This window comes from Rattus norvegicus, chromosome 1 (assembly GCF_036323735.1).
Source record: "Rattus norvegicus strain BN/NHsdMcwi chromosome 1, GRCr8, whole genome shotgun sequence".
Lineage (NCBI taxonomy): Eukaryota > Metazoa > Chordata > Mammalia > Rodentia > Muridae > Rattus > Rattus norvegicus.
The window spans coordinates 261,204,307-261,348,485 of record NC_086019.1 but is presented as its reverse complement, the minus strand read 5'-3'; the positions used below and the strand labels follow the sequence as shown (position 1 = coordinate 261,348,485).

The 144,179-nt window shown below is 39.5% G+C and overlaps 1 protein-coding gene and 1 long non-coding RNA gene across 2 annotated transcripts; one reads left to right on the top strand and one right to left on the bottom strand.

The window, feature by feature from the left end:
- Nucleotides 1-62,611: 62,611 nt before the first annotated feature.
- Nucleotides 62,612-121,387, top strand: LOC134485248 (uncharacterized). Its single transcript, XR_010063292.1, has 7 exons — nucleotides 62,612-62,694; nucleotides 65,320-65,527; nucleotides 101,670-101,743; nucleotides 102,636-102,831; nucleotides 103,286-103,339; nucleotides 117,928-118,098; nucleotides 120,149-121,387. It is a non-coding gene; the product is annotated as an uncharacterized LOC134485248 (long non-coding RNA).
- Nucleotides 99,378-101,006, bottom strand: Olr385 (olfactory receptor 385). Its single transcript, XM_063281055.1, has 2 exons — nucleotides 100,972-101,006; nucleotides 99,378-100,385 (listed from the first exon to the last, which is right to left on the bottom strand). The coding sequence occupies exons 1-2, from the start codon at nucleotides 101,004-101,006 to the stop codon at nucleotides 99,398-99,400; spliced, it is 1,023 nt and encodes a 340-aa protein (XP_063137125.1). The 3' UTR covers nucleotides 99,378-99,397.
- Nucleotides 121,388-144,179: the final 22,792 nt, after the last annotated feature.

The window sequence follows — 144,179 nt, the reverse complement described above, 5'->3', positions numbered from 1 at the left end:
CCTATGAGGTGAGTCTGTGGGATATATTATGTTCCAGAATATATTTATTCTTCAATATTTTCTTCACTTTTGCTTCAATATTTTCTTTCATTTTCATATTTATCAGAAGATTTACAACCAGTCAATTTCCAATGAATCTTGTATGAATTTAGTCTTGACTGTAAGATATAAAGATAAGAAACATTCCTTTATATGCTTTAATTTTCTGTATCTAGAAAAATGAATGTCCCGTGAAATCCATTAAATATTAGCAGTTTATATGAAATATCAGTATGTGAGTTTCATGAGCTGCTGGATACTTCCTTTCAGGAGCACTGATTCTCTAAAAGACAATAGCTGTTTTCTTGTGCCTAATTTTCATGATATTCTTCAAATACTGTGTTGTTTGTCAAGTTCATCCTTAACATATAATAATATTTATTATATATCTTTATTAAATATCTCCACCCTAACAAGCATTTAATATTTACTTCTAATTTCATCTGTATCTTTTGCTGACAATTTTTACTTTCCTTGTATTAATACATTTAAATTGATTCAGTTTAATGCACATTTAATACACTATAAAATCTTCCTTTTGATCAGTTCCTTAGCCTGGAAGTTCATTGAGTCATTTTCTTTCCATCTTCTACTTCTTTCTAGAAAAGACATCCGAGTTTCAAAAGGGTTACATTTTTGTGTGAGGACATCCAAGTTAGGAAACCCCTATTTGCACCTTTGATTTTGCACTTGTTGTGGTAAACAAAGATGGGGTCCTCTCTTACTTCTTTGTCTGGAGAAATATTTTATACGTGTGAAAAATTATTTCAGAAAAATTGCTAAGGTTTCCTTTTCTGCAGATAAAGAAGGGGATAGTTTATTTTACAATTCCACATCATAGTCCGTCACTGAGGGAAGTTAGTGTAGAAACTCGAGGCAGGCGCCTGGAGGCAGGGCCTGAAGAGGACGACTGGAGGAACACTGCTCACTGGCTTTTTCCCCCTGGGAAGAAGCCTGTTTTCTTACAGAACTCGGGACCATCTTCCCCGGTCTGCCATTGTGGAGAGCGGTCTGGTATCTCCTACATCAATCATCAATCAAGAAACTGTGTCATAAACTCCACAGACAAATCTAATGAAGGCAGCCTTTCACCAGCGGTTTCTCCTTCTAGATGACTCTAGTTTGTGTCAAGTTGACCAAAGCTAACTCATACAAAGAGCCAACATAAACTCAGTTACTTTGCAACCTTTCCACATTTTCCCCCATGACAGATATGTCTTCTATTATCTTATATAAAAATGTGCCTTTTATGATAACCCCTCATCATTTTATCTGTATCTGCACTGTAATTCTCCAACAATGATTCATAATATTTGCTGACTCTGCCTTTTGAGACACATATCAGTGAACACAAATGAGAAGATTTACATGGATATGGAAATGACTTTGAGGATATGTCTTGGCACTATGAGTGTTTTAATACTCCATCTGAAGTAAGCAGATTTACTAAAGGCCTTTGGAGATTCTGCTGTGGTTCCTATTATGATGGTAATCACAATCTGAATATAATGATACATTATACAATGATCTTGAGAGGCCATGAAGGTGAACAGCTTTTAAAAGAACAAAGTTATTTTAAATTATTATTAAGGTTTTGGATTAGGGGCATGAGGATCATAGCACTCCACCAGTAAAGATAATTTTAATTGCGCTAAGAAGTATGAAATTTAGGTCACAAGTATAATGAACAGTTATTGGAAGGAAAAATATAGATAATGGATTATACTCATATCAGTTTTGCTGTCAAGAATCTGCTTTAAGGGCTAATAAAGTTTCCCTATTTGACATTACTTTTTTGTATGTCCTTAGTGTAAGTCACTGTTACACTGAAGCTTGATCGTCATAGGAGTATCTCAAGAAGTATTGACATCTCAGCTGATATGAACTATTATGGATGTTCCCATCGTTCTACTGGAATCTGCCTAAATGCTTCCAGTGTGAAATGCTTGGGGTGGTGACCACTGATGCAGTAGTGAGATGTGATATTACCATCACTGTGCAGTTCCTATTCTGGTTGGCTAAGTATACAAATAGGTGAGTCTATTCAATATGTTCATGAGTGACTTAAAACTGACAATGTATCATGGATTTAGGAGTTTTCAAGAAGGTCTAGACTTGAAAGACAGGAGAAAGGAATTTTAAAAATACTGTCAGAGTTGTTAACTGAATATTTGGAGAAAACAATCTCTTTTTTTTTTCAAAGAAAACCGACTTCTGTAGAGGAACCTTAATCCAGCAACATGGCTACTCTGGCAAGCGATCACATCCACAAACCTTCTAGGTCTGTGTGATTTGGCTGGGGTGCAGGCACATTCTGTATTATATAGTATTCTCTGGCTGAAATTCAGACATAGATATGCCTTTTGTACACAACTTTAATCTCAAACAATGAAGGTAAAGTTAGTTCATAGAGAGAAGTCACCATGTTTGAAAGTGACATCTAATTGAGGGGCAGGCAAAGTGATGACTCAGAGAAAGATTTGGCAGAATGAGTCAGAGATAAGATTTGCTCAACTCTCATGAGAACAGGAAAGGGGTGGCTTAGCAGAACAGCACAGATGTAGTTGCGAGCAAGTGCAGTAAGTGCAGTGCACTGGAGTTGATTTCATTCATGAGTTCATGCAGTTCAGAGCGGGTCAGTAGGGGCAGCTGAAGCAAGAGCTTGAGAAGGACCCAGAAGATTAGAACACATTTTCAGAGTTAGTTTGAGGCCTAGCAGGACAATTCAATGAGAAGCCTAGAGAAGCCAGATTGAATTATTCAACTAGGGGAGTAGTTGTATCCAGAAGAGCTGAGTTGAATCAGTCAGCCAGAGCTCAGAAAAAACTAGAAAGGGTGAGTTTATTCAAAGGTAAGCCTCAGAGATGACGATTACGTCATATGAGTAAAAGCTATTGCAGACTACAAAACACTTTGTATTATGTGTTGGATCATTAATATTTATGCTGTTTCTGTGTACGCACCTATATCAATCAGTCTTCAATGCTTGATGTAAAACTATATATGAATTTGCTGTTTATCTATTGAATGATGATTTGAAACTCTTTCATTATCTTAACAAATGTATGACAGAACTCAATGCTTCAAAGTCATTTCTTCATTTCCTTATTTAAACTGGGTCATTTACTTATCCATTGGAGGTAAATCTCACCTCTCTAGTGAACAGAGTTGTGAACAATCTAAAGTTCATGTTCTAATGGTTCATGTTCTGGTGCCATGTGACTTGGGTTAAAATCCCATTTTCTTGCCTCATCATTGTTGACCTAGAGTGAGTTATTTACTCTTTGAGCTTTTACTTCTTTAGATATGAGTATAAATACTATCATTTACCTAACAATGCTGTTTTGAATTTATTTATTTATTTTTACACTCCAGATTTTATTCCCCTCCCAGTCCATGCCCCAGAGGGTTCCACCTCCTGCCTGTCCCACCCCACTCTCCCTTCCATTCCTCACAAGGATGTCTCCATACCAACCATCCTACCAGACCTCTAAACTTCCTGGGTTTCATCTTCTCTGACTGAACCCAGATCCGGGAGTCCCCTGCTGTATTTGTGTTGGGGGCCTGGTGTGCTTGGTGCATGCTGCCTGGTTGGTGATCCAGTGTCTAAGAGATCTCAACGGTTCTAGGTTAATTGAGACTGCTGGTCCTCCTACAGGGTTGTTCTCCTTAGCTTCCTCTAGCTTTTCCCTAATACTTTTTTTTATTGAATAGCTCTTTATTTACATTTCAAATGTTGTTCCCTTTCCAGTTTCCTGTCCATAATCCCCCTAATCCTCTCTCCCTCCCCTTCTTCTATAAGGATGCTCCCCTCCTCATTCACCCTCCCTTATCTCCCCCAACAATCCCCTAAACTGGGGGTCCAACCTTGGCAGGACCAAGGGCTTCTCCTTCCATTTGTGCCCAGCAAAGCCATCCTTTGCTACATATGCAGTTGGAGCCCTGGGTCAGTCCATGTATAGTCTTTGGGTAGTGGTTTAGTCCCTGGAAGCTCTGACTGGTTGGCATTGTTGTTCTTATGGGGTTGCAAACCCTTCATCTCTTTCAATCCTTTCTTTAATTCAACCAGAGGGGTCAGCAGTTTCTGTTCATTGGTTGGGTGCACATATCTGTATCTGACTCTTTCAGCTACTTGTTGGGTCTTTTGGGGAGCAGTCATGATAGGTCCCTTTTTGTGAACACCCATAGTTTTAGTAATGGTATAAGGTCTTGGAGCCTTCCCTTGAGCTGCATCCTACTTTGGGCCTGTCCCTGGACTTTCTTTTTCTCAAGCTCTTCTCCATTTCCATCTCTGTATTTCTTTCAGACAGGAAGGATTATGGGTCAGAGCTTTGGCCATGGGATAGCAACCCCATCCCTCACTTGATGCCCTGTCTTTCTGCTGGAGGTGGATTCAATAACTTCCCTCTACTCACTTTAGGGCCTTTCATGTTGGGTTCCACCCTTTGAGTCCTGAGAGCCCTGAGGGCCAACAGAAAGAATGGAAACAGGTGACCTCAGGAGGAAGGAGGTCGGGAAGACCGTCTAGAATGTATCCGAGTCCTGGGAAGTGAGAGACTCTCTAGAGATGATTCTTTTACTTATTATTTAGATATGAGTATAGATAATATCATGTGCCTCATAATACTGTTTGAAGACTAGTGATGACCCATAACAATTCAGAACAATGGCTGGCACAGAACAAGATGATCTGATGCTGTCAAAGTTCATTTTATAAATGTTTGTAAGTGAATGGTAAGGTATCAAAACGCAGCTCAATGGGAATATTTAAATATGTATAAATGTTCAAACACAGAATGTTATGGCCCTTGCATTAGTAATCAGAGTAGAAAATATGTCTGGATTATATTTGAATGACAATTCCTAACAGTACATAATCAGGAACTTTTAAATGGCCTAATATTAAATCAATCAATTAGTCACATCTTTTTAAACCTAGAGCCTAATATATGCCAAGCATCCTCTTCATCACTGAGTGATGCTTCCAGTCTGACAAGATCCTACTGCAAACTAGTTAGGGCGCCAAAGTAACACTTAGTGGCAAGTGCTGACAAGGACCCATAGATACTGAAACTCTTCATACATCATTAGGATCAATAAAAATTTTGTAGTCACTCTTAAGACAAGATTTGCAGATTTTATAAAGTTAAATGTATGCTTGATGTATGACACAATAATTCTGCTTGTAGATAGAACTTAGGTTCAAACAAATACGTATTATCAATGTTTATTGCTAATAATTTGCAGCTCCCCCAAAATTTCCAGTTGAGAATAAATAGACAAAATCTGGAACATTTATGTCATCAAATACTATTCAGCAATGGAAGACAACAGGCCGCTTAGCCACATATGATATGTATGGATTTCAAATGTGTTATTCTGAATTTTGGCAGTTAGACTGCAGTGGTATATACCATTGCCTCTTACAGCGCTCTGAGAAACATAAGATTACGTAGGAAAAAATACACCATGTGTTCCAGCAACTGTATTTGAGGAGAGTGCTTGTGAAGGGCCATGAAGGAACCTGATTGACTGATGGAAAAATTGGCAACATTATGGTCCTGTTGATCATAGAAAGATGGGCATTCTACAGGGTTCATAGAATTGCACACTAGAAAAGATGTGATTTCCTTTGTAAAAATGGTACATCAGCGAAGTGAGTTAAAACACAAGTTCACAAGCATGACAGAATACTTACGTTTCAGAACACTGGGGCATAGGGGTTTGGGAATGGTATAAATTATTCCGTTTATTTATGTGTTTCAAACAAAATACACAAAAATAAAGAAGACCCCACTCATTTTTTTTTTGGTTTGGCAGGAGTTGCGTAAGAGAATGCTTATTACATTGCTGATGAGCATGCAAATTGCTACAAAACTGCTTGAGTGTAATTGTGAACAGCTGTTAAAGCATGCAATTGCACAGAGCTTTTGTTCCTGGAGTCCCATCCACTGAATCTCTCTTGTAAAAATAAAACCCTCGGGTTTCTAAAGCTATGTGCATAAAGTTGTTTATTATAGCACTGTACTTCCTGGCATACAACTGAACATAAAGCGTGTGCCCATAAGTGAAGCTCTAAAAATGAGAGCTTCATCCTTGTAACAACCCATGTACTACTGTTCCAGGATGCTCACAGTATGTACGACTATACAAATACCACAGTAAAAGTTAGAATGTTAATGCACAAACCTAGTGACTCACAGGACAATGTCTCAAACCTACCTGTGAGTCTTAATCTGCATGGGCTACTATCTCAAAATTGTCACTGCTTTAAAACAAACAAACAAACAAACAAACAAACAAACAAACAAACAAACATACATACATTGCCTCTCACAATTTCGGGGAATGTCCTTGAAGGCATAATGATTCAGTGCTAGATTAGGCCTGTTTTATATGCGACAATTTCTCTGTACTTCAAGAGATGTACAAGCTCCCCTAGGCCTCTTTCATTAAGAGGACCGTCTCACAAATGAGGCCTCCACTCTGTATTAATCACTTCCCCAAAGCCCTAGCACAGCAGGTAAATTTCAACCTAAGAATTTTGATAGGGACACAAATTTCTTTTTCCAGACTTTTACATGAGATTTAAAAAGTCAAAACAAAACAAGAACTATAAATTCAAACATTCAATTTGTTTTCATCATTGCTTCTGGTCACCAAGGGCTAGAGGTAGAGGTGTCCACTGTCAGAATTCTACACACCTTTCTGTAATATTTTCGTGGGAGGTCAGGTGTAGAGCCAAATTTTGTGACATGCAAAGTGAATTCTATCCTGTCCTTTTGTAGACCATCCAGGAACCTATAGAGTAGTTATGGCTTTCTGTTCCCATTACATTATCCATTTCATGCTCTGTCACATTTAAAAGTTGTTGTCATGTAGGCCCACGTGGCCTGTGAGATTGATTTCAGTTTCTTCTGTTATCTGTCTTTCAAGATTTAAGATAAGCTGGGAATAGTGTTGCAAACTTTGAGTCCAGCATTGTGGAGGCAGAGACCAATTCTATCTACATAGGGAATTCAAAGCCAAACAAGGCTACTTAGTGAGATCCTGTCTCAAAAAGAAGAGGAGGAGGAGCAACAGGAGGAACAAAAGGAGGAGGAAGAGGAGGAGGAAGAGGAAGAGGAGGAGGAACAAGAGGAGGACTAGGAGGAGGAGGAACAGAAGGAGGAGGAGGAGATGACAAGATAAATTCATTTTAGAGGAGACAGTAAAATAAAAAGAAAAAAGACAAGAAGACAGCATTACGATATCATGTTGAAAAAGAAATAAACCTTTAATTGGCATGCCTCCAAATCATAACTCTCAAAGAGGAATTTTCTAAAATGTGCTAAATTTCAAGGCAAATGATAAGTAAGCAATTGAATGGGAGAAAAACAGACCAAATAATGTTATTTCTCATAGAAGAAATGATTTGTCTAATGAGAGAATAATGTAATCACCATTGCCTTCACCTCTACATGCATGTGTGGAGTCATCTTGAGGAAGGCAACAAGAGAGGGCATTGTCTGCTCTCCAGGTTCTCCACATTGCTAAAGTGGAGAACTTTGTCTTACAAAGGCAAATCCGATGCATGTAGTACACTAGACTTATCCATAATTAAAGATATATCTATAGTTAAAGACGGGACTCTCCCATAATCAGCAGCCTGGACAAAAAAAGTCAAGAAGTACTTTTTTCTTTCTTTTTTTTTTAAGTTTCCAGAGATATCTTAACTCTCTCAATGATAAAATGAAGACTGCACCCATGCATCACAGGAGGAGCTTAGACAAGCAGGCCCAGCCACAATGCTAGCACAAGTGCTGATACTTCCTCCCTGAGCCAATCTAGAGTCTGCAGTCATGACGAGAGATCACTGATGCTGGATCGGGTGATGGAACAAGCCAATGAGAAAGAGGCAGCACCGCATCTGGCTACTTGAGAGTCAATGAGATGCAATAAAGGAGTCTGCTTTGCCACTTGCCTAACTCCTGTGGTCCCTTTGACTCTGTACCTTCTCACCCTGCCCCCAAAGGTCTTGGTCATGGTTTCAAGCAGAGCATTGAGCTCATTTGGGTTTGGGTTTATTTTTTGATTGCAGTCACCATCTTTAAATTCTGATCGAGACCCTTTTTCCTTACTGCCCCTTTCAGCATTTTCTCAGAAAGTTGGTCCCTTCATGTTCCATGTCGTTTTTGCCTCCCCTGGCCCTGCTAGAGGGTCTCCCTCTTATTCTTCTGTGTCTTTTGACTGAATAGGGAGGTATATTTGTTATGCCCAGATCTCAAAAACCCCAAAGAGACTACCAGGAACTACAACTCTGGTGCAAGCACACAGGATTCTTTATTCAAACTCAAGCTCAGACCACAAACCTTTCTGATGCAACGGGATAGAGGGGCAGTCCCAAGGTATGGGTGAAGGGGGTTTATAAAGGAAAAACTGCAGGTAGGGGTTTCCAAGCCTTGGCATTACATGAGAGGGTAAAGGAATGTTGGCCTTTCAGCTAATTGGTTTACAGAACCTGGTTAAACCATAAGGAGGGAGCCTACATCAAAAAGGAGCATCTTGACCTGGGAAAGGCTTATGTTTCCTTAGCCCACTCTGTTGTTATCAGCTAACTGCAGCTGCTCTGTCTATTTTGCACCTACCAGGAACATTTCATGGTTTTACTCAGACCTCAAGGGTGGGGGCCATGCCTCTCTAAGGGCAAGTTAACTTAGAAAGGAGTCTTCAAAAACGAAAATGCACTTTATCCTGCTACTTTAATCCTTACACGTTCTGTTTTACTTTCGGTTCATCCAGCATCTCCACAGAAGGAGTGACCATCCAGGAGACAGAACCAGAGATTGCCGTTTCCCTAACCCCCAAGGGCTTTCCTTGACCTGAGACACCGCGTGAGCATAGGTCCTAATGAACCACGGAAGTCCCCCACTAAGCATAGATACTTGAGTCTGACACACATTTTCCTCCTTCCTCACTTTTCCCCCTTTCCTGTTTGTTTACCTGTGTGTCTAGTCCTTGCCATGGGAAGACTTCGTTCCCACTGCATGGAGCCCCAAATAAGAGCCCTTAAGTTCCTCATTGTCTACAGGGGCATGAAAAACAAGCCCTTGGATCCGGGAACCTTCCGGACTGAGGTGACAGGCAGTTCTAGCACCACAATCTCGCCCGAGAACATGTGGGAACCTAATTTATGGATAAGAGTTCTGTTTCTGGCCTGGAAACTCGAGGTGAATTAAGGATAGGTTTCCCCAATTCCTTCGTTCCGATTCTCTTACCATTATTGCTAGTCTAAAATCTTCCTCAGAGGAACTTATCGCCCCTCACAGCAAACAGGTTGTGAACTTGTCCATAACTGCCCCTCCTCCCAGCCTCTCAGCTGCAGCAGATTCCCTGGATAGTGAGCTTGCACAACCTGCCATGAAATTGCTTACCTTGGCCCATAGGTCCCGACCCCAGGCTTATCCTGTTAATCTTGGTCCTGGTGCTGCCAACTGCCCTTGGATCCCTACACCCCTAACTGACCTTGCTTTAATTATAAAAGCAGTCAATGATTTGGGGCCTGACTCTCCCTACTTTGAACAGGTCTTAAGACAGTAGGCTATTAATTTACAAACCTATTATGACCGGTATGATCTTCTTAAAGCATTCCTGGAGTCCGCCTTTTTCTTAAACTGGTAGTCATATCAGAACCTGGCTGAGAGAGGCACACTTAAATCTTGAATATAACCTTTTTTTTTTTTGTTTTTGTTTTTGTTTTTTTTCTCGTTTTTTCTTTATTAACTTGAGTATTTCTTATTTACATTTCGAATGTATTCCCTTTCCCGGTTTCCGGGCCAACATCCCCCAAACCCCTACCCCTCCCCTTCTATATGGCTGTTCCCCTCCCCATCCTCCCCCCATTACCACCCTCCCCCAACAATCATGTTCACTGGGGGTTCAGTCTTGGCAGGACCAAGGTCTTCCCTTTCCACTGGTGCTCTTACTAGTCTATTCATTGGTACCTGTGAGGTTAGAGTCCAGGGTCAGTCCATGTACAGTCTTTGGGTAGTGGCTTAGTCCCTGGAAGCTCTGGTTGCTTGGCAATGTTGTTCATATGGGGTCTTGAGCCCCTTCAAGCTCTTTCAGTCCTTGCTCTGATTCCTTCAACAGGGGTCCTGTTCTCAGTTCAGTGGTTTGCTGCTGGCATTCGCCTCTGTATTTGCTGTATTCTGGCTGTGTCTCTCAGGAGAGATCTACATCTGGTTCCTGTCGGCCTGCACTTTTTGCTTCATCCATCTTGTCTAATTGGGTGGCTGTATATGTATGGGCCACATATGGGGCAGGCTCTGAATGGGTGTTCCTTCTGCCGCTGTTTTACACTTTGCCTCCCTATTCCCTGCCAAGGGTATTCTTGTTCCCCTTTTAAAGCAGGAGTGAAGCATTGAATATAAGCTTAACAGCACCCTAGACATGCTGACTGGCCATGGGGCATATATTTCCATAGTTACCCAAGCTACTATCTGCCAACAGAAGCTGCTTCAACCAGGTCGACAATTTATCGTCCAAGGTACTTAAGGCTTGCACTCCCAGAGATCCCTCTGCCTACTTCAGTAACCTTGTACAACAATGAGGAGAGTCCTTTACAGACTTCCTCACAAGGCTTACTGATGCAGTGGAGAGAAGAGTCTATTCAGGACCCGTTTGAGACATGGTTGTTAAACATTTGTTCTGGGAGAATCTTAATGCTTCCAACAGTAATGCAGTGGTGGCAGTCCATAATGATATTTATAGATGGATAGTGGCTATCAGAGACCTTGACTCCAGGGTAGGCCCTATAGTGGCCCTGACTGCCTTTCTCTATCGCTGCCTGTCAGGCAAAGAACCAACAACTGACTTTCGAAGGGAGTCTTGTTTGATTGTTCTTGCTGGGGCTGCAGAAAGACAGGACATCTCCATAGTGACTCTAATGCTAGACTCATAGAGCTCTAAACTAGGCCAAGAACAAAGTTCCCTTGCTGTAATAAATGTTTTCACTGGGCATGAGACTGTAGGTCTCAGAATTCTGATAAACTTGGGGATGACTTAAACTCCAAAAGGGCACCCCAGCCCTGTCAATAAGAGGAGACTACTCTAAGCCTACTGTATATTGGACTCTCCCCATGTTTCCACATTTACTTGTGATGATTGTACACCTAAATGGGATCCCTATAAAAGGGCTGGTAGATACAGGTGTGAATGTCAGCATTATCACTGAAAATGAGGCCTTCAGGTTCTCTCAGTAGAAGTTCAATCCAGGACTGCCATTACGGGTGTTAGAAGCCAGCAAACCATCAGGGCCATATTGTACCCTGTGTGTTGGAAGGGTTTCAATGCCAACCAGGTCTCTTTCACACTCATTGTCACTCATTGACTCTGTGCTCTCTTACCCTCATCCCCAAGGATCTTGGTTGGGGTCACAAGCAGCAGCACATCTTTTTGGGGCCTTGAGGATACAAGCTTAGGTTGTCTAAGTCCTTGAAGCATTAAAGGGAAGTTTCCTCTTGGAAACACATTGCTGTCCTGTCTTTGTGAAGTTATGCTCAGTGCCCACTGCTGTGTCCATGGCCATTCTAGGTTCTACAGTTTAGGACCTCAGCAGTTCTGTTTTGCTATCTCATTGCTGCTGCCTTTTCACAAAATCTCATCATCATCCAATCTTGCTGCTGCAAGAAACATGTATTGATTTTTGTCTCTGGTAGAGCTTTTAAAGTCGGTGATTCCTGGAGACAAACAAACAAGCAAAGCACAAACAAAACAACACCCAGACAAAGCAAAAGAAAACAAAAAAAACCAAAACAAACGAACAAACAAAAAACAAAAATCCAAAACAAAAGAACAACAACAAAAATCCTGACTGTATTTATTAGCTTGGGATCTCATCCCTTTCTGGCTGCAAAAATGAATTCACTGTCTCCTAATCCAGGTCAGGAGGATTTAAACATAATGATTAGAAAAGACATAGAAAGAGGAGGGAGCGCTGGGGGAAGGTAAATGCAGTACTTCCTGAAATTTTAATAGGGAATAGGAGGGATAAATATTCTGAATCAGAAAAGAACAATGAAACTTAGAGGCCACTCTGCCTCCCAGTTTCTGGGATCCTTTAGTTATTCAATAAATATTAAGCTATTCAAATGCCAATTGAGGATGCTGACAGTTAGCATTTATGGAATCATCCTGCAGGAGGCAGATTATTACATTTGTACTTATTTTCTGTCTTCATCCTAATAAACACAGGTGGTTGATGTTGCTGGCACTGCACTTTACCAAGCCAAAGGTCAGGGGGTTGCCATCTCTTGTGTCTTGTGGTTTGAGGGAGGAATAAATTTGGTTCTGCTCGTGATTCAGTAGATGCTGGCTTTGGCTCTCCACTTGTGTTAAATATTATAGAAAGTGCTGTTGGTGTTTCCCAGATCACCCCAAGTTTTGGGCTAAAGCATATGTGAGATTCTTAGGAATCACACTTGCAAACTGCTTAGAGGCCCCCCTGCTTCCCAATTTCCGGAATTACTGTGTCTAAACGCACCAGGGTCCAGAAATACCTGGTGATTTAGGATTCCATGAGAGTGTCTCATAATACTTACAAAGGAGTAGGAAATGTCTTTGCTTGGAGTTGCAGAACTCTATGACGTAGTTGTAGGTTTGGGCTACACAGGTTTGTCACCTCAGTAGTATGAAGACAGACGCGGTATCTAAAATTTCCTGCTTGGGCCTTTCCTGTCATCTATTTTACATTTTGTTCTCCCTTCCTGATTTCTCCTATAACATCACTTTAATAATCTCACCCAACTCCCTGTTTTCTACTTGCTTCCTGGAAAACCCAAAGAGGCAACTATGTTGTCTCATTCTAATCTTGGAGCCGTAAACGAGGCAATTACGATGAAACGCATTATGAAATAATAATTGAACGCATCTTGTGGAGAAACATTAGAGATTGTTTCCATATGTTGATTTGGCTCCTTAATTGCTCTCATTTTCTTCATTTAATCATTCACTCCCTGAAAGAAATCTCGATGTTTTCTGCAAAATGCCTAGAAGCCATAGTGATGGGCACACACCCCTTCACGGGAGGGGGCAGAAAAACAAAAAATAATGAACTTTTCATTGCATCCACACAAGTTACCTAGAAGTGATAAAGTAAGTCTCAAGATCAGCTCCTTTGTGAATGTGCGCATCATTTCAATGCCAGCATACAATTTCTTCAAGGCGTGAACTTACTCTGAATGATTTCCATATCCAAATGGTATATTGGGCAGAGAAATTTTAGAAATGGATTCGCATGAGATGATAAGCCTTCAATCATAAATATTATATACAATAATGATAAGCCCAGCAATGCCTCTCATGAGTTTGAAAAGCATATTTGGAAGGAATCTGGGACAGTTGTACAATCCAAAGATTCATCAATGAAAAGGAAACAATTACTAAAATGAGTTATGGGAAGGGGATGACTTCTAGGCTGAAGATCACTCACTTGTTCCGAGTTTATTTCATGGGTTATTTGATGTGAGATGTAAGCTTTCGAATAAAACATTGGGAAAGGGGCGTAAAAGCTCAGCAATTTGGAAACAGGCTTCTCTGTGTCCCACATTGTTGTAGGTTATCTATGCTACTTCTAAGTATCTGCTGTTTATTCCCTCTCTCTTGCTTATGTCCTCCATGTTTGAGGACTCCATCGGCTTATAGGACGGTCCACTGCATAACACTCTTACCTATATCAAATGCTTATGGTTGTATATGCACACCAGTCAACTTGCTAGTAGTTTCTTCTTTTCTTTATTGGATATTTTTTATTTACATTTAAAATATTATCCTTTTCTTAGATTCCTGTCCATACATCCCCTATACTCTCCCCCCAACTTCAATAAAGGTGTGCCTCCTCCCCAACCATCCCCTTTTCCCGCCTCCCCACCCTGACATTCCCTTACACTGGGGTCCAGCCTTGGCAGGACCAAAGGCTTCTCCTCCCATCGGTGCCCAACAAGGCCATCCTCTGCTACATATGCAGCTGGAGCCATGGCTTTCCCCATCTGTAGTCTTTGGGTAGGGGATCAGTCCCTGGGAGTTCTGGTTGGTTGGTATTCTTGATCTTATGGGGTTGCAAGCCCCTTCAGCTCCTTCAATCCTTTCTCTAATTCCTCCAACAGAGACCCTGTTTGCAGTTCAGTGGTTTGATGCTAGCATTTCCCTATGAATTTGTGATGCTCTGGCCGAGCCTCTCAAGAGATGGCTATATCAATGCTATATGAAGCACTTTTTTACTTCATCGGTATTGTCTAGTTTTGGTGGCTGTATATGTATGGGCTGGATCCCCAGGTGGGGCAAGCTCTTCATTCTCTGCTCCAAACTTTGTCTTCATGCCCCCTCCTATTAATATTTTTATTCATCCTTTTGAGAAGGACAGAGGCATCTGAACTTTGGTCATCCTTCTTGTTGAGCTTCATGTGGTCTGTGGATTGTACCTTGGGTTATTTGAGCTTTTGGGCTAATATCCACTTATCAGTAAGTGCATACCATGTGTGGTTTTTTTTTTTTTTTGTGATTGGGTTACCTCACTCAGGAGGATATTTTCTAGTTCCATCCATTTGCCTATGAATTTCATGATGTCATTATTTTGATAGCTGAATATTACTCCATTGTGTAGATATACCATATTTTCTGTATCCATTCCTCTATTGAAGGGCATCTGAGTTCTTTCCAGCTTCTGGCTATTATAAATAAGGCTGCTATGAACATAGTGGAGCATGTGTCTTTGTTGTATGTTGGAGCATCTTTTGGGTATATGCCCAGGAATGGTATAGCTGGGTTCTCAGGTGGTCCAATTTTCTGAGGAACCTCAAGACTGATTTTCAGAGTGGTTGTACCAGTCTGCAATCCCACCAACAATGGAGGAGTATTCCTCTTTCTCTACATCCTCACCAGCATCTGTTGTCACCTAAGATTTTGATCTTAGTAATTCTGACTGGTGTGAGGTGGAATCTCAAGATTGTTTTGATTTGCATTTCCTTGATGACTAAAGATGTTGAATATTGCTTTAGGTACTTCTCAGCCATTCGGCATTCCTCAGCTGAGAATTCTTTGTTTAACTCTGTACCCCATTTTTGATAGGGTTATTTGGCTATAGGGAGTCTTACTTCTTGAGTTCTTTGTATATATTGGAAATTAGCCCTCTATCAGATGTAAGATTGGTAAAGATCTTTTCCCAATCTGTTGGTTGCCATTTTGTCCTAATAACAGTGTCCTTTGCTTTACAGAAGCTTTGCAGTTTTATGAGGTCTCATTTCTTGATTCTTGAGCACAAGCCATTGATGTTTTCTAAGTTTTCTCCAGTGCCCATGTGTTTGAGACTCTTCCCCGTTTTTTCTTCTATTAGTTTGAGTGTATCTGGTTTGATGTGGAGGTCCTTTATCCACTTGGACTTACACTTTGTACAGGAGATAAGAATGGGTCAATTTGCATTCTTCTACATGTTGACCTCCATTTGAACCAGCACCATTTTTCTACTGGATGGTTTGAGATCCTTTGTTAAGTGTATGGGGGTTCATTTCTGGGTCTTCAATTCGATTCCAATGATTTATCTGCCTTTCCCTGTATAAATACCATACAGTATTTTTTATCACTATTGTTCTGTAATACTGCTTGAGTCAGGGATGGTGAATCCCCCAGAAGTTCTTTTATTGTTGAGGATAGTTTTTGCTATCCTGAGTGTTTTGTTATTCCAAATGAATTTGCAGATTGCTCTTGCTAACTCTATGAAGAATTGAGTTGGAATTTGGATGGGGATTGCATTGAATTTGTAGATTGCTTTTGGCAAAATGACCATTTTTACTATAATAATCCTGCCAATCCATGGGCATGGGAATTCTTTCCATCTTCTGAGATCTTCTCCAATTTCTTTCTTCAGAGGCTTGAAGTTCTTATCATACAGATCTTTTACTTGCTTTGTTAAAGTCACACCGAGGTATTTTATATTATTTCGGACTATTATGAATGGTATCGTTTCCCTAATTTCTTTCTTGGCTTGTTTCTCTTTTGTGTAGAGGTAGGTTACTGATTTATTTGAGTTAATTTTATACCCAGCCACTTTGCTGAAGGTGTTTATCAGGTTTAGTAGTTCTCTGGTGGAACTTTTGAGGTCACTTAAATATACTATCATATCATCTACAAATAGTGATGTTTTGACTTCTTCCTTTCCAAGTTGTATCCCTTTGACATCCTTTCATTATCTGATTGCTCTGGCTAGGACTTCGAGTACTATATTGAATAGGTAGGGAGAGAGTAGGCAGCCTTGTCTAGTCTCTGATTTTAGTGGGGTTGCTTCCAGTTTTTCTCTGTTTAGTTTGATGTTGACTGTTGGTTTGCTATATATTGCTTTTACTATGTTTAGGTATGGGCCTTGAATTCCTGAACTTTCCAAGACTTTTAAAATGGAGGTGTTGAATTCTGTCAAATGCTTTCTCAGCATCTAATGAGATGCTTTTTTTCTTTGAGTTTCTTTACATAGTTAATCATGTTGATGGATTTCTGTATATTGAAACATCCCTGCATCCCTGGGATGAAACTTACTTGATCATGATGGAAGATCGTTTTGATGTGCTCTTGGATTTGGTTTGCAAGAATTTTATTGAGTATTTTTGGGTTGATATTCATAAGGGAAATTGGTCTGAAGTTCTCTTTCTTGGCTGGGTCTTTGTGTGGTTTAGGTATAGGTGTAATTGTGGCTTCATAAAAGGAATTGGGTAGTTCTCTGTCTGTCTGTATGTTGTGGAATAGTTTGGACAGTATTGGTATGAGGTCTTCTTGAAGGTCTGATAGAATTCTGCACTAAACCCATCTGGTCCTGGGCTTTTTTTTTTTTTTTTTTTTTTTTTTGGTTGGGAGACTTTTAATAACTGCTTCCATTCCTTTAGGAGTTATGGGGCTGTTTAAATGGTTTATCTGATCCTGATTTAAATTTGATACTTGGTATCTGTCTACAAAATTGTACATTTATCCAGATTTTTCCAGTTTTGTTGAATATAGGCTTTTGTAGTAGGATATGATGACATTTTGAATTTTCTCAGATTCTGTTGTTATGTCCCCCTTTTTATTTCTGATTTTGTAAATTTGGATACTCTCTCTGTGCCCTCTGGTTAGTCTGACTAAGTGCTTATATATCTTGTTGATTTTATCAAAGGACCAGCTCCTGGTTTTGTTGATTCCTTGTATAGTTCTTTTGGTTTCTATTTGGTTGATTTCAGCCCTGAGTTAGATTATTTCTTGCATTGTACTCCTTTTGGGTGTATTTGCTTCTTTTTGTTCTAGCAGCTTGTGAAGCTGCTAATGTAGGCTCTGTCCAATTACTCTTTGGAGGCACTCAGAGGTTTGAGTTTTCCTCTTAGCATAGCTTTCACTGTGTCCCATAAGTTTGTATGTTGTGCCTTCATTTTCATTAAATTCTAAAAAGCCGGGGCTGGAGAGATGGCTCAGTGGTTAAGAGCATGGACTGTTCTTCCAGAGGTCCTGAGTTCAAATCCCAGCAACCACACGGTGGCTCACAACCATCTGTAATAGAATCTGATGTCCTCTTCTGGGGCGTCTGAAGACAGCTACAGTATACTCATCTATAATAAATAAATAAATCTTTTAACACATTCTAAAAAGTCTTTAGTTTCTTTCTAAATGTCTTTCTTGACCAAGTTATCATTGAGTAGAGTGTTGTTCAACTTCCATATGTGTGGGCTTTATTTGACTTTTCCCCCTTACTTCTTTTAATATTCTTTCTTTGTTTTGTGATGGGAGGAATTTCTTTTCTGGTCCAATCTATTTGGAGTTCTATAGGCTTCCTGCATGTTTATGGGCATCTCTTTTTTAAGGTTAAGGAAGTTTTCTTCTATAATTTTGTTGAAGATATTTACTGGCCCTTTTATTTGGCAGTCTTTGTTCTCTTCTATACCTTTTATCCTTAGATTTGATCTTCTCATTGTGTCCTAGATTTCCTGGATGTTTGTGTTTGGAGCTTTTTGCATTCTACATTATCTTTGAAGGTTTATCTTCTGCCCCTGAGATCCTCTCTTCTATCTCTTGTATTCTGTTGGTGATGCTTGCTTCTATGACTCCTGATCTCTTTCTTAGGTTTTCTATCTCCAAGTTGTCTCTCTTTGTGCTTTCTTTATTGTTTATATTTCCATATTTAAATACTAGATGGTTTTGTTCAATTCCTTAACCTGTTTGGTTGTATTTTCCTGTAATTCTTTAAGAGATTTTTGTGTTTCCTCTTTAAGGGCTTCTACTTGTTTACTTGTGTTGTCCTGCATTTCTTTAAGGGAGTTATTTATGTCCTTCTTAAAATCCTCTATCATCCTCATGAGATGTGATTTTAAATCAAAGTCTTGCCTTTCTGGTGTGTTGGGATACCCAGTATTTGCTTTGGTGGGAGACCTGGGCTCTGATGATGTCAAGTAGTCTTGGTTTCTGTTGCTTAGGTTCCTGTACTTGCCTCTCACCATCAGGTCGTCTGTGTGTTCTACAGTCTCCATGTGGGTTGCTTGGAGCAGAAGAGTTGGTCTTACCTCTGCTCTCAGGTGTGTAGACACTTCTGGTGGTTGGTTTTCAGCTCCTGGTGCAGGCAGAAACTGGAAGTGTCCTGCCCCCTACTGCTCCTAGTTTCAGGTATCCAGTGGGCACTAGGCAGGTTATTTTTGTTTTATTTTTTTGGGGGTGTCTGGAATGTGAGCAGAAGTGGAGTTCTCCCCTGAGCTCTCAGGATTGTTCACACTTCTGAGAGTCCAGCTCTCTCCCCAGGGGATTTGGGTACAGAGAGCTATGGGAATACTTCAGCTCTGAGCCTGGCAGAAACCAAAAGTGTCCTGTCCCATACTGATCCTGCCTTTGTGTGTTCCGAGGCCACCAGGCAAGTCCGTTGGAGCAGAAAAGTTGGTCTTATCTCTGCTCTCAGGTGTGTCAGCACTCCTGATGGCTGGGTTTTCTAGCTACTTCTTTATTTAATGCATTTACTATTTTCCTTTGTGAAATATTTGTCTACTCATTTTCTGAAATGAGAATAGACATCTCTTGCATTTTTCTTCATCAAGAACCATCATAAATGTATGTGGCAACAGCACAGGGAGTTATATGTTGTGAAGTAAGATACATTTCTGAGTCTCAAAATGGGTTTCTCCACCAAAAGAAACATTTGAACACGCACAGAGGCTGATAGACTTACACACACTGACAGCTCGTTCTTTCAGAAACTGGGATGCGATAGACACCAGCTTGCCTGGATTCAAGAGCACTGACAGGATACAGCTCACAAGGACACACACCAATATTTACTGGGCTAGAGTGCTCAGAATGAATGGGGGCACAAGACCGTTAGAACAGTGGTTCTTAACCTTTAGGTCATGGCCTTTTGAGGGGTTCAATGCCTTAGAGCAGTGTTTCTCAAAGTCTAGGTCATGACTTGTTGGAAGTGTTGATCTGCCCTTCCACAGGAGTCACCTAAGACCACTGGAAAAACACAAGCATTTATTTACACTATGATTCATAACAGTACAAAATTGTAGTTAATAAGTAGCAACAAAATTTTATGGTTGGGAATCATGACAACACAAGGAACTGTACTAAACGATTTCAGTGTTAGGAAGGTTGAGAACCATGACTTTAGAGGAACAGTTTAGTTAGTCAAGAATTTGAATCAGAAGTTGAGTAAGAAGAATAGAGTCACTTTATTGTTCTGTAACAGTTATTGTGTTAATACCTTCTAGATATTACCTGGTTGGTTTTTAAAATATTTATTTATTTTTTCATGTGTGTATGTGTGTGAACATGTGTGTGTCAGGGTGCATATATGGAGGTCAGAAGACACCTTTTGGGAGTCAGTTCATTTCTTTTACCAAGTGGATGCTAGGTATTAAACTCAGGTCATGAGACTTGACAGTAAGCCTCCTGCTCACTAAGCCATTCCATGGCCCTACCTAAGTATTTTCTAACCATATCCATGTTCTGTTCCACTCTTGAATGGGAAACTCCTTGGCATCAGGCTCAGTAATAACTGGTGCTTTCTAAGAGCTTCAGAGTTGTCTTCAAGATCAGTTTTCTCTTTTACTTTATTACTTTCTGTTAAAGATTTGGCTCTTGTATTTGTGAGCGGGTGGCAATTATAAAATCTGGTAGGAAAATCTCACAAACTAAAGAGAAAGGAAAAAGTAAAAGGTTGATGACCTAAAATTACCTAGTGTTTCAAAGTCTGAGTGATGTTTGCTGAAAAGTTTTTCTTGCTGCTAGGAGATCAGCATTTAGTTCTAACTGGGCTATAAGTTGACTAGATGGAATTTGCTATAAAGAGAAATCTGCTTCCCCCCAAAAAGATTCTGATTTAAATGTAATTATTATCTCAACTCATCCACCTATAACTATCCAGGAGAATTCCTGACTATATAGCTGGATCTGTAAAGCAGCCAAGTTTGCACATGACATTAACCATCACAGGCTGTAAATAAATCCGACTGGTATCCTTAAAAATGAATGAATGCAGGGAATCATCCCCTAGATGAAGATCTACAGGCTATTAGTAATTTTTTTCTTTTTTCTTTTTTTCGGAGCTGGGGACCGAACCCAGGGCCTTGCGCTTTCTAGGCAAGCGTTCTACCACTGAGCTAAATCCCCAACCCCAGTAATTTTTGATAAAGGGAAATCTTCCCCAGGGGATAGCCCTCTAATTGGTTATCTAGTACCAAATGCTGAGCCAAGAAACATATGCATGTAGGTAACATTGAGTGGACTCAGAAGGTTTTATTTCTATGTTTGGATAAAGAAAAGGAGGCAACGGACTTGAGAGTGAGGGGTAGAAAGAAGGAGGGGAAAGGGAGGAATGATGTAATTATTTTTAAATTAAATAAAATGGAAAAAGAAGTCAATTTAGGTAGTAATACCAGAAGTTACACATATTGGGAAAAGATGAAGGGTTTGTGGAGAACAGATTAAAAAAAATCCTACAAACTGGGAAGAAAAGTCTCAGGAAAAAAGTAAAGCTGTCATTGTCTTCTTTTAAACCTTTAACCCACAGAGCCATGTGATTTCTCTGCTTTCAATCTGTGGTATTTTCCTGTTTCAATCCTAGCAAACTAACAAATAACCACCAACCGGCTGATCTAATAGGGAATGGGCATTTCCACTGGTCAGGCACAGACAAGAACATAACACCAAGCCTAGACAAGTTGAGACGCTTGATTGACAATCTCAGAAGAATCATGAATAATCTGTATAAAGCGTCAAAGAGCCAATAGAAAGGACTTCTAGACCAGCCTCTCTTACTATAATAGAATCTTCATTGGGATTGAATCTTAACATTCATCTGAATGGAAGATTAGCATAGGAAAAAGAAGGGAGAAAGAAAACTCAAGGCAATTCACTCAAGTACACATGCTAAGAAATGCCAAATGGCTGTGCTCAGAAAGGAAGGAAGATATATATGAATTCTTTTATGATATCACTTGGAAGTTTGATAAAACTGCCTTTCATTGGTGGAACATATTAAAATATTCAAAATATATCATTCTTTAAGAACATTAGCTATTGGTGAAAAGATGAATTTTCAAGTTAACCACAAAAAAAAATTCATAGCTTTATGAAACTTTTGGATTATGGTGAAGCCAATGACCACCTGATCAACTTCAACTTGGCTCTGCTCACAACGTAATAAGGTGATTTTGTCTGAGGCTGTTTTCTCCCACCTGGGTGAGAGTACTCCTGCCAGGAAGGTTTTCACACACAGTAGTAGGTTTCCATCTTCATATTTGACCAAGTCATGATTGCTCCCAGCCCTTGAGTACAGCCTCTTTCAATCATATAACCATGGTGATAGAGTTTCATTTACTTGCAACCTGAATTATACAGCACTGTGAGACGTCTAGGACAGAGTCAGTAATGTTTTCCCTGTGCAACTGGAGCTCTTACCTCACGAAGACAGCTCTAAATTGTACCACATCTACACGTAATGGTTAATGATATCATTGAAGCAATAATGGTGCTGGTTAAGTTCCTGGTGATTTAATTTTGATAGCTGTTACTCAAATATTTCTCTCAAGCAAGCTCTGTTCTAAGTGGTTAAGTACCTAATCTTCAAAACTAATAGATATTAATCTGCTGATTATTTATCAACTTAATAGATATAGAAAACTGAGTGAAAAGGTTGCCCAAATCTTCAAAGTTAGCGTTAAGGAAGGCAGTGCTAAGTGCCAAAGTCATAAGTCATTGCGTTTCATAATTGGTTTATTGAACTGACTGCTCCCAACTAACTGAAAATTTCTCCCCTTTGACCAGTAGCTTCTAACTCTACTTTACAATGATCTATGCTAACCTTTTCTCTACTCTTAAAAATGTACTCTTACCACAAAAAAGATGCATGCAAGGTAGTTTTTATATTTTCTTGCTTGATTTACTTATGTAATAGACATAAACTTGAGGATATATTGTAATCTATAAGCATATATATTTATGTTAATTAGAAGCTGTAGTAAATAGCATCAACCGTACTTCTTGTATGCTTTCTCTTAAAGTGTTTCTGAACTTGATTAACGATTATTTTCTAGGATCCATGTACCCCCGCTGGGATCCAAGACGAGGTTAGATTTTACAGATGAAATGATCAGGAGTTCAGTCTTACATGTGAGCTTTAGTTAGACGCTTTTGCCTTTCTCTCAAAAATTCAAATACGCATGGCAGTAATCACTATGTCAACAAGGGCAATGGGTTCGGATTTCCCTGTCCCTTAGCAAAATGTAACACTTCTCACTTATTGCACTTTTTCTTCCAGTCCTTTATGTTGTTTACTTGATGGTGCTGTAAATGTGGCTTTGACAAAATAATTGTAAAAGTTTAATATATCAGCGTTTTGAAGCCATGTAATAAACATTTGATAAACTGTGCACCTCGGTCGGGTTGTAGACCACTCCAACATGTATTTCCAAACTCTTAAAAATGCTCTTGTATCTTTCCTTACTTAGTAATCAGTGATAATTTTCCAATTGTGAGTTATCGTCCTCACTATTATAGATTACATGCCAATGAGAGGTGTGCCAGGCTGATGTCCTCCAATACCTCTGATGAAAAGCTTCTTTCCCCGTACTTTGTTGAAAAATTTAGTTTGTCCCCAAGTATCATGATAAGACATGCAAATTTTCATATCCATACCTAAAAACAAGGAATTTGTATTACTTAATAATCGTGAAACCAAATAGATGGAGAACTGTGTTTGCTGTATATGAATAAAATCCTAAAGGAGCATCTCCTTGAATCTTTTTAGAGCAAACATATAGAAAGGATTGTGATGTGACAGGTGTGTGTGTTAGGTTCCCAGGAGACAGTGTTTTCAGTCTTGGAACTTTCCTTATGTGTGAGAATTTGGCAACAGCTCCTTCTAGGTGGTTATCGCCTGTTGGTTGGCAGCCATTTCTGCCTTCCTCTGGTGTTTCCTGGATGTTGTCACAGCATCGCTTCCTTTGCTCATCCCAGGAAAGCTCCACCACAGTGGTGACATTCTGAATCTTTGCTCAGGTGGTTAATACTTGAATTGGGTGGAACTGGCAAAACCACCTGTTTAGCATGCACAGAACAGGCTGTGGTATTAGCCATGGGAAGATGTGGAGGTTTAGAAGCTGCTTAGCGGTGATTGTGAGACCTGCAACAAACGATTTGTTTCCTTTACACCCCTTTCAATGCTTTGCCATAAAAAGCTGATAGGACTTTTTTCTGCACCTCTCCACAGTCCAGTCCTCTAACTGGAAAAATGGGTTTAGATATTAGTGTAGGGGAGAATTAAACATCGGACTAGACTCAGCAAGCATATGACATGCAAAGATGAATCCAAGTGAATATTGATTATCAGTTCCAATTCAGTTACATGCTTTCACTCTTAGGCTAGGGCCAGGGGCAAGTTTAATACTGAAACAAAACAACAAACAAATAAACAAAACTCCAGCTTTTTCCCTAAGCCAAAACAAGGAGCTTGGAGCAGAGCAGTGCATGGATGATGAAGGGGTGGCGTTAGCCAGCCTGCAGCCATATTATGGCACATTCTTCTTAGACCTGTTGACCAATGTTGGCTTCATGGATTCACTTTCTTTTTTTATTGGATATTTTATTCATTTCCATCAAACGATATCCCCTTTCCTGGTCTACCTACCACAACTCCCCAACTCATCCCCCCTCCTCTACCTCACCACCCTGGCATTCTCCTACACTGGGGCATAGAGCCTTCATAGGACCAAAGGCCTTCCCCTCCACTGATGCCCAACAATGCCATCCTCTGCTACATATGTGGCTGGAGCTATGGGTCCCTCTATGTGTACTCTATAGTTGGTGGTTTAGACCCTGGGAGCTCTGGAGGTTCTGGTTTGTTGATATTGTTGATCTTCCTCTGGGGTTGCAAATCCCTTCTACTCCTTCAGTCCTTTCTCTAACTCCTCTGTTGGGGACACTGTTCTCAGTCCAGTGGTTGGCTGCCAGCATCCACATCTGTATTGGTCAGGCTCTGGCAGAGCCTCTCAGAGGACAGTCCATACCTGGCTCCTGTCAGCAAGCACTTCTTGGCACCCACAATATTGTCTAGGTTTGGTGTCTGTATGTGGTATGGATCCCCAGGTGGGCAGTCTCTGGATGGCCTTTTCTTCAGTCTCTGCACCACAATTTGTCCCTGTATTTCCTTTAGAAAGGAGCAATTCTGGGTTAAAAAATTGGAGATGAGTGGGTGGTCCCATCCCACGGACTCACTCTCAACTCTTCTCTTCAAACTTTTATAAGGTTGCTTTGGTCAAAGTGTTGGGGCAGGATCCCCCAGGTGAAAAGTCAGATAAACCAGTGAAACAGACTAACCTATGCCAAAAGACCTCACTGCTGGGTCTGAATTTCATTGTTTTGTATGTGGTTGTTTGCTTATGTGTAGGGAGAGGAGGACTACTCAAGAGTGGAAGCAGGGAGGCAACTTGGGAACTGTCATTGAGAATGATCTTGCTAGGAGGAGAAAGGCTGGGAGGTGATTTAGAACTTCAGCATTCATAGGACTTTACCTGCCATGCATCAGACAGAGCCAGGCTCACTTCTCTTGGTTGCATGAACAGGGTATCATTCCCCTGACTAGGCTTTGGGCAGTCATTTATCTCTGCAAATGATTTCTTAGAGAAATTTCCATCTCTATCTTTTATGCAAAGGGAGAATAAAGAAGGCCACGTTGGTATGCTTATGGGCAAAAGTAATAGAAAGACAGTAAAACTCTCTCAGCCTACAGATAATTATCAAAAATCAGAAGCATGAAAGTGCTGCCTTGGTCTCATAAATGTGTTTTGTGTGATGTAAATCATGTTCAAAGTTGAAATCTGAAAAGTGATATTTCACTGTGAAGGCCACATATGATTTTCCACCACATAAATTTATTTGCTCTCCAGCTGCAGGTGGGTGTCGCCTCAACCTTGGCTCTAATGTGAGAAGCATTAGCTGGGTCATGGTAGTCGCAAAATGAATTGTATGAGCAGCTGCCTCTTGTGCCTGGGATGTGTCTTCTTAGAAATATTCGACTGACATTTTTAACAGCAGATATTATAGAGTTGTTTTTGCATTTCTTTCTGATGGTTAGAAAATTGGTACCTTCTGTCCAGGGAAATGAATTTCTGACTTTTTCTCAGCCATTCTGTAAAACGTTAAAGACTACTGTAAAAATAATATCTTCAATGTAGTGCTCAATACAGGGTATAAAGAGATTAAGTTTCAGAATTCCATTCCTCCCCAGATCCTTCATCACTCTATATTATAAATCTCTTCAGTTCCTTTTTTCAATATGTGAAAAGCATTGAGCAAATACAATTAAATTGGAAGGAACTGCATGAAGTTTTGATGAAAAGAGAAGATTATTTCACATTTTACTGTAGAGTTCTGTCCATCTGTCTGTTGAGTATATGTATACTTATACTCATTCATTTGTTCATTAATGCATTTACTCAGTGAGTTGTGTTTCCAAAGGTTGTCATTTATGATAATCTTGGTTTTTCAACCTTACAAAATTTAAAATCACCATGGAGATGAGCTTTTAGGTATGTCTGTAAGGAACTTTTTAGGTTATGTTAATTTAGGTGGGAAAACACACTCTTTATATGGGTGGTACCATTCCATGTGTTGGGAACCCAGACTAAATAAAAAGCAGAAAGACGGTTGAGGATCAGTCTCCATTCTTTTCTGCTTTTAATGAAATATGCATTAGCATGTAACGTCAGCTAGCTACCTCAAGCTATCACGTGCTCTGTCTTCAAATGGTGAGACAAGACAAACCTTTCTCACTTAAGTCGCTCTTGTCTGGTTTCTTGTCACACAATTGTAAAGTAAATATCATTCTCACCAAGGACAGCTTATATCCAATGACAAATTGATACTGGTAACCAAATTGAATTCTACTGTCTCAACTGCAAGACTCTGATAGACTTATTCAAATGTTAGAGACCCAAGGTGTCAGTTCAAAGTTGTGTTGACTTGGTGTCAGAGTTCAACTTCCTCTCCAAATCCTGTTTGTTCTGTGTGCTGACTCTGAGCGTGTGCTCCAAGAAACTGCATGGAAGAAAATGTATGTGAGTCTAATTGCGGACATTTTTACTTGGGAGGATTTAAATCCTTTGAAAATCATAGTTAACAATTTTAAGATTTTAGTATGCAGAGAGTTTATATATCATTCGTTATTCCTTTTTGTCTTCTTTATCCTTTGCAAACTCCCTTCGATCTTGGGAACAATGGATCTCATCTACAAATGAGAAAAAGAATTCAATTCGGAGTTGAGACTTTAGCTCAGCCATGTATAGTCAGAGATGGACCTTCATAATCGTTACTTGCTTTCTTGGTCTCCTTTCTCTCTCTCATTTTCTTTTATGTCTTCTAAAAGTATTTATTTAATAATATTTTATATTTGCATTGCAGAGTGTGCATGACACATATGGAGCTCCAAGGAAAACATAGTAAAGTTTCATTTTTCCTTTCATCTTTCCATGGGTTCTGGGTTTTGAACTCAGGTAGCCAGGCTGACAGAGCTAGCTACTGAGCCACCCAGCTGCCCTGCCTCTCTGCTTTTAGTTTCTTCTGATTGTCATTGTTTGGTGCAATAATTTCTGTGACTTTTTCATCAACAAAATAAAAGTTAAATTTTTTGTACCTTGACTTACTTCTTTGTTTTTTTCTTTGTAAAATTACCTTCACATTAATGAATTTATATTAATGCAGAATACTTTATGTAAACACTCTGATGGATTGATTCTGGCTACGCCTTCAGGGAAGATCACTCCATCCTGGTAGGAAAGGCATGGCATGGTAGCAAGTTTCCACTTACGATGTGAGGGATGTGAAATGTTTTGGTCACTTCCTGGATTCAGATGAAGCGTGCCAAGAGTAGAAATAGAGTTGGCAAGTATTTCTAAAGATCTGTCACTATAGCCCTGTGTCTACTAAATAAACTTTGTGTCCTGAAGTTCCTACAACCTTCTAAAAGGATGTTCAGAAACTGAGTGTTCACATACAGGAGACTGTGGATAACATTGCAGGTTCAGACCATATCATTTCTCTAAGGATAGGCATTCTTTTTACAGTGCATTATAAAGACTTGCTTTACATTTTAGTCATTGGCATGAGAGCCTGATCTGAACACCATATGTGAGCTTGTTCATTAAAAGAGAAAACTCAATCAGAAGAAAGGAAGGAATGTTATCAAGATGTAGAAATGACTGAACAGCAACAGTAGTTACTGTAATATAGAGTCTTGCATAGATAGGCTAGCATTCTCCTCATGGCAAAACAAACAAAATACACTCTATCATTGGAAAAAATTGGTAGAGTATAAAATGACAAATACTTTCAACTATCATCCTAGAATACTTACTGGCCGTTTGAATAATCTCTACCATGAAACTCTTTTGAAATAGTAGGATTTTGAAATTTGTCCTTTCCCTCTTTCCTTATCCAGAATTGTTAAGGACTTCTCACAGCATATCTATTCTAAGCCTACCTTCTCCTTCATGCCAAAATGGAAACATGGGATTATCCTCTCCTTCGTCTTCTCCCCTCCCCCATAACTCTTTCTCTCTCTCATTTTTTTTTTTTTTGGCTTTTTGGCACCCTCATTCATAAAAGAAGCTTTACTAAAGCTCAAAGACACATTTAACAATAATAGTGGTAGACTTCAATACCCCACTCTCAGCAATTAACAAGTCTTTGAAACAGAAACTAAACAGAGAAACAGTGAAACTATTAACAGTTACGAACCAAATGGATTTAACAGATATGTACAGAAAATTTCACCCTAAAACAAAAGAATGCAACTTCTTTTCAGCACTTCATGGTGCCTTCTCCAAAATTGACCATGTAATTGGTCACAAAACAACCCTCAACAAATACAAGAAGATTGAAATAATCCCATGCATCCTACCAGACCACCATGGCCTAAGGATGGTCTTCAATAACAGCACAAACAGCAGAAAGCCCACATATATGTGGAAACTGAACAACTTTCTGCTCAATGATAATTTGGTCAGGGATGAAATGAAATTCAAGACTTCCTGGAATTTAGTGAGAATATTGACACATCATATCCAAACTTCTGGGACACAAGGAAAGCAGTGCTAAGAGGAAAATTCATAGCATTAAGTGCACTGGTAAAGAAACTGGAGAGACCTTACACTAGCAACTCAATAGCTCTAGAACAAAAAGAAGTAAGCTCACCCAAGAGGAGTAGATGACAGGAAATAGTCAAACTCAGGGCTGAAATCCACCAAATAGAAACAAAGAGAACAATTCAAAGGATCACCAAAACCAAAAGCTGGTTCTTTGAGAGAATCAACAAGATGGATAAACTAACCCCTAGCCAAACTAAGTAAAGGGCCCAGAGACATTATCCAAATTAACAAAATCAGAAATGGAAAGGGAGACATAACAGCACAAAATGGAGGAAATTAAAAAAAATCATCAGATCCTACTACAAAAGCCTATACTCAACAAAACTGGACAATCTAGTTGAATTGGATGGTTTTCTAGACAGATACCACATACCATAGTTAAATTAAGAGCCGGTAAACTTACTAAACAGGCCCATATCTCGTAAGGAAATAGAAGAAGTCATTTAAAAAATCTCCCAAGCAAAAAGGGCCCAGGGCCAGATGGATTTAGTTCAGAATTCTACCAGATCCATAGAGAAGACCTGATACCAATGTTCCTCAGACTTTTTGTTTTTAACAATCTGGATCTGAATCTCTGATTTCAGGTATGTGAAGTCCTAGAACACTTCTTGGTAAGATATTTTGATTGATCCACTTTCCACTGAGCACCAAGGAAAACAGTTAAGAACCAAAACATGTGTGTTGAGAGGAGTGGTGGCATCACTGTTATCTTGTGACCTCCAGAAATCTGTATTGGTCCCTGTTGACTCAGTTATAAATGAGCTGATGTCTGGTGTTCTAATCTTAAATGGGTCTATTTACAGCATCTTTATTAAAGTACATCTGAGGGTTGTCCAATTTCCAGAAATGAAGTTACACTCAATTTTATAAGCATTATGTATAATAAAACTTTATTAAAAAATCATAGTTCTCTCACATATTGAGAAAACTGCTTCAGCTTTTAAAACAAATTTCTTCTCTCATACAATTCATTCCTACTTAAAGTTTTTCTTTTTTCTGCTCTTCCCAGTTTCCCTATCACCTCCCCTCTCCCCCAGATCCACTCCTCCATCATTTCAGTTCAGAAAAGAGCAGGTTTCCCAGGGGTATTAACCAAATGCAGCATAACAATATACAGTAAGTCTAGGAACAATTGTTTATATCAGGAAAATGCAAAGGTAAGCCAGTAGGAGGAAAAGGGTCCAAAGAATAGGAAAAGAGTCTGAGACAGCCTCACTGTCATAGTTAGGAGTCCCACAAAAACACTAAATTAATAACCTATATGCAGAGAACCTAGCACAGATACATGCAGGCTCCGTTATTGCTGTCCCAGTCTCTGTGAGTCCCATAAACTCTGTTTAATTGATTCTGAGGGCTACATTCTTTTGGTATCCTTGACTGCTATGGTGCCTACAATTATTCCCCTTCTTTCTTCTGTAGAGTTCCTGAGCTCCAAAGGGAGAGATCCTAAGTTGGTCTCAAATTTGGGCTTTCTCTACACAATCTTTGGCTGTAGGTCTCTATGTCTGGTTCCATCAGCTGCTGGAGGAAGCCTCTATGACGTCATTTGGGCTAGGCACTGAACTATGAGTATAGTAGAGTATCAATAAGAAATCATTTTAATATTTTTTTCTATCCTAGGTCTCTGGGCTATCCAACCTTTGGATTCTGGTCATCCAGGCAGCGTTGGGCTCCCTCTCATTGTGTGGGCCTTAAATTAGATCATTCATTGGTTGGCCACTCCCCTGCATTGCCCCAACCCATCTTGTAGGCAAGATAGAGTATAGGTTGAAGCATTTATGGCTGAGTTGGTCTTCCAGTCCCACTGCTGGAAGTTGCCTGGTTATAGAACTTCAGGTTCCTTATCCTCTATTACTAGGGGTCCTCTCTAGGTTCACCTTCGTAGGAGTTTCTACTTCAGTTGGTTTCCCTATTGCCCCTCCACCCTAGCCCAAATGATCTCCAATTCCAGTCATGTCTTCCTATACTCTCTTGACTGGAGAGATAGCTCAGTTCTTAAAGGATAGACTCACAACTAAAAGTACTTCAGGTTTTAAAAATATCTCAATTTCTTCCTCTAATGAAGTACCATCTACATTACTCCAAATCATCTTCAAATTTTTAGAAGATGTTATATTAATGTTTTTTCCTATTTCAATGATTAAAAAATTCTGGCAGAAATTTAAGGTAAAAAGGTTTATTTTAATATTTTAAAGTACAAGTCCATCATGGTAAAAGAGTCAAGGCAGCAGGAGGTTGAAACAATTGGTCACATTACACCCATAATTAAGGACAGATGAACAGATATAAACACTCTGCTGTTGTTTAGTTTCTTATCTTTATTCCATACAGTCTGGTCTAGAATCATCTACTCTGGAGTGGTCTCACTCATGATTTGTATGGGTCTTTCCATATCAATAAATCTAATCAAGACAATGCCCTATAGACATACACAGAAAATCATCTCTCAGGAACCCTAGATTCTGCCAAGTTTACAGCTGTTCTTATAGGTATTATCAAACTGTGTTTGCTACACGGTTATTTTCTAAGTAAATGGCTTCAGCATGGTTCATACTGGGGTTTCAGGTCACAGGACACATTTATAAGAACATACTGATAAGAAGAATGTACTTCTTTTGATGAAATACAAATTCAACAATCAAATAGGCCAATGGGCACTATCTCAGGCAGCAGCATTTGGTTCCTAAGTGAGGTTCCCCACTGTCTCTCATTTATTGCCCCTGTCAGTTGTTTGCCTACGGATCAGAGTATGATTAAAGAATATATTCTGACTTTTGCCTTACATGTTAAAAGATTTGTGACATTTTCTCTACAAAGATCCATTTTTCACTGTTAGCATATTCCATACCATAGCACACTGCAGTTGGTGTCAAAATCCTTGAAATAAATGAAATACAGGAAAGGAGATTAATTTATTAAATAATAATTATCCATTAGTGACCATTTTATAAATAAAGGGTGAAAATAATGAAGAATAAACTTTGTGCTAAATCAGAATACAGATTTTTGTTTTATTTACTGTAAAAAGTCATGTTTTTATATGACTAAATAGAAAACCTGTAAGATTCAACAATCCTATATTACATTTTCTTTTGATTCACCAATAAATAAAAGACATTTGAAAAGTACCTTAGTTCTTATCATGAATCACAGGATTCAATTTTTATGAGGTGAATCCAGGCTATAGGTTATGCTAAAGAAATGATTGCAGTTGTCGATCATTATAAGAATATCTTGTGGATTTTTTATTAAAGTATAGTTTCTGATGTTATAGGTTTTGAATGGAACTCAAAATTCCCCATTTTAAACAAACTCCCAGATGATTCAGGTCTAGGCTTATCTTCCATGGGCAATACCTGAGTGGCAAAGAAGAAGATATGTTAAAAATTTATGACTCTATTTGATATATTATTATCTCCAAGCAAACCATCTGTGTTTATTGCTTCATAAAGACTCATCATGTAGACTCATAAGGTTTGGGCACTCATAGGATAGACTAGAAGAGGACAGAGTCCATAGAGGAGAAGTAGAAGGGTAGGGAGGAGCACATAGACACCTAAACAAAGAGTAATCTTGGTGCATGATCGTCAAAATCCATAAATGTGCCCAGGAAGATAGAGAAAGCAAGAAAGAAATTCTGCCTGGCAGAATCAAGAAAAATACTATAAAATTTGGATATATTCAAATAGTATGTTTTATTGGATATTTTTATTATTATTTCAAATATTATCCCCTTTCCCAGTTTCCTGTCCAAAAACCCCCTATCCCATCTCCCTCCCCCCTCTTCTATGAGAGTGTTCCCCCACCCAACCACCCACCCCTTCCCACCTCCCAGCCCTGACATTCCTCTAGACTGGGGGGATCCAGCCTTGGCAGGATCAAAGGCTTCTACTCCCATTGGTGCCCAACAAGGCCATTGTCTGCTACATATATGCAACTGGAGCTATGGGTCTGCCCTTGTATACTCTCTGGATACAAGTCCTCTCTGATTTAGTCCCTGGGAGCTCTGGTTGGTTGGTATTGTTGTGCTTATGCGGTTTAAAACCCCCTCAGCTACTTCAATCCTTTCTCCAACTCCTCCAATGGGGACCCCATTCTCATTTCAATGGCTGGCTTCTAGGATTCGCCTCTGTATTTGTTATGCTGTGAAAGAGCCTCTCAGGAGAAAACTATATCAGGTTCCTGACATCATGCACTTCTTGGCATCAGCAATATTGTCTGGGTTTTGTAGCTGAATATATATGGGCTGTATCCCCAGCTGGAGCAGACTCTGAATGGCCATTCCTTAAATCTGTCCTCTAACCTTTGCCTCTGAGCTTTGGGCTAATACCCAGTTATCAGTGAGTGCATACCATGTGTGTTTTTTGTGATTGGGTTACCTCACTCAGGATGATATTTTCTATTTCCATCAGTTTGCCTATGAATTTCATAAAGTCATTGTTTTTAATAGCTGAGTAATATTCCATTGAATAGTATTTTTTAAAGTGGGGTATTGGTCAATATTCTAGCTTCTGTGGAGAAAATGTCTGACAGAAACAACCTAATGAGAAAAATAATTGAACTCATGATCTCAAAGTTTCTGGTTAATTGTGGTTGAGGAAGTGTACTAAGTAGACTAAATCAGAAAGCAAAAAAGAGGAATAGAGAAGAAACAAGATGTCATGTACCCCAAAGACTTGCTCTCAGTGACTCATTTCTTCCAACTAGGCCTCACCATTTGCTTTTTACCACCTCCTAATAATTCTACCGTATTATTAACATAATCAAGAAATTAATCCACTGGGTTAAATCTCTCACAATATACCTGCCTTTGGAAACATGATCTCTGGGCTTTAGTGATGTCCTAGATGATTCTCAATTCAACAAGCTTGATAACTGAAGTTATTTATGTCAAAAAGGATATTTCATGTAGAGCTGATTCTCATTCTAAATCAGGGGTGGTGTCATATGTCTCTAATTCTAGGACTTAGGAGGCAAAGATAGGAGAATCAGAAATTCAGACAGTTTTAAAGCACCAAATAAAACATAGACGAGCTAAGAATACACCCTCAGAACACTGAAAGGTAGATGTGTGAAGAGGCAAAGGGTAATAGCAGAAGTTGAACTTTTAGCGTCTTTTGATTTTGTCAAAGTTGCCAGAAGCACACTGTAATGCAATCCACACACATCACTGCAAATGTAATTCTAAGGCAAATGTTTTCCTATATACTCTTTCCAGGGTATTATTATATAAAAAGTCGATGATGAAACAATTCATGGGTCATCTTACATTAATGCACTTTTCCTTTTCAGTCATGCTCAAATATTCAGATGTTGCCATATGTTCTTCTGACACTATAGGCAAGCCATGGATGCTTTCTTGGCGAAGTAACTCTATTTGTTGCAGATCACAGGATGAATGGACTTCTGCCTGCAAAGGTCATGCAGTTTAACACCTGTTTGGGTTGGAATATTACATTGATAGGCTCTGATAATAATTCAAGATGGCTGCAGGTAGGACTTTGTGTTACATCATGCTACAAGGGGCAGGAGCAAAAATGCTCTCTGCCAAGGGCCAGATGAAAAGGTGGAGAGAGAAAAGGAAGAGAGGTTGAGGGAGAAGGAGAGAGAACGTGCATGCCTGCTTGGCAGATTTCCTTTTCTGTTTTATTTAGGGTAAATCTTCTCCCCTCAGTAGCAGCTCCCAGTCACCTCTTGAGATACCATTACCCACACACCTGGAAATGTGCTTTACAAGCCTTGGGGTGTCTCTCGCCAACCAAGCTGCCAATCAAGCTTCACAATTATAACCCCCTAATCATAGGACTTTAGAAGTAGAACGGCTTCTAGAAATCATTTTGATTCACTTTCATTTTAGAAACAAAAATAAAAGTGTATGTAGAGTTCTGGGAGTAGAATTATTAGGAGAATAAAGTATTATGTGGTGGCAGCAAGTATCTATATCTGTCAATCAATTGTAGTAATCGGTTATACATTCTTATAATGCTCCAGAATGAGTGAATACATTCAAAATGTCAATCAAAGAGTGCCATGAACAATAAGTTTTTCTCAAATTTGACTATACAATAAAAATCACCCATGCTTAAGTAAAAAATTAATATCACTCTCTAGAACCCAAGCCTATAGCTTATAGCTACTTTAGTTGTACATGGTGAAAGGAAACGGTCATATCTACATACCAACCCTAGATTTAATAATTAATTCATGAAGTGATTTTAAATTTACTGTATAGAAGCTTATATAATAGTAGTGATATTTTTTTCTTCGGAAATCATGCATAATTTGTATGACTTCTAATTTATATCATTTGTGTGTCTTCCTTTTTAACAATTAGTGGTTATCATTGACCAAGCTGCTCTCTTTGAATGTATGTATCTTTTTCAGATACTTAACATTTATCAGGAACTATTTATTGCTTCTTGTCTTTTGAAACGTTTTCTCTTTGAGAAAAAACCAAACTATAATTTCTGCCATTTCATCCATGTATGAAAAATCTAAATGCCTAACAAAAGTAGTCATTGATTGTTGCAAATCCATTTCCTAGGAAATTAATAAATGACCCAAGCAAAAATTGTTTATGGAAAACAAATACACTTGAATAAATTAGCTTTATATGAAGAGAATGCTAGATTTATTAGCTAGCTATTGCTAAATAATTTGTCACACCCATATGTGTTTAAATATAAAAGAAAAACAACCCATATTAATGTTAAATAAAGGAGTCTGTAGCTTACAGATTAATGTATGGTGGAAATACCATAGCAGCTCATTCATACATCAAAACCATTAATATATTTCAATGGCCCATCATCATATTTGAGTATTTAAGTGGTCTAATGCATTTATTAAAATGAGCACATAACATATTATTTAGTAACATTTTAGTTTACAGATAGAAAATTTAAGAATAAATGAACCAGGAAAGGAATTTGGTAAAGAGATTAAGAGATCTCTTTGCATTCCAAGTTTCAATTGTTTGTGAATCCACTAATCCAGGAGAAAAAGTTTAGCATGCCTTGGACATTTCTCATTACATCACACATAAGTTCCTCATGTGGTCCTAATAATCCCATAGGTATATTAATTTGACATACCTCTTTATTTTCCTGAGATCTAGACTGATTCCCATTATCATGCTGCCTCCCTAATGATAGTGTACCATTATCCACTGTATCTCCCTGTATCTCCACAGGTTTGGAGCATACATCATCAAACCCAGGAGGCAACAGCAAGTGATGATTTGATAGACTGAGTAGGTACCATAGTGTTGCCATGGGGGCTAAGAATTTGGTATTTTCTCAAGGGGTCGCAAAATAGGAGACAAGATGGAGCCTAATGGTTCATGGTCTAGAGTCAGACTGACTTGGGATCTTGGCCTCATTTTTTTCATCTAAGAAATTTATTTGAAAGACTGTGGTTATGATCTCTGTTCCCTGTGTTCATCGAGATGTACTTGGCATGTTCACAACTATGTACCTTGTGTTTTGACGTGTCTGGGCATGGATGGGGAGATACACTGACAGCTTTTCAAATGGAGATAGGAAATGCTAAGTTCTCTGGCTTCCTGTTTAAATATTCGGTTTCTGGAACTCACAGGATGTATGAGCATGAATTCACTTAATATATATAAATAATATATGTAAATATATATTAATATATATTAAACTAAATAAATAAAACATCAGTGTTGCAAAGAGTTATAAATAAATGACTAAACTATATTTTTTTTTTTTTTGGCAGACATTTTCTTTTTTTTTTTTTATTAACTTGAGTATTTCTTATATACATTTCGAGTGTTATTCCCTTTCCCGGTTTCCGGGCAAACATCCCCCTCCCCCCTCCCCTTCCTTATGGGTGTTCCCCTCCCAACCCTCCCCCCATTGCCGCCCTCCCCCCATAGACTAGTTCACTGGGGGTTCAGTCTTAGCAGGACCCAGGGCTTCCCCTTCCACTGGTGCTCTTACTAGGATATTCATTGCTACCTATGGGGTCAGAGTCCAGGGTCAGTCCATGTATAGTCTTTAGGTAGTGGCTTAGTCCCTGGAAGCTCTGGTTGCTTGGCATTGTTGTACTTTTGGGGTCTCGAGCCCCTTCAAGCTCTTCCAGTTCTTTCTCTGATTCCTTCAATAGGGGACCTATTCTCAGTTCAGTGGTTTGCTGCTGGCATTCGCCTCTATATTTGCTGTATTCTGGCTGTGTCTCTCAGGAGCGATCTACATCCGGCTCCTGTCGGTCTGCACTTCTTTGCTTCATCCATCTTGTCTAATTGGGTGGCTGTATATGTATGGGCCACATGTGGGGCAGGCTCTGAATGGGTGTTCCTTCAGTCTCTGTTTTAATCTTTGCCTCTCCCTTCCCTGCCAAGGGTATTCTTTTTCCTCATTTAAAGAAGGAGTGAAGCATTCACATTTTGATCATCCGTCTTGAGTTTCGTTTGTTCTAGGGATCTAGGGTAATTCAAGCATTTGGGCTAATAGCCACTTATCAATGAGTGCATACCATGTATGTCTTTCTGTGATTGGGTTAGCTCACTCAGGATGATATTTTCCAGTTCCAACCATTTGCCTACGAATTTCATAAACTCGTTGTTTTTGATAGCTGAGTAATATTCCATTGTGTAGATGTACCACATTTTCTGTATCCATTCCTCTGTTGAAGGGCATCTGGGTTCTTTCCAGCTTCTGGCTATTATAAATAAGGCTGCGATGAACATAGTGGAGCACGTGTCTCTTTTATATGTTGAGGCATCTTTTGGGTATATGCCCAAGAGAGGTATAGCTGGATCATCAGGCAGTTCAATGTCCAATTTTCTGAGGAACCTCCAGACTGATTTCCAGAATGGTTTTACCAGTCTGCAATCCCACCAACAATGGAGGAGTGTTCCTCTTTCTCCACATCCTCGCCAGCATCTGCTGTCATCTGAGTTTTTGATCTTAGCCAATCGCACTGGTGTGAGGTGAAATCTCAGGGTTGTTTTGATTTGCATTTCCCTTATGACTAAAGATGTTGAACATTTCTTTAGGTGTTTCTCAGCCATTCGGCATTCCTCAGCTGTGAATTCTTTGTTTAGCTCTGAACCCCATTTTTTAATAGGGTTATTTGTTTCCCTGCGGTCTAACTTCTTGAGTTCTTTGTATATTTTGGAAATAAGGCCTCTATCTGTTGTAGGATTGGTAAAGATCTTTTCCCAATCTGTTGGTTGCCGTTTTGTCCTAACCACAGTGTCCTTTGCCTTACAGAAGCTTTGCAGTTTTATGAGATCCCATTTGTCGATTCTTGATCTTAGAGCATAAGCCATTGGTGTTTTGTTCAGGAAATTTTTTCCAGTGCCCATGTGTTCCAGATGCTTCCCTAGTTTTGCTTCTATTAGTTTGAGTGTGTCTGGTTTGATGTGGAGGTCCTTGATCCACTTGGACTTAAGCTTTGTACAGGGTGATAAGGATGGATCGATCTGCATTCTTCTACATGTTGCCCTCCAGTTGAACCAGCACCATTTGCTGAAAATACTATCTTTTTTCCATTGGATGGTTTTGGCTCCTTTGTCAAAAATCAAGTGACCATAGGTGTGTGGGTTCATTTCTGGGTCTTCAATTCTATTCCATTGGTCTATCTGTCTGTCTCTGTACCAATACCATGCAGTTTTTATCACTATTGCTCTGTAATACTGCTTGAGTTCAGGGATAGTGATTCCCCCTGAAGTCCTTTTATTGTTGAGGATAGCTTTAGCTATCCTGGGTTTTTTGTTATTCCAGATGAATTTGCAAATTGTTCTGTCTAACTCTTTGAAGAATTGGGTTGGTATTTTGATGGGGATTGCATTGAATCTGTAGATTGCTTTTGGTAAAATGGCCATTTTTACCATATTAATCCTGCCAATCCATGAGCATGGGAGATCTTTCCATCTTCTGAGGTCTTCTTCAATTTCTTTCCTCAGTGTCTTGAAGTTCTTATTGTACAGATCTTTTACTTGCTTGGTTAAAGTCACACCGAGGTACTTTATATTATTTGGGTCTATTATGAAGGGTGTCGTTTCCCTAATTTCTTTCTCGGCTTGTTTCTCTTTTGTATAGAGGAAGGCAACTGATTTATTTGAGTTAATTTTATACCCAGCCACTTTGCTGAAGTTGTTTATCAGCTTTAGTAGTTCTCTGGTGGAACTTTTGGGATCACTTAAATATACTATCATGTCATCTGCAAATAGTGATATTTTGACCTCTTCTTTTCCGATCTGTATCCCTTTGATCTCCTTTTGTTGTCTGATTGCTCTGGCTAGAACTTCAAGAACTATATTGAATAAGTAGGGAGAGAGTGGGCAGCCTTGTCTAGTCCCTGATTTTAGTGGGATTGCTTCAAGTTTCTCTCCATTTAGTTTAATGTTAGCAACTGGTTTGCTGTATATGGCTTTTACTATGTTTAGGTATGGGCCTTGAATTCCTATTCTTTCCAGGACTTTTATCATGAAGGGGTGTTGAATTTTGTCAAATGCTTTCTCAGCATCTAATGAAATGATCATGTGGTTCTGTTCTTTCAGTTTGTTTATATAATGGATCACGTTGATGGTTTTCCGTATATTAAACCATCCCTGCATGCCTGGGATGAAGCCTACTTGATCATGGTGGATGATTGTTTTGATGTGCTCTTGAATTCGGTTTGCCAGAATTTTATTGAGTATTTTTGCGTCGATATTCATAAGGGAAATTGGTCTGAAGTTCTCTCTCTTTGTTGTGTCTTTGTGTGGTTTAGGTATAAGAGTAATTGTGGCTTCGTAGAAGGAATTCGGTAGGGCTCCATCTGTTTCAATTTTGTGGAATAGTTTGGATAATATTGGTATGAGGTCTTCTATGAAGGTTTGATAGAATTCTGCACTAAACCCGTCTGGACCTGGGCTCTTTTTGGTTGGGAGACCTTTAATGACTGCTTCTATTTCCTTAGGAGTTATGGGGTTGTTTAACTGGTTTATCTGTTCCTGATTTAACTTCGATACCTGGTATCTGTCTAGGAAATTGTCCATTTCCTGAAGATTTTCAAATTTTGTTGAATATAGGTTTTTATAGTAAGATCTGATGATTTTTTGAATTTCCTCCGAATCTGTAGTTATGTCTCCCTTTTCATTTCTGATTTTGTTAATTTGGACACACTCTCTGTGTCCTCTCGTTAGTCTGGCTAAGGGTTTATCTATCTTGTTGATTTTCTCAAAGAACCAACTTTTGGTTCTGTTGATTCTTTCTATGGTCCTTTTTGTTTCTACTTGGTTGATTTCAGCTCTGAGTTTGATTATTTCCTGCCTTCTACTCCTCCTGGGTGTATTTGCTTCTTTTTGTTCTAGAGCTTTTAGGTGTGCTGTCAAGCTGCTGACATATGCTCTTTCCTGTTTCTTTCTGCAGGCACTCAGCGCTATGAGTTTTCCTCTTAGCACAGCTTTCATTGTGTCCCATAAGTTTGAGTATGTTGTATCTTCATTTTCATTAAATTCTAAAAAGTTTTTAATTTCTTTCTTTATTTCTTCCTTGACCAGGTTATCATTGAGTAGAGCATTGTTCAATTTCCACGTATATGTGGGCATTCTTCCCTTATTGTTATTGAAGACCAGTTTTAGGCCGTGGTGGTCCGATAGCACGCATGGGATTATTTCTATCTTTCTGTACCTGTTGAGGCCCGTTTTTTGACCAATTATATGGTCAATTTTGGAGAAAGTACCATGAGGAGCTGAGAAGAAGGTATATCCTTTTGCTTTAGGATAGAATGTTCTATAAATATCCGTTAAGTCCATTTGGCTCATGACTTCTCTTAGTCTGTCTACATCACTGTTTAATTTCTGTTTCCATGATCTGTCCATTGATGAGAGTGGGGTGTTGAAATCTCCCACTATTATTGTGTGAGGTGCAATGTGTGTTTTGAGCTTTAGTAAGGTTTCTTTTACATATGTAGGTGCCCTTGTATTTGGGGCATAGATATTTAGGATTGAGAGTTCATCTTGGTTGATTTTTCCTTTGATGAATATGAAGTGTCCTTCCTTATCTTTTTTGATGACTTTTAGTTGGAAATTGATTTTATTTGATATTAGAATGGCTACTCCAGCTTGCTTCTTCTGACCATTTGCTTGGAAAGTTGTTTTCCAGCCTTTCACTCTGAGGTAGTGTCTGTCTTTGTCTCTGAGGTGTGTTTCCTGTAGGCAGCAGAATGCAGGGTCCTCGTTGCGTATCCAGTTTGTTAATCTATGTCTTTTTATTGGGGAGTTGAGGCCATTGATATTGAGAGATATTAAGGAATAGTGATTATTGCTTCCCGTTATATTCATATTTGATGTGAGGTTATGTTTGTGTGCTTTCATTCTCTTTGTTTTGTTGCCAAGACGATTAGTTTCTTGCTTCTTCTAGGGTATAGCTTGCCTCCTTATGTTGGGCTTTACCATTTATTATCCTTTGTAGTGCTGGATTTGTAGAAAGATATTGTGTAAATTTGGTTTTGTCATGGAATATCTTGCTTTCTCCATCAATGTTAATTGAGAGTTTTGCTGGATACAGTAATCTGGGCTGGCATTTGTGTTCTCTTAGGGTCTGTATAACATCAGTCCAGGATCTTCTGGCCTTCATAGTTTCTGGCGAGAAGTCTGGTGTGATTCTGATAGGTCTCCCTTTATATGTTACTTGACCTTTTTCCCTTACTGCTTTTAATATTCTTTCTTTATTTTGTGCGTTTGGTGTTTTGACAATTATGTGACGGGAGGTGTTTCTTTTCTGGTCCAATCTATTTGGAGTTCTGTAGGCTTCCTGTATGTCTATGGGTATCTCTTTTTTTAGGTTAGGGAAGTTTTCTTCTATGATTTTGTTGAAGATATTTACTGGTCCTTTGAGCTGGGAGTCTTCACTCTCTTCTATACCTATTATCCTTAGGTTTGATCTTCTCATTGAGTCCTGGATTTCCTGTATGTTTTGGACCAGTAGCTTTTTCCGCTTTACATTATCTTTGACAGTTGAGTCAATGATTTCTATGGAATCTTCTGCTCCTGAGATTCTCTCTTCCATCTCTTGTATTCTGTTGGTGAAGCTTGTATCTACAGCTCCTTGTCTCTTCTTTTGGTTTTCTATATCCAGGGTTGTTTCCATGTGTTCTTTCTTGATTGCTTCTATTTCCATTTTTAATTCCTTCAACTGTTTGATTGTGTTTTCCTGGAATTCTTTCAGGGATTTTTGCGATTCCTCTCTGTAGGCTTTTACTTGTTTATTAATGTTTTCCTGTGCTTCCCTAAGTGTGTTCAGGTCTTTCCTGAAGTCCTCCAGCATCATGATCAAATATGATTTTGAAACTAGATCTTGCTTTTCTGGTGTGTTTGGATATTCCATGTTTGTTTTGGTGGGAGAATTGGGCTCCGATGATGGCATGTAGTCTTGGTTTCTGTTGCTTGGGTTCCTGCGCTTGCCTCTCGCCATCAGATTATCTCTAGTGTTACTTTGTTCTGCTATTTCTGACAGTGGCTAGACTGTCCTATAAGCCTGTGTCAGGAGTGCTGTATACCTGTTTTCCTCTCTTTCAGTCAGTTATGGGGACAGAGTGTTCTGCTTTCGGGCGTGTAGTTTTTCCTCTCTACAGGTCTTCAGCTGTTCCTGTGGGCCTGTGTCTTGAGTTCACCAGGCAGCTTTCTTGCAGCAGAAAATTTGGTCTTACCTGTGGTCCCGAGGCTCAGGTTTGCTCTGGGGTGCTGTCCAGGGGCTCTCTTCAGCGGCAGCAACCAGGAAGACCTGTGCCGCCCCTTCCGGGAGCTTCAGTGCACCAGGGTTCCAGATGGTCTTTGGCTTTTTCCTCTGGCGTCCGAGATGTGTGTGCAGGGAGCAGTCTCTTCTGGTTTCCCAGGCCTGTCTGCCTCTCTGAAGGTTTAGCTCTCCCTCCCACGGGATTTGGGTGCAGAGAACTGTTTATCCGGTCTGTTTCCTTCAGGGTCCGGCGGTGTCTGTGGCAGGGGTCCTGCCGCTCCTGGGCCCTCCCCCACGGGAGCCCAGAGGCCTTATACAGTTTCCTCTTGGGCCAGGGATGTGGGCAGGGGTGAGCAGTGTTGGTGGTCTCTTCCGCTCTGCAGCCTCAGGAGTGCCCACCTGACCAGGCGGTTGGGTCTCTCTCTCACCGGGTCTGGGAGCAGAGAGCTGCTGCGGGCCGGGATCCGCGGGTGTGGGACTTCCGGTAAACACAGAACGTGCCCCGTTCTAGAGAAATTCTGCTTCCGTGTGTCCCAAGCTCACCAGGCAGCTTTCTTGCAGCAGAAAATTTGGTCTTACCTGTGGTCCCGAGGCTCAAGTTCGCTCGTGGGGTGCTTCCCAGGGGCTCTCTGCAGCGGCAGCAACCAGGAAGACCTGTGCCGCCCCTTCCGGGAGCTTCAGTGCACCAGGGTTCCAGATGGTCTTTGGCTTTTTCCTCTGGCGTCCGAGATGTGTGTGCAGGGAGCAGTCTCTTCTGGTTTCCCAGGCCTGTCTGCCTCTCTGAAGGTTTAGCTCTCCCTCCCACGGGATTTGGGTGCAGAGAACTGTTTATCCGGTCTGTTTCCTTCAGGGTCCGGCGGTGTCTCCGGCAGGGGTCCTGCCGCTCCTGGGCCCTCCCCCACGGGAGCCCAGAGGCCTTATACAGTTTCCTCTTGGGCCAGGGATGTGGGCAGGGGTGAGCAGTGTTGGTGGTCTCTTCCGCTCTGCAGCCTCAGGAGTGCCCACCTGACCAGGCGGTTGGGTCTCTCTCTCACCGGGTCTGGGAGCAGAGAGCTGCTGCCCTAAACTATATTTTAACATTCCTTCCAGCTCATGCAATTAATTGACACAAAGATAGAATATTGAGTTTGAATGCTTTACATTGTGTCTGGTAAAAAACACACCTTCTCTTCACTCTACAGGTTGTAATTTGCAAATGTGTTTCCTTAAGTACAATGGCTGGGGATGCCATTAATTATGGATGCCATTCGGTTCTACAAAGGTCAGAGTTGACATTTTAATATAGGACCTAGGTATCTCTATTTTTTTTTTACAGTATTTCACCAAGTAGCTTTGATGGGAAAATGGGGGTCATATATTTAATAAACCCCCTTAGTAACACATGGCATTAGTGTTTCCTATGTAATAATGTAACTGGGGTTTCCACTATCACCCAGCCATGGAGAAATGTGAAAGAGTACACAAATCCATCGTACAAATCAAGCCAAAGGTTATCACCTGTAACTACCCAGCCAAGCAAATCTGACAAAGGAAACCGTCAATTTGTAACTAATTTGAGTTTGAACCTTCTGTTCTCATGGGTTTCTCACTGTATGCTTGCTGAGGGGATTTGTTAAAAGTGACAAGTAGCTCAGGTGAGATGTCTGAGGAGCTGGATGCATCCATCTGCAAAAGAAGTTGACCTTCTGTAATGGCTGTCTTTTTATGAGCAGAGAAGAAAGGTTTAGTTCAATACCCACTCACAGAATAGGAGTTACTGAACCTCTTGAAGCAGTTGATTGAAGCTCAAGATAGAGCCTTTTTGAGGATTGGTAACGTGCTGATTACACTTTCCAGCATGTTACCAATATTCAAAACAGGAGGATGGTTTGGAGTCACTTTGAAGCTGCTGAATGTGGTCTTAGAAAACTGGATCAATGAACCTTTCTTGTGTTTTTCCATATGATTTTGAAATTATTCAAATTTTTATATACTATATTTGTTACTTGTCATTTATAGTGTGCTTAAGAAGAAAATCCCATCATTCTGCACATGGAAACATAAAACTATTATAATATGACGATCTAAATTGGAGCGCCCAATATGTGTTCATGGGTGGCAACACATTTGGACGAACACAAACTGTTAATGTAGTTAAAACAATATGCAATTTTTGTGCGGAAGGTTTTATTTTGTAATTTGATACATGGCTCTTGAGTGTAACTTCATAGATGAGAGAGTCTTATCAAAATGTCATGTATAGAATAAACATGTACGCTTCTATTATTTGTACACATGTGTGGATTTAGTTTTATAGCACTGTGTATTTTCCAGTGTATTATCCCTTGAGGGCAGACGTTTAGATTGGTGCCATCAAACATGACATGCTTTCACAGTAATGTGGCAAGAGAATGTAGATTATTTTTTAAAAAGTTTAAATATTTTATTTTTAATTCCATGTGTGTGTGTGTGTGTGTGTGTGTGTGTGTGTGTGTGTGTGTGTGCAGCATGTGGACATAGGGTGCAGATGAGCTAGAGGGTGTCAGATCCTATGAAATTAAAATTATAGACAACCTACATATAACCATCCACTTAAGTGCTAGAAACTAAACTTGGATCCTGTTTAAGAATGTCAAGTATCTTGATCACTCATCTTTTTTTTTTCATCTTTATTAACTTGGGTATTTCTTATTTACATTTTGATTGTTATTCCCTTTCCGGGTTTCCCGGCCAACATCCCCCTAACCCCTACCCTTCTATATGGGAATTCCCCTCCCCATCCTCCCTCCGTTACCACCCTCCCCCCAACAATCACGTTCACTGGGGGTTCAGTCTTGGCAGGACCAAGGGCTTCCCCTTCCACTGGTGCTCTTACTAGGCTATTCATTGCTACCTATGAGGTTGGAGCCCAGGGTCAATCCATGTATAGTCTTTAGGTAGTGGCTTAGTCCCTGGAAGCTCTGGTTGGTTGGCAGTGTTGTTCATATGGGGTCTCGAGCCCCTTCAAGTTCTTCCAATCCTTTCTCTGATTTCTTCAACGGGGGTCCCGTTCTCAGTTCAGTGGATTGCTGCTGGCCTTCGCCTATGTATTTGCTGTATTCTGGCTGTGTCTCTCAGGAGAGATCTACATCCGGTTCCTGTCAGCCTGCATTTCTTTGCTTCATCCACCTTTCTAACCCTATTATTATTATTTTTAATTCAAGCATGGCTTCCATAACACACACAGACAGACACACACACACAAACAAACACACTCACACACACACACACTCACACACACAAAAGTGAGAAAGAGAGAGAGAGAGAGAGAGAGAGAGAGAAACTCTAAAAATATGGATAAAGGAAGACTGTTCAACAAAAATTAGACAGATGACTATTTCTTTCTCCAATGGAAAGTCACTCTGTGTAAGTAACAGGGAGTTTGCACACATATTCAGACTAAAATCCAAGGAGGCATACTGTGTAGCATGCCACTGAATTTGACACAAGTCAAAGATTGATTCATAAGAGCAAAATATTGGAACAGAAAAGTGTCTGTCATCTTGACAAATTTCTTTTTAAAAGTTATAAAACAGATGGATTATCCTGTAGAAGCTAGTTGCATGGTAGCATGTTTAATCACACACACACACACACACACACACACACACACACACACACACACACACACACACAAAATCAAAACCAGTTCGTGATGGTGAATTTGTAAGAAATGCATTGAGAGTCTGGTGGATATAATAGGCCCTGAGGGTGAAAATAGAATATTTAAAAAAATCAGTTTGTCTCCCCGGTCGATAGCCAGATGGATTGAAGAGATTGGAAAATCTATTGAAAGACTTGGAGAGTAGACACACTGATTGAATTTCACTTTTTGGACATAGATGACAATGCTGACATTGCAAATAGGGATAAGTCTGGCATTTCCATTAGAGGTGCTGGCAATGGTTATGACGTCACCAGCGAATGGCTTATCATGCCTTGGGGCTGGAGAGATGGCTCAGTGGTTAAGAGTGCTGACTACTTTCCCCAGTGTTCTGAGGTCAATCACCAGCAACCACGTGGTGGCTCACAACCATCTGTAATGGGATCTGAAGTCCTCTTCTGGTATATCTGAAAACAGCTACAGTGTGTTCATATACATAAGGTATCAGTAATACTGTAAGGCCTTGGAGTCTCGACTTGAGATGGATCCCAATTTGGGCTGATTATCACTTCACCATCTTTCCCTCAGTGTCATCGTTGTTGTCTTCCTTCTCCTCCTCCCCCTCCCCCTCCTCCTCCTCCTTCTCCTCTTCCTCCTCCTCCTCTTCCTCCTCTTCTTTGTCTCTGTAGTTCTTTTAGAAAGGAAAAATTCTGGGTTAGGTTTTATGACTATAAGATTGCAACCCCATCCCTCCACTTGCTAACCTATCTTTCTACTGGAGGTGGAATCTACTGGAGTTCTCCCTCCCTAATGTTGGGCATTTCGTCTAAGGTCCCTCCCTTTGAGTCCTGAGAGTCTCTCACCTCCCAGGTCTCTGGTACATTCTAGAGGGTCCCTCAGACTCCCACCTCTCAGAGTTGCATATTTCCATTCATTCTGCTGACCCTCAGGACTTCTGTCCTGTCACCCTGCCCCAGCTCCATACCTGATCATGTTCCCCTTTTCCCTTCCCCCTCCCGTCTCCCACCCAGGTCCCTTCCTCCCTCTGTCTCCTATGATTGTTTTCGTCTCCCTCACAAGTGGGTTGAGGCATCCTCCCATGGATCCTTCTGGTTGTTAATCTTCTTTAGTTCTGTGGATTGTATCTTGGATATTCTGTACTTTTTGGCTAATATCTACTTATTAGTGAATACATACCGTGCATGTTCTTTTGAATATAAGTTAACCTCACTCAAGATGATATATTCTATTTCCATCCATTTGCCTGCAAAACTTATTATGTCCTCGTTTTAATAGCTGAGTAGTATTCCAGTGTGTAAATGAACCACATTTTCTGTATGTATTCTTCCATTGTGGGACATATGACATCCGGGTTTCTTTCAGCTTCTGGCTATCACAGATAAGGCCACTATGGACATAGTGAAGTATGTGTCCCTGTGGTGTGGTAGGGTATCTTTTGGATATATGTTCAAGACAGGAGCCTAGCATGCTTGTGAATTTCATAAAAGTCAGTTCTATGGATTTTTTTTGAAAGTGTCCATATCACTTGCTTTTCAGAAATAAGTTAGCTAAGTCAAGAGTAAGCACAGGAAGGCTTCAGGGTTTGCAATCTGTAGCCATGGTGGTTTATGGCATCAAAACTTAAACTTAATCTGGAATTTGAACATAAAATCTGCCTTATATTTTAGCGGGTGTCACTACTTATTTAAATGAGTTATATGGGTAGCTTCGAGATGAGGAATGTCTTGTCAATACAATGCTCAAATCATGACAGCCTTCCAAATGAAGCAGCAATTATGAGGAGCTCAGGTAATGACAAATGATTTTATGGATTTTGACTCATTTGTTAGAGACAGCTCTATGAACAGTGAAAATATGTAGTACTGGTTTTTTTTATTTGACTTGAGAATTTCAAAACAATATCATTCCCAGTAAAATAATCAACGTTTTGGTTTATTTGTAAATCCATTCAGTCAAATGGGATACATTGAGGTGCAAGCCAGCATGCAACTGGAAAGGAAACTTGATTAGACCTCTTAAGTAGGCTTTTGGAGCTTCTCCACTCCTTTAAAAAATATTCACTCCACACTCTTTCCTTATTAATGCCATTGCTTTTAGTCAGCACCCACAGATGTGAGCAATTGTTTTAAAGAATGAGGCATACTAAAAGTAAAATCAGAACCAGAAGACCTGAGGGGCATCCTGAGAATTCACTGACAATCACACTAGTTCCAGCAAACCAGATATCGAAGCTTTAGCTTCTTGAATACAATGTTTTATCTTCCCTTCCCCTTTACTTTTGTAATAAAAAATATCAAAAAAATCAACGATGCTTTTATTATCGGATACACATATTTTATTTATTAGTAATTTCAAACTTGGTCCCTGTTCAACACATTTTAAGACATTTTCTCTGTATGTGATATTGATATTTTTCTCTCAAGATTATTATGTTAAGAAATGTTGCTTATTTGTGACAGTAGAACTTGTAAGAATTATATATATGTATACATATATACATATATATATATTTCTTTTTTGAGGATTTCATGCAGGAATTATTATCATATCTATCATCAATTTTCCCCTCTAACTCATCCCATACCCCTCCCGACATGCTCCTTTCTTAAATTTAGGTCTTTAAAATATTAACCAGTAAACCCAGTCACTTCAGCCAATGTGCATATTGGCAGGGGGACAAGGACAAGAACATGGGAAACGTATCTGCTGGTGGAGCATAGGGAAATCAAGGACTGAGGACAGGTATGGAAGCCTGCAATCTCACAGCCCAATTTAAAACAGATATTAGTGAGATAGCAAAGCACATGTAAAGTAAAAGAGGGTAGGGAAATTCAGGAGACTAAAGGATTAATGAGGTACAGGTGTAGAGGGATAAGGAAGAGGATGGGGAAAGTGAGAGGACTAAATCACTTAAGGATAAAAAAGCTTTGTGAAAAGCAGCAGTTAAAGTCATTTCAAAATAGAGCCGAAAGGTAAGATGCCATTGCGGGAGACACACTCTTTGAACACAGTACATGGAGGAATTTGGGCTGGAATTAACCTGGACGCCTCCTGAGAATTAGCTCTACTAATACTGGAAGGAGCTACAGAGACCTCCAGGAGAGAAAAGGATTAAGTCGTTCTAACCAGCTGTGACACCTACAAACAGCAACAATGACTACCCCAGGAAGAAAGATGCCCCCAAGGGTTCAATAGTGTCTTCAGTCTTTCTTGGGGACAACCAGTATCCATCTAATTGGACTTAAGGCTTGCTCAGTAAGAGGGAATCAATGTCTGGTACTGCAATTATCCTGATCACTTTCCTTGGCTGGTGTGGTCCTGGGTACTGGAAGAGAAGTTATTTGTGCCACATTCCTAAACCAGCATAATTCTCAATTGCATTCTAAAGGCCAACTTGTATCATCAATATTGATACCATAGATGAGTTTTACCCTCATCAAAATTCTTCTTTTTGTAGCAGATGAGGGCCATCACAGAAATTTACAGCTGTTTAAAATTCAGAGAATAGCTGACTATGAGACGTCCTTTCCAAAGTTGATACATCTACGACACAGCCCTTGAATCTTAGGCTTAGGGAGCACCTTGGAAGAGAGGATAAAATAATCTTAAGAGTCAAAAGACCAGGAAATCTGCTATGAAATATTCTGGACAACAAGAAACTTGTACTTATATTTTTCCTCCAATAATTTTCTCCAATTATTTATTTTGAATTCGTAAAGAATTTTTATTCACTTAACATTCTGATCACAGCCCCCTCCTTCCTCTCTTCCCTGTCCCATCATTATAAATCCCTTTTCCCCATGCCCTCTCTTCTTCTCCTCAAAGAATGGGAAGCACTCAACCCTGGGACATCTAGTCCCAGCAGGACTAGGCACATCGGCTCCTATTGAGGTGCAACCATACAGTCCAGGTAGGGGAAAGGAATCCAATGGCAGGCTATAGAGACCGAAGCAGTTCCAGCCTTGCTTGTTAGGGGTCCCACATGAAGAACAAACTGCAAAGTCTAGCCCCTGCATGCTCCCTGGTTGGTGGCCCAGTCTCTGTGAGCTCTCAGGGGCCAAAGTTGACTCTATATGTCTTCTTGTGGATTTCTTGAACCCCTAGATTGCTCAGTTCTCTCTCCACTCCTCCACAGGACTCTTCTAGCTCTGTGGATATTTGGCTGTGTGTCTCCACATCTGCCTCCATCCACTACTAGATGAGGCCTCTCAGGAGACCGTTATGCTAGGTTCCTGTCTTCAAACATAGCAGAGTATCATTAATAGTGTCAGGGGTTGACTGTTTCCCATGGAATGAGTCTCAACTTGGGCCAGTCATGGTTTGGCTGGTCCTTCAGTCTCTGTTTCATCCTCATTCCTACACATTTTGTAGGCAAGACAAATTTTGGAATGTTTTGAGGGCAGACTGATGTCTCCCTCCCTCTTCTGGAAGTTCTGACTGGCTACAGGAATTGGCCATTTCAGTCTCTGTATCCAGTAGGAACCTCAGCTAGGCTTACCCCTATAGACTTCTGGTATCTTCCCCCATCCCAGGCCTCCAGTTAGTCCCAGAAATGTTTCCCATTGGTTTCCATTCTCACTCCCATCCCATTCCCATACTTAATCCCCATCCTTGTTCCTTTCCTTACACTTTCTTCCATGAAATGTTAACAACCTGCTCACCTACACAATAACAAAACCAACTGATATTCCACTGTAGATGAGGGCAATCTTACAGGGCCTCACCCATAGTGGAACACTATAGACAATTAATGGATATTGAGAGAAAATGAATCCATCTTTTCCAGGGAATGAGCACCTTAATAGACTATCTAATTCCAAGTGATCATCTCTAAACACTTACGTATATAAGCAATGCTGAATGGGCTCAATAGATTATATGTAGACACACACACACACACACACACAAATGCACACATACATGCATACATGCATGCACACACATATGTGTGCACACACAGGCACATACATTTAACAATTATAATTAAAGAACATTTTTGTGAGTTTGAGTCAGAGTGGGAGCACATGGAGGGACTTGTAGAGGCAAGAGGGTGAGACCAACTGATACGAATACCTTGATCCTGTACGAAATTCTAAAATAAGAAAATAAATTTAAAAAGTAAACAACAAAGAAGTTTGCTCACATAGAATTACACACAAAGGGTAGGTACTGTCATTCCCAGAAGACATTGGTTACTAAGTGTAAATAGCACTTCAGACCTTCTTCAGGAGCTCAACTTTTGCCGGTGTTTGCATATTTAATGTGTGGTACAAGAAAAGTTGTATTTGTTCAAGGTGGCTATGAGAAGACTGGGATAGTTTTCAACTAAATGATGGTTCAATTCTACTTTGAAGTTCAGAAAATGAGGGAATCCTAGGCATAGATAGCATAAAATGGTGATGTTGTCTCATTTCTAATCATTTTTTCTTTTTATACCACAAAGTAAAATTGCCTTACCTCTTCATGTAAATAATATGCATTTTATCTCATTTTATTTAGTGAATAGCTTTTATTGAATCTTTCCTCTGTTCGCCTCTGCTTCATGTTACTTTATATCTAAGGAGAACTATTTCCTATGTATAAAATCTATGTTCTCTTTGGCATATTAGAGTTTGCTCTGTGCTCTGATTCTGAAAATGATGTAGACACTGTTTCAGAAGCAGGATCTGAGTTCCTAACCTCTGCTGAAGAACACACAAGTGTTTATGATGCAGAGATTTCCATGCTTCATCTTTTAGTCCAATGTTTATAGCTTCTGTGAGACGTGAGATTAAAAAAATAAACATGCAACCTGTTTCAAGAAAATATCTAATGTGCACCATGGACAGGGCATGCATTTTTGCTTTTTATTAGAACATGAGCAAAAAGAAAGGAAGGCAGGGACCAGAAGATGTATTGCGTTACTGGGTGTACTGGGTTATAAAGCAGCGCTGTGCTTTGTCAGCTAAAGATGTGAGGAAGGAAAAAAAAAGATATGAGAAAGGATCTGGAAAACAAATAGGCTGCTTATGCATGAAATAAATGCAGGGAGCACAGAACCAGGCCAGCATCATCTCTGATGATATAGAGTCTCTGAAATGATGCTTTCTGTCTGTGATATGCAGTCACTTCTAGAAGCAAAGATATCCTATTAGGAACAATGGGGGAGTAAAGTAACCCAAAGGCATATGGCGTACTTGATAAGAATGCTGTGTGAATTCAGTTCTTACATGTGCGAGCTGAACTTCTGTGAAGTCTTCGCGAGATCCTCATTGTATAACAAGTCAAGATGCATCTTGGAGAACTTCACCATGATTATTTCAGGCAGGGTCTTTCATCATTCTGTGGTAATGATGAGGACACTAAGCCTTACTCAGTGTTGGTAACTTATACAAAGTCAGACAACGGCAGAGGTAGTGTCTGGGATGGGATCCATTTTCCCTATACCTCAATGCTCCCAATTAGTCTTTTGAATATCTGAGAATATTAATGTGAGGAAATCCTTTTAGAAAATCGGAATAAGTACAGTTTAAATGTTAGATGAATTTGTTAAGAAAAATAGAAAGTAAAATGTTTCATATTGTACAATTAATCTGTGCCCTCTCTTTGCCAAGTTCCCATACGCCTAACCAAGCATGAAAGAAGTGAGCCCTGCAATTTAGAGATGTTTATTGACAACCAATTGTATGAAGCCTGTGGGAAAAGTCAGCAGTTTTTAAATGAAATGGAAAAGATTTAGAAAGAAAACTCTATTACAAAATTGTCAACTTTTTGCTTACGGTAAAAATCTTACAGCATGCTGGGAAACATGTTACAAATGAGTGCAGACCACCTCTAGATCTTTGCTCTTGTGTTTATGCCCAAGGCCTTTTTATTTGATCGTTATTTTATTAATGTAGTTGAACCAGTGTGCAAGCTGGTGAAAGCTGCAGTACCTGTGGTATCAAGTACATGGACTGAGGAATGAGTTGTTTCCAACGCTGTCCAGGTATCATACATCATAGAAGTCAGTTTAGCATGGTGACAATAATATATGGATGAGAGCTGGGAAATTTTTCAAGAAAGCAAGCACAGCCAAATTAATCCGTTCAGGAAGAAGAGATTTACAAGACAGGACAATTCTTTTGCAATGTGAATATGGTTGCATTATCATGTCCACACTTCTAGCTTTAAAATTATGCAATAGATAGCCTATTATTTGGAGAATATATTATAGTTGGCACATTCAAGATAAGGGGATAAGTTGTCTTATTAACTTCAAAATCCTACATTGAAGCATCCACTTCTCTTTTGCTTTAGTTATCATCGTTGCACATATATAGGTTAATAAATTAATAATATATAAATACAACCTGTTGAATCGATTTTTAGTGTTGTTTTATGACTGACTAATTGGTAGCAAATAAAAGATTTGGTACTAAGTAGCAGTCCTTTATTAAAGGGACCTATAAAAATATGGACTTGTTTATATGGACTGGAAGGCTGACACAGAAATAAAAATATGTCTTGCAATTTTAGAATGAATAAAATGGCAAACAGGTGTAAATGAAGGGGGACTGTGAGTTCATAGTGCCAGTGTGGGAGCTCATGCACATGATCTACTGGGACCCTGAAGCAGAGTTAGTTTTTTTAATTAATTTTTTGTTTTATTCTTCTCTCATAATATTACATCTCAATCACAGTCTCTCCTCTCTCCCAATACCTCTCCCCTCACCTTTTCTCTCCCACAGATCCACTTCCCCTCCTTCTCCATTCAGAAAAGGGCAAGATTCCCAGGAAATACCAACCAACAAGGCACGTCAAGCCATAAGACTCGGCACCTCCACTTATATTAGTGATGGATGAAGCAACCCAGTAGGAGGAAAAGAGTCCTAAAATCAGGCAAAGGAGTCAGAGACAGCCTTTGCTCTCATTGTTAGTTTTCCCAGAGGAATACCAAGCTGGACAACCATAACATACGCAGAAGTCCTAGATTAGACTCATACAGGCTCTCTGATTGCTAATTCAATCTCTGTGAGCCACTGTGAGATGTGGTTAGTTGATTCTGTGCATAATTTTGTGGTGTCCTTGACACCTGTGCTGCCTACAATCCTTTCTCCCCTCTTCCACAGGGTTCTTCAAGCTCTGCCTAATATTTTATTGTGGGTTTCTGCATCTATCACTGTAGGTTGTTAGATGAAGGCTCTCTGATAACAATTATTCTAGGATCTGGTTTATAAGAATAGCAGAATATCATTAGGATCATTTCACTGACATTTATTTTTATTTATTAATAAACTCCCAACCACCCACCTGTAGAAGCAACCTGTGTGGCCACTCCATTTCGAGATCTCACATGGCTGGTCAATGTTTCTCCATAAGAAGCCTGGCAAACTCTGTTTCTCCTTCCTTGCATCTGTCCCCTTTCCTCTGGAGACTTGGAAATCCTACCTGTACCTTCTGCCCAGCAATTGGCTTATAGCTTTCTTTACTGACAGATCAAGAGCCAGTTGGGGAACAGTACCATAGCAGCAGAACCACCCTTGCATATGTATGTAAGGACACATGCAAAATGCATGCCTTCTCATAAATACAAAGCCTGTAGAATACAGAAAAGTTTTGGTCGGTCCTGGGCCTGATAAAGCAGGTGTCAACAATATATGTGAAGAATCATTAAGTTCAATGAAGAAATGACATATGCCTCCATTTGAAAATGGACAAGTAGAGTTAACATGACACACTTCCAACTTCTAGGTAATTTGTACAAATATCTACCAGTAATATTGTTAATCATTAGGAGAATGTAAATAAGAAATTACAATATGGTACCATGTTATATATACCCAGGAATGACAAAAAAAAATCAAGGAAGACAATAAGAAGTAAGATCTAAAGATATTGTAAGCTCACCCATAGCTGGTGAGATTGTACAACCATTTCTTGGAACAATTTGTCAGTTAAACATTGAGCATTTATAAGACCCTGCAATTGTACTGCTAAGACACACCCAAGAGAAATGCAAAACTGATGCCTAACCAAACTCTCAGGGCTGACGTAGTGAACCAGGGAATAGCACTTTCTGCACAAGCCTGAAGATCTGACTCCAATTTCAGGAATCCATAGTAGAAGGAGAGAACTGATTTGTCTTTTGACCTCCTAGATCTCACACAGAGGGAGGGGGATGGAGGAGGGGGAGAGACAGAGATAGAGACAGAGACAGAGTAATAATGATGATGATACACTTTAACAAATGCTCACTTAAGTACTATTTGAATTATAAAGAAAGGAAGTGATATAAATGTTCATGAAGTTCTAGTTATGAAGGAAAAGTGCAGCTCCCGAAGGAGACTCAGTTCAGCTGTTGTAAAGAATGGAGCCCCAATTTCATGGAAACACTTTGAACACATAATAAGAAAAAGAATGCAGCAAAGCAGGCAGCCTAATACTTGATTCTGTGGAAAGCTAGCATGATTCACTAAAATTAGCACAATGAATATTTTTCTTTTTTAATGGATATTTTTATTTACATTTCAAATGTTATCCCCTTTCCCCCACTCAAGCACCCACCCCTACTGGCCTCCCCACTCTAAAATTCCCCTACAGCTTTGGCAGGACCAAGGGCTTCTCCTCCCTTTGATGCCCAACAAGGCCATCCTCTGCTACATATGCAGCTGGAGTCATGTGTCTGTCCATGTATACTCTTTGGATGGTAGATTCCACCTCACACTAGTCAGAATGGCTAAGATTAAAAAACTCAGGTCACAACAGATGCTGGCAAGAATGTAGAGAAAGAGGAATACTTCTACATTGTTGGTGGAATTGCAAGCTGGTACAACCACTTTGGAAATCAGTCTGAGGTTCCTCAGAAAATTGGATACAGTACTACCTAAGGACCCAGCTATACCACTCCTGGGCATATACCCAAAAGATGCTCCAACATATAACAAGGACATATGCTCCATTATGTTCATAGCAGGCTTATTTATAATAGCCAGAAGCTGGAAAGAACCCAGATGCCCTTCAACAGAGGAATGGATACAGAAAATGTGGTACATCTACACAATGGAGTACTACTCAGCTATCAAAAACAATGACTTCATGAAATTCATAGGCAAGTGGAATGAACTAGAAAATATCATCCTGAGTGAGGTAACCCAGTCACAGAAAAACACATATGATATGTACTCACTGATAAGTGGATATTAGCTCAAAAGCTCAAATTACCCAAGATGCAATCCACAGACCACATGAAGCTTAAGAAGGACAACCAAAGTGCAGATGCTTCAGTCGTTCTTAGAAGGGGGAACATATTCATAGGAGGAGATAAGGAGACAAAGTTTTTGGAGCAGATACTGAAGGAATGACCATTCAGCGCCTGCCCCACCTGGGGAATCCAGCCCATATACATACAGACACCAAACTCAGACAATATTGATGAAGCCAAAAAGTGCATGCTGACAGAAGCCTGATATAGATAGCTGTCTCCTGAGAGGCTCTGACAGAGCCTGACAAATACAGAGGTGAATGCTAGCAGCCAACCATTGAACTGAGAACAGGGTCTCCATTGGAGGAGTTAGAGAAAGGATTGAAGGAACTGAAGGGATTTGAAACCCCATAAAAATAGCAATACCAACCAACCAGAGGTGCCAGGGACAATAAATATTTTTCAGCACTAAAGAGACTGCATTATAACTGAAAGTTGCCAAATACAGAACAGGGCGTCAGAACACGGGCCATCTCTCTGTAGTGCAGAAAAGGACAGAACTCCTATGTGTCTTTATTGGAAAGTGTTGTCATGTGTGCTTGTAGATAAATGAACTAGACACAGACCATTCTAGGTTATTAATAGTGGCAGTCCTCCTCCTAGTCTTGAAAACAGTGGTGAGTATTAAGAAAGATATTAGAAAGTCAAACCTTGACATTTGTGCCCAGAATCATAAGGTTTATTGTTTGAAGAGGAGACACACACCATGTGACTAACTGTTTACTGTGTATTAACGTTGACAACTTTTGTGATGTTTGCTTCAGATTGTGGGTCAGGATTATATATCTTTCCACCATGTCTCTTATGGCTTCATGTATTCAGTCTCTTACTTTATTAGATAAATTTCCCCTGATGGGTAGACCCATGAGGGCAGGAAGTGGATTAGGGCTAGAAGTCAAGATGAGTAATCTTTATTAATTGTATGTACAGCCTTTCTTATTAGATGGATACGATTAGATGATTATGATTGCTATAAAAATCTTTAACATCACAAAACCTTTTCAATATATGTGTGAAATTTGTGCTCTCTAAATAACATATTCATGGTCACTTTGAATTTACTTGACAACAACCTCTTTTGGTTATTTCTAGTTAAATGTGGATAATCATATAGTCATACCTACTATAGTTAGTATCTACTACTACGACAACGATGATGACGACGACAACGACGATGGCGACGATGGTGACGACGTGAATGGGCAAACACCTTTTGCATTATGGTTGCTAAAAGTGATTTCATGCACATCTATGTGATTTGGACAGGCACAATGTGTCAGAAGATCAAGGCAGAGCTCCTGGGAATTCAGAGAGCAGTTATAGCATAATGACAAGAACTCGTGTGGAGAGAGCATGAGGTGCTTGTGCTCACAGATATGCACAAGGCATGTTAAACAAACAGGTTGCCTCTTCAAGGGAAGAGATGTATAACCCGTTTTCTACCCAGAGGCTTGGGAATATATGTACAGTCTGGTGATCTGTATGATATGTGGGGCCAGGCCACATTTGACTCCCTAAGACTCTTCTGCTTCTCTCAGTCAATATCTCCTTAGACCTTATTCTTATATACTGTTTCTCAGTCAATAGAGCCCATCCTTTTAGGAGATGTGGCATGTACTTTATAGACTAGTAACCCTTTTGCTCTCTGTATGACTGGGACACACCAAGTTCTCCCCAGATATAGAACTCATTGTTATGGAAGAGATCACATGTACTTTACAAAAAAGCATTTGAGGAGTCATGCCTTAAGCTTTACTGAGCACACAGGATTGAGTCAGTTGTTACCAGGAAGCATTTTTTCAAAATTGTAGTGTATTTCCATATGCCTAAAATAAATAGCCCAGTGTCACATTGTAGAATTTGAAACCAACAGAACTGATTTTCTTCTTGCTTCACACAAATAGGCACTCTGCTGGCCCTGGGCTTGAAGGGCCGCACCCCTCCACCCCACCTCCAGCTCACTGCCTCCTGGAAAGAAGTACAATACAGTTCTGGATTCTTAGGAACCTAATTGCTTTCAGAAGTTGCTACAGTAGAACAGACGCCCCGGATGCCTCAGTGAAAAAACTAATAAGGAAGCCACCGCTGTTCTGCAGGATTAAGGGTCGACATTCGCAACCGTACTCACGCGGCACAGGTTGCTGGGTTACCACAGCGATTTATTGAGCACTACCACTGTCTAAGACTTTTGCTGGCTGGGATTAGGTGCTCTGAGAAGTGAGGGATGATTGGTGATACTGGGAACATTGTTTCTAGTTGATAAAGGGCTGAACAGCCTGGATTAGCCTGCCTGCTCAGTGATAGTAAGAGGAGACACACCGTGCCAGCTCCTTGTGGAGCCTTTCATTTATGTTTTTGATATTGGATACGGCAAGGGTCCTATAAACAGTTGTTCCCTCACTTCGTCTATCTTTGGATATTATTTCAATTCATGTGTGTGCGTTAAACATTCATCTTAGAAGTTATAATGGCTTACTTTGCAAGTTTCCCAACTGTGTCTGAAAGCTGAGTACATGACTTGCTGGATTTGATTTCTGGGTGGTGAAAAAAGCCCAGATTCTGCTTTGCTGCACACATCTCATAAACTAGACGACAGAGTTGCAACTATCGCCATCATTTTGAAGATGAGGTGTGGCCGGCTTCCCCAATTGCACAACTGCTAATGGCAAAAAATATATATTTAGGAATAGTTCCAGTTAACCATATTGCAGAGGCCTTTTCTAGCTACTGAACTCTTTCAGGTGTTCTGAGGTTCTTAAGCATTAGAATCATCGATTCTGCCCTGAGTATTCATTCTCTGGCACTCTTACTTCTTTAGAACTGAACTAACCCTTGAGGTTCCCTGAGTGTGAAACTCCATTTATTGAAACTCTAGGAAAGCCTAACTACCACCTTTCCTCTCACCGACGATAATCACACTGTAAATCCACAAAAGGCTGTGAATGTATTCTTAAACCATAATATCCTGTGAGACACTTGTGTGCAATTCAGTGGGTAATGAACTATTAGTTGCAATGTGGATTTTTAGCATTTATTTATTTATTTATTTATTTATTTATTTATTTATTATTTTTATTGAATATTTTATATATTTACATTTCAAATGTTATCCCCTTTCCTGGTCCCCCCTCTCCCATACCTCCTCCACTGCTTCTATGAGGATGCTCCCACTCCTACCCACCCACTCCCACCTCACCACCCTGGCCTTCCCCTACACTGAGGAAATGAGCCTTTACAGCACCAAGGGCTTCTTCTTCTATTGATGCCCAACAATGCCATCCTCTGCTACATATGTGGCAGAAGCCATGGGTCCCTCCATGTGTACTCTTTGGTTGGTGGTTTAGTTCCTGGGAGCTCTGGGGGGTTTATTTGGTTGATATTGTTGTTTTTCCTATGAGGTTGCAAACCCGTTCAACATTTTCATTCCTTTATTTCTAGCTTTTAATAGTGAACAATTTTAACTAATTTCCTTGTATTAAAGACAACTGCTTTTTTTTTTAACAAGATAAGGCCTCCACTGTTTATTATTTGTGTCTGTGTATTATAATAAAAAATACAGGTACATATAGATAAGCCCAGGAAATTCAGTCTCTGACCTTAAAATTAAAGCTGTATTAAAATATATGAATTGAAAATTATTGTGAGAAGACATTATTGAATTTAATATTATCTGAAAGTTTTGGGTTTAAAGGTATCCATTCCTTTTCTGAAATCTGAGACATACACTCTTTGAGACATAGACATCTGACTTTTTCATACTGTGACAATTCTGTTTTGAAAATATTTTTATGAACTCAGTTTTATTATTTAAAATTCAAGAAAATTACATATATTCTTCATTTTATAGCCAAGGACACGGAGGCTAAGTCAAACTAGATGACCTAAGTAATGGTCTGAAGCATTCAGAGACTTCATAGGTAGAGAGCTATGCAGCAGCCATCCCCACGCTCCCGTATCAGAGAACAGCAATGAGTACTTTGCACAGTTAGTGGACGACGTCATCTAATTCCACTCTCAGACCAGTCTGACCGTGAGAATACATCCAATGAGATGCTTTTAAAACTAGTGCATCTTGTTTTACATGTCTTGGTTTTTTAAAAACATATTCCTTGTTATGCCCAAACGAGTAATTGTAAGACAGCCCTCAAAAATCCTGTTCCAAGCCACTTCTTTAGTCACAAACATAGAGTTCAATAGGCAAGGAAGAATCTGTCCGTATCTGCTACACATTAATGTCAGAGGCAGTGCCAGGATATCCATCTCCCAAGGTTCCATGATAGGGTAAAATGTGCCCCTGGTTTGCAGTCAAGCAGTTTAGATTTCAAAACTGACCTCTGCCAACCTTGGCGTTATGGCTTTGATCCAATTATTTAACATTTTTGAATTTCAACTTTTCCATAATAATATGTATAGTATTGTAAGTCCCACTGGCCACCTCTTAAAATACCAACAGCATTTTCAGAGCTCAGGTCTGACTCTGCATCGGTCCTTATGAGTGATGGCTTCCTCTCTGCTCTGGTCTGGTCCCTTAAATTCAGAGCTGGTCTGAGGTGAAGTTTAGCATCAAATGACTTGCCGTGCTGTTTGTGTTGTCTTTTAGATGCTGTCACATTCATTTGTAAAGTGATATTCTACATACCCATGAATGCTAATACGGCTTCAAGGTTACAGAATTTAACTTCCCAGATTTAGATCTGGGTACCAGCAAGAATTCCTGCAAATATTTGGATTATATAGCCAGAGGAGAAAGTCACCAAACATCTAGAAAGAACTTTCCTCTTGTCCTTGATCTGGGGATCAGTGAAGCTGTGTGCTGTGCAGTTACACATCCACAGATTATAGCTATCATGGGCGTTCAATGTTTCATTCATCACTGTTTCCTTATTGTAGGCGGACTCTTGTTACTGCCTAGCAGCTCGGCCTTACCCCTCTATTCCGTGCATACGTGAAATAAAATTTTATTTTCTTTACATTCTCTGAAGAGCTAATTCTTTCACACACACCTCGTCCTCCTCTGTAATAGCCAGGGCCTGTCTACCACAGTTCATTTACTCCTGGGGAGTAGAGCACTGGCAACGTTGCTTAGCACATTTTCATATTATTTTTCCTGTGCTTGGAATGTGAAAGTTGTTGTACTATTATCTTTCTGAACTTACTTTTTATGTACACCTATAGCACTTGCTTGTTAAACATTTAAACATGTTTTAATCCCAGAAATGATTGCCTAAGGATAAAGGAATTAAAGTACCATGCTAGTTTGCTGTTGTTGTTGTGGCAAATTACCTGGGATTTAGTGGCTTAAAACCATCGTAATTCATTTTCTTGAATTTCCCGAAGCCAGAAGCCTGAAATGAGTGTAACTCATTTCAGATGAAAATTGTCAGTCTCAATGTCCCCGGATGATTTGTGGCCTAAGTCCTGCGGCACTCATGATTTCTGGTGTTCCTGGATTTATGGGCACATCATTCTCATCACCTCGTGTTTCCACTGTGTAAATAGCTATGCTCCCCGTCTTCCTCTCACACGAACATGTTATGTTTAAGGCTCTTTCAGATAATATCATGTCATACATATAGAGTCACATGAGGTAAAAGGCCAAAGCTTACAATCTGATATTTTTGAGTATTATATAAGCATCATGAATAGTTTCAAAGAGAAGTTTAATAAATAAAGACCTTTGCTTGTACTTTAACTGTATTCCTATAGTGCAAATATGATTCGGTGTCAGCTATCTATATTTTTATCCTGAGCTCAGTTCCATTGTATGTTGAATTTTAATTGGCTGATTAATTATTAATTGCATGTTCACGCAAATGCACACACACATGCCACAAAGTCAGAGGACACTTGTGGAATTCTGTTCTTTCCTTCTATCATGTTGGGCTATTCAATCACACTCAGCTTTCTAGGCTTATAGCACATACCTTTAACAGTGTGGCACCATCCTGGCCTGCCTAATATATCTGCTTCCAGTCATTTTAGCATCTGAGAAAATTATTCTTTATAGACTATTGGATATGTCCTCACAGTCAGACCTTAAGTTTATAAGAATCCTGCTCTTTGGGCCAGAGCTTCACTGGAGACGACATGTGGACACTTCATTCCACCAGAGCCTGGGGCACGCTGGGGACAGATAGCTGCTCCCATGAGATGACAATGAGAAGTGGTCTCAGCAGTCTGGGGTGAAGCCCAAGCTCCTTCCTTCCTGAGTCTAAGGGTATGAGGAGGCAAGTGACTAAGGGCAAGCATTTGATGGGACATTGGCTCTGTTTCAACCTGTCTTTCTGATGGAGCCTGAAATTTCATAATAAAAGAAAAGTCATTCTGACTTTGTGGGTCACGTGACCCTGAGAACACTCAGCGCCATCTTCTCTAACCACCACCGCCATTAGTAGATGCGCTTGATTTGTCAACAATCTCCAGGTTTGTTTATGCCAGAGATAACTGATGATGCTTCCCTGCTCAGATCCTCCTCCTTACGAACGATCCACGCAACTGAGAGAAGAAAGGATCGTGGTGGGATGCTCAAGGAAGGCTCCTTCTGGTTTACTGCGGATCATTTGTATAAAATAGTCGACTTCAGAAAACTACTTTTTGTACTTCCTCTCTACTTCCCCTACTTTATCTCTTCTCTTGTTCTATTTCATCTTTACTTTTTATTAATCATCTTATTCATTTACTTTTCAAATGATATCCCCCTTCCCGGTTACCCTTCCACCAACTCCCACCCCATCCTCTTCACCCCTTCTCCCCTTTGCCTCTATGAAGGTGCTCCTCCACCCACTCACCCACTCCTGCCTCACTGCTCTAGCATCCCCCTACACTGGAGCATCAAGACTCTCTCCCCTCCCATTGAAGTCAGGTAAGGCCGTCCTCTGCTACATATGTATCTGGAGTCCTGGCTCCCTCCATCTGTACTCTTTGGTTGGTGGTTTACTCCCTGGGAGCCCTGGGAGCCCTGGGTGGTCTGGTTAGTTGATATGATTCTTATGAGGTTGCCATCCCCTTCAGCTCCCTCAGTCTTTCCCCTAGCTCTTCCATTGGGGTCCCCGAGCTCAGTCCGAAGGTGGCTGTGAGTATCTACATCTGTATTGGTCAAGTTGCTGGCAGAGCCTCTCAGAGGACATCTATCCCAGGCTTCTGTAAACCAGTGCTTCTTGGTATCAGCAATAGTGTGGGGGTTTGGTGTCTGTAGAAGGGATGGATCCCAAGGTGGGCCGGTCTCTGCATGGCCTTTCCTTCAGTCTCTGCTCCACTTTTTGCCCCTGTCTTTCCTTTGGACAGGAATTAATCTTTCACTACAAACATAATAATAGTTACTATCATTATTTCTTGTTGGTGTGAAGGAGAATCTAAGGTCAAAGACGTCAAATCATCTTTCCATAGTTTACTGAAGTACCAACTCAGCTGGGTTCACTCTGCTGGGCATCATATTGAAGTCCACCATCATCCATGTTACTCTTCTTATTCTCCAATAAAGAAAAAATACAAATAAAAACCCTTATCAGTTTGGTATGAGAGATCACCAGGCACTTCCTCTCCTCTCTGTTACTTTGGAATGTAGAAGTTTAGTCTAGCTGACTTACTGAAATATAAGTGCTTTACCAGAGATTGGGCTGATTCATAGTTAGTCCCTAATCTTGATTATTTGCTAACCATATGACTGGAAGTCTTTGATAAATTGTTATAATGTCTCTTCTAGAGTAGATTTTTCCATATTCAAGTTCAGGACCAGGAGACTGGGAGAAATAATTTAGCAAAGCAGTGTTACAAGTGTTAAGTTATCCAGCTCCCATTAGCTTTTAGTTCTGATATACTTCCTATTTTCTTTAATTCGGAGCTAAGGCTTCATCAAAAACATCTAAGTGAGATTAACAGCATGATAACGACTGATAATATAAATAACAGCAGGCAGAGCCTTGTTCTGAAGACACATGATTGTCGATAGGAAATAGGAAACATTCGGCCTTTTGTTATGCTTTATTGGGCAAGTGTATTGTGAATGATCCTGTGAACGCACCATGAGTTAAACGGCTGGACTCTACCTCTTATATTTCTCATACTTACACTTGCATCATTTAAATATTCTTAACATTAAACAGATTAATGCTGAAGATGCTTTGTGGATGATTCTACTGAGTGGTCTGTTGGATGTTTGATTTAAGGAATATTTGCTTTGAGATTACCGGTGCCTCTTTTGATTCTGTGACTTTGCACTGCATTTGAAATAGACTTTTTTAAATAAAGTAAGACAGTTCTTTCATTCTTTACTTTTAAAGTTTCATACACTGTATGGATTTTTGAATATTTTGAATATATATACACATATATATGTATATGTGCTGCCGAAGCGAGCACATACACATATATATGTATATGATTTGTTTAACCTATGTTTAAATTTAGAGTTTATAAAGCAAGGTGTAGGTGGGTATAGATGTTTATAATAGAATGAATATAACACTAATCATGGATAAGATTGTAGATTTGAGTATTTGTCTGAAGCTGTAAGATGCCACCTTGGCACCTTCCTTGGTGATGGCACAAAAGTACCCTCAGTGGAGCTCTCAGAAGCATTAAAGAATCAATGATGCTCAAAGAGAAGCTGACATTCCAGGGTTGTCATGGGAGGCAGTGGGGAGGGGAACAAAATGACTTAGAAAAAAATTAGACATGTTAAATTATATGTAGCATGTAAGGCAGAACACTTAACAGATGGTTATGTTCTACAAACAAAACTGGAGGATACAGTGATTATTGTGCAGACATTAGAAGAGGGGATACATGCATCTCTCTAATCGTGCCAGAGTAGACAGTACCCTAGAAGCTGTTACTGATACAGAAGAAGCAGAGCCCTCCTGAATTTTGAGATGAAAGGGTGGTAAAATGGCACAGTTCAAATGTAGTCTGTAAATCCTGACTGGAAGAAGGAGTTACTTTTATTGGAAAGTCCAAGGAGAGTAGTTGGTGACTGAAAGCAGAGTATGAAAGTTGACAGAGAAGAAGGCGTTCTTGGTGGTTTACACAGACCCTCTTCTCTGGCTGCAGGAAGGAGCGGAATGCAGAGAGCAAAGCTGTGTCACCATGGGTATATTCCAAAGATGATTAAAACCCAGATACTGTCATGAAGTTGTACTGATATGACTGCTTGTGCGTGAGCTGAAACTGTGTGGACAGGAGAAAGCCCAGGGGGTCTCAACCCTACAGAAAGAACTGCATACAATTAAGGGATGCCAAGACTGGGAGAAATAGACAGGTAAGACCAGAAGAATCAGTTATCTATTATTAATTGGTCAGCCCTGAGACTACACATATGATTAACATTACACAGACTATCCAGGCTGTATTTAGGAATATGAATTACTGAAAATATGATCATGAAATTAAAAAGAGTATATAAGAGGATATATGGAGGAATATATGGGAGGGTATTGAGGAAGAAAAAGGATGTAATTGTAATCTCAAAAAATAAAAATAAAAAAGTCAATCAATATTAGCTTGTTTTAGTGAAGCCTAACAGGGAAAGAAAAGAGTCTTATCAAAGTAAGTCTTTTCCTAGCTGCTATCCAGTTGCAGAAACCTCAGGATTTGTTTCAATTTGGAATGCCACCTCCCTTGCCAGTAATATGGGATGGCCCATATTCAGGGATCAATCAGAGGAACTCTACAATCGCCTTGATAGATAGGTTCAACAACATGGGATACCTGAGACCATATTAACTCCAGCACCTATTCCAGGAGAGGCGAAGACATTGTAGGACCTGCTTCCAGTGAGACATCTCACTCTGACCAATCCTGCTTTATCCAATGCTTCCCCAGGTCATGCTAACCTAACAGATATGTGAAATCAAACTGCATCTTACTGCCAAGGTTAGAGTAAAGCAGTCTCCAATAGATTCTGGTAGTACGGAGGCTAATCTTTCATTGGCAAGAATTAATATTCTTCCAGCCTTTAAGACGAGGAGACATTTCCAAGATAGAAGATTGGAGTCCTGGATGATCAGGATATAAAGAAAATTTGACTGAATGCCTGTGTCCTGCAGAGCAGTGCTAGATGCAACCGTCCCACTCCTAAATGCATTTTCTTGTTTGGTTTCTGGTAGCTACACAGTGCTATACAGTGCTCTACAGTGCTTCCTGCATGCAGACAGAAGGAATGCCAATTGCTTAAATAAATACCTGGATTATTAAGGTTTATGGTACAAGAGAGTATCATGGCTCAAAACAGTCCTACATATAATATCTTTATACAACATCAATATACTCCTGAGAGTTAGAATTTGGGGGACAGAGCACCGTGTTTTCCTAGTTTGTTGTGTGGTATTCTTTAACCAGTTCTTACTGTGTCCTTGTGGTGCTGATTTGTCGTGACCAACCTTGACCAGCAAAGAAGACATGACCAGAGGAGATCTTTTTCAAGCAGTTTACTCAGGAACCTTGATACAATCTTCTTCCCCGGGGAACGCCCTACATCAACTTAAGTACCCAACGCCAACCAACCCCAACGTCCCACGGTGGGTCATGCAGACAGGCTGTCACTATGTGGAACCTAGCAGGCCAGGCAGGCATAGCCAAATAAGGACTTGTTTACTACAAGGAGCTTTCACCATCGGGAGGGTGGAAGGCAGAAACTGGCGCCACCTTTGAGGCGCTTCGCAGCTCCCTACACTGATTGGCCTCTTGCTTTGGAACTATGGGAATTGTGTGGTTCTGAATTATTTTACCCACACTCCGCACACCACTGAAAGGAAGCAGTTTAGTTAGGCACTTGTTGCAACTGCCTGGCACTTGTGTCCAAAAGGGAAATGAATCGCAAGTGTCTCTTCCCATTTCTACCTCAGAAATTGGTAATCTGAATAGCTTTGCTGTCCTCTGTAGTAAAATGTCACAAGAGGACATGTCTGTGTGTCCTCCTTAGTGCTACCACAACTCAGAGCCTCGTGCTGCTACCATTTATAGCATCGAATCAGGTTTTATAGGTCCCTCTTTGACAGATTTAAAGTCCATCAACTCCTGAGGAAAATTTATCCGAAGGGCCTAAAGATGAAAGAATTCACTTGTCTGCAAGCAGTGGAACATTTCTGCACAGTCTTCAGCAGGTTACAACCCATAAATCTGTCTCCATTTTTACCTTCCATGTGTGTGAAATTATGCATGCTTCTTTTTTTTTCCTTTCCTGTCATGTTGAATTATGCACTCTGTGTTATAGATAGATCAACCTTTCTTAGGCAGCTAACTGAGTCAGTGGAAGACAGGGGTATGTTTTATTTTCCTGTCAACCTGGTCTGGTTCACTATTTAAGATGACATATACTCAGGCATCAGATTAAAAAAAAAACTATATTAAGTAAATGCAAACTGTGTTCCATCATGACCAATGAGATGTAATTGGTGCTATTGACAGCCCTTGGCACTGCATCGACTGGAAGTTTGATTTTCCTATCAGGCTGAAATCTTGATGACATTTTTCTTTCACTTCGAGGATTTGACTGAGGAGAAATCATAAATTCAAGCTTTTATATAGAGCTATGGAACTTTTCTGGAAGAAGGATACACGTTATCGACAGCAACTCAGTAATTGACACCTGATGACTATTAAGACGTATTGACATTCCTCTTTGGTGGGCCTCTTTCTACTCCTTACTTGTCATTTGCTTTGTCAGATGAAAAAGCACATTTTTTTTAATGTTCCCATAAGGCCAGAATGTCAGTATAGCCTGACCCCACTTGCTCACACGCCAAAGGCTAAATGCATCATCACATTTGATTTGTGCAGAATGCACATGCTGGAGAGCATTATCCCCAACTTGCAAGTGCAGAAGGCAAGCCTTAAGACAAACCTCATTCAGGGAAGACATATTTATAAAATGGAAACACAGTACTGTTATCTGCCTAATTGTTATATTTAATCTTGATGGAAATATATTATTCCCATTTTGCAAGTAATGGGAAGCTTCTGCAAGGTCATGGGGCACCCACAGTGTCATAGACTGTAATGAGATACGTCTGACTCTGGATACACTGTATTCCATGTGCAAGTGACCCAATGACGGAGTGCTCAGCTCAAGAAGAACCACTTTCCTGTTTCGCTATGTCTCTCTCTCTCTCTCTCTCTCTCTCTCTCTCTCTCTCTCTCTCTATCTCTCTCTCTCTCTATCTCTCTCACGCACATGCACACACACACACACACTCATCCACCCACACACCCACACCCCCACACACACACGCATACACACACACACACACACACACACACACACACAGAGAGAGAGAGAGAGAGAGAGAGAGAGAGAGAGAGAGAGAGAGAGAGAGAGAGATCTATACACACACACAGATCTATATCTGGTCTCTTCAACCAAACTTTGAATATTCTGTAAGCTGCAATTATACATTGTATATTCTGGAGTTTTCTATTACATGTTCCAGATGGAAACATATTTTCTGTTTGCTTAAAGATTTTTTTCTACTTTCAGTCCCATCAACAATGAATTATTCCATTAAATTCTATGCATTTTTCTTCTGTTCCACTGAAAATTTGACTTTCTACTGTAAAGGAAATTTACTGTCATCCACCTAACATATTTATTATGAACTTGCAATGACAGAAACAAGAAATATAGTTACATGCTCCAGGATGTTTTCATAAGCAACTTGCTTAAAGGAATTGTAAAGATTTAAAACCAGCCAAACTGAGGTACAGAAGACATACCATTTAGCCTCACTGTACAGAATTGTGAGAAAAATAGCACCTGATTCTCGATATATGCAAACTCTGGCCTGTTAACCTCTTAAGCTAAAGGAAGGTTATAAATAGCATTTTGTTATCATTAGAAACAAAGATAAAGTCTTCTACCCTCCTCTGTGCCCAATGCTACTTTCTCCCAACACAGCAAGCTTGGCATGCCTTTATCTCTCTGGTCTGCCCCTAACAAGACAACACAAAAATAGCTTTGAGTACAAGCTGGGTGTTCATGGCCTAATTAGTCATGAGCTCTATCTGAGAAACAGTGTTTAGGGAAAGAACATATGTGAACTGCTCTTGTTCTCAAGCACAAGATTAGAGGAAATCTTTGCACACTGTTCTGTACCAACATGTCCCCTGGGCCCTGCACTCTACCTTGAACTTCTTCCTGAATTTTAACCCAAAACACATCAGACACCCAATACCAATGGTTGGTATTAACTGAAATTACATTTTAGTCTGCACATATACAATGAAATATTACCACCTCTGCTTCTCACTCCCTCCCACATCTCACTTCCCCTCACATTTACTTCCTAACATGTTCTCTGCTCAAATTTAAGTTTTCTTTTCTCTGATTTGAGCCAGACTCTTGTTATGATGCCCATGATGGTCCTGAGTTCTCAGTTCTCCTTTTGCAGCTTCTCAAGTGCTGAGAAGATAGTCAGGTACCACCATAACCTCAAATTAATATATATCATTATTATATATGACATAGAACGTATTATATGATTAAATTATATTAATAAATTATACTGTATAAAACATATTTTGATATAATATGTATTATATATTTCCTTGAAAGTAGAAAAAATTTATAATATATAATTTATTAATATAATATTAATACTTTATATATTATATATGAAGTTATGTAACTTGGCCTGTAAATTTTAGCCTGCCACATAGGCTTAATCATTTCCATCCAACTTTTGTACATAGCTACATGAGGGTAGAATTAACTCCCTCTATAAAAATACAAACCCTGTTTAATTCACCAGTCTACTTTTCTGGATCCTGAGTTACTTCAGTATTCAGAAATATTTTTTCTATGTTGACTTTTACATGTGGTTTTCTAGAGAAACTACTTTTATCCTTGAAGCAAATCTCAAAATCAGATTAGTTCTTCCATAATCTTTTTGACACATTTAAGACATGAACCTAGGTGTTTTTCTATTTCTCTCTTCTTCATTGTGTTTTCTCCTCCATCCAAATCTATGCCTGAGATAATTCAAACAATAGTTTTGTCTCTGTAGATAGATGGCTCTATTATCCCCATTTCTCATGTCCATAATTATCTGACTTAAAAGCTGCTTTCACTGATTATACAAAAGATTTGTATCGTGACAAAAAAGCCAGTAAGTTTTGGAATAACAGAAATCTTTTAATAATTGAAGTTTGATATTCCCAATTTTGTTAACAGATAGCATCTCATTTCGCTTGTATTGATCAAAGAATAAAATCATGATGGTCCCTGTCCCCAGATAATATATCTTCATTGACAAGAGTTCTGCAGAGTAAGTTATAAGTATTTTATACACTTGGATCTTAAGTTTAATAGCACTAAAAGTGAGCCAAAAGTAACATTGAGTAAATAGTATTCATTTTGGAACCTTACTTTCTAACTAGTCTCATAAAGTGGTCGTGTTACATGGTGTACAGTGCCTATCGAAATGTCTCGTGAGCAATTGATGTAATCATTGTTCCTGCTGAATGAACTGGTACACAGCAAGATGATTGGAAAGGAATTAAATATTAATTTGAGACACCCAAATAGTTCTCGACTTCTACTCACTTCTATATGATCTTTTTGTAACTATGGTTGCCTCCAGGTCTCTAGATGGAACCACAGGATTCATATAATTTCTCCATGAGCTTTGTGAATTGGGATCTCTTCTGTGGAGGGATATTTTTCCCACTTACTCAGAATGAACACAGGTAATTGATATTGATCTGAGCGTGCATCTGAACCACAGAAGCCTTAACTCATCAAGGCTGTCTTCCTTCCATAGAGAGAGCAAGATGGCTAAACTCCAGCAAGGGACATAAAATAAGATAGTTCTGATTTTCTTCAAGGAACAACTACTTCATAATGGATAAGGCCCAATTACATCTCCATCCTGCATAATCTAACTTAATAAATATCTTGTTAAGGAAACCAGTCATTCCTGAAACACACATTGATTCTATAGGATGTTATTGTAGATGTAGCTTAGTCATACTAGTCATACAATTAGTGAAATAAGACAGGTATGCTCAGCTGTAAGCATATAAAAATAGAGAAAACACTCTCCGTGCAGCATTTGCAAGAAAAAGTGGGCAACTATCAAGGCTGATTGTTGTCTTCTCTCTTGCCCCCATGACTCCATCCCTATGTAGACAAAGCATCTTGAGTTTCACATAGAAAGGGAAAATTATAGTTCATTAGCTGCTATTACTCTTTTATTTGAAAGACTATTTGAAAAATCGATAGTTACCTAGGTAGGAAAACTGGGATGCAATTTGACTTAATGCCAGGTCCTTTTGGTCTCTTTCTACTGTTTCTACTGTGGAGTAACAGTAGGTCTTTTGTGGATTACTGTGGAGTTTAGTAGGTCTTTCCCACAGATGTACTTTGGAAATCTTATCAAAGTTCTCTTTAGTACTTCATTGAAGATGATCTTCAGGCTCTCTTTGAACTTATTCCATCAAGAAGATTTCTTTCCTAAATATAGGCTGAATTTGAAAAATTAAATGAAAACAGAATAACAGCAATAAATAATACCAAAGGATTAGTAACAGAGAAGGGTTTGGTAAAACTGGGTATAGTTCAATTTTTGTACCTTAATAGGCATCATAGTATAAAACTGATTATAAGGGATAGGTGGTGAATTGCTCTCCAAAATACACTGCACAAACACACTGCAAGAAAATTACTTATGCTGGAGGCCAAAGTGAGGAGATGGGGCATGGAAAAGAACTGGGTAATTTTCTTGCAGAAGTACAGACATTTGGACATAGTATTACCTAAGAACCCAGAATAGCTGGGGATAGCTGCTGTGAACATAGTGGAGCATGTGTCTTTGTTATATGTTGGAGCATCTTTTGGGTATATGCCCAGGAGTGGTAGAGCTGGGTCCAATTTTCTGAGGAACCACCGGACTCATTTCCAGAGTGGTTGTACCAGCTTGCAATCCCACTGACAATGGAGGAGTGTTCCTCTTTCTCTGCATCCTCACCAGTATCTGCTGTCATGTGAATTTTTGATCTTAGCCATTCTGACTAGTGTGAGGTGGAATTTCAGGGTCCTTTTGATTTGCATTTCCCTGATGACTAAAGATGTTGAACATTTCTTTAGGTGCTTCTCAGCCATTCTATATTCTTCAGTTGAGAATTCTTTGTTTAGCTCTGTACCCCATTTTTAATAGGGTTATTTGGTTCTCTGGAGTCTAACCTCTTGAATTCTTCATATATATTAGATATTAGCCCTCTATCAGATGTAGGATTGGTAAAGATCTTTCCCAAATCTGTTGGTTGCTGCCAAACCTATTTTCTGCTGGCAGATAAGCAGGGTAACAATGCTGGAAATTGTTGAGACAGACAATTTTTTTTCTTTTTCTTTTTTTTTTTTTGGTTCTTTTTTTCGGAGCTGGGGACCGAACCCAGGGCCTTGCGCTTCCTAGGCAAGCGCTCTAACCACTGAGCTAAATCCCCAACCCCCTTTTTTTTTATTTTTCAATACATTTTCTTACCTCTGCAAAGCTGTGATTGCCACGTTCATTTGGTAACCATTGAAAGTGAACTTCAAAGTGACTTGTTCAAGATTAAGCCATTACAAAACAGCTGAGCTGAGGTTCAGACCCAGTTCTCTTGGGCTTCCAAGCTCCACACAACTGCCTCATTTTCTAGTTGTTCCTTTAAAACCATTCCATAAAATTCCACAAGAGGGAGTTAATGTTTTGGGGGGTTAATTCTATAATTTTCTTTTAGTCAATGTCTTAGTCAGGGTTTCTATTCCTGCACGAACATCATGAATAAGAAGCAAGTTGGGGAGGAAATGGTTTATTCAGCTTACACATTCACAGTGCTGTTCATCACCAAAGGAAGTCAGGACTGGAAGTCACACAGGGCAGGAAGCAGGAGCTGATACAGAGGCCATGGAGAGATGTTACTTACTGTCTTCTTCCCCTGGCTTGCTCAGCTTGTTCTTTTATAGAGTCCAAGACTACCAACCCAGGGATGACATCACCCACAATGAGCCGGGTCCTCCCCGCTTGATCACCGGTTGAGAAAATGCCTTACGGCTGCGTCTCATGGCGGCATCTCCTCAACTGAGGCTCCTTTCTCTGTGATAACTCCAGCTTGTGTCAAGTTGACACACAGAAACAGCCAGTACAGTCGGTTTAGTCCTGTTTTTACCACATTGTTTGAGGGCTTTTGCACAGAACTCAGGCATGAGCCATGGGGAGACATCCAAAAGCTAGCTGTTGGCTCCTCCTGGGAGCTGATGCTTCTGAACATCAAAATTCTCATTTTTGAATCAACACTTCCATATTCATTCCTTATATTATTGTCTGGAGATGATGAGAACACGTTATGTAATCTACTGCACGGGAAAACATCCTCCAACACAGAGAAAGGTGCAGGGGTGTTGAGCCAAAAGCCAGCAGTGAGATTTGGTTGGTATTCCTGGTCTTTAGAACTATTGGCTGTATTATCAGAATAAAATGCTTGTTACATATTTCTGTCAATGCTACAGAAGAATTTGTACTTTTTCTTCTCTCAATTTGATCAGGACTAACAGATCCATGAGATATAGCTTTATATATAACTGAAGAAATTGAAATTGCAGGATTAGGGCACACAGAGGAAATGATTTATTTAAAAAGAACTTTAAAGTATTTATCTGCATTCAAAGCATCATTGGAAAAGGTAAAAGGAGTTTCAACATTGCTTAGAATTTTCCTTGAATAGGAGAGAATATATAGGTCTGTGTAAAACCCATGGGTGGTAGTAATTTAATAACTATGTGAACGAGGGTTATTGAGTCAGACTTTTTTTTTCTTTATTAATTTGAGTATTTCTTATTTACATTTCGATTGTTATTCCCTTTCCCGGTTTCCAGGCAAACATCCCCCTAATCCCTCCCCCTCCCCTTCTCTATGGGTGTTCCCCTCCCTATCCTCCCCCCATTGCCGCCCTCCCCCCAACAATCACGTTCACTGGGGGGTTCAGTCTTGGCAGGACCAAGGGCTTCCCCTTCCACTGGTGCTCTTACTAGGCTATTCATTGCTACCTATGAGGTTGGAAGCCAGGGTCAGTCCATGTATAGTCTTTGGGTAGTGGCTTAGTCCCTGGAAGCTCTGGTTGCTTGGCATTGTTGTTCATATGGGGTCTCGAGCCCCTTCAAGCTCTTCCAGTTCTTTCTCTGATTCCTTCAACGGGGGTCCCATTCCCAGTTCAGTGGTTTGCTGCTAGCATTTGCCTATGTATTTGCTGTTTCTGGCTGTGTCTCTCAGGAGAGAGCTACATCTGGTTCCTGTAGGCCTGCACTTCTTTGCTTCATCCATCTTGTCTAATTGGGTAGCTGTATATGTATGGGCCACATGTGGGGCAGGCTCTGAATGGGTGTTCCTTCTGCCTCTGTTTTAATCTTTGCCTCCTTATTCCCTGCCAAGGGTATTCTGTTCCCCTTTGAAGAAGGAGTGAAGACTTTTTAAAAGTGACATTGCAAAAATTAATTGAGAATAAATTATACACTTAAATATAATCACTAACGTCATGAAATTCTAAACCAGTGTTTCTTAGCCTGTGGGTTGCAACCACTTTAAGGTTTCATATCAGATATTTACATAAATAACAGTCACAGAATTACAGTTATGAAGCAGCAGCAAAATAATTTTATAGTTGGGCATTACCACAACTTGAGGAACTGTATGAATGGGTCATAGCAATAGCAATGTTGAGCACCAGTATTCTAAATTGGAACCCATAAATAATTCTTTGGTGAAGCATTAGTTTCTTACATGTGAGATGAGGGTCAGTGAGAAAAGGGACCCAATTTATATGGTAAGGGTACTAGAAACTTTTTTGTTTCAAAGAAAACTGTCCAGAACGGAGTCATGCGCATTTTGAGAAAATATGTATAACCTATCATATATAAGGTACTTCCAAAATACATTAAGGACTATTATATTTTTGCAATAAATAATACATAACTATTTAATAGAAATATTTTCAGTTTCTTTTTTTCCTTTTTTTTTATTAACTTGAGTATTTCTTATATACATTTCGAGTGTTATTCCCTTTCCCGGTTTCCGGGCAAACATCCCCCTCCCCCCTTCCCTTCCTTATAGGTGTTCCCCTCCCCATCCTCCCCCCATTACCGCCCTCCCCCCAACAATCATGTTCACTGGGGGTTCAGTCTTAGCAGGACCCAGGGCTTCCCCTTCCACTGGTGCTCTTACTAGGATATTCATTGCTACCTATGAGGTCAGAGTCCAGGGTCAGTCCATGTATAGTCTGTAGGTAGTGGCTTAGTCCCTGGAAGCTCTGGTTGCTTGGCATTGTTGTACATATGGGGTCTCGAGCCCCTTCAAGCTCTTCCAGTTCTTTCTCTGATTCCTTCAACGGGGGTCCTATTCTCAGTTCAGTGGTTTGCTGCTGGCATTCGCCTCTGTATTTGCTGTATTCTGGCTGTGTCTCTCAGGAGAGATCTACATCCGGCTCCTGTCAGTCTGCACTTCTTTGCTTCATCCATCTTGTCTAATTGGGTGGCTGTATATGTATGGGCCACATGTGGGGCAGGCTCTGAATGGGTGTTCCTTCAGTCTCTGTTTTAATCTTTGCCTCTCCCTTCCCTGCCAAGGGTATTCTTGTCCCCCTTTTAAAGAAGTAGTGAAGCATTTACATTTTGATCATCCGTCTTGAGTTTCATTTGTTCTAGGGATCTAGGGTAATTCAAGCATTTGGGCTAATAGCCACTTATCAATGAGTGCATACCATGTATGTCTTTCTGTGATTGGGTTAGCTCACTCAGGATGATATTTTCCAGTTCCAACCATTTGCCTACGAATTTCATAAAGTCGTTGTTTTTGATAGCTGAGTAATATTCCATTGTGTAGATGTACCACATTTTCTGTATCCATTCCTCTGTTGAAGGGCATCTCTGTTCTTTCCAGCTTCTGGCTATTATAAGTAAGGCTGCGATGAACATAGTGGAGCCCGTGTCTTTTTTATATGTTGGGGCATCTTTTGGGTATATGCCCATATTTTCAGTTTCTAATTACAACTTTTTTTTTGTTCTGGAGAACACATAAACAATAAAATAAGATTATGTCTCCCTCCCATTTCTCTTCTCTAACTCTTTTATACACCTAACATATCCCAACTTCAGGGGACATATTCCGATAAGCACCTAGTTCAACAGTGCTGCTCATATTAAAATACATTATTATGATTATTATGTGTGTATGCATGACAGCTGTGTGGGAGCTTACCTGTGACAGCACACGTACAGATGTCAGAGGATAACTTTGTGAAGTTGATTCTCTTCTCCTTTATGTGAGTTCCCAGGAGTCAAAGTCAGGTTGTCAGGTTTTCACAGCCAGTATTTTACTTCCTCTAGTGTCTGTCCTACTAAGGGATAATTCTTAAACATTTCTCCAAGAAAACATAAGGATACTGAATAGGCACGTTTCAAAAGAACCCCTCAAACTCAGCCACGTGGGAAATGCAAGGTAAAACCCCTATCAGGTGCTATTTCACACCCAGAACTTAATGGTCATGATGAGAAAGGGACATATGCTGGCTAGACCAGAAAGGTGCCTGCATACATTGTTTGTGAAATATATATTGGTACTACAAATTTTATATACATTTCCATTTGACACAGCCAATCTAGTCCTCTGTATATTTCCACAAGAAGTACAAATTAATATCCACACGGACAACAGAATGTAAGATTTTCTTAACTCTATTTATAATCTAAAGTGGAAAGGGCCCAAATGTTTGCCAGCTGATGGGTGATGTACAATGTGATTATCTGTTCAGTTGGTTCTAATTGGGTAGCACAAAGGTCAAAACAAAATATATCAGCAATGTGGATGATCTTGAAGGTGTGAGTTAAGTGCAAGAAGCCAGTCTGCCAGTCTCACATTGTATATGATTCCTTTTCTATGAGTGAACAACACCTATGAGATGGGAGATGGAATTTTGGTTGATCCGTCCCTAAAGATGCAAGGAATTGGTGAGTGATTGCTACTGTGAGTTTCCTACGAGGAAGAGTGGTACAAAACATTTTAATATTGATTTTAACTGTGGTGGTAGAACACTGTGGGCACATTAGAGCTCACGGAATTTCAATCTTTAAATGAGTAAATTGCATGGTGCATGAGTTATAGTTCAATAAAACTGTTGAAATCTCAGGCGTGTTTAAATGTATACCAACACTGTGTTCTAGAGTTTGGATAAATGAAACACATAAAACAATAGAATAAAGTGTGAGGTTGGAAAAATTAAAGAACACTTATAAATACATAAACTAGATAGCAGGGCACTCAATTTAAGCAATATTCTCCTTTTGAAGTGGGTTGTTCTCTTTATGTTGTTAGGAATTATCTGCTACGCCCCACTAGGCAGCACTTCTGGACTGTAACTAATACTACGGTGCAGAAACTAACATGATTCTTACACCTACTACCTCCCCAAAAGGGTACAAGAATTATTCAAAGAACAAAATAGATTATAATGTTAATGAGAATGGAAAGGTCACAGTGGTTTCTGATTTCTTATTTTTGACTGACCTTTTTTTTTATTGGATTTTTAAAAAATTTACATTTCAAATGCTATCCTCTTTCCCCCACCCCTTCCCATCTCCCTGCCCTGACATTCCCCTACAGTGGGGGTGTCAAACCTTGGCTGGACCAAGGGCTTATCCTCCTATTGATGCCAACAAGGCTATCTTCTGCTACATATGCAGCTGGAGCCATGGGTCTGTCCATGTATACTCTTTGGATGTTGATTTAGTCCCTGGGAACACTGGTTGGTTAGTACTGTTGTTCTTATTGGGTTGCAAACCCCTTTAGCTCCTTCAATCCTTTCTCTAACTTCTCCAGTGGGGAGCCCATTCTCAGTTCAATGGTTGGCTGTGAACATTCGCCTCTGTATTTGTCATGCTCTGGTAGAGCCTCTCAGGAGACAGCTATATCAGGCTCCTGTCAGCATGCACTTCTTGGCATCAGCAATATTGTCTGGGTTTGGTCTCTGTAGGTATATGAGCTGGATCCCCAAGTGGGGCAGGCTCTGAATGGCCATTCCTTCAGTCTCTGCTCCAAACTTTGTCTCCATATCCCCTCCTATGAATATGTTTGTCCCCTCTTTTCAGAAGGACTGAGGCATCCAAATTTTGGTAGTCCTTCTTGAGCTTCATGTGGTCTATGGATTGTATTTTGGTTAATTTGAGCTTTTGGGTTAATATCTACTTATCAGTGAGTGAATACCATGTGTACTCTTTTGTGATTGGGTCACCTTACTCAGGATGATATTTTCTAATTCCATACATTTGCCTATGAATTTCATGAAGTCATTGTTTTTAGTAGCTGAATAGCTCCATTGTATAGATGTATCACATTTTCTGTATCAATTCCTCTGTTGAAGGGCATCTGGCATAAGCCTGCTACGAACATAATGGAGCATATGTCCTGGTTATATGTTGTAGCATCTTTTGGGTATATGCCCAGGAGTGGTGTAGCTGGGTCCTCAGGTTGTACTATATCCAATTTTCTGAGGCACCTCCAGACCGATTTCCAGAATGGTTGTACCAGCTTGCAATACCCACCAACAATGGAGGAGTGTTCCTCTTTCTCCACATCCTTGCCAGCATCTGCTGTCACCTGAGTTTTTAATCTTAGACATTCTGACTGGGGTGAGGTGGAATCTCAGTGTTCTTTTGACTTGCATTTCCCTGATGACTAAGGATGTGGAACATTTTTTTTAGATGCTTCTCAGGCATTTGGTAATCCTCAGTTGAAAATTTTTTGTTTAGCTCTGTACCCCATTTTAATAGCACTTTTGACTCTCTGGAGTCTAACTTCTTGATTTCTTTGTATATATTGGATATTAACCCTCTATAGGATGTAGGATTGGTAAAGATCTTTACCCAATCTCTTGATTGCTGTTTTCTTCTATTGACAGTGTCCTTTGTTGTACGGAAACTTTGAAATTTTATTAGGTCCAATTTGTCGATTCTTGATCTTACAGAATAAGCCATTGTTGTTCTGTTCAGGAAATTTTCTTCTGTGTCTATGTGTTCGAGACTCTTTCCCACTATCTCTTCTATTAGTTCCAGTGTATCTGGTTGTTTGTGGAGGTCTTTGATCCACTTGGACTTGAGCTTTGTACCAGGTGATAGAAGGTTGACGTTCTTCTCCAAGCTGACCTCCAGTTGAACCAGCACCATTTGTTGAAATTGCTCTCTTTTTTCCATTGGATCATTTTAGCTCCTATGTCAAAGATCATTTGAGCATAGGTGTGTGGGTTCATTTCTGGGTATTCAGTTCTATTCCATTAATCTACTTGCCTGTCTTTGTACCAGCACCATGCAGTTGTTATCAAATTTCTCTGTAATACAGCTTAAGGTCAGGGATAATGATTTCCCCAGAAGTTCTTTTATTGTTGAGAATAGTTTTTACTACCCTGGGTTTTTTATTATTCCAGATGTATTTGTAAATTGCTCTTTCTAACTCTATGAAGAATTGAGTTTGGATTTTGATGGGGATTGCATTGAATCTGTAGATTGCTTTAGGCAAGATGGCTATTTTTACTATATTATTCCTCCAATCTATGAGCATGGGAGATCTTTCCATCTTCAGAGATCTCTGAATTTTTTCTTCAGAGTCTTGATTTCTTGTCATACAGATCTTTCACTTGCTTGGTTAGAGCCATACCGAGTTATTTTATCTTATTTATGACTATTGTGAAGGGTGTCATTTCCCTAATTTCTTTCTTAGCCTGTTTATCCTTTGAGTGGAGGAAGGCTACTGATTTGTTTGGGTTAATTTTATATCCAGCCACCTTGCTGAAGTTGTTTATCAGGCTTCTTAGTTCTCGGTTGGAACCCCTACTATTTCTATCTGTGACAATGAACAGTGTTCTCCAGAGATGTCATTTCCACCTAGAGAATAAAGTTATCTGCAATAAATAACATATGATGCACATGAATTAACTACAGTGTATTAGTTTCTATCTTAGACTTTCATAATTCCTCAACAGTAATGTGCGATTTTTCTATAATTTTGTTTTTCAAAATCTAAAATATGCTCCCTGGGCCAAAATCAAAATATTGGCAGAACTATGTTCCTCCCCTAGGATAGATGAAAGTGTTTTCATCTTTTCAATCTCTCTCTCTCTCTCTCTCTCTCTCTCTCTCTCTCTCTTCCTCTGTCCCTCTCTCTTCATTTGTACTCTTTCTTCCCCTCACACCTCCTGTGTGTATAAGTGATATTTCATTGTTTGCTTTGCCAACACATTTTCTTTTCTCTACTTCTGAAACTTTGCTTCTATTTTAAAGATCTTTCATACTGTGTCTCTCTCTAGCTGTCCCACTAAGGAGTAGCCTTGCAGACATGACCCTTCTAAGCCATTCTGCCTTCCCAACTAGTGAGCAGAAGCCTGCCTGGAACTTGCCAGTCACCTGACCTAATTACTCAAGGAACATTGTTTTTGTTGTTTGTTAGTTTTTGTTTGTTTTTTTTTTGTTGGTTTTGGTTTTTCTATTTTCAGTTGTATTATAAAGCCAGGTGATTATTTTCCTGTGATGAAAATTTATAGAGAAAAGTTGATTTAGTTATACACTCGTTACAGAGACAGGCTATCAGTTAAAAGATATCTTTAAAAGAAATGTTTGACTTATTTTGTTAGAGAGGGGAGGAAAAGAACACAGGTGTTCGAGGCAAACACAGGTCCTCCTGGCTATGCTACTTCAGTACGTAATGTTGTACATTCTGGGTCTTCAGGTTCAAAAACTGTGAATGAGAATTAGCGAAGTGGTGTTAGGGAGATTAGCTCCAGAGAATCAGAGTTAAACTGCAGTGACTTGTGTATGGGAGCTGAAGATCGGAGACTGGATTCAAGTCTCATGTTTGTTCTTGGTGTTTATAATTGTACCCTGGCTGGTTTTCTGACACATAGCATTGGAGTAAACAAAACAAAACAAAAAGATAACAATAACAATAACCTACTTAGTTGATTCAGTGGGCTGTGTTCTCCCTCTGTCCTCCGTTTCTTCATCTCCTCTGACTTCTACAATCTTTGCCCCAAGGGACCTGATGGAGACCTCCGATTTAGACTCTCTTTCCTCATGGGGGAGTGGTGTGGTGTTAGTGCAGCTGGAAAGAGAGGAGGAAGGGAAAACTGTGGTCTGTATATATTGCAAATGAGAAGAATCTAGGTTCAATAAGAAGGAAAGAAAACAAAAAGAAAGAAAGAACCAACAATAACAAGGAAAAAGAAACTAATGAAAAGCACCTACTTAAATTCATCTGCCTATTTTGAGCATTTGCTTTTCCTGGCATAAATTCTTTAAATCTCCCATGGCATTATTAAATCTGTTGCCACAAAATACTTATCCCAGGGGAAAGGGATACTTGTTTATTCTTAACACAATGTGCTTGAGGTTCAGTTTGCAAACGTGTGTGTGTGTGTGTGTGTGTGTGTGTGTGCGTGCGTGCACATGTGTGTACTGTTTTCATAAATGTGCCCATGTGCATGTTGATGTGCTTCTCAATGTGTGTATTTGATAGTCACAGGTCAATGTATAAAGTGAGTACCTTCCTATCTCATTCCCCATATTATATTTTGGGAAAATCTCCCTGTGAAACTAGAATAGGCTGCTTTCACAAAACTCATTGTCTAGAAAAATCTCTGGGATCCACCACTCTTTTCCTGCTCTAGTCATACTGAATTCAAGGTTTCTTTAACATAACCCTCATTTTGACATTGATATTTAAGATTAAAAAAAACTCAGACCTGATACCAAAAATACTCAATATAATACTCAAAACAGAATCCAAGAACACATCAAAAAATCATCTACAATGATCAGGTAAGCTTCATCCCAGGTATGCACAGATGGTTCAATACACAAAAATCCATCCATGTAAATTGACCGCATAGAAGGGGAAAAAATCATATGATCATTTCAGTGACAAAATCCAACACTGCTTCATGTTAAAACTCTTACAGAGATCAGGCATACAAGATACATACCTGAAGATGATAAAAGCAATATTCGGCAATAAAGGCCAATACCCAATATCAAATTAAATGGAAAGAAACTTAAAGCAGTTCTTCTGGTATCGTTTTTAGTGTTCACACTAGGATCTAAACCATTTTCTAGGAGAAAACGTAATTCTAACTTTATCGTGCCATTTATACATTAGGATTTATGTTTCTTAAGGGTCATTTTGTGCATTTTGTTGGGATTATTATTTCTATTTTCAAAAGAAATTTATTATTATGAACAAGGCTGTAGAAAGAAAACTTGTATGTAGGTCTGTGGAAATTTCAACTAATATCCCATCTGTTGTACTATATTTTCTGTTTTCAATAATGCTAATTTCTATAATATGGTAATAATACCAGGATAACCATGCTACTTTATACCCTATATGCTTTTTATGTTTACTGAAAAAGGCCTCCAATTACTTAGGAGCTCCATAAAAGAAGTCTATGAATCACTTTTCAGACCTAGAATTTCATAACCTCAAATAATGTTACGGGACTATTCAGCCATAACATTTATAATTGGCTACAAACATAATCCAATATCCTCATCTTACCACCTTGTCACAGAAGTTAATTGGACTTACACAGCTATTGGAAAATATATTGGTTCACACAGGAGTGACTCTTTTCTCCTTTAAACATCCTCACACAAGAGTGGTACAGAAAGAGGGTCAAGCAAAAAGAATACTCTGTTTTTCCACATCTCTGCTCTTGGTAGGCAGACATAAAGATTATAGTGTGTGTGTGTGTGTGTGTGTGTGTGTGTGTGTGTGTGTGTGTACATACAAGCCAGCCAAAAATTAAATATTTTTCATAATGTAGTCCATCTATGATCAAATTAGTGATGGCTGAGTTAGTTTCCTGCTTCATAATAATTTTTTTGAGACAGACCTCTAGAATTTTACCAGCCCAACTTGATGTCTATCTCAAGGGGAGGCTTTGAGACCTGACACTGTTACTGATGCTATGGATGTGCTTACAGACAGGAACCTAACATGGCAGTCCTCTGAGAGACCCAACAAGCCACTGACTGAGTCAGACACAGATATTTACACCCAACCAATGGACTAAAGTCAGGGACCCCTATGGCTGAATTAGGGAAAGGCAGAAAGTAGCTGAGGAGGAGGGCAACCACATAAGAGATCTTCAGACACTGAGCCACCAACCCGGCAGCATACACTAGGTGGTCCGAGGCCCCCAACACATATATAACTCAAGACTGCCTGGTCCGCTCTCAGTGGGAGAAGATGTGACTAAACCTGGAGAGACTTTATTAGGCCCCAGGGAGTGGGGAGGCTGGTCTGTGTGTGTGGGAGGGCATCTTCTTGGAGACAGGTAGAAGTGGCAATGGAATAGTCTGGGGTGGAGGGAATGAGAGCAGGGCAGTGGCTGGACTGTAAAAAAAAAACAATAATAATAACAATAAAATAGAATTTCCAAGAATTAACGGAAAAGAGATGGCTCTTTGCTTTGCAATCTTTATTCCTCTTATAAAACAGCCCAGAGTTCATCAGATTCCAGAGACAGAGACTTCAAATTTGGATTAACCTGAGTTCCTAGAAAGAAACTGATTATATTGGCCACTAGATTTGTCACCTACAGTCTCCTGTCTTTGGGGAAGTCATAAAATACATGTCAGATTCGGTATTTTGCCCACGAAAACAGTTTTAGTTTTGTTATAAAGGCATGGGGTGATTGAACAAGGGTCACTTTCCTGCACGATTTCAGGAAGAAATTCTAAGACAGCTGGTAGTCATGGCTATATCCTCGTGCAAGGGGACTTGCACTTACTTCAAGTCAACACAGAAGGTAGACATGCACAGTTGTTAGAATTATAGAAAATGACATTAAACTTGAAATCAGATACAAACTCTGATGGGGCAGAATGAATAAAAGGAAAGCACCCGGATAACTTCTAAAGAAAATTCTGAAAAAAACTGAAAACAAATCAACTTTGTAAAGGTTTTGTAAACCCAGGGAAGCTGAGCAAAGAGTGAATACAAGAAAGTGAACATTCAGAGCACATTTTACCATAACAGAAGGCACTGACGTAGGTATGGAGCCCAAAACAGTATAATAATCCAAAAGATACAAAGAAAATGACTACATGGCAGGTGGAAATTCTCTATTTCATGTAAATGAAGTAGAGATTCACATAGAAAGGCAGAATTGAGGAGCAAAAAGGCAAACAAAAGCAAGTCAGACATGCACTTTAAAGACATAAATAGATCGCAATTAATGGGATGCAAATTTTTGTGCTCAGTGAATGATTGAGAAACTTAATGACATACGGAGCAGCTGTATTAATGCAATACAAATACTATGTGTGATGAAATTACAGTTGTAAGGACCTCTGTCCTTAGGACCACATAAAAGTTCTCCAGTTTTACATGAGTGCAGAGGACTGATCTTAAAACCCACACTTTTCTGCCCATATGGAAGATGTCGATTTGTACAGAATGAAAATATAGGTAATATGAGAGTAGAGAGGTGGATTGGTGGGAGTATAAGTTTAAGCTGGGAGGGAGTGAGGGAGATGGGGTAGAGAGAAAGTTCACCAAAAATGTCATACAGATACTTGAAACTTATATCCAAATTATATATATATATATATATGTATATATGTATATATATGTATATATATATGTATATATATGTATAAAATTAAATAGTATTTTTCTTCTTAGTCTGTTTAAACACACACAACACTCACACACAAATATATGTCAACCAAATAATATTTATACATATACAAATATATTTATATGTGATTTACAATGATATATTTTAAATATATAATTTCATATATGATTGTCATCACATTACTTAAATGTTATAGAAAATTATATATTTTATAATATACACAGAATATATAATATATGAGTAATACATAATTAAATATAGTACATGAAGTTTTACATATCTTTTTTCTTTATATATAAAAATAACACACACATTATTTATATATGTATATATATGTATGTATTCTAAATGAGTGTCAAGAAGCTTTCAGCAGCTACAATGAAATATTGCATAAGAAGTGGAAGGAGGGAAGCCATTCTCACAAGACGGGAGTCTTATTTTAGCTTTAGCTTCAGGATATTCAAACCCAAGCTGAAGAGGCTCCATAAAAATTCTGCCCCTGGTAATGATGCTCATCAAAGCACAGCATAGGGCTGCTCTAGAACTTTATTAGAGCAATGCTTCCCTCAAACTCAGGATCTTCCTGTGTCCACCTCCTGAGAGTTGGAGTTACAGCTATGCACTACAGTGCCTAACAGCAATACAAGTCAACATCTAGGCACCTCACTATGTTGTCACTCTGGGCATCTTTAACTGTGGCAGCCTTTGGAATATCCCACCCACATTCAAACAATAGCAAAATGCAGTTTAAATAGTTGATTAAGGAATAATAAGGTACAGGGGGTTGAACCTGATTTTTTTCTGAATATTTTCGACTTGTGGCTTGTTGAACCCATGGTTTTGGAATGAACATATAGGCAGAGCTGATTGTATAAAATCCACTTCAAAATAAATTATGTACCTAAATGGGAATGTTCACACTATATCATCTCATTGGTCTAACTTTTTTGATCTAACTTTGGATTTATAATGGTTTTTTAAGACAGGGAATACAAAAGCACACATCAATATTATCAACTTATGTTCTCTATGAGCACCATTAAGACCATGAAAAGACCACACCAAATAAGAGGAAGCATTTAAAATCATATGTCTTCTTAGATACTTGTATGAAGACAATTTAAGATTCATGATTTAGTAGTCAAAGGCACATAGCTCCATTTAAAAGTGGCCAATCCAGCTTGTAGACCTTTCACCAGAAAACTATCAGCTTTACTCTATGACCTAATTCTGGGGGCTGGCCCAGGCCGATAGGTTCAGATAAGGTGGGATACATTGTTTGAACGAAAGTCAAAGACTGATGATCACTGACCTTGTAACTCTTTTTATTATTTTGAGCCAATAAGCAGTGGTTTCTTACTAATCTGTGGCCAAATGCCTCTGGCTTCTAGTAAAACACTTTTGTTGGCAGCAGCAGCGGATTAAGAAGAAAAAAGGCTTAATTGCTAGGACTTCTTTCTCTCTGCCTCAAGGACCTCTCCCTAGCCAGAAGTATGGAACTAGTTAACTCTTCATGAACCAGAGAGAAAAGAAAAGAAGAGCAAGAAAGAATGAAAGAAGTAAAATAAGATTCACACACGCAGAAAATATTCATTCTGGATGAAGCCAAAGAAAGCTGCACCATTGTTTATTTTTGGTTCTCAGTTCTTATGATCTCAGGATAATGGATCCCATGGTTCTCCAAGTATCTTTACATTCTGTAAGTTCATAGCAAGTTCAAGACAGTAGTTCATGTCATTAGATGACAAAGACTTACAACAGGAATGCTCACATGTCTTCCTATTAGTACAAGGGGTCAGTGGTGGGGATGGAGAGATGGCTCAGTGGTTAAGAGCACTGACTGCTCTTCCAGAGGTCCTGAGTTCAATTCCCAGCAACCACACAGTAGCTCACAACCATCTGTAATGAGATCTGATGCCCTCTTCCATGTGTCTGAAGATATGTATTGTATACGCATATAAATAAAATAAATAAATCTTAAAAAAGACCAGTACCTGACTAAACATTCATTTTAGACTTATAGGTTCATTATAAGTTTGAAGCAATATTTTTTTATGTCAGAAGTTAGCATGCTTTTGTCAAGAAAGAAAACATCTGCCTTGTTTCTTATTACTTTGAAATTTTATATAGATAAACTTGTCAATATTTTATTTTCTGTCCTTGGCATGATAATAAATTTTCCATTCCCAGTTTATGACCTTTAATTACCAGATAATAGCCTCATAACTGAACTAGAAGGAATATTTTCCCTGATTATACATTTGTTCCAAGTCTGCTTTCCTTTTCTAATGCAATTAGTGTGTAACACATAAAGGTTTACAGAGCTCTAATTGCAGCTTTTTATGTAGAGGGCTAAAATTACTTGTATAAATTTAGGAATTTTACAAAATCATTATTAAGAATTATGAAGTCATCAATTTGTCTCCATAGTATTACTACCTGAGAGTACAACTTCATGTTAATTTGCAGAAAATTTGCCCAATCAGATAGGTTAGTGCCCAGGAATCATTAGACTACGTAATAGTGACAGGAAAACCTTATTAGTAGCAAGAGTCAATCCCGGGATGAAGTCTCTTAGGACCTTGCCTCTGAGCTCACCCATTGCAGGGCATGCAAAATGGTGGGCCATCTCCAGAGAAGTCACTTGCATGACTTTATCCTTTCTTAGATGGCTTCTGACAACCTAGTCGATACTAGTAATAATAATAAAAGTGGAGCTAAGTCAAATTGTTCAACCTTAGTACTGATGAGTAGGATGTAGTCTTTGTGAAAGCCTATCACAAGGGGTTAGGTGGATTATCTGGTTGGTATTTGGCTGACATGAAAGCCCCGCTCCTTGGTGAGTGGTGTCCGTCTCCCTTGACTGTGATTTCCCTCTCAGCTGAGGTACCATTGGCACCCAGCAGACCCTGGCAGCAGGTGACTCTGTTCATGTCTTATAGTTATAGAGCGTCATTACAGGAAGTGGCAGGAGCTTGGAGACAAACAGAACAAAGTGCTAATCAGTATCTGAAGCTTGTGTTTATCTACTGAATAATCAGTTTGATTTGATAATGCCCCCTGTGTACAACTGGAAGATTATTTTCTTAAGCTACTGCAAATATAAATTCTTGTCTTTATACTGTCATTGTCTTCAAGCCAATTTCATTTTATTGGTGTCTCAGGCAATCAGAGACATTATCTGAAGCCAGAAATGACTGATTTTTGGGAAAGTCTATCATCACCTGCAGCCCACAGTGATGTATAAGGAGCAGAGGTGGGCATTTGTTTCAGCTCTTTACTCCTATTGACCTTCCAAAATATCTAATTTTTATAATGTACAGGTGACAGATGTACCTATCTTTTGGCAGAGAAATAAATTTTCCTTGTATTGTATCAGTATACTCTAATTATCTATAGTAAATGATAGAAGTAAATTACCTAATTAAAACTCGGGTTTATAGAACCAACCAAAATGCTTTTCCTAAGACTTCTTGATATCTTGATACTCTTCAGCATTTCATGAAATTATTGTCACTTTTGCCACAATGTTCATTGAAACCAGAGGATTTAGCAAATGTATTACTTTCCTTAAATTAACTTTACACTTAATGTATATAAAATTCTACAATGCAACCCTCATATTCCCATTTCCCAAATGATTTTTAGTGAACATAAATAACTTACAGAATATCACAACTGATTAGTGCCAGGCTTGCTTCGCCTGTTATTGATTTCACTGACTGTCTCCCAGGAAGAAGCCTCCTCATGCCATAAACGTTTTGCATTTAACTACCACCTAAAAGCACCTTTGATGCAAATGCCTTAGTAGTTGCCAAAGGGATGAATTAATATGACATTCTGTCCTTGAGAGACAGCACAACCAAAAATAGAAGTGATGAATCCATGAAAAGATTTTCTTGATCAAGATTAGCAAAGTGGAGTTACAGTTGGGAAGGAAACCAAGGACATTTATGGCCAATCTATCTTATTGCTACCTTCTAATGATTGCATACTCATTGATTCTTTAAAGAAACAGTGATGATTTATTACAAGGAATTTTTAAAAATAGTCATCATTGCATACCTGTTAGACCCCAAATGCTTATACTTCCCTTCACAGTGGCTGTGAATGATGGGTTAAGTTGTCCTTACCTTAGGAATTGTTCAACAAGCTCCCTATTTGTCACCACTCAACATTCCTCCAGATCTTTGGATTCTCAAGAGCATTTCTTGTGGAGCTGTGCTGCTTACAAATGTTTTAATGTGAAAGTTAAAGTCACTGGAAATGGTTATGAAGAGCAAAGAGGTAGGAAAAAGATATGGAGGAAGTCTGGGGCTATTGAAAGAGACACAAAGATGATAGAGTGGAGATTAAAAGAGGGTTATAAGAATAAAGGTTCCTTGTATTTTATTGTTGAGACTGAGATTTAATTATAAAGTCTTTCCTTTTCTTTCTCTCCTCAAACCCATCCACTATACTTTCCCACTCTCCTTCAAATTCCTGTCCTTTTTCATTGCCTGTTTTTGAACATTTATATTTTATTTTATTTTAAATCCTGTCCATTCAGACACTTTCTTGTCTGCTCTTTGCTCAGTAACACAAACTTAAATTAACTGCTGTTGTTGTCTCCCTTCTTGGCCACATTGTTGAACTAAGGAATGGGGTGAAGATCACCACTGATATGTTTTATTTTAAATAATAAATTTTGCTTTAAATAATTGAATGAAATAACCTGGATCTTTCTGGAAGATGAATTTGGAGGAAGTGGCATGGCCTTTACTTTATTGGCAAATAAATTAGTATAGTTTATTCCTTTTAGATTTGGTTTTAAGTATATACATATACACTATTGTAGAATTTCTGAAACAGAGCCCTGTACGCAGTTAAATTGATAAGGGGAACAAAAGGAAGTCTATTGCTCACCTCCTAAGACAAAGACGGAGACCTGACATAGATGTGGTTACTGCAGTTTTTCATGACACCACAGAGGCAATCCTTCAGCACATTCTCTGATTCACAGTGTAATATTACTATACAGGCAACAAAGCAGATAAGCTGAGAGGAAGTCACAGAAAGAAAATATTAAGTCATTGAAATGGACACAGACTGTGTGAAAAAATAACCCTGCATACTCCTAAGTAGGAATGGCAGGTGAAAATATCTATCTCATCACCAGCAGAATGGGTTCCCAGGGAGTTAAGATTTGATTGTGTGCTTAAGGGTACCTATTATTTATTTCTTGAAATAAGATAAGGATAGAATTGTGGAGGTAACAATCTTAATGGAAAACCACCATTCCAGCGATTCTCCATTCACCTCCCCAATAACCTCTCAAAACAGTCATTACTATAGCCTTATGAGTACAGGATCTCAGGTATATTTAAAAAGAGGGTGTGTCACTAATAGAGGAGAGAAGGATTTGTTTGTTTGTTTGTTTGTTTGTTTGTTGAGGTTTTCTTCAATGGCTGTCACTGCAGAAAGCTCTCAGCAGGGAACTGTTGACTTTGAATGTGTGTTTACATAAATATAGTTCTTTCCAAGCTTCATATGTTATCCCTCCCTCTCTCTCAGCTTCATCATTCATTTATTGTAAATTTGCCAGTCTGCTCACTTACTCACCAATAGAAATTATGCTAGGTCAAATGAAAAGAGAAAACTGTATTGAGCAATTCAAAATGATTATTGTATTCAACAACTTGGGGGGAAATATCTGTTCGTAGGAAAGAACCTGTAGTTTCTCCCCAGAGGATTTGTAAAATAGCTGTGGATTACTTTACACCACATGATACTAATGAGGCTTATAACATGACTAATCAGATGAGGCTGAGTCTTCTCAGGAAGCACGGCTTGCACAATTGGGAGCAAGGTAACTGTCTCTCATTCTGGCCTTACGTTTTAGAGGTGGTCAAAGGCAATGCTATAATACTTCAAAAAGCAAAGAAAACACCTTATAAAAATGCCATCTTGCCACCCCTGCCCACATCCCTGGCCCAAGAGGAAACTGTATAAGGCCTCTGGGCTCCCGTGGGGGAGGGCCCAGGAGCGGCAGAACCCCTGCCTGAGACACCTCTGGAACCTGAAGGAAACAGACCTGATAAACAATTCTCTGCACCCAAATCCCGTGGGAGGGAGAGCTAAACCTTCAGAGAGGCAGACAAGCCTGGGAAACCAGAAGAGACTGCTCTCTGCACACACATCTCGGACGCCAGAGGAAAACACCAAAGGCCATCTGGAACCCTGGTGCACTGAAGCTCCCAGAAGGGGCGGCGCAGATCTTCCTGGTTGCTGCCACCACAGAGAGCCCGTGGGCAGCACCCCACGAGTGAACTTGAGCCTCAGGACCACAGGTAAGACCAACTTTACTGCTGCAAGAAAGCTGCCTGGTGAGCTCGGGACACACGGAGCCAGAATTCCTCTAGGACCGGGCACGTCCTGTGTTTACCAGAAGTCCCTCACCCGCGGATCACGGCCCGCAGCAGCTCTCTGCTCCCAGACCCCGTGGGAAAGAGACCCAACCGCCTGGTCAGGTGGGCACTCCTGAGGCTGCAGAGCAGAAGAGACCACCAACACTGCCCACCCCTGCCCACATCCCTGGCCCAAGAGGAAACTGTATAAGGCCTCTGGGCTCCCGTGGGGAAGGGCCCAGGAGCGGCAGGACCCCTGCCTGAGACACCTCCGGAACCTGAAGGAAACAGACCTGATAAACAGTTCTCTGCACCCAAATCCCGTGGGAGGGAGAGCTAAACCTTCAGAGAAGCAGACAAGCCTGGGAAACCAGAAGAGACTGCTCTCTGCACATACATCTCAGACGCCAGAGGAAAACACCAAAGGCCATCTGGAACCCTGATGCACTGAAGCTCCCGGAAAGGGCGGCGCAGATCTTCCTGGTTGCTGCCGCCACAGAGAGCCCGAGGGCAGCACCCCCCGAGCGAACTTGAGCCTCAGGACCACAGGTAAGACCAACTTTTCTGCTGCAAGTGACCTGCCTGGTGAACTCAAGACACAGGCCCACAGGAACAGCTGAAGACCTGTAGAGAGGAAAAACTACACGCCCGAAAGCAGAACACTCTGTCCCCATAACTGACTGAAAGAGAGGAAAACAGGTCTACAGCACTCCTGACACACAGGCTTATAGGACAGTCTAGCCACTGTCAGAAATAACAGAACAAAGTAACACTGGAGATAATCTGATGGCGAGAGGCAAGCACAGGAACCCAAGCAACAGAAACCAAGACTACATGGCATCATCGGAGCCCAATTCTCCCACCAAAACAAACATGGAATATCCAAACACACCAGAAAAGCGAGATCTAGTTTCAAAATCATATTTGATCATGATGCTGGAGGACTTCAAGAAAGACGTGAAGAACTCCCTTAGAGAAACACAGGAAAACATTAATAAACAAGTAGAAGCCTACAGAAAGGAATCGCAAAAATCCCTGAAAGAATTCCAGGAAAACATAAATAAACAAGTAGAAGCCCATAGAGAGGAGAAAAAAAAGTCCCTGAAAGAATTCCAGGAAAACACAATCAAACAGTTGAAGGAATTAAAAATGGAAATAGAAGCAATCAAGAAAGAACACATGGAAACAACCCTGGATATAGAAAACCAAAAGAAGATACAAGGAGCTGTAGATACAAGCTTCACCAACAGAATACAAGAGATGGAAGAGAGAATCTCAGGAGCAGAAGATTCCATAGAAATCATTGACACAACTGTCAAAGATAAAGTAAAGCGGAAAAAGCTACTGGTCCAAAACATACAGGAAATCCAGGACTCAATGAGAAGATCAAACCTAAGGATAATAGGTATAGAAGAGAGCGAAGACTCCCAGCTCAAAGGACCAGTAAATATCTTCAACAAAATCATAGAAGAAAACTTCCCTAACCTAAAAAAAGAGATACCCATAGGCATACAAGAAGCCTACAGAACTCCAAATAGATTGGACCAGAAAAGAAACACCTCCCGTCACATAATTGTCAAAACACCACACGCACAAAATAAAGAAAGAATATTAAAAGCAGTAAGGGAAAAAGGTCAAGTAACATATAAAGGCAGACCTATCAGAATCACACCAGACTTCTCACCAGAAACTATGAAGGCCAGAAGATCCTGGACTGATGTCATAAAGACCCTAAGAGAACACAAATGCCAGCCCAGGTTACTGTATCCTGCAAAACTCTCAATTAACATAGATGGAGAAAGCAAGATATTCCATGGCAAAACCAAATTTACACAATATCTTTCTACAAATCCAGCACTACAAAGGATAATAAATGGTAAAGCCCAACATAAGGAGGCAAGCTATACCCTAGAAGAAGCAAGAAACTAATCGTATTGGCAACAAAACAAAGAGAAGAAAAGCACACAAACATAACCTCACATCCAAATATGAATATAACAGGAAGCAATAATCACTATTCCTTAATATCTCTCAACATCAATGGCCTCAATTCCCCAATAAAAAGAAATAGATTAACAAACTGGATACGCAACGAGGACCCTGCATTATGCTGCCTACAGGAAACACACCTCAGAGACAAAGACAGACACTACCTCAGAGTGAAAGGCTGGAAAACAACTTTCCAAGCAAATGGTCGGAAGAAGCAAGCTGGAGTAGCCATTCTAATATCAAATAAAATCAATTTTCAACCAAAAGTCATCAAAAAAGATAAGGAAGGACACTTCATATTCATCAAAGGAAAAATCCACCAAGACGAACTCTCAATCCTAAATATTTTTGCCCCAAATACAAGAGCACTTACATACGTAAAAGAAAACTTACTAAAGCTCAAAACACACATTGCACCTCACACAATAATAGTGGGAGATTTCAACACCCCACTCTCATCAATGGACAGATCATGGAAACAGAAATTAAACAGAGACGTAGACAGACTAAGAGAAGTCATGAGCCAAATGGACTTAACGGATATTTATAGAACATTCTATCCTAAAGCAAAAGGATATACCTTCTTTTCAGCTCCTCATAGTACTTTCTCCAAAATTGACCATATAATTGGTCAAAAAACGGGCCTCAACAGGTACAGAAAGATAGAAGTAATCCCATGCGTGCTATTGGACCACCACGGCCTGAAACTGGTCTTCAATAACAATAAGGGAAGAATGCCCACATATACGTGGAAATTGAACAATGCTCTACTCAATGATAACCTGGTCAAGGAAGAAATAAAGAAAGAAATTAAAAACTTTTTAGAATTTAATGAAAATGAAGGTACAACAAACCCAAACTTATGGGACACAATGAAAGCTGTGCTAAGAGGAAAACTCATAGCACTGAGTGCCTGCAGAAAGAAACAGGAAAGAACATATGTAAGCAGCTTGACAGCACTCCTAAAGGCTCTAGAACAAAAAGAAGCAAATACACCCAGGAGGAGTAGAAGGCAGGAAATAATCAAACTCAGAGCTGAAATCAACCAAGTAGAAACAAAAAGGACCATAGAAAGAATCAACAGAACCAAAAGTTGGTTCTTTGAGAAAATCAACAAAATAGATAAACCCTTAGCCAGACTAACGAGAGGACACAGAGAGTGCGTCCAAATTAACAAAATCAGAAATGAAAAGGGAGACATAACTACAGACTCAGAGGAAATTCAAAAAATCATCAGATCTTACTATAAAAACCTATATTCAATAAAACTTGAAAATCTTCAGGAAATGGACAATTTCCTAGACAGATACCAGGTATCGAAGTTAAATCAGGAACAGATAAACCAGTTAAACAACCCCATAACTCCTAAGGAAATAGAAGCAGTCATTAAAGGTCTCCCAACCAAAAAGAGCCCAGGTCCAGACGGGTTTAGTGCAGAATTCTATCAAACCTTCATAGAAGACCTCATACCAATATTATCCAAACTATTCCACAAAATTGAAACAGATGGATCACTACCGAATACCTTCTATGAAGCCGCAATTACTCTTATACCTAATCCACACAAAGATACAACAAAGAAAGAGAAATTTAGACCAATTTCCCTTATGAATATCAACGCAAAAATACTCAATAAAATTCTGGCAAACCAAATCCAAGAGCACATCAAAACAATCATCCACCATGATCAAGTAGGCTTCATCCCAGGCATGCAGGGATGGTTTAATATACGGAAAACCATCAACGTGATCCATTATATAAACAAACTGAAAGAACAAAACCACATGATCATTTCATTAGATGCTGAGAAAGCATTTGACAAAATTCAACACCCCTTCATGATAAAAGTCCTGGAAAGAATAGGAATTCAAGGCCCATACCTAAACATAGTAAAAGCCATATACAGCAAACCAGTTGCTAACATTAAACTAAATGGAGAGAAACTTGAAGCAATCCCACTAAAATCAGGGACTAGACAAGGCTGCCCACTCTCTCCCTACTTATTCAATATAGTTCTTGAAGTTCTAGCCAGAGCAATCAGACAACAAAAGAGGGTCAAGGGGATACAGATCGGAAAAGAAGAAGTCAAAATATCACTATTTGCAGATGATATGATAGTATATTTAAGTGATCCCAAAAGTTCCACCAGAGAACTACTAAAGCTGATAAACAACTTCAGCAAAGTGGCTGGGTATAAAATTAACTCAAATAAATCAGTAGCCTTCCTCTACACAAAAGAGAAACAAGGCGAGAAAGAAATTAGGGAAACGACACCCTTCATAATAGACCCAAATAATATAAAGTACCTCGGTGTGACTTTAATCAAGCAAGTAAAAGATCTGTACAATAATAATTTCAAGACACTGAGGAAAGAAATTGAAGAAGACCTCAGAAGATGGAAAGATCTCCCATGCTCATGGATTGGCAGGATTAGTATTGTAAAAATGACCATTTTACCAAAAGCAATCTACAGATTCAATGCAATCCCCATCAAAATACCAATCCAATTCTTCAAAGAGGTAGACAACAATTTGCAAATTCATCTGGAATAACAAAAAACCCAGGATAGCTAAAGCTATCCTCCACAATAAAAGGACTTCAGGGGGAATCACTATCCCTGAACTCAAGCAGTATTACAGAGCAATTGTGATAAAAACTGCATGGTATTGGTACAGAGACAGACAGATAGACCAATGGAATAGAATTGAAGTCCCAGAAATGAACCCACACACCTATGGTCACTTGATTTTTGACAAAGGAGCCAAAACCATCCAATGGAAAAAAGATAGCATTTTCAGCAAATGGTACTGGTTCAACTGGAGGGCAACATGTAGAAGAATGCAGATCGATCCATGCTTATCACCCTGTACAAAGCTTAAGTCCAAGTGGATCAAGGACCTCCACATCAAACCAGACACATTCAAACTAATAGAAGAAAAACTAGGGAAGCATCTGGAACACATGGGCACTGGAAAAAATTTCCTGAACAAAACACCAATGGCTTATGCTCTAAGATCAAGAATCGACAAATGGGATCTCATAAAACTGCAAAGCTTCTGTAAGGCAAAGGACACTGTCGTTAGGACAAAGCGGCAACCAACAGATTGGGAAAAGATCTTTACCAATCCTACAATAGATAGAGGCCTTATATCCAAAATATACAAAGAACTCAAGAAGTTAGACCGCAGGGAAACAAATAACCCTATTAAAAAATGGGGTTCAGAGCTAAACAAAGAATTCACAGCTGAGGAATGCCGAATGGCTGAGAAACACCTAAAGAAATGTTCAACATCTTTAGTCATAAGGGAAATGCAAATCAAAACAACCCTGAGATTTCACCTCACACCAGTGAGAATGGCTAAGATCAAAAACTCAGGTGACACCATATGCTGGCAAGGATGTGGAGAGAGAGGAACACTCCTCCATTGTTGGTGGGATTGCAGACTTGTACAACCATTCTGGAAATCAGTCTGGAGGTTCCTCAGAAAATTGGACATTGAACTGCCTGAGGATCCAGCTATACCTCTCTTGGGCATATACCCAAAAGATGCCTCAACATATAAAAGAGACACGTGCTCCACTATGTTCATCGCAGCCTTATTTATAATAGCCAGAAACTGGAAAGAACCCAGATGCCCTTCAACAGAGGAATGGATACAGAAAATGTGGTACATCTACACAATGGAATATTACTCAGCTATCAAAAACAACGAGTTTATGAAATTCGTAGGCAAATGGTTGGAACTGGAAAATATCATCCTGAGTGAGCTAACCCAATCACAGAAAGACATACATGGTATGCACTCATTGATAAGTGGCTATTAGCCCAAATGCTTGAATTACCCTAGATCCCTAGAACAAATGAAACTCAAGACGGATGATCAAAATGTAAATGCTTCACTACTTCTTTAAAAGGGGGACAAGAATACCCTTGGCAGGGAAGGGAGAGGCAAAGATTAAAACAGAGACTGAAGGAACACCCATTCAGAGCCTGCCCCACATGTGGCCCATACATATACAGCCACCCAATTAGACAAGATGGATGAAGCAAAGAAGTGCAGACCGACAGGAGCCGGATGTAGATCGCTCCTGAGAGACACAGCCAGAATACAGCAAATACAGAGGCGAATGCCAGCAGCAAACCACTGAACTGAGAATACGTCCCCCGTCGAAGGAATCAGAGAAAGAACTGGAAGAGCTTGAGGGGCTCGAGACCCCAAAAGTACAACAATGCCAAGCAACCAGAGCTTCCAGGGACTAAGCCACTACCTAAAGACTATACATGGACTGACCCTGGACTCTGACCCCATAGGTAGCAATGAATATCCTAGTAAGAGCACCAGTGGAAGGGGAAGCCCTGGGTCCTGCTAAGACTGAACCCCCAGTGAACTAGACTATGGGGGGAGGGCGGCAATGGGGGGAGGGTTGGGAGGGGAACACCCATAAGGAAGGGGAGGGGGGAGGGGGATGTTTGCCCGGAAACCGGGAAAGGGAATAACACTTGAAATGTATATAAGAAATACTCAAGTTAATAAAAAAAAAAAAAAGGAAAAAAAAAGAATTAAAAAAAAAAACTGCAAAGCTTCTGTAAGGCAAAGGATACTGTGGTTAGGACAAAACGGCAACCAACAGATTGGGAAAAGATCTTTACCAATCCTACAAGAGATAGAGGCCTTATATCCAAAATATACAAAGAACTCAAGAAGTTAGACTGCAGGGAAACAAATAACCCTATTAAAAATGTGGTTCAGAGCTAAACAAAGAATTCACAGCTGAGGAATGCCGAATGGCTGAGAAACACCTAAAGAAATGTTCAACATCTTTAGTCATAAGGGAAATGCAAATCAAAACAACCCTGAGATTTCACCTCACACCAGTGAGAATGGCTAAGATCAAATACTCAGGTGACACCATATGCTGGCGAGGATGTGGAGAAAGAGGAACACTCCTCCATTGTTGGTGGGATTGCAGACTTGTACAACCATTCTGGAAATCAGTCTGGAGGTTCCTCAGAAAATTGGACATTGAATTGCCTGAGGATCCAGCTATACCTCTCTTGGGCATATACCCAAAAGGTGCCCCAACATATAAAAAAGACACGTGCTCCACTATGTTCATCGCAGCCTTATTTATAATAGGCAGTAGCTGGAAAGAACCCAGATCCCTTCAACAGAAGAATGGATACAGAAAATGTGGTACATCTACACAATGGAATATTGCTCAGCTATCAAAAACAATGACTTTATGAAATTCGTAGGCAAATGGTTGGAACTGGAAAATATCATCCTGAGTGAGCTAACCCAATCACAGAAAGACATACATGGTATGCACTCATTGATAAGTGGTTATTAGCCCAAATTCTTGAATTACCCTAGATCCCTAGAACAAACGAAACTCAAGACGGATGATCAAAATGTGAATGCTTCACTCCTTCTTTAAATGAGGAAAAAGAATACCCTTGGCAGGGAATAGAGAGGCAAAGATTAAAACAGACACAGAAGGAACACCCATTCAGAGCCTGCCCCACATGTGGCCCATGCATATACAGTCACCCAATTAGACAAGATGGATGAAGCAAAGAAGTGCAGGCAGACAGGAGCCGGATGTAGATCTCTCCTGAGAGACACAGCGAGAATACAGCAAATACGGAGGCGAATGTCCGCAGCAAACCACTGAACTGAGAATAGGACCCCCGTTGAAGGAATCAGAGAAAGAACTGGAAGAGCTTGAAGGGGCTCGAGACCCCATATGAACAACAATGCCAAGCAACCAGAGCTTCCAGGGACTAAGCCACTACCTAAAGACTATACATGGACTGACCCTGGACTCTGACCTCATAGGTAGCAATGAATATCCTAGTAAGAGCACCAGTGGAAGGGGAAGCCCTGGGTCCTGCTAAGAGTGAACCCCCAGTGAACTAGATTGTTGGGGGGAGGGCGTCAAGGGGGGGAGGATGGGAAGGGGAACGCCCATAAAGAAGGGGAGGGGGAGGGGGATGTTTGCCCGGAAACCAGGAAAGGGAATAACACTCGAAATGTATATAAGAAATACTCAAGTTAATAAAAAAAAACTGTAGATGCCACAAACTGAGTTTTAACCCAAATTCACTTATAGTTTGTAAACAAGACATGAACAATCTGCTCCTGGATTTGCTTGGTCTTGATTCCGTAAATGATAGGGTTCAGCATAGGTGGAACCAGAATGCAGACATTAGCCAACAGGATGTGGATGTGAGGTGGGATGTGGCGCCCAAACCTCTGTGTAAGTGTTGTGAAGATCCCAGGGCCATAGAAGAGGATAATGACGCAGACATGGGAGCCACATGTGTTGAGAGCTTCGTGGCGAGCATCCTGGGAAGGCATGCGGAAGATGGATCGGAGGATCAGCACATAGGAAAGAAAAATTAACACAACATCTAAGACCACTGTGGATATGAGGACAGAAAACCCACACCACATGTTTACTCGGATATTGTTGCAAGCATATTTAGCCAAGCCTATGTGTTCACAATAGGTGTGTGGAATAATATTATTTTTGCAAAAAGTTAGTCTTTTCAGAAGAAATATTATGGGGAAAATTGTACCATAGCTTCTCAGAAAGATGGTCATTCCAATTTTCCCAATCAGGGAATTTGTGAGAACGGTGCTATATCTCAGGGGGTAACAAATGGCAATGTAGCGGTCAAAGGCCATCACCAGCAAGATCCCAGACTCAGTGATGAAGGTGGAGTGGAGAAAGAAGAGCTGAGTGATGCAGCGATCCAGGGAGATCTGCCCGGCATGGAACCAGAAGATGGACAAGGCCTGGGGAACTGTGGATGTGGACAGCACAATGTCTGCCCCCGCCAGCATGCAGAGGAAGAAGTACATGAGTCCATGGAGACTGGTTCTTGTGAGGATAACAAAGATGAGCAGGCTGTTCCCAAGCAGGGCAGTGACATAGGAAACGAAGAAGGGGATGGAAATCCACATGTGCTGGTCCTCTAGTCCGGGGATGCCCAGCAAGCGGAAGACTGTGTGACTTACAACAGTGCGGTTTAAAGTAGTCACACCCAGAAAAACTTCTGCAGATGTCAATCCTCCAGTTACAGAGCTGGGAGGAAGTATGTATTTTTTGTGCTATCACTGGGAGCTCTTGTAGCTTTCCACACTTTCCATCTTCTTTGAATATGTAAGCAAGAAACACAAAGGAGAAAGATGATGTACACCCCAATGAGAGACATCATTCCGCACACCTCAGTGACAAACCATCAAACCGTACACAGGATGAGTCACTGATGCGTGGGGAGCTGGACCTCAAGTGTAGGAGCAAACCGTAAGGTGAGGAATAAAAGAGAAGAGAAGAAGTGGAAGCTGACACAGAGCAATGGACAACGGTTCTGAAATGTTCTCAGTCCAAAGTAGCTGAGAGGTGGGGGATGGGGAGTGGGGATGGCTGGATGCCACATACTTTTCCTTTCAATAAAGATTTTTGAGCACTCCTTCAAAAAAAAAAAAAAAACCTTGTTGGTGCTTTGACTTCTCCCTCTAGCCCATCAGCAGAGATCCCTGCTGTAGCTCTGCTTTTTCCTTTTACTACCTCCTGAATCTTGAGACATTTTAACTTCTGCTCAGTTTAGTGACAGATGGTCTTGGGCCTTGGTGGACAGAGAGAGGCATCTTTGCCGTGGGATACCCACTTTTTCCTCTTCTTTTCCTTGTAACTAAAGCTCATTTCCCTACTCATCCGTTCAGCAGACTCATCCTTCACAACCCATTTCCAAGCTTAGCAATTATCCGGGAGACTTTCAATGCCTGGTACAGTGCTGCAGACACTGCAGCTGAATAAGCAAAGGAATCTAGGCCTTGAGCCTTGTTTAAGAGGCTCTAGCCCCTGTGCCATTAGCAGAGGAGCCAGTGTTAGCCAACGGAGGAACAAAGGAGAGATGGATTTTTTAATTGTTATTTACTGTTGAGATTGTAATTTAATTACAACATTTTCCCTTCCCTTTCCTTCCTCCAAAGCCTTCCTTGCCTGCTTTCCTTCAAGTTTATGTCCTCTTTTATAGTAATTGTTATGGAATGCATATATGCTTTCTATATGCATATATATTCATAAACATAACCTTGTCTGTATAATGTGACTTGCGTGTATGTTTTCAGGACTAATAGCTTGAGACAGTGCAGTCGATTGGTATGCTCTTCCCTTGGTGGAAGGGGCTATTTCTTTTGCTTCTAGCTTTACTCAATTGCCTGTCATTCCTTGTTCAGAGTTCAGGCCTCATGTGCCCCATCCGGTTTGCCAGGTTTATTACTGTCATCTTTTTAATTATTATTTAACTTTGTATTGATTGTTGTGAATTTCACATGATGCACCCCAATCTCGCTTATCTTCCAGATCTTGGTACCCACCCGCTACCCTTGCAACCTCCCCGGCAAATGAAAAAAAAAAATCTTGTTGTGGAAGCTGAGGTAGGTCATAGTGTATGCGCTTTTACTCACACTTATAACTCGCAAATGTTCATTGCAATGAGACGGTCTGGTTGGAGGCCTCTAGCTTCTGCTACACTATGAATACTGGATCTTTTCAGATGTCTGTTGTTGTCCTGTGTCAGAAAGATCGTGCAGCTTTTGATCTGTAAGACTTGACCCTTCACATGCCCCAGCAGTTCATAGATAAGGTAGATGTTGGTTTGGGCCAACTCAAAGCTCTGGATGTGGGCCAGGGTGGTAACTTAGCTGGTCAGCCTGCCAGCTCTCCTGCACCCACTACCAGAGACAGCTCTCCTGTACAGCCCCATTAGGTCCATCAGTGCCAGAACCAGCAAGGAGTAGAGACTGTTCTCTGGCTCACCCACACCCTTGTCAGCAGGGTGTGCTGTACAGGGCAGACAGGTGTAGGGCCCTGGTCTCCTGAACATAGCTGCTGGTGATGGACAGGGTCATCTCTGTCTCTCTCATGACCTTGGGGCCAGCATTTCTGCCTGTCATAGGTAGCAAGGGGCAAGTGAAGAAGGAAGGCATCTTTCCTTTGCCTACACTACCCATGCAGTCAAATTGCAGGACTTGCTCTTCCTTCCTTATACCTTGGAGTTGGCTCACCCACACCCCTGCCACTAGGGTCAGCTCTACTATGCTGTCCAGGCAAGCTCTCCTGAGTGCCCCTGAATGTGAGGAACAGAGTCAGCTCTCCTGCTCTCAGGATTCCAAGGTCATTTCCCCTGCCCGTCACAGGTGGCAAGGGCAGGTAGGCACTGTTATGGTCATCCCTGCTCAGTTCATATTTGAGTGGTCTCATTGGTAAGACTTTACATATGAAGCATCTAATGCAAAAACCTATAAATATTTATCCTTCTGATTACAGGTAAGTATAGTCTTCAACCATTGTCATGGAAACTCTTCTTTGTAACAGATGAAAACGACCACAGAAAAGCACAACCAGTCAAAATGTAGAGTTGTGGACCCCTGATCTGATGGACACATCTATAAAACACTTCCATAGCTGAGGCTCAGGAGAACTGTGGAAAGAATGATAGATGCATCTTTTATATCAGAAGAAGGTAATAAGTAGAGGCTAATGTCCCCCGACCACTGTAACCCTCATTTCTCCAAGCTGCTGCTTGCCTTTCACACCTGACAAGGTCAATGTAGAAAAGGGCCAAGTAGCATAAAATTTCTGGAAAAAATTTAAACAATGCACCTAAAATTTAATTATGTAAGCGTGACTGTTTGCCATTGTGAAGTGCTACAGGAACAATACAGCAAAGATAAACAAAGGATTTAATTGCAGACAAAGCTTGGTAAGTTCTGAGCTGTCACAAAGCAAGCAGCTGAAGGGGATACAAGGAGGAATACTCTGCAGGACAGAGGCCCACTAGGGGTACCAGTGCTCACCAGTGTATATTGACCAACCAATAAATACAGTGTGGTGACAGCGTTGATGAGTTTCTATTAGGTGGTCACTAAAAGAGTGGGTGCTGTGCCAAGGATTCATGTTTACTAATTCTCTTACAGAGCTGAATCATGGAACGAAAGGTGACGACTAAGGCAAAGAGCCATAATTCAAATGTAAGTGACATCTATGAATATTTTATAGGGCTATAGCTTTGCATTTATAAGAATTTGCAAGTTCTTACCTATGTGTAAGAAGTAAAGGATAAGTTTGGAGAGAGAGAGAGAGAGAGAGAGAGAGAGAGAGAGAGAGAGAGAGAGAGAGAGAACAGAGAATATCTTCTAACCAGCCAAAGACAGGTACAGTTCTGAAAGTATGGGAAGTGAGCCTCCTAGAAGACATGAATGCCTATAAACTTCTTATTCCTACTCACATGAGGATGTTCCAAAATTCCATACCATGTCTGAAACAGGGTTTTCAGATGGCATGGCCATCCAAACAAGGCAACTACTTCATTGGATGCCCAATTCATCAACAATCTCTCAAGATGAAATAAAACAACAACAACAACAAAAAAAAACCAACAACACAAAAAAAATCAAGATGGCATTTTTTTTATTAACTTGAGTATTTCTTATATACATTTCGAGTGTTATTCCCTTTCCCGGTATCCGGGCAAACATCCCCCTCCCCCCTCCCCTTTCTTATTGGTGTTCCCCTCCCAACCCTCCCCCCATTGCCACCCTCCCCCCCCACAGTCTAGTCTCCCTGCGGTTTAACTTCTTGAGTTCTTTGTATGTTTTGGATATAAGGCCTCTATCTGTTGTAGGATTGGTAAAGATCTTTTGCATACGGAAAACCATCAACGTGATCCATTATATAAACAAACTGAAAGAACAAAACCACATGATCATTTCATTAGATGCTGAGAAAGCATTTGACAAAATTCAACACCCCTTCATGATAAAAGTCCTGGAAAGAATAGGAATTCAAGGCCCATACCTAAACATAGTAAAAGCCATATACAGCACACTAGTTGCTAACATTAAACTAAATGGAGAGAAACTTGAAGCAATCCCACTAAAATCAGGGACTAGACAAGGCGGCCCACTCTCTCCCTACTTATTCAATATAGTTCTTGAAGTTCTAGCCAGAGCAATCAGACAACAAAAGGAGGTCAAGGGGATACAGATTGGAAAAGAAGAAGTCAAAATATCACTATTTGCAGATGATATGATAGTATATTTAAGTGATCCCAAAAGTTCCACCAGAGAACTACTAAAGCTGATAAACAACTTCAGCAAAGTGGCTAGGTATAAAATTAACTCAAATAAATCAGTAGCCTTCCTCTACACAAAAGAGAAACAAGGCGAGAAAGAAATTAGGGAAATGACACCCTTCATAATAGACCCAAATAATATAAAGTACCTCGGTGTGACTTTAACCAAGCAAGTAAAAGATTTGTACAATAAGAACTTCAAGACTCTGAAGAAAGAAATTTAAGAAGACCTCAGAAGATGGAAAGATCTCCCATGCTCATGGATTGGCAGGATTAGTATAGTAAAAATGGCCATTTTACCAAAAGCGATCTACATTCATTGCAATCCCCATCAAAATACCAATCCAATTCTTCAAAGAGGTAGACAGAACAATTTGAAAATTCATCTGGAATAACAAAAAAACCCAGGATAGCTAAAACTATCCTCAACAATAAAAGGACTTCAGGGGGAATCACTATCCCTGAACTCAAGCAGTATTACAGAGCAATAGTGATAAAAACTGCATGGTATTGGTACAGAGACAGACAGATAGACCAATGGAACAGAATTGAAGACCCAGAAATGAACCCACACACCTATGGACACTTGATTTTTGACAAAGGAGCCAAAACCATCAAATGGAAAAAAGATAGCATTTTCAGCAAATGGTACTGGTTCAACTGGAGGTCAACATGTAGAAGAATGCAGATCGATCCATGCTTATTACCTGGTACAAAGCTTAAGTCCAAGTGGATCAAGGACCTCCACATCAAACCAGACACACTCAAACTAATAGAAGAAAAACTAGGGCAGCATCTCGAACACATCGGCACTGGAAAAAATTTCCTGAACAAAACACCAATGGCTTATGCTCTAAGATCAAGAATTGACAAATGGGATCTCATAAAACTGCAAAGCTTCTATAAGGCAAAGGACACTGTGGTTAGGACAAAACAGCAACCATCAAGGTTTTAAGTATGTTTTTGTCTTCCTGACCAACATTTTATAATGCATAGAGCAATTTAGGTTTGTGGCTGAGGTTTTGTCTGTTTACTTTGGTGTTTAATGCAAGGATGTGGTGTCACTGTATTTACCTGGCTGTTCTAAGAACTGCTATATCGAACTCTTATATTTACGTAATTATCTTATCTAAGCCTCCAGAGAAGATGGCATGACCACCATGTTAGCAGATGTCAGCACCACCAAAGGAGGCTAATTGTTAATTTTAGGCTATAGCCAAGCCTCATGGACTGTCGTCCTTCCTGCTGGTCTGTCAGTCAGAATCAGTTAGTTCCCGATATATTTAGGCAGAATTGATACAACGCTAATCAAAATATACAGCACAGCTTTACTCTCAGAAAATATACAAACAATGCTATTAAAGAAAACAGGACTAAGACTTTCTCCAGGTGCATAAGGACACTGAGGAATTTTATTTAATTAAGATACAATCTTAATTTCACACACAATGAAATTGAATTTTGACAACTATTAGACTGGACAAATATCTTTCACTCTCTCATGTAATTTCTCACTCTGTCATGCGTATTTGTTCTCACACACAGACACACACTAGTACTTCACTCTTTCACTCGTATACCTACAGAGATTAGTGATAAAAGAATGAGAAGAAGGGAGATGGAGAGGTGGGGAAACAGTCAGAGGTTGAGAGAGTGAAAGAGACTGAATCAGAGAGATGGCAGGTGCTATATACAGAAGGTAGAGAGTGTACCTAAAACAAGGGAGCCAATAGTTTTGGAATTTTCCTTCTAAACATTTATGAATAAAAGTAGCATTATTTGGTAAGTTATTCAGTGTGCTAAAAATTCCACTTGAACCTTTAGAAAAGAGAGTAGAAATACAAGATCTTTCTCAAAAAACTTGTACCTTTGATCTATGGATGGAAAACTTCATTTTCTTTTCAAAAACAACATTAAGTTTAAGATCGATTATTCAGTTTCACTATTAAGGTGAGCATTGAAAGAGTATTGTTGATAAATATGTGGTTGGTATCTACATATAAGGGAAGTGTTCAATAATCTTACTCTTTAAGAAAGAGTGTACTCTTCAAGTTAATGATTTTTTTATGTTAGATTCTGCTGTGAAAGAAATTTTATTTTCGGGATGTTGAAGTTAGCTAAGACCTGTAACCCAACTAAAATTCTTGATTCAAAAATGATATAAATGGGACAAGGTGAATGAGAAACAGATGAAATCACCAATGATTAAATCTTCTAATGCGTACCTCTGGCTTTGATAGTGTGAGCTATGCTGCTAATAGTGCAAATGTGACCTCCACGAATAGAAACGTGACTTGTGTAATTGACAGGTCGTCCTGTACGTTACACACACTAGGTAATGGTTGGCTGCTGTATCATTTTGGTTCAACAGAAAGAAAAGGGAACTATATGCTCCCTTGAGGACACAGAGCCAAAATGTCCCCCACTCTCCTTCAATGGTGCCATCTTTTTTTATTGGCTATTTTATTTATTTACATTTCAAATGTTTTTCCCTTCCAGGTTTCCCCTCTGCAACCCCCCTATCCCACCTCCTCCCTCCTGCTTCTATGATGTTGCTCGCCCACCCACCTACTCCCTCCCACCTCACTACCCTAGAATTCCCATACAGCTGGGGCATTGAGACTTCATAGGACCAAGGGCCTCCCCTCTCATTGATGCCAGATAATGTCTCCCTCTGCTACCTATGCAGCTGGAGCCATGGGTCTCTCCTCATAGTCTTTGGTTGGTGGTTTAGTCCTTGGGATCTCTGGGTGATCTGGTTGATTGATAATAATCACACGTATTTATGGGACGTAATGTGATGACTTGATACACACAGTATCTTAAAGAAATTCTTTATCATTGCCAGTTTGTTAATTTTACCTTACTTTATCTATTACCTGATTTCCAGAGATCCTACTTGGCCAGTCAGGCTCCCTAGCTGGCCCCATGAGTGTAGCACAGGACAACTTGCTAAACGCTTCTGGTTGTGCAGCACCTACAGGCAATTGAGGCCAGACTGGAGTCACTGGGACTCGCATCAGCCACGATCCATGGGCACTGTCTCTATAGACTGATGACAAGCTGCTTTCACGTATGTGTGTTCACACACATACATGTGCTGCTTCTCATGAACAGAACAGTGGGAACACGTGGCAGTTTTCTAAGTGCCCTACCCTTTTGGAGCAAAGCATATGGACTAGATTGTGTGCGTGCGTGTGCGTGTGTGTGTGTTGGAAATAGTCTGTTATCAGGTGTAATTCTGGTTGTACCTGCTGAGGCCTGTAACCAATCAGGGCAATATTACATCCTTTCCACTTCCTAGTTCAATTCACCTTCCACTCCCGAGTCGGCAGCCATGGGTGCTTATTCATCATTTCCTTTATTCTTAATTGTAAATTATTTTGAGTTATCAGCAAAAAAATGGAATAACAACTTTCATCAAACGGCGAAGAATCTTCAAAAGAGAAAAATCACGCAAAGCGATGTGCAAAGTGTGATATTTTGGAATTCGCTCCAAAGAATCTTCATGACTAAGTTTCAGACTTTCTCTCAAGAAGAGAAACCATGGAAATATGATGATATCTAGTGGGTGTGGAGGCTTTAAATGAGTCAGTCATTACTTTTCAGAAAAATTGTCAGAAAAAAAAAGTGTTATAATCCAACAAAGTTACTGAGGTGTGATGTTGTTAAATGGCCTGCATGAGGCAGGAAAGTGAATTAGTCCGGGCCCAAGGCAGGAGTTCTCACTTCCTATGCTTTATAAAGCATTCGGGGCTCCTGATAAACTTGGGAATCTTCTCCCCAGTACATGTGTGCTTGTGTATGTTTCCTGAGTCATGAGTTGCATTTGGTGAATTGTTCTGGATGACATTATGTGATTTTTCTTCTCACTGAGGCATCTATGGGCATCTAAAAAGAACCCACAGACCTCTTGAGGGTCATTTTCTAGTCATTTGACACAGATCAAGTTCTGTGGAAGGTATGGTAGTTTCTTTAGACAACAGGTAGACTTCCAAGCACATAAATGAGATCTTTGTCCACATTCTAGTTCTAAAACACCTGTGAGAGATCCTGGGGCGAGAATTGCTATGGGTTGAACTCAGATGCTGAAATGTCTTTCACCTAGTGATGGGGGTAGCAGAAGTTACCTTTGAGAGGTGATAGGTCATGAAGATAGAGCCGTTGCACGAGCGTGAGTGTCTTTATAAGGATCTAAAAATATCAGAGTGCATTCCTGCAAGAACCACGTAAGAGCAGAGCTGTATTTAAACATAGAGACTTCATATAAACAATAGAGTCCTAGCCAGACCTTGAATCTCAGTGCTTGAACTTGGACTGTTTAACGTCTAGAACTCAGACAAATAGGATTCTGGTTTTGCTTTTTTATTTGTTTGTAATAAGGAAGCAAAATTATGGTATTTTTTGTGAAAATAGACCAAATGAACCAAGGAAAGAAACAAAAAGTTCCATCAGGTGACGGGGTCAGAATTACGATATTAAAATTAGCAGGTCAGGATGGGGCTTTGGCATTATTTCACTAGACTGTAAGAAAATAAATAAATATAGACACATGTACACATGCATGCACACATGCATACACATACATGCACAGACTCATGCACATACACATGTACACACATGCACACATTTATACATACATGCACACACATGCACACACATGCACGCACACACATGCACACTCATGCATGCACACACACATGCACACATGTGTACACATATGCACACACATACACACATGTGTACACATATGCACACACATACACACATGCACATATATATGCACATACATATGCACACACATGCACACACATGCACACACACACATGCACACATGCACACACACACACAAAGGGGGTCAACACATAGGAAAGAAGAACATACAGTTTTACCTTTGGAATATTTGGCCGAGTAAACACATTTGGTGGTTCTGAGGACAAGTTCTGGTGTTAGGCTCCTTGGATGGTTATCTGGCTCTATCAGGGTATGAGATTGGGGGATTGGTCTTTTTGCTTTAGTACATGTATAGAAAATGAAAACAAAAATAGTACTTAAGGGTTTCATGCTAATTTAAAAAATTTAAAAGACCTAAAACAATGTTACCTATAATTGTTAAGTAGAAATATTACTTAAGGGTTTCATGCTAATTTAAATGATTTAAAGGACTGAAAACATTGTTATCTATAATTGTTAGCTAATATTAGAAAAGAATAGAATAGCAATGGAAACCAGATAGTTTAAAATATCAAAATATTTTACATTCTTATTTCAGTTTCCCAAATTATCATCAATATTGTTGAGGATATCACATCTAAACGATGCTAATTGTGAAAATCCAAAATGTATTACACGAATGAGGGATCAAGGGTGTTGGGGGTTTACAAAGAAGCTGTAGGGTGGCTGAAAATATTTTATAATTTATGAGACAGACTTTCTTTGTTTAGGATGATGGGGATAGAAGGTTGTTAATTTGCACTCCTCAGGACCCTTTAAATGTGAGTTTTAATTAATGTGAAGCTATTCTCCTGTGTGGGTTTGGATGGTGCCGGGGACGGGGGGTGCGCGTTTCATCTTCTACTATATGATGTCAAGTTTGAAATCATTATTTTTGACTCTCCTGTCTCTGCTTGTTTCTACGACAAACAAATATTTACAAAGCTTAGTAACTGTTTATTCAATGTTATAGGAAAAAGTTGGTTGCTCCATTAACGTCCAAGGCCTGACCTGAGGTATTGTGAGTGCTCTGCCCTTTATCTCATAAAGAGTAGCATCCCACTGTCTCAGAGCATACCAATCTAGGCTAGGAATCCCCATTAGTGAGGCAGCCTGAATCGTCCCCTCTCTATGCTCTCTGTATGAAAGAGAAGATGAGTGCGGCAGGCAGTCCTCTCCTCAGCATGGGTTTATACACATGATTTTAATGTTGAATTTTAGAATCCAGCAGTCCCAGCTTTAATAGTGAATTAACTGTAGGCAATTTTTTAATTGGCCTTTTAATGTCAGGGCGCTTCCACCTGTAACACTGAAAGGTATTTATCTTATTAAGGATGAAAATATTTTGGTAGTGTAAAATATAGTGATATCAGTGTGTTTTGAAGGTCTCTGTTTATGAATAAGTAGAACTGAAGGGTTTTTTTTTACTACAAGTAGCAAATTTTTCCCATTATCAGGCATGACAAAAATGAAGCAATGGTGTCCACACCATAGATATCCATCCTATTTCTGGATATCTATGTAAAGGACATGTGGAAGTTAATTCTCTCTGCCTGCTTGCTTTTGGCCTCACTAGTAAATCCATTCCTTCAATGGCATTGAAGCCAGGATTCCAGGATACTTCAAGATATACTGTAGACATATCCTCTTAGACTGAACAGCTATTAAATTCTTGGACCTTCCATTGGTAAATAGGTCATTATTGGGGTAACTGAATCACAGCCTGTAAGCCATGTAATAAATTTAACAAATCTTATCATTCTATAAGTTCTATTCCTCTGGAGAACCCTGACTAATTATACCAAGAACAGGAATGACTGCATCAGTCCTCAGGTACAGAGTTGTCTGAGCTTACTAAAAGTCTGTTCTCTCTATCTAGCTTCCAAAGCAACACAATCACACGCTTCTGTTATGCCTGGATCTGGTGTGTGTCCTACAGGCTCATGTTTTCAACAGTTTTGCTCTGGTTGGTGCTGCTTCTTAGGGGTTTGTGGAATCTTTAGAAAGTGAGAAAGGCCTGGCTAGAAGAAGTAGGCTTTTTGAAAAACTTCAACACAAAATGTGTCCTGCTTACAAGATGTTCAGGGACAAAGATGGAGTAGAGACGGAGGGAATAGCCAACCAATGACTGGCCCAAATTGAGACCAATTCATAAGCAAGAAACGACTCCCGACACTATTATAGGATACTGTAATGCTTGCAGACAGGATCCAAGCATAACTCTACTCTGAGAGTCTCTACCCAGAAGCTGATAGAAACAGATACAGAGACACACAGCCAAACATGTGGGAGATGGAGATTGGGAGCCTTGTGGAAGAGTTGGGGGAAGAAGTGGAAGACCAGAAAGGGATAGGGATGCCCCAGGGAGACCATAGAGTCAACTAACCTGGACACTTGGTGTCTCTCAGCTACTGAACCACCAAAGAGTGAGCATCCACTGGAACTAGCCCCCCATCCCTGCACATATGTAACAGATGTGTATCTTGGTCTTTATGTGGGTCCCCCAACAACTGGAGACAACTGGACAACTGGAGTTGTCCCTGAGTCTATTGCCTATGGTTATCTTTCCCTTAACAGGGCTACCTTGTCTGGCCTCAGTGGGAGAATGTGCACTTATTCCTGCAATGACTTGATGTGTAAGGGTGGGGTGATGCCAAGGGGGACCTCTCTTTCCGGAGAAGAAGGGAAGGGGAGTGGGAGGAGGAGCTAGATGAGGGGAGAATTGGGAGCGAGGGGAGAATTGGGAGCGAGGGGACTGAGATTAGGATATAAAGAGAACAGATAAATAAATTAATGAAGAAAAGAATGTTACCATGGTACACTTGGTTCCATTTGCATTCTTTGTTTCTTGATCTGCTGCCCTTGCAACTGGTTCTAGTATATGCTCACATTGTGGTAGAATGAGCCATTTCTAGCCATCAAGGATAGTTGTGAATCCTTTGAGACACTCTTACTCCTTGTGATATACCCTCTGAAACAATATATCAAACAAATCTTGTGATACACCCTTTGAAACAATGTGTCAAAAAAGCCTTGTGATATACCCTCTGGAACAATGTATCAAACAAACTTTTCCTCCTGTGAGTTGTTTCTGCCTATTATTTTAGTCAGAACCATGAACAAAACCAAAAACACATGTATATTTTTTGAAAAAAAACTTTAAAAAGTGACTAATACAGTTCAATAAGAAATGGTTATGAATCTCAACACAGTAAATTAACTTGTTTTCCTGTTACTTATATTAACTTGAGGAAATGGCAAGTTCAGGTTTTTGGAATTTCAATTCTGTTTTCCTACAGATTGATTAAAAACTTCATTTATTATCGATATTGGAAAATATTCTGCTTATTAAATGATTCTCTTCCTACACCTTACTAATGAATAGTAAACAGAGTAAAATGAGTTTATATTGAATATAAAATTGCTTTCATCAAAGCTAAGTATACAGGTTTAGAGAGACAGATGTACATTCTACAGACTGTTTTTAATGCATAGTTTGAATAAGAATATTGGGAGTATAGAATAAGAGCTGGATATATGTCTCAGCAATTAAGAGCATTTGGAGTCACACTTGGGGAAAGAAACCTCTCTTAAGAGTAGGCTCCAAGGCCAGTAATAGATGGCAAATGAACTCATAGGCATCTTTAGAGGTTCCTTGTCTGATAATGTAGTGTCGGGGATTTTCCTTTTTTAAAAATAAAAAAAACATTATTATATTTTATTCACTTTTTACCCTACAGTTCCTTTGCATATGTATGATAGCTTTCAATTCAGTATTTTCATGGGATTCCTGAGAGTACAAATGAGTAAGTCTCTGTATCTCCATAGATTTCTTGTGCCTTTTTTGGGGGGCTCTTTTTCTTTGGTTTTGTCCTATTCTCATATGTCAGTTTTTTGTTTATCTTATTTTATTTTGTTACTATCATCTCTTAGAAGCTTGCTTAGTTTCTGATGAGAGACATGAAGGATTTAGGAGGTGGGAAGGAGCTAGGAGGAATAGAGAGAGAGGAAACCATAGTAACACATGATGTGAGAAAAATGTCTATTTGCACTAGTGGGGAAACTGCAGCATGCTTTAGAGCATGCTCCGTTGTACTATGATAAGAGACAGTTTTCCATTTGCTCCTTTGAAAGGGTCTTTTAAGTTTGGTCATAATTACAATAATTTTTGCTAGCTTTTCTCCTAAGCATTTTCCAAAGCCCTAGATAAAGTCAAGATATTGGAAGAAAGCTTTATATGAAATTTGAGAAAATAATCTTATTTTGGATACTCATGTGACTTATTATTATTAGACTTAAATATATTACCTTGCCAAGTATAATTCACAAAACTATAAATCATAAGCCTTAAAAGGGAATGACACCCCAGTATGGAGAAATGCCAGGGTGGTGAGGCAGGAGTGGATGGGTAGGTGGGTGAGCACCCTCATAGAAGCAGTGGAGGGGGAATGGGTCAGGGGACTTCTGGAGGGGAAACCAGGAAAGGGGATAACATTTAAAATGTAAATAAATAAAATATCCAATAAAAAAGAACACCTGATTTACCACCTCTCAGGAAGATATTCTCTAGTTATAGCCATTTATTTCCAGTTGCAAATTTCATGATATCACTGATTTTAATAGTGGTATAATATTAGGTTGTGTAAATGTACCACATTATATTTATCTAATCTTCATTTGAGGAGCATCTAGGTTGTGTCCAATATCTGGCTAATTATGAATAAAGCTGCTATGAACGTAGTTGATTGAGCAAGTGTCCTTGTTGTACGGTGGATCACCTTGCCCTGGAGGGGCTTAGCTGGGTCTTGAGGTAGAACTATTCATAATTTTCTGAGAAACCACCATGTTAATTTCCCAAGTGGTTGTACAAGTTTGCACACCTGCCAGAATTAGAGGAGTGTTCTCCTTGTTCTCTATCCTTTTCAGAATGTGCTGTCACTTGAGTTTTTGAGCTTAGCTATTCTGATGTGTGTAAGGTAGAATCTCAGGGTCTTTTTTATTTGCATTTTCCTGATGATTAAGGATGTTGAGCATTTTTCTAAGTGCTTCTCGGCCGTTAGAGATTCCTCTGAGAATTCTCTGTTAAATGTTCCCCATTTGTAATAGGTTTGCTTTGTTCACTGTTTTCTAATTTCTTGAGTCTTTCTATGTTTTGGATATCAGCTCTCTGTCAGATGTAGGGTTGATGGAAATCTTTTCTCATTTGGTAGGCTGCTGATATTTTCTATTCCTGGTATCCTTCGCCATACAGAAGCTTTCCCCATTTATTCATTATTGATCTTAGTACTTGAGATGTTGGTGTTCTCTTCAGGAATTTGTCTTCTGTGTCTATGCATTCAAGGCTATTCCCCATTTTTGCTTCCATCAGATGGAGTGTATTTGATAAAAGTATCAACCACCCACAAAACATTTGACTCACAATTTGTCCTGCCTACAAGATGTGCAGGTATAAAGATGGAGCAGAAATTAAGGGAACAGCCAATCAATTCTTGGCCCAATTTGAGACCCTGGCCATGAGAACAAGCCCACCTCTGACACTATTAATGATACTTGCAGACAGGAGGCTAGCATAACTGCCTTCTGAGAGGCTTCACCAAGCAGCCAATGGAACCAGATGCAGAGCTCCCCAGCCAAACCTTGGACTGAGCTCAGGGAGAGGGAAAGGAAGGATTGGAGAAGCCAGAGAGCTAAGGATACCACATGAAAACCTACAGAATCAAGTAACCTGGGCCCGTATGTGTGTATGTCTGTATGTGGGTATGTGTATGTGTGAAATGCTAGGAACTTTGCTTTAGCCATTCAGTATGTGCATTTATATGTGTCTACCTGTCTATGTATCTGTCTGAATGTATGTATATTTGTATGTGGGAAGTTGGTGGGAATTGACTTTGTTTCAACCTCTCTCTCTCTCTCTCTCTCTCTCTCCCTCTCTCTCTCTCTCTCTCTTCCTCTCTCCTCTCTCTCTCTCTCTGAGTGTTTGAATTCCCCCACCCATTTTTCTTTCTTTAATCACTAGCTGCTATAACCAGCAACCCTTGTCAGTTGCTCTCAGCACTGACACCCATCAGCTTCTCTTAGCACTGACCCGCACCATCTTCCTGCCTTGGTTTACCTGTGGTGACATGGATTACCAAAGAATTTTGCATACATTAAAATAAATTTTTAGAAAAGAATAATGCGTGCTTACACAAAATATTTTGTAGCTTTGATCCATCCAGACACTCTTAAATTTGAGCATGTGGAAAACATAAAGAGGCCACCCTGGATATTCTTAATCCTAAGAGACAACCTAGTTGATGTAAGGAATTCAAAGCCATCACGAGCCACCCCCATCCATTGTCATCCCATTTCTGAGGTGAATTGGCTCCCAATAAATTACACCTGTGTAGGAAATTCAACCATGACACTTACAATGTTCCTGACAAATAGACATCAGCCACTCAAGATTAATTTCCAAATTGTTATTGGAGGGGGCCAATTTCTCAATTTCATCTCATCTCCATCCCTTGGATTCAACAGATTGTTGCAAATGAAACTGCAGTGATAGGAAAACTCTCTCTACTTATCTCAATCGCTACAGGAGAGACTGAGTCAGTCACTAAGCACCACTAGCCTTCTCATAAATCACAACATCCATTAATTGGTGGTCTAAATCCCAGGGAGAACAGATGGAGAGTGATGGACACTCAAATGGTTGTCTCTGTTGCCAAAGGCTTAGTAGTACATGACTTAGAGATGTCCCGTTCTGCCCTCTGATTCCAGCTAATGCTCTTCATGTGCCTTCCCTTCACTGTGTCTTGCTTTGCACACCTGCAGTGATTCTCAGAGACAGAACTTGGTATTTTTCTTTCATAATGCTTATGAAACTCAGAGAAGTTCATGTCTGCCTACATCCCAAGTTTATATATACATGGGGCTGAGATCTTCTGGCATCCAAATGCACTTCATAAATTTTCTATTTACACCCTGGTCAAACATCAAGCTCTCTGTGAGTCTAGAGTAGACTCATTGGAGTGACACACGGATGATAAGAAAGACTCCCTGTTTGTCAGTCCACGAATATCCAAAGCAGAAATAAAGGCCAGTATGGGCACTGAGAGAATAGGGATTGCTTCATAGCTTTACTTTCCCTTTTCTGCATTGTTTAAATTTTACAGAACAGATTTTAATGCCTATTATTTACTTATTTTTTGAAGTAAAATAACTTCAAAATAATAGAAGAATAACTACTCTTTCATGTCCTCCCTTCAATTTCTTCGATGTGGTCCTCCTTTTCTCAAATTCACAGGTTCTATCTCTCTGCGTGCGCGCGCGCACACACAAACACACACACACACACACACACACACACGTGTGTGTGTATATATATTCTGCATATATCTATGCAAGTTACATTTATATATTTAGTATATATATTATATATATTATATTATGTTAGATAATGTACAATGCATGTATTATTTTATATAATATAACATACATATCAAATTTCAGGGATGATCTCTCAATATTGAATATAGAACTAAGGAATCCTGCAATTGGGAATAGCAATATTCCCTATGGGAAAGTCCTCACCCAACTTAAAAATATTGATTATTATTATTATTGTACATTTAGGATGTGTGTGGAATGTATATTATTATTACTGTGGGTGTAGGATGTACATGTGAGTAAGTATGTGGTTGTTGTAAGTTGTGCTGAGGTCAAAGGGTAACTTGGAGAATTCAGTTCTCTCCTTCCACTGCGGGTTCCAGAGATCCAGCTGAAGTCCTACAGTTGTCAGCCTTCCATTGACGTGAATGCTTTCCTGTGCTGAACCGCCCTGCTGCCCCTTGTATTCCTTTTATGATTAGCAATAAAAACTAGAGAAAAATCATCCAACCTATTTTGCTTTTTTTTCCTGTAGGATTCATCTTTTGTAGTTTATATTATTCCCACTTTTCCCTATATATAGTTCTGTCTCTTCAGTTAGATCATAGACTGACTCTTCCAGGATAGGGGTTTTAGCAAATTTCTTGATATGCTACCTCATGTTTTCTTATATTTTTTATTTTAATACAAAACTGCTCTGTGGTCAATAAATTGATACAAATCCATACTTTGAATATTTTGGCCAGATCAAAGATTGTTTTTATGGAATTTATATAAGTAAATTTATATATGTAGAATTTTATTTTAATTTTTATTGGATTTTTTTATTTACACTTCAAATGTTATCCCCTTTCCCCGACCCAACCACCTACCCCTTCCTGGCCTCCCCGCCCGGACATTTCCCTACACTGGAGGGTGGGTGGGCAGGGTCCAGCCTTGGCAGGGCCAAGGGCTTCTCTTCTGGTGCCCAATAAGGCCATCCTATGGATTCTTTCTGTGGATAACACAATTTATTCAGATAAAACCAAAACAACTTTTAACACTCCCCCCCTCTCTCTCTCTGTGTATGTGTGTGTGTGTGTGTGTGTGTGTGTGTGTGTGTGTGTGTTATTTTGACATCACTGCCAGCAAAGAAAGTAAGGGGCAATGCACAATGAAATTCAGTCTGAAGGCATGATTTCAAGAGTCTAAATTCTGGCTGTGAAAGTTCTCCTTTGGTAGTGTAGGAGATGCTATATCGCGGTATTATCCTGTATACCATATTTTCCTTACTGCTCAAAGATGTTAATATTTATCACAAAGGCCTGGGTGTGCTATCATCTGATTACAGAAAATAAAAGAATTAGATTTCAACTCTGTAGCTCATTTTCTTCACTGAAAAGGCGCTTCCTATTTCTCTAGCGTACAACTGCACAGCAAAGAGAGAGCTACAGCGTTGACTTTGGGACCGCCACACACTTCAACTTGGAGTCAACTGAAGGCTTCTCTGTATGGGAACTTCCTGTCTTTATATTTTAGCTGCCCCCTGAGAAGCATTAGTGTAGTTCATCTCGCTCCACATCTTTCTCTCAGGTAACCACAGCCAATAAAAGAAGTATTTCAGAGTTAGTACCTGTTGACTGAAGCTCTAAAAAAATGTGATTATCTTTATTTCACAATCAACTGTCGTTGCTGATGAACCTGGACCTTTCTGGACATCAGATAAACCACAGTAGCATGGCCAATGTTGTGGGTGTCTCCATACAAGGGAAAGCAGAAAACAAGGACCCCATTAAGTCAATCAAGAGTTCTTATTCAATATCAGCTCCTTCAGCCTGCTGCAAACTCGAGGATTACTAGAGACCTTGAGGCCTGAGACTGAAATTTAGAATCAAGTTTTGTTGCAATTGAGTGCCATAATGAGAAACTGAACATTAATTACTACTTATAAACCAAATTTTCTCATTTGTCTAATGATGAAATGAATTATAACCCAAAATACTTTGATGGGGACCTGACAGAACTATGCATATAGTACACATAGTATAGTACTTAGCATAGAGGGAACTCCAGTAAATGAAATACACTGTGATCAACTCACCTGGCAAACTGATATTTTTAAATATTTGTCGTGACATGATAGGAGAAGGCTAAATGAAAATGAGGACTCCTATGTCAGGTGGCCAAGGTAGCAAAGCATGTTAGGGTTTGCATGGTGACACTTTCAGTTTTCCACAGTAGTTACCTAGTGGCGTGTGACACTGAAAGTCAATTTCCATTCTTGACAGCATCAAAATGCTTATATTAATAATTACTCATAATACTTAACAATATTAAATTGTCTAATTCCAGGGAGATATTAATTCTAAATGCCGAGGTTACATTTTCTTTTTTCTTTCTTTTTATATTAATCAAGGGAGTATTTTGTAGCTTAGCTTGCATTGAAACTTACTCTGTAGCCCAAGATATCCTAGACTCAAGGATTTTATTTTCCTGGTCTCAGCTTTCCCAATATTGAGAATGTAAGAGTGATCCAGAGTATCTGATCTTAACATATTTATTTTATTTTTTTTCTTTCTCTACTTTTCTTTTTATTTTATTGGAATACTCCTTTATTTACATTTCAAATGTTATTCCCTTTCCCAGTTTCCTGTCCATAAGCCCCTATTCCCTCCCCCTCCCCCATAAGGATATTGGGTGTTCAGCCCATTCACCACCCACCCCCTTACCAAACCTCCCTCCGACATTCCCCTGCACTGGGGTTCCAACCTTGGCAGGACCAAGGGCTTCCCCTTTCACTGGTGCCCAACAAGGCCATACTCTGTTACATATGCAGTTGGAGTCCTGGGTCAATCCATGTATAGTGTTTGGTTAGTGGTTTAGTCCCTGGAAGCTCTGGTTGGTTAGCATTGATGATCTTATGGGGTTGCAGGCCCCTTCAGCCCTTTCAATCCTTTCTCTAATTCCTCCAACAGGGGTCCCATTCTCAGTATTTATTGAGGGACCTGACTTTACTTACTTACTCGGTTTGAACCCTTACTGTAAAAGTAACAAAACATCATACATAATTTATCTTGGGCAGAAAAACATCATTATTTCAAATAATTGGGACGTGGCTGGTTCTATGTAATCTTTCTATGTGGCCTCAGATGATGTCATCAACCGTGCACCTGGGCCAGCCCTTGCTTTTTAGTTCTGTGATGGCTTCTTTATGGTTTCTGAAGAGGAAAGGTGACCTGTTCTTATGAATTACCCTGGTGCTCTTTGTATTTTGATGCTATTTCTGCTTCCCCAAGAGGGGCTGCCTCAGACAAGGAGTGTACCCAGGTGACTTCAGGTGAACCTTCTCCCCATTTTAACTTGGAAAATAAGGGCTAGAGCAGGTGATTGGACAGTGGATGAGAGGTGGAGCTAAAATGTTTTGGGGAGAGGAGAGGAAAGAGAAGGGGAGACAAAAGAGGGAAAGACAGAGGGAGACTGAAAAGGAGGTGGAAGAAAAATGGAGCTGAAGCACGTGGCCCTGAGAAACCACAAGTTATAAGGGATCTCATAGCTGGGGAATAGAGTAGTGCAGTGGTAGATCTGCCCAGTCGAGGCACACAGCTTGCATTCATATTAATTGAGTCGTGTTTTCATTGTACAGGTTTATTTTGGTTGGAGACTTACTGCCACATGTTCTTCTGTTCAGGATAACGGCCTTTCCGTTGGCGAAGTCCTGACTGATCCTGCATATTCAGCTCCTAAAATGATCACCGAGAAACAGACAATGGGATAAAGTGATGGGTGTATATCACTGAGGCCTTTAAGGTCAAGAAACAGTACAATCTTGAAATTAGGATACTTTCAAGGATGCATTAGAGCACTTTTTTTTTAAACAGGAAGGAGGATTACATAAGAAGAAGCAAAGAAAGGGTAAGATTCATCCTTGTCATTTTCTAGAGACCATTTCTCTTCACCATTTCTCTCGCCTGGGACTGGTCTTCCTTGTGGTGCTATAAAACATACCAGTCCCTAAATTTTGGCTGAAGTCCATGTCAACCAGCTGTACCAACTCAATTTCTCATTGTTTGCCAATGGCATTTACAAGTCTCTTATAGATATTATTATAACCTTAGCTATGTTTGTACAATTATATCTTAACTACTCCGAGAGGGCACTGAATCCATCTTGACCTCAGCAAATCCCTAGGTACAAACAGCTCAGTGGCTCATAATCAGAAGAAGCAGAAAGTTTAGTTCTAAATAATGACTGAACTTCCAAAAACATTGTGTTCTAAAATAATAATTATCACTGACTTCTATTATTTATAACAATTTTAAATTAAATACGTATTGATCATATTCTTCTTCTCCCTCAGGTCCTTCCAGATGCTTTCCCTCTCCATACCAATTCAACTTTAAATTATTTCTCAAAAAACAATGACCTATTTAAACAACCTCTCAAAATCAAGGAAATGAAATAAACACCACTTCTCCCCACAAAGGAGCTAATGTATAAGCAAATAACAGAACACACACACACACACACACACACACACACACACACGCACACACACACCAAAATGAAAAATGAAAAACAAATAACAAAGACAAAAACAAAAACCAGAAAGCCCCCCAAAATCCTGTGAAGTCAATTATATATTGGTCAACTATTCCTGAACATAAGGTCTGCCCTGGAGTGAATGATGTATCTAGTGTTGCTCCATTGAAGAAAAATTATTTTCTCTTTGAGCAAGCATAAATGACAGTTCAGTTGTTAACCTTTACTATAATGGCTAGGTATTCATTCATTCATTCATTCATTCATTCATAATTTTAATATAACAAAATGAATTTAGCAAGATAAGCAAAAAACCATTGCATTAAAGTTAGAGAAGATAGCCCAGGATGGCCTTGAACTTATGATCCTCCTGCCTCTGCCTCCTTCAGCAAATCCTACCAGTGTGTGCCACTACAATGGAAAACAGATAGCGTTTTCAGCAAATGGTGCTGGTTCAACTGGAGGTCAGCATGTAGAAGAATACAAATTGATCAATTCTTATCACCCTGTACAAAGCTTAAGTCCAAGTGGATCAAGGACCTCCACATCAAACCAGATACACTCAAACTAATAGAAGAAAAAGTGGGGAAGAGTCTCAAACATATGGGCACTAGAGAAAATTTCCTGAACAAAACACCAATGTCTTATGCTCTAAGATCAAGAATCGACAAATGGGATCTCATAACACTGCAAAGCTTCTGTAAGGCAAAGGACACTGTTAGGATAAAACAGCAACCAACAGATTGGGAAAAGATCTTTACCAATCCTACAACTGATAGAGGGCTTATATCCAAAATATACAAAGAACCCAATAAGTTAGACTGCAGGGAGACAAATAACCCTATTAAAAGATGGGGTTCAGAGGTAAACAAAGAATTCACAGCTGAGAAATGCCAAACGGCTGAGAAGCACCTAAAGAAATGTTCAACATCTTTAGTCATAAGGGAAATGCAAATCAAAACAACCCCGAGATTCTGCCTTACACCAGTGAGAATGGCTAAGATCAAAAACTCCGGTGACAGCAGATGCTGGCGAGGATGTGGAGAAAGAGGAACACTCCTCCATTATTGGTGGAATTGCAGAGTGGTACAACCATTCTGGAAATCAGTCTGGAGTTTCCTCAGAAAATTGGACATTGAACTACCTGAGGACCCAGCTATACCTCTCTTGGGCATATACCCAAAAGATGCCCCAACATTTAACAAAGACACATGCTCCACTATGTTCACAGTAGCCTTACTTATAATAGCCAGTAGCTGGAATTACCCAGATGCCCTTCAACAGAGGAATGGATACAGAAAATGTGGTACATCTACACAATGGAATATTACTCAGCTATCAAAAACAATGACTTTATGAAATTCATAGGCAAATGGATGGAACTGGAAAATATCATCCTGAGTGAGGTAACCCAATCACAGAAAAACACACATGGTATGCACTCATTGATAAGTGGATATTAGCCCAAATGCTCAAATTACCCTAAATGCACAGAACACATGAACCTCAAGAAGGATGACCAAAATGCGAATGCTTCACTCCTCCTTTAAAAGGGAACAAGGATAGGGAGGGGATAGGGAGGCAAAGTTTCGGACAGAGACTGAAGGACCACCCATTCAGAGCCTGCCCCACATGTGGCCTATACATATATAGCCACCAAACTAGACAAGATGGATGAAGCAAAGAAGTGCAGGCTGACAGGAACTGGATGTAACTCTGTCCTGAGAGACACAGCCAAAATATAGCAAATACATAGGCAAATGCCAGGAGCAAACCACTGAACTGGGAAGGGGACCCCCGTTGAAGGAATCACAGAAAGGACTGAAAGAGCTTGAAGGGGCTCAAGACCCCATATGAACAACAATGCCAACCAACCAGAGCTTCCAGGGACTAAGCCACTACCCAAAGACTATACATGGACTGACCCTGGACTCTGACCTCATAGGTAGCAATGAATATCCTAGTAAGAGCACCAGTGGAAGGGGAAGCCCTTGGTCCTGCCAAGACTGAAACCCCAGTGAATTGATTGTTGGTGGGAGGGTGGTAATGGGGGAGGATGGGGAGGGAACACCCATAGAAAAGAGGAGGGGGCGGGGTTAGGGGGAAGTTGATCTGAAAACCAGGAAAGGGAATAACAATCGAAATGTAAATAAGAAATACCCAATTTAATAAAGATGGAGGGAAAAAAAAGTTAGAGAAGATCAATCAACAGATGTAAAGGAGCCCAAGGGAAGACACAAGAATCAGAGATCCACTTGTTTGCACATTTACGAATCCCATAATGGAGTAAATTGATCATAATGCATATGCAGAGGAACTAATGCAAACCCATGCATTCCCTGTGCATGCTGCTTCTGCTCCTTTGACTTCATTTTAGCTTTGCTCAGTTAATTTAGAAGGCCTTGTTCTACTGGTGTCCTCCAGCCCCACTTCTACCTTTCTTCTCTGTTGGGTTTCCTGAACTCTCTCTCTCTCTCTCTCTCTCTCTCTCTCTCTCTCTCTCTCTCTCTCTCTCTCATTTTGTTTCATGTTAGGTCCCTGGGCTAACTCTGAGGTTCTTGGTCACACATGCAGTTTTGGGTATGGATTCAATCTCATGAAGTCAAATCAAATCAGTTATTGGTTGGTTAACCCTACAACTGATTAAGCCATGATCGTGGAAATAGAGACAATATAGACAGCCTAAAATGAAAGAAATGTGAAAATAAAAACAAAACATTTAGAAATTGGAACAGAGACCACAAAGTCAAACTTCACGAATATAATAGGACAGATGGAACAGAGAACCTTAGGTGTTGAAGATACAATAGAAAAATGGATGCATCGATCAATGAACATGTTAAATATAATAATATTCCTGACATAAAACATCCAGGAAATCTGAAACACTGTGAAAAGACCAATCATAAGAATAAAGAGAAGGAGATGGCTATCAAAGGACAAGAAGTATAGAAGACACCAAATACACTGGCACAGAAAATAAAGTTCGCTCAGCATATAATAATCAAAACACAAAACATACAGAGCAAAGAGTAATTTCTTAGAGGAGACTATCAATGGCCTGAAGAGATATACTGTAGACTCTGAGAGATCATAAATGTTAGCCAGACTACGATATCCAGCAAAACTTTCAATCACCAGAGATAAACTAATACTAAATACAAATTTAAACCATACGTATCTACAAATACAGCACGGCAGAAGGTACTAGAAGGAGAAGTCCAACCTAAAGAGGTTAGTTTCATCCAAGAAAATAAAGGGAAGTGATAATCCCAGAGCAGCAAAATCAAAAGAAGGGACACATACAACAGCAACAGCAGCAACAACAACATAGCAGAAATCAACAATCATTGGCCACTGATATCTCTCAATATCGATGATCTCAATTCCCTAATAAAAAGACACAGACCAACAGAGTGAATGTGAAAACCATATCCATCCTCCAAGAAACACATATTGACACCAAGGACATCACCTCAAGGTAATGATATTTTAAGCAAATGGAACTAACAATCAATCGGATATAGCCATTTTACCTGACAAAATAGACTTCAAACCATAATTATTCAGAAGAGATAGGGAAGGGCATTACATACTTATCAAAAAATCCATCAAGAAGACATTTCAATTCTTAACATCTATGCCCCAAACACAAGGGCACTCAACTTTGTAAAAACAAACAGTACTATAACTTAAATCACAAATTGACCCTTACACACAGTGGGAGACATCAATACTCTGCTCTCATCAATGAATAGGTCATCCAAACAAAATGTACACAGAGAAATACTGGATATAACTGATATAATTTCACTTTAAAAGTAACAGCAGAAAAAAATAAAACAAAAACAAAACAAAACAACAACAAAACACCCAAAACTTGATCTCTGCTTTTTTTTTTTTTTGTAGTAAATAGATTTTACATTGAAATTGTGTGGTGCCTTGTCTCAGAAACAGGCATTTTCTCTCAGTTATCTCTGAACTCATGTGATAGGTAAATAAAGAGCCTCTCTTTAATTATGGAGCAGAAGCTTTTCCATGTAACTAGTGTCCAAACCACCGTCTTAATGTAGTGCTTATTGGTTTGGACAGAATCTTATTTCAGGGAGCAGACAAAAGATTGGGAGGGACATATGCTTGAATGAAGACAATGCTTTCCTAGGAGCGCCTCAGCTCATTAGGGGTTCCGTGTGCATCATAAACATGAGTGGCTGTTGAGATGAAATTCCAGCCTAAGGGTTTGTGTAAAATGGACAATGTGTCAGTGAGTCTTGGCCAAGTGTTTCCTTGCTGTTTTTTACATGGCATAAATGAACCTTTGTAGGACAAGGCTGATAGCTAGTAGAAATAAGCAGATGAGGAAGAACCATCGCTTCATTTCTATGTCTTAAATTAGGATTCATTTCCTTGGTATAAAACGCAGCTCTAACTGGCAGTTTCTATGGCTCTTGTGAATTGCTTGAGACCTTAGGATTTGTAATGAATTGAACATACTTTATCTTTTAACTTTTATTTTGCTATAAAGTTGAAATCGTGCTGAAATATTTATTGAATATTTATTTTATATTGAAGTGAAATAAAAAGAATTCTTGTCTCTTGCTGGGATCATTGGCTGCTGTGGGAGTTGAATATGCATTTGTCCACATGACTGAAAACAAGTGCAAGGAGAGAGACAAAGGAGGAAAGCTTCACTGTGAATTTAGATCGTGATATAGGTTCACAATGGTAGCCTTGAGTAGAGGGTAGCCCTGTGGTTTGAGAATTGATAAAGTAGCTAATATCTAATGAATATCTATAATGGACTACCATTCTTGATAGAATTTGTCTGTTAAAGAAAGTCGCTGTGGAGCTGGTGAGATGGCTCACTGAGTAAAAGTACTCTCTAACAAACCTGACAATATGTGTTTGATCCCTGGAACCCACCCACAGTATTGGAAGGAGAAAATTGTTCTCCAAAAGTTGTCTTCTGACTTTCTTACACATAACTGAGATAAGTGTATGAACACACTTATAAACACACACACATACACATACACACACACACACACACACACGAGCACACACAATAATAATAGAAAACATAATCAACTGAAATAGATAATACTTCATGAAATGAATTGAGGAAAATCATGAAAAAGTTAAGTGAGGGGCAGTCACTGATGACCATATACATTAAGCAGTTTTCGATTTCTCCAGCAGGTAACAGAATTAGAAGCAGATCTAGAATTAGACATTAGAAACAATGTAGTGACCATGTGTCAGGAAGACTCTGAGCTGATATCATAGCTCTGGGAACAGTCGGAGATCAGAAACAACAGTTTCTTTTATATTATTCTCTTCAAAAATATAGAATGTCCCAATTTAACTCTTGATCAGTATTCCTCAGTGGTATTGAATGAAAAGGGTTTATGACAGAATCTTGGACTGAAATGAGCTTTTCCTTTGCCTGCACACCCTACTCTGGTGTGTGTGTGTGTGTGTGTGTGTGTGTGTGTGTGTGTGTACATGTGTGTGCACATGTGTATGTCTGTGTGGGTCTGTATGTGTGTGCATCTATATCTGTGTCTGTGTGTCTGTGTGGGTGATGTCTGTATGTGTATTTCTCTCTCTCTCTCTCTCTCTCTCTCTCTCTCCTCTCTCCTCTCTCTCTCTCTCTCTCTCTCTCTCTCTCTCTCTCTCTCTCCCTATTTCTCTCCGTGTGTGTGTGTGTGTGTGTGTGTGTGTGTGTGTGTGTTTTCTTCTTAGATTACAAAGATGAAGTTCAAAATCATTTGTAGCTTAGAATAAGGCAGCGGAGTCAAAGGTATACTTCCTTTTATCAGTAAACACAACTTCAGCAAGAGAAGCCCATCAAGGCAGATGGACAGGTCCTGTTACCTGAATGTTCAAGGAATGGCATGAAGGGACATTTCATCTGAAATCAGCAAGATTGGTAAGTGATAAGAGGTGCTTGTAAGAAGATGTGGACCACGTTTGTCTTGAAAGAGAATTAAAACTAGAAAGACGGTCCTGAATAAACGTCTAAGAGCAGTATGGGCTGATTATTTCAACATTGGTACGTCTAGATAAAAGGCTGTACTTTGAAGGAGCTACAAGCTTTGTACCTACTTATGAAGGTGGAGTGCCTGGATCTATAAGTGGTCAAGTATATTCCAGGATTATGCATATATGCATTTCAACATATAACACAGAGTCTGACTTTTATTTTGAATATACTAGATACCCACTAGCAAAATTCTAAATTAAATTTTAATTAGTACATAATGGCTGTAGAAAGTAAGTAGCTATTTTTATTTAGATAATTTACACCTGGGGAAAATAGGATCAGGCATTTATTTTGTTTTTTAAAGATTTAATAGCTTTATAAAGATTCCATTTATATATCATCTAACTTACTCATTAGTCTTGTATAAGTTAATAACCTTTAGTTTTCCATAAATATGTACAGCCATCACTACAGTTGTTTTTAGAGTGCTAACATAACCCATTTGGTAAGCCACTTTATAACCATTCCTGAACAAGGTGGTGCCCTTGTGGCTGGCTTTCAGGCTTCTTAGTGCAGTCTGGAGAAGTCCTCATTGTGTTTCTAGGTGGGCTCTTCTGCTGAATTCAGTCAGATACTCAGTGGTTCTTCCACTTTCCCTCTCACCATTGTGTGTTCTGGTTTTTCCTTCATTTCTGCTCTGGGCAAAGTGTTTTCTACCAACTTCCAGGACCTCATCTTATAACTTAGTGTACAAAGAGAAGATATTTTGAAAGGTCTGGAGCTGGTACATTTTTGTTGTTATGTTTTGTTTTATTTCATTCTGATAGTCTCTTCCGAGTTCAGTTTCATAAACTCGTTAACACAAAGGTCCTGTTTTCTCATCTCACCACACTTTTCTTCTGTTTTGTTTTGTTTTGTTTTGTTTGTCTTTGAACTCTTGATTCTCTAACTCATGCCATGAGTGATTGGAGTCTTAAGTCAGTCATCTAGTGCATTCCCTCTTTCTTATAGAACACTTCTGTGCCCCCTTATACAGCCTTATATCTAAAGCCGGTTGCCATATTTTCTCAAGCTAACTAGCCATTTATAGTGGCAAGATAAGATCACCTCTGCCATTTTCTTCATATGCAGAAGTGAAAGCTATTACAATGACATTTAATTGTCCCTAGGGGCTGATAGCTATTCTGCTTCCTCCTTTGCATAATGTTATCAGTAATATTTAATCTTAATCTTACACTACTAGTAACAATACATGTTTTCACCCACTCCCTGTCAATCTGGAAAACAGATTAGATTATTGGCCCACTTAATGTATATTCACAAACAAAACTCAATGTTATTGATATGATAAAGTGAAACTTATTACTAAAGAGATAGCTATATTAAATGTAGGAATAGGCTGGTTAGAGTAAACGATATGATGGGAAAATGTATTGGAAACTAATCAATTGCTATATGCAATTTTGTCATAGGAAACTAGTACAAAGGAGTTCTTTTAAAAGTCATAAATACTGAAGGAAATCCTTGATGATGTAGAACACAAAAGATTATCTTTTAAACAAATTCACCTTCCAGGTTGGACAGGGAAGTACAGAAGCTGTAGAGTTTGTTTATGTTTCATGTTTAAGTTGACAATTATTATTATAAAAATAAATATATTACTTCAGGATGAGAAAGACAAATACTACATGCGCTCTTGTATATGTGGACCCTAGGTTTTTAATTTTTTTTATATCTGTATTTATGTGTATTTATTATGGTTATGTGTAGATGAAAGAATTAGAAAAGGGCTCACGGTAAGATGTTGTGAATTAACAAGGTAAAGATAGCAGGTAAGGACTGATTTAGCTTTGTTTGGAATAAATGGCACAATTTATTTTGACTCAGTAGCTGATGTCTACTGTATGGTAAGACTTTATAATGCATTGATTAAGAAAGCAGTCTTTAAGTGAAAAGATTTTGTCAGGGTTTATTCTGACTAAAATTTGTTTTTGATTGAGACCAACCCATCCCATGTTCTGTCTCACCTAAGAGGGAAGAACACAGTCAGTCAGTGTTAGACCTAAGTGGAAACGCTGTAATCATGGGAGAGACTGAGAGAGGGGAATGAGCAAAAGGGAACATTTCAGTACTTGAGAAATATTCATGACAATGCTCGGCCAGTTTATATGATTTTAATCAGAACATACTAGCTTTCATCCTCCGTTCTCTATCACTCGACAGCACAAAACAGTAAAACATCATTGGGTCACATGATGAAGAGAAACCAAACACAGACTTCCCTTGAGGATGGGTTTGAGGAAAGCTCATGAGAAAGAAAGTACTAAGAATAGCTGAAAGTGGGAAGATACCCTGGACAGGTCTGCATAACATCTGTGTCCAGGTTCTTTTGGATTTAGTGTTTCTGTTGAGAAGTCTGGTATAATTTTGATAGGTCTGCCTTTTATGTTTCACGGCCTTTTCCCCTTACAGCTTTTAATATTCTTTCTTTGTTCTGTATATTTAGTGCTTTGATTATCATGTGGTGGGAGGGTTTTCTTTTCTGGTCCAATCTATTTGGTATTCTATAGGCTTCCTGTACATTTATGGGCATATCTTTCTTTGGTTAGGGAAGTTTTCTTCTATAATTTTGTTGAGGATGTTTTCTGGCCCTTTATACTGGGAGTCTTCACCTCCTATTCCTATTATTCTTAGCTTTTGTCTTCCCATCCACATTTCCTGGATGTTTTGGGTTGGTAACTCTTTATGTTTTGCATTTTTTTGACTGACATGTCAATATCTTCTAGGTTATCTTCTACACCTGAGATTCTTTCTTCCATCTCTTGCATTTTGTTGGTGATGCTTGCATCTGTAGTTCCTGTTCTCTTTCCTAGGCTTGCCTAGGAATGATTTCTTTGTTGTTCATTTACACAATGAAATATTATTCAGCTATTAAAAGTGAGACCATAATGAATTTTGCAGACAAATGGATGGAACTTGAAAATATCAGCCCGATTGAGGTAATCCAGGCCCAAAAGGACATACATGATATGTACTCACTGATAAGTAGATATGAGCCAAAAGATACAGAATACCCAGGATTCAACCCACAAACTATAAGTTTTTTTTTAAAAAAGAAAGTACCAAGTAAGGATGCTTCAATACCACCTAGGGGACAAAATCACAGGAGGCAGAGGGAAGGAGGGATCTGGTTGGAAGAGGCAGGGGAGGAAGGGGAAAAGGGGGCAGGATCAGTTATTGAGGAAGACAGGAGAAAACCCCAAACAGCCAGGAGAATGAATGAAAATGTGCAGTTGCTGGGATTGTGGGTGGGATAGGGGAACCTCTAAAAAGTGTTAGAGTAGTAGAATGTGAGATGCTCCCAGAAATCAATGGGGGTGTCCAACAGGGAGATAGAACCTGAAGAGATCACATTCAGTAGATAGAGCCCCCATTGGTAGAATGGGGTAACCAACACACCTTCAAATGTTTGATACAGAATCTTTCCTGTCCAAAACAAATACAGAGACAATAATGGAGTCAAGACTAATGCAAAGTCTATACAGTGACTACCTGACTTGAGATCTATCCCATGTGCAGGCACCGAACCCTGACACTGTTACTGATGCTGTTTTGTGGTTGCAGGCAGCAGCCTAGCATGGCTGTCTTTTGAGAGAATAAACCAGCAGCTGACTGAGACAGATGCAGACATTTATGCCAACCCTTGGACTGAGGTCGGGGACCCTTATAGAAGAGTTATCAGAAGGACTAAGGAGCTGAATAGGATGCCAACCCCATAGGAAGACCAACAATTTCAACTGACATGGACTTTTGGGAGCTCCCAGACAAAGACCACAGATGGGCTGGTCTAAGGCCCCTAGCATATATATAGCAGAGGATTGCCTTGTCTGGCCCTAGTGGGAGAAGATGTGCCTAATCCTCTAGAAACTTGATGCTGCAGGGAAGGTGTGTGTGTGTGGGGCGGGGAAGAGTGGCAGGGGGAAGAGTGCACCCTCTCATAGGTGAAGGCAAGAAAGATGAGATGAAGAACCCTAGGAGGGGGATTTGGAGGTGGCAACATTTGAGATGTAAATAAATAAAACAATTAATTACAAAAAAATACCAGATGGATCTGAAATCACAGAAGTTTCAAAAGCAACATAAATTCTAGACAAGTTTACATACAGACTGAATACTTTCTGTCATGTGATGGGATGGATCTGGATGCGAGGAGAAACAGGCTTGCCAAACATCATGAGAAAACATTTGAGGGCAGAGTCAGAAGACTGTTGAAATATGAAGCAGATGTTAGAATTAGAGAAGATAATACTGTGATTAACAAGTCAGGGTTGTAATGGACAACACTGACACTTTCTAATATATATATATATATGTATATATATATATATATGTGTGTATGTGTGTGTGTGTGTGTGTGTGTGTGTGTAAATAAAGCCTAGGTTTAAAATCGCCACTCCCAGGAAATAAAAGATTGTAACTATGGCATATCCTTCAAACTGATCTAGTTGATCTTGAGAGGTGACTCAGTGGGTAAACTGCTTGTTTCTCACAGGTTGGATACCCATGACCAACATTAAAAAGCTGAGAATGGTATGGTGGCCACCCACGATTCCAGAACTCCAGAGGCAGAGAAAAACAAACTGGCTAGCAACACTATATGAATTGGACCACCTTTGGGTTTAATTAGAAATCCTACCTCAATAAATAAAGACGAAGACACCTGTTCAGGTTGGCTTTTCTCAACTTAGTATGGTTTAGAATCACCCAGGTAGAGGGAATTCCCTGACTATGGAGAGTTGGAATGCTACAGATTCAGAGCCATCTTACCTCTTTAGTCTCTTTGTGGCTAGCAAATAATGCATTTTAGGATATATTAACTAATGCATTTTGGAATATATTAACTAAGCAGAGCACTAGTTTCCTGTAGCCCAATAGGTAATCATGTCATCAGATGTTATCTGAGGCCAATCTCCCACTTTGCTATAATCTGATGATCTGATTTTTCACCAACTATTTGAAAAGTGCTTGATTTATATTCTTTTGTTCCATGACTTTACAAATATCATGGATCCCTTTTCACCTGGAAACATGCTAACTGCATGGAATTAAGGTAGTAGCATCTGAATCCACATGCCCAGGCTCTGCTCATTTACATTTGGCCAAAGAAAAACCACTTATGCTCTTTGAGCTAGGAACTGTGAACTATTGAATGCACATTTCACACTTCTGTAAGTGAACTTTTATTATTGTGCTTATCCTCCATCCAAGTAATCTTGCAGGAAGGAGTTGGTCCTGTAACTCTGCCTTAATGGGGTCAGAAAAATGAAAAGAACAGATTATCTAAAAACTTAAAGAGTTACAATGAGGAGTGAGTGGGGTATGAATTTAGAAATAAGCAGAGGAGGTTGTGTGGATAGAAGGATCAAGGTTCAAAGTTATAGATGTTAAACTATGCTAGCAATTATTTTGCTTCCTATCTTGGGCGTAAAATATAGTCTCATTTCCAGTGATTGTGTAGGTAAAGATATTTTTTCTGATACTAAAAGTGTATTGCCTTTAAGAATAACCAGCAATGTGGATAAAGTGAAGATAGAATTGTCCGTGGAATTGCCTTCTTAGGACACAGGCATGATATAGCCTTTGCCCTGTTTTGTCATGAGTAAACAATTAATTCTTTCATACTAGAAAGCTTTCTAAGCAATTGTATGTGGGGAAAACACTTAATTGATATAAAGATTCATTATTTATCTGTAAATAACAAAGTTAATTTTCTAACATCATCATAGAGCTTCCCTACTTATTTTCAAATTAACCTATTATTATGATAATTAATTGTACTAGGCAAAGAAACTACTCAAACCTGAGAAATGTGATTTCTATCTTAAGGCTTCTCCTTTGAGAAGGTTGTGTTTTCAGTGTGAAATAGACTCATGGTTCTGAACATTTGGGCAACAGCTGCTGCTACTAATGTTGAAAGTTGTAGAATCCTTTCTAGACAAAGTGAATCATTAGGAACAGCCTTGAGGATTGATAGCCTAGAACCACTCCCCCCTCCCCCAAGCTTCCTCACTGCAGACAGTGTGACAGCAACCCTACTCCCATCTCCAGTCTTTCCCACCATTCCACTGTGGCCTGTATCTCTTCAAACTGTAAGCCAAACTAAACCCTTCCTCCTACAGGTTTGTCTGATACTTGGTCACAGAAAAAGAAATGTAAGTAACACAGGGCTTTTCATCCTGAGAATCACATTACCTCAATTTTGATCTACTTTCTTATTTCTGTTGTTAATTTTATGATTGAGATGTCATGTGTCCTTTTTTCTTGTCTGTGATAGGTTTTACTATGAGAACTATCTTGGCCTCACACTGGAGGTCATTCTACCTCAGTTTCTTAGGTGCCTGAAGTATGGGTGTGCACCACTCTTTCTGGCTCCTAGTGCTTTCTATCTGGACAGCATCAATAAGTTATATTTGAGGATTAGTCACCTATGGGCTCCATTTTATGGTTAATGTTTAGAAGTATTCTAAAGTAAACATTCTATGATCATGAAATTCAGCAAAGTACAAATTTTGCCATTATTATGTCTAATATCCAGAGCCACACCAGTGTCATAGCCACATGTCTGTTCCTATGATGGCTGATCTATCATCTTGTCGTTGAGGGGGATTCTGAACTCCAGCTGTAATGGTAGATCTATCTTATTCTACATTTTTTTCTGTATTTGCGGTACATTCTTAGTCCTGTGTTTCAGCTTACAAACACTTAAGTTTTGCTGTTGGATCTCTTTGTCAATGTGTCGGTTTCTTCTCAGTCTTTGATAGTTTCATCCTGAAGTCTTCTTACTACACAGCGATCACTGCCGCCTTCGGATTTTTGTTTCACGTGGCTCATGGTTTATCTCTTCTATCTTTTGAATTCAGTGGATAGCACTAAGTATGAGAAGTGATATTTCTGTAGACAACACATTTGAATTATTTATTTTTTCTACTTAGACAAGTCTGCTGTTGAAATAATACATTTTGAAACTATGCATTTTATACTATTTTATTTACTGTAGCTTAATTCTGTCTTATTTTAATTTTTCTATTACTCTGTATTTTTTTTCTGCTTCACTTCTCTGTTTCAGGTTCTAGTGTCACTGAGACGCAGTTGGATCCAGTTTTGATCATTTCATGTTGATCCTGCTTACTCTACACAGGGATGTTCTAGTTACTACATTCTGGCATTACTGAAATCTCACCATTTTGGCTTGAAAACTTGTCTTCTTTCAAGAGATTTTACTGTGTCCTGTTTTTAACTGTTTCAAATAAGTACCCTCTATGTATTGACCACCGTATACAGATGGTATGCAATTTGCCTTGCTTCATTATTTACAAAACTCAAGAATGTACTCCTCCTTGGTATTTCATGCCTATGTTTATTCTTTCCCATTGTTCTGAGACCCTTCATTTCCATCCTGTGCCAAGGGCTTCCTTATGATACTCTTCTAGGATACTGTGTTGGCAACAGGTTCTCTTATTTTCTTTCCCGTGTAGTGTTTTCATTTAAAGTTTTTCTTCTGTTCCTCACATTTATCCATTGTACTCAGGGCTCCAGATGGGTGATTGACAAATGCAACAGCTTCAGAAAAGAAGTTTGCTCTGAGTGCCAGCAGTGTTAGATGCTCCTTTTTGTTCTATACAGGCATCCTATGAAAGTTTGTACCGCCAACCAAGTCAAACAGCAACACAGAACAAACTACCTGTCTGTACTGGAGAGCAGGGAGCCAGAGCAGTCTGGGATATTTTTAGTTCTGTGTTAAGGGCTGTTGAAGGGATTTAGAGCAAACTACACATTATAATTAAAGCTACTAATGAAATCTCACTGAGCTCCAGTTTCTGGTTCTGAGTCACACTTCTGCGACTCTTCTGACCCTTTAGTGAGATCACTGGACACTGACTCTTCTAACAAGACAGATGTACACGCAAAATTATTCAGAAAACCTCTCCCTACTCAGAGGGAATCATGCTTGGGGGAGGTAGGGGTCGTAGAATTTTTAGATTTTACCCTACGAGGTCAGCATAAGCAAGAGTCTCAAGCTGCCTAAAGTTACAGGGCAAGCATGGGCTTGAGCAGAGAGTCTGAAACAGTTATCACACTTGTAAACAATTCTATCCTTCATCTGTTCTGTTCTGTACCATAGGTTAATGATGATTTTTCTTATTTTACTTGATCAGCTTTGTAGCTATGTGTTAGGTTTCTTAATGAAACTGTTCACATTGTTCTTGTCTAAGGAAGCTGACTTCTGTCATTGTATAAGCATAGCAATCCTCTGCTCTCAATCACTGTGTATAAGGTGGGACTGCAAATCTTCCTTGACACCTTACTCTGAGTGCCTTGTGGATTCATACTTTGCTGCAGACTTTGTCCCACGGACAAGTGGAGGGAGTCACTTCCCACTCGATTCTTTAGCTCTGAATTTATATTTCCTCTAGATTGATGTTCTCGAACACCTTCCGTTCTTTTTTGTCTCATTTCTTTCAGAAATATCTAGCATGTCATCATACAGTTCTAGATAGCCTAGAATTGCCTGACATGCTATTTTTATATGTGCGTTATATATAGGTATTGAATGTTATACATTGTCATGTTCTGCTGTATCATTTTGATGTGCACTCAATATCCATGTTTCTATGTGTTTTTTTTTATTTTGTGTTTTCTTTGTGTCGTAGCAGAATGATTAAAAAGATTGTCTTAAGGGGTTGGGGATTTAGCTCAGTGGTAGAGTGCTTGCCTAGCAAGTGCAAGGCCCTGGGTTTGGTCCCCAGCTCCGACAAAAAAGAAAAACGAGAAAAAAAAAAAGATTGTCTTAACTATGGTTTATAGCGTGATAAACTTCATTACTAAGAGCAACTTGTAGATAAAATAATATATTTATGCTTATACCTCTAAATTACAGTCCTGCTATACAGTCAATCTCTAAGGGAAGACAGAACAAGAACTTATATCAGGCAGGAGCCTGGAGACAGCAGCTGATATGGAGGCCATTAAGAAGTATAGCTACTGGCTTGCTCCTTAGGACTCGCTCTGGTTGCTTTCTTTTCCAGGACCAAGCTGCCACCAAGACTTGCACCTCTCCATGAATTGGACCATCCAACATTAAACATTAATCAAGAAAATGCCCCCACAAGCTTGTCCAAAGTGCCAGTCTTGTCAAGACATTTGCTCAGTTGGGATTTTCTTCTCAAAGATCCTAGCCAATGTCAAGTTGACACGAAACCTAAAGCGCCCAAAGGCATAAGATTATATGTCAAAACCAACCATTAAGAGTATCCATATGCATTCTTAGTCCCAAATTTATGATTTTATATGTGTGACTGAAAATTCCATAATAACTTATGGGACAGTAATTTTTAATACCATTATTTTATAGGTAGGCCATTAAAGCAAAAAAGAGTGAATCCCCTAATAATTATAAAACCAAGAATAGCTAACAGTTTCTGAGTATAGCTCTAGTCAGACTCTAATTGTTGTTTTTTTTATGCGTTTAACTTCTATGAGCCTGGGTCATATGGAAATTCAACATATGTGAGAGATGCTAAGTAAGCAGAAATGTTAGTTACAGAAAATCTGCTGGGCAGGGACACTCATGCTTAGAGGGAGGAGTGAGGGAGCATTTTCCTGGCCTTTAGGGTATTTTCAGGTTAATGGAAATTAGCTTGAATGTGAGTGGAGAAAACATGCAACGCCTTGTTAAGATCTACCAAAAGAAAGAGTAAATTGCTCTACAACAATTGAAGTGTGGATGCATCCCTACCGAAATAAAAATTTGATAGGATGCTGAGTAAGAACCAGTTTAATAAAAAACAGAAGAGTGCCTGTCAAGGAGGGGAGAGGAAGGGAGAATTCAAAGAAGATAAGACAAATCATTCTGAAGTACAAGGGTGAGGTGAGGATGATGCACTGGAGAACTGGAAAGTATAGCACATCTGCCCTATGAGGAAGGTGCTGAGGTTGGGGCAAGCTGGATCATTGTAGGTAAATAGACTCTGAGCTTTGATGTTGGTGCTAAGTTTCTTGATGCCTTGGGATAAAGAATCTCAATTGATCTTCACCTCTAAGGAGCAGGCAAAGTGTTGTACTCTCTTGAGATAACCCAGAGTTCAACAGAGACCTCGGTCTGGGCAAACAAGTTGTAGTTTACCCATTCTGGTAGAAATCAAAGAAATCTCTTGTAAAGAAAGGATGTGAGTCACCATATGAAAATATTTCTGAGGTAAAGGTCAGCATGTGCTGATAGAGCTCTCAGACTCCCCACGTGAGAGAACACATCAAACCTATCCCGTCAAATGCTCTTGTTCACTTCACTATGTTCTTGGCTGAAGGAAAAACCCCTGGGTTTTGCAGAAGTTGGCTTTTTCAATATAGAATTTTTCATACCTCTTGTAAAAATGTCACTGGCTTGATTAAAAAAAATATTTTTATTGGTACCTAAGCTGCCAAGGTCTGCAAGTGATGCTGTGAAAGCTGCATTCTTTAAAACATACCCACCCCAATCTGGGGCAGAAAACAATAAAATCATCAGAGCCAAGTTGGAATGTGATGACCCTTTCTCCCAGAGTTCTTTGCAAACATTACTTTACAGTTAACCTATGGCAACTAAAGTTGTGCCAGTCTTCTGGTAAAATATGCGTTTTCTATTTTTTCTTGATTTTATTTCTTTCCTTGTTTTTTTAAACCTTTAAAATATCAGTTTCTCAGAGACAGAAGGAACACCCATTTAGAGCCTGCCCCACATGTGGCCCATACATATACAGCCACCCAATTAGACAAGATGGATGAAGCAAAGAAGTGCAGACCGACAGGAGCCGGATGTAGATCGCTCCTGAGAGACACAGCCAGAATACAGCAAACACAGAGGCGAATGCCAGCAGCAAACCACTGAACTGAGAATAGGACCCCCGTTGAAGGACTCAGAGAAAGAACTGGAAGAGCTTAAAGGGGCTCAAGACCCCTTATGAACAACAATGCCAAGCAACCAGAGCTTCCAGGGACTAAGCCACTACCTAAAGACTATACATGGACTGACCCTGGACTCTGACCTCATAGGTAGCAATGAATATCCTAGTAAGAGCACCAGTGGAAGGGGAAGCCCTGGGTCCTGCTAAGACTGAACCTCCAGTGAACGTCATTGTTGGGGGGAGGGTGGTAATGGGGGGAAGATGGGGAGGGGAACACCCATAAAGAAGGGGAGGAGGAGGGGTTAGGGGGATGTTGGCCCGGAAACCGGGAAAGGGAATAACATTAGAAATGTAAATAAGAAATACTCAAGTTAATAAAAAAATATCAGTTTCTGATAGTTTTGTGAGATTTACCATGGAAACACTGAAGAATATCAAAGACATCACCAACCTGCACCCCTGAGCAGTTTATCCTATAAAGATGAACTGAGCCAAGGCATTAAAAAAATCCCTTTTAGAAAGTAGCACAAAATCAGGTATATTCATCCTAATAGTGTAAGGGGTCCCTTTTTCTCTCTGAAGCTGAAACTTAGGACCTATTAAATTTGACTAATTTACTCTGTTACTTGGGAATATGCCTTATGGAAGTTTCTCTGGACACGGCAGAGAAACTTCTCTTGGAGGGCAGAAGCTCCCCCTTGTTCTAGTCATCACTTTTTGAAGCTTAGTAATATCTATACTTTGTAGTGGGCAGCAACAAGTACAAGGGTGACAGGCAGGAGGTTGGTTTAATCTATGTCCAAGTTGTTCTTTTATGGTTCAAAACTATATAAAATACCTCAGACATTTCTTTCGTAAGAAACATTGCTCCCAGGGTCCACATGTTACCCTTCCTAGGCCAATTTACTCACTTACTGGCAAAGTACAAAGATTATTACCAGACACATTTCCAAATCTTCTTTTTTTTCTCATAAGAAATAAAAGAACCAATGGCCTTTAATCATTATTAAACATCTGTTTTTGCATTGTTCACTATGATAACTAACGTCACAAGAACTTTTAATATTTTAGACAAGCTCAAAATGTTGATTTCATTGTATTGATTTTGTATATGAAAAAAACCTAAAGGTTGAAGATAATCTAATAAAATGCTACCCTGAAAGCTAATTCCAAATGCTCTTTGAATCCACATTTCACATGTCCATAGATAGTGTCCTCATGAGGGAATAGCACCAATGACTCAGGCAGAGAGAGCTGAGTAAAGACAGCAACTTTGCTAGTTTTACTTGGGGATCTAAAGCAAACTCACTGGGCTGTGATTTTTTTTGTACTTAATAGTTACTTGAAGTAATAATATAATTACATCATTTCCCCAATTTTCTTTTGTTCTTCCAACCCCTCTTTCTCTCTTTCAAGTCTACGGTCCCTTTTTCTTTTAGTTGTATCATAATTAGATCCTGTTGTGCTCAGGCCCAATTGACACATCTACCACAGAGTACCAGTGGCTAGTGCTGAGGTCTGGTTTCTTTATGTGTTACAATAAGAAGTTTATAAGGTCTTTGTGACAATAAAATAATCTAAATTTAGCAAATGCACCCAACACATTGCCTAGTGGTAGGCAGTTAACCTTTGCTTCACTTTGAACTGTATCATTTCCTGAAAGGTCAACAACAAGCTGTTGGCTATCAATACTCCTACGGCCTTTGACTAATCCCATCCATGAAGACATTAAAAAGTTACGGTATTAGGCAAGAGTACAAATATGGCCACACATGCTTCTTTTTAGTATTGGGAAGGAATTCACAAATGGTTTCAGTTGACATTTTATTTAAGTTGCATAGTATGAACACAGATAATATTGATTCTCTTAGCATATCTTAACAATATCATAATATATCATCAAAATTTAACAACAATGTTGGTTCTAGTTTTTAGACTAAAAACATTGTGTGTGTGTAGATGTGTGTATGTGCATATGCATGTATATGTATTTGATGTATCCGTATCTATCTGTATCTGTATTATTTGTATCTGTATCTGTATCTGTATGTATAATTTCAATATTCATCAATACCACACACACACACACACACACACACAGTACTTCCAAGATTTCTACCTTTATAGCTTTTATCTAGTATCCCTATTGGAACTAGTGTATTATGTCTTTATAGTTTAAATACTTAGGTCATCAATGAAATGCTGTAAAGAACAACCAAGACGGAGTGTTTGATCAATGCAAAGGATGCTTCTCCTTTGTGTTGCATCTGAGCTAATTCTGGACATGTGGTAGGTACTCTGCTATAGCTGGACACTAGTTGGCTCCTCTGATGATGCGCACCAAAAATGTATAGTCTATCCTAATTAAGGATAGATTATTTGTGTCAATCATCATCATTAGTTTCAAGTTCCAAGCTTTAGCACTGTCATTAATTAAGCTTAGGAAAAAAGCAGTGAATGTAAGACATGGCTAGCAGGTATTAACTAACAATAGCATCATCAGCATCAACAGTAACAGTAAAACCTGATTACAGGTGTTGAGTTCCTTTCATATACCAGGTATACACGTAAGGTTCTATATCCTATCTCATTTGGTTCTAAGGAAACAGAACTTTACTACTGCAAAGCCCATTCATGAATGAGAGTGTAAAGCTCAAGGAAGCTAAATAATCTACCCAATGCACTAAGTATAAATTATAGATATATTCTAAGTATGAATTATAGATATATACTATACCTCCTTTATGGATCATGAGAGGTAGTTTACTAAGGCAATTAGTTATGGGAAATTGGTGTCATATAAAACCAAGGAGGAGTAAGGAGGATTTGCTCTGTTGTAGAAAGGCTATGAAACTTTAAAATGTATTGCATAGCATGTGAAGAGGTACAGGCCACAGAAGTTGCATGTTACATTTGTATTTCTGTAAAGAGTTGAACATTGAAAGGTTGTTAAGATTTAAGTAAGAATTGCCAAAAAATTTAGAAACCTGTCGATTACCATAATTTCCATAGTTATTTGAATAAGTTAATTGTCAAACAAAATTGAACGATAAGTAGGATCAAGAGTACCAGGAGATTCTGTGCCACTTTATGGACACATGTATACATGTATACTAATCTATATAAATACTTGTAAATTTGTTTTAAGTGAGTCAGACAAATTGAGAAGAAATGTATTTATAGCTGTGAGTGTCTTGATAGATCCAAGATATATAGCCATGATATCTTGATGGTAATACAATGCCTATAGTGAGATAAACCCACCAGCATTCCAAGGACAAAAGGCTGACTTTGTATAAAACACTTTCCTTAAGCTCAGTAACACTAGTCTTCCAAATCCTATCATATGGATTTCTCTTCTTACTTTAAAAGTTATTGGCTGGTGGTAAATTTATGGAGGATTTAAATAGAGTATGTGAGACATAAAGCATTTCTGGTGGTTAATAAAATATAGGAGATATTGCTCAGGTCATTGGGATTTGCTGCTGGTTTCTTGAAGATTAAATCTTACAGACTTGTATTCTTAAAACTTACTTTAATAACTGTGTTTAGATGCTGTATCCTCCCTTCTAGCTAACCACTCACCACAAGTAGTAGAAAGGAAAGGTTAATGGGGCAAAGGAGAATGAGGACCTGTCTAGAAATAGTTCTTTGGGGTGGGTGGATACAGTCTGTGTTGTCAGGATATCAGCAGTTCATTTCACAGGAACTAGCAGTGGCAGCTCAATCCACTATCAAACACCATTCAGGAATCAACAATAGCAGTTCAATCCAGAAGAAACCTCAAGGCTCTCCCAATCAGTCTGAGTCCATGGAAGCAGCAAGAAGCCACAACACTACCACCAGAAGTTCTTTGGTGCATTTCTCTCTATGGAGTCATGACAAATAATGATCAGCAGAGAGTGGTAAGGCGAACCAATACCACACAAGTATCATGCACTATCCGTTGGGTTATACTTATATCCTTTTCAAATATCAAGTGTTCTCTCAAGAGTCTGCTCTAGCAAAACATGACATGCCCATTTTCAATGAAATTTCCAGGAAAATATTGTGTGTTTGTTCTCAGAAAACATCCTCACACCTGTCTACTTCAGCAAAAACATCCAGAAAACATAATTTGACACAACTGAGTCTTCCACTTCAGAACCTCACTATAAGACTGTTTTGATATACTTTATAAGCCAAATTTTATTTTTAATACTTCTCTGTTTTTTAAATTAAAATATAATTGCATTGTTTTCTACCTTCTCCTTCTTCTTTCAACCCTTCCCTAAAACTACTCTTTTGCTTTCTTTCAAATTGATGGGCTTTGTTTCTTTGATTGCTGATATAAATGCACACCAACAATCTGCTCAACTCATACAATATAACTTTATTTTATATTTAAATGTATGTCCTGATGATTATCTCATTCTTGTTATCTTAGGATGCTCTGAATTTTCCTGACAGTATCAAGGTTTTCTGTATTGTGGATTCTTTTCTGGTCTAGGGCTTCTTGATGTGTAGAAGGGACAAAAACGTGGCTTACTGGATCCAGCTTTTGCTAGAGCAGGATGGGTTATTTGCAAAACCTCCCAGTATAGTCCTGCTGAATTAATCTCTCCTATCACACATTGCATGTTGTAGGAACTGGGAGCTCAAAGAATGAGAAAAACTGTTTAAAAAATGTTGTTTGTGCTCATGTATGCTACATTACAGTGTCCACTAAGCTGATGCCAATGATGACTTTATAATGGATAACAAGGTAGAAATACCACATTAGATCTACTATGTGATAAACATTATCTTAAACTTTTACTGAATTAATTCATAGAATCTCTGAAACAAACTGTAGAATAAACAATTTAAAGTTCATTTTTACGTATGTATAAATGTTTTTCTGTTTGAATGTATTCACATGTATGCAGGTGACCACAAAGGCTAGAACAGGGCAGTATACTCAATGAAGCAAAAATTTTAGACCAATGGAAGCTCCCTGGAGTTGCTGCTGGAAACTAACCTCTAGTCCTCTGGAAGAACAAGAAGAACTCTTAGCTGCTGACAAATCTCTCTAATCCCAAAGACTTTTACATTACTCACTTGTTATCTGCTAGACCTGTGGTTAAAAAGAGATTGAGTGACTTGTTTAAACTTACTTTTCCAGACCATCAGAGTGGCCATGTTGAAAACCCATTGTATGTGGGCTCAACACTTGACAAACACAGTATCAGGACCAAAGATTTCAGAGCTTTCATGCCCCAAGCTGGTATGCAAACTCTGAACTGCACTCAAGGCATCTTTCAGTATTGGTCTTCTGTTCACCAAGAGCACACAGGTAAGAATTGAATCTTTGGGGGACATGACTTACTTAGTATAAGGCAAATAGATGACATACAGGGAAATGGCAGCAATTTTTGAAACATAAATAGTAGCACACACTTAAAGATAATAGACAACATGCTTAAGAAGCTGAGTTGAAAGATTAAAGGACTGTGTCACAGATGACAATATTTTGCTTTAGAAGCAACCATTTTGGAACTCTGCCTATAGCCTTGGTAGGATGAAAATACAGATTTTAAGAAACTCATTTAGAGAGTTTCAACTACACGCTTTTGATAGATTATAGAACGTTAAAATACCTACTTAATGAAAGTCTTGTCTTAAATCCCATTTGATCTAAGAGATTTTAAACATGTTTTGGCAGAACTGTCATTTCAGAAGGATAACAGATGACAATATATGCTTCATAATTAATGATGAGGGAAATGAATTTAGCTTTAGTATTGAACTGTCAAAAGTACATAAAAATTTCAATGGGAATGTGAAAATGTGTCAGAGTTATTTATCCCGTGACTCTGTTAAAAATCACTTTTTAATTAAGATATGAAAAAAATTCTTAATTAAGGTAACAAACAAAAGTTTGAACACAGGGAGATATTCAGCAGGAAACTCTCCAATCAAGTTCAAGTTTAATGAACTAAGGATTCACTAATTAAAGGAATGTGTCCAGACAAAGGTAAGAGACAGTGAAAACTACCCAATGCTCTTTCAGTTCTGTGTTTATGGCCTAGGAAGCATGATGAATTCAATGAGAATTATCCCCATAGCCCCAGGTATTTGAGCATTGGTCCCCTGTTGGTGGCAATGTTGAGAGAAATTTTCTTTTGGGGGGGGAAATAGTTCTGACACTGGCGTGGACTTTGATAGTCAAATCCTTAGGCCATTTCTAG

Coding starts and splice junctions, on each gene's coding strand:
- Olr385 (XM_063281055.1), bottom strand. CDS start 101,006: ATGAGCTTTAGTTACAAGGAAAAGAAGAGGAAAAA. Junction 100,386..100,971: donor AAGGAAAAGAAGAGGAAAAA/GTGGGTATCCCA, acceptor ACTTCCTCCCAG/CTCTGTAACTGGAGGATTGA.